The sequence below is a fragment of the Candoia aspera genome, chromosome 4 (assembly GCF_035149785.1).
Source record: "Candoia aspera isolate rCanAsp1 chromosome 4, rCanAsp1.hap2, whole genome shotgun sequence".
Classification (NCBI taxonomy): Eukaryota; Metazoa; Chordata; class Lepidosauria; order Squamata; family Boidae; genus Candoia; species Candoia aspera.
In genome coordinates, this window is record NC_086156.1 from 6,604,332 (window position 1) to 6,748,510 (window position 144,179).

General features: G+C 43.1%; 3 protein-coding genes across 10 annotated transcripts in view; 2 read left to right on the plus strand and 1 right to left on the minus strand.

Moving 5' to 3' along the window:
• Positions 1 to 3,340: 3,340 nt before the first annotated feature.
• XYLB (xylulokinase) lies at positions 3,341 to 106,946 on the minus strand. 7 transcript variants are annotated; one of them, XM_063303338.1, is made up of 19 exons: positions 106,840 to 106,945; positions 103,371 to 103,453; positions 101,075 to 101,144; positions 94,637 to 94,717; positions 93,695 to 93,781; positions 88,297 to 88,425; positions 84,635 to 84,700; positions 80,723 to 80,795; positions 64,294 to 64,412; positions 63,287 to 63,368; positions 62,572 to 62,612; positions 61,365 to 61,480; positions 59,356 to 59,471; positions 58,282 to 58,355; positions 57,731 to 57,827; positions 25,118 to 25,176; positions 22,331 to 22,418; positions 16,365 to 16,459; positions 3,341 to 3,552 (listed from the first exon to the last, which is right to left on the minus strand). In XM_063303338.1, the coding sequence occupies exons 1-19, from the start codon at positions 106,891 to 106,893 to the stop codon at positions 3,487 to 3,489; spliced, it is 1,596 nt and encodes a 531-aa protein (XP_063159408.1). In that variant the 5' UTR covers positions 106,894 to 106,945; the 3' UTR covers positions 3,341 to 3,486. The 7 variants fall into 7 exon arrangements, with proteins under 7 accessions (XP_063159408.1, XP_063159407.1, XP_063159412.1 ...); XM_063303337.1 differs by having other exon boundaries at positions 88,297 to 88,428; XM_063303339.1 differs by lacking the exon at positions 3,341 to 3,552 and adding an exon at positions 14,283 to 14,381 and having other exon boundaries at positions 88,297 to 88,428; positions 106,840 to 106,946.
• On the plus strand, positions 106,892 to 121,370 carry LOC134496140 (uncharacterized). The gene is made up of 3 exons (XM_063301896.1): positions 106,892 to 107,176; positions 111,692 to 111,869; positions 120,557 to 121,370. Exons 1-3 carry the CDS (start codon positions 106,892 to 106,894, stop codon positions 121,045 to 121,047), a joined length of 954 nt encoding a protein of 317 aa, XP_063157966.1. The 3' UTR covers positions 121,048 to 121,370.
• Positions 121,371 to 125,911: 4,541 nt separating this feature from the next.
• Positions 125,912 to 144,179, plus strand: part of NUB1 (negative regulator of ubiquitin like proteins 1) — a 22,224-nt gene continuing 3,956 nt past the window's right edge. Inside the window, exons 1-11 of one of the 2 annotated variants that reach the window (XM_063303344.1) lie at positions 125,912 to 126,048; positions 129,533 to 129,650; positions 129,738 to 129,905; positions 135,929 to 135,987; positions 136,963 to 137,033; positions 137,197 to 137,391; positions 140,579 to 140,667; positions 140,795 to 140,901; positions 141,639 to 141,825; positions 143,384 to 143,491; positions 143,717 to 143,869. In XM_063303344.1, coding sequence (XP_063159414.1) covers positions 129,534 to 129,650; positions 129,738 to 129,905; positions 135,929 to 135,987; positions 136,963 to 137,033; positions 137,197 to 137,391; positions 140,579 to 140,667; positions 140,795 to 140,901; positions 141,639 to 141,825; positions 143,384 to 143,491; positions 143,717 to 143,869 — 1,254 coding nt within the window. In that variant the 5' untranslated portion in view covers positions 125,912 to 126,048; position 129,533. Of the gene's footprint in view, positions 126,049 to 126,547; positions 126,566 to 129,532; positions 129,651 to 129,737; positions 129,906 to 135,928; positions 135,988 to 136,962; positions 137,034 to 137,196; positions 137,392 to 140,578; positions 140,668 to 140,794; positions 140,902 to 141,638; positions 141,826 to 143,383; positions 143,492 to 143,716; positions 143,870 to 144,179 lie in introns of those variants that run through there. The other variant, XM_063303345.1, reaches the window with a different exon arrangement.

The following is a 144,179-nucleotide window of genomic DNA, read 5'->3' on the forward strand; positions in this document are numbered from 1 at the left end:
AGCTCCAGCCAGACACCATCAGCTGGAGCCCAAAGAATGACCAATGGAATTTAAGTTGGTGCTTATTTCACATTGGCATGGTGAAGGTTCAGACAAACTGCAAGTCCTCATTTAAAACTGGGTCATGGAAAGGAATATATAGACAGGAAATCACATTGCTCTATAATGTAGTTTTAGTCCATTGCTGTAATTCCTGAAAGATCTGCTAAATTCCCAGCTGATCAGCGGTGGTGCACGTTCAATCCAAATTTCCACAAGCTGAACACATGTTCCTTTTCTCCTTCTGGAACTGTGCTTCTAAGAAAGGGGAGGGACATGTGTCTGAACCTCAAAGATCTTTATTTACAGAATTGGGATCAAATAAATTGTTCTCATAATAAGGTGAATACATTTCAGTAAGGCATTTGGCACAGCCCGGGTGAGCTTTTTTTACAGCTCAGCCTTGACCAGCACATCAAGATGATCAACATGATGGATTTTGAACTTATGGGGGGAAGAGAGAATAAACTGCAGGTCAGTACAAATTGTGACTTACCAAGCCAGACCTCAATCTACTTTGTTTTTGCCATCAAGGTATTTAAAAACAGATTACCAAGCCTCTAACAGACCACCAAACATGGTTTGTTTCTAAGCTTGGTGGATCATTCTGTTTTCTCAACCTAGTGATTCCTACTTGCCTTCAGACTTCAGCCCAAATTTGCTGACTAAGGATTTTTAAAGCTCCAACTCCTGAGCATCTGTGATGGTATGTGGGAAGAACCTTTAGAGACTGGGCCAAGACATGCTGCCCAAGGATTAGTCAGATAGGAGACAGCATAGCCCACAGCTGGATAGTGGGCAGAGCAAGAGGCTCAGAAGGGACCCTCCTTAGTTTCTTGGGCTGTAAAGGAGACGGCAGGAGAATTGTACTTTCAGACTTGCAAGACTGATGTCAGACTTACAAGGTTGACCAGACAGGAAACATGACCAGATGAGCTAATTCTACTTTACTGTAAATCGACATTACCAGAATGTTAACGAGCTGGCAAGTAGACCCACATGTGCTCCAGACAGCTGCTCCTTGCGAGGAGACTGCAGTACAGTGGTCTCCCACAGGTTTGAGCGCCAGGAGGTGAAGGGATCAGCCATCATGCTCACAACTACAGTGGAGCCTTTTAAAGAACACTGGGTTAGCTAACCTCACTTTCTAATAACTTTTGGAAATTGCCTATTTAACTATATTAAGGCTATTAGAGATCTTCGGAACGACAAGTTTGAAAAGCCACCTGTTGAGTTCATTCTTGAACAAAAGAAAAATTAACCATACATTTAAGGATTTAAAGAATTGGAAATAAATGGCAAAAAAGCTAAATAAGACTTTGATTCAAGGAAGTTATAAACAAGTTAAAGGTCCAGACAAATTTGGAATATTGAGACTTTTACTATATGATTTTGGAAATAATTATATAAAAGAAACAGCTTTTTGTGGGAATTGTTTTGTCTATTTTAAGTTGTAACAGAGATTGGAGACTTTATGATTTCAGATATTGGATATTAGAGGGGACTAAAGTCTCCAGGCAGAAAAGGAAAAGTGAAAAAAAGTGTAAACTTGCCTTTGTTTTTGGTTAGTACGGGGATTAACAAAATGACACAAAACGTTATAATATTGGAAATATTCCAGGAGATTTTCAAAAAAATGGGGCCAGAAATTAGTAGCTACAATGTCAGAAATGATGTCTGCTTCTATGGATCGACTATGTCCAAAAGGTGTTAATGAAGGAATGACAGATGTGAAACAAATTTTGCCTGGTGTAAAAATATTAGAACCAGAAATATTGGAAAATAAAAAAATGTGGATTCCAAGACAGAGAAGGCAGTTAAAGTGGAATTACAAATGACAAGCCAAGAGAATGACTTGGATAAGGACTTTCTACTGGATATTCAAAAGAACTTGGATAAAGTTTTGAAAATCAAAGTGGAAATACATATGATAAACCAAGAGAATTACCTGGATAATGACTTATTACTGGATTTACAAAATAGTTTTTTCTAAAGCCTCAAAGAAGCCTCTGGGATGGAAAAGGAAAAATTAAAGAGAGACCAAATCCTATGACAACATCTGAATGAATTAAAGATCAAGATTGTCAGAAGTAAAAGGAAGGAATATACAGTTGGCTTGTTTGAACATGGTTAAAATAAGACATGTTTCTATAAAGCTCTGGTAACCCTTTATGGACTTTTTGCTGACGCCAGGACTGAAAAGTTGATGATTTATGGATTTGCATATAGATGAGGAAGATATTTGAAGAAGAGATATTTGTTTGTAACCTTATAGGGGGTAAAGAGTTATTGTCAGTTTATACTTGTGGTGATGAAAATCAGAAGTTACTGCTTTATATGTTTCTTTTCTTTGTCTTATTTTCTTTTTTTCTTTTTCTTCCTTTGCACGTTTTACTCTTTTTATTCTATTTTTCTCTTTGAGTTTAGTTTGTTTTTATTACTGTAATCAAAATCTTCAATAAATATATATGTTAAAAAAAAACAAAGTATCTTTGAACCTGCTCATTTGTGCCTCGAGTGAGAATTCTGGGTTGATTTGTTTGATGATCCATTTGTTTATTGTCTTGGCTGTCCACAGTATTCTCAGGAGTCTTCTCCAACACCCAAGTTGGCCAAGAGGAGATCATCAAAAAATATCATGCAATCACTGCCCCACTCCAGAGCTGCTACAGCTCCAGAAGAAACAAAAATCCCTTCTTCTCCACTGAAAAAAAATAGAAATTAAAGATTGCTAAAGCTTTCCCTTTCCTGCCTGTTGGTATGGTAGGAAGTTATGTGAGCTACAGTGATTTGTACAAGCTGTGTTGGCACTATCACTCAGTAGGAATTTAAAGCATTGGAAAATATAACAGCAATAGAACAGTAAGTTTGCAGTAGATACTTTTCCTATACTTCTAACCATGGTTGCCTGTCCCTGGAGTGGGAGATAGAAAAACAGGGCAGACAGGCTCCAGAAATCCCACTTTAAAAGGCAGCAGGGATTGATTTGGCCTGCAGATTTACTATTTCAAGCAACTGCCTTGAAATGGAACCACTCAGTTCAGCCTGGGCGACAGAGAGAGGCAAAATATCCTCCTGTAGAACTTGCAAATTGAAAAAATGAAAAAGTAAGGAACAGCTTTGCTCTGGTTTCAAATCACCAAGCGCTGAACTTGAAAGAAGTCAACTCAGCTCTCAAAACCAGCAACCACCGTCTGATCAGCTAAGTCCAAAACTAATTTGAAACTGTTTAAAATCTTTGTCCGGAAGTACATCTAGAGCTACGCATGGATGTTGAAGGGCCATTCGTGGTAGTTCGTGATAAACAGAACAAGCACCGCATTTATTCCACAATTTCTATTTCAATTACAAATTAAGGAATGTTTCACACAGTTGTGGGTCCAGTTTCTTTCATTCTTCAGTATGCTTTTCATTTAAATCATTATTGGTAGATTCTCTTAGAAGATGCTATTTTGGCTTATTCAGCACTTTCTGCTCAAGCTCCATGTATCTTTTAAGCAAGGGTTGGTAGATCTAAAACAGAAAAGGAATGTTATGGGTTAACAAAGACCACTACTATTGTGTAGGATTTTATCCTCATAACCAAATACATTGCTCAGATACAAAAACCTAATATTACTTATATGAATAGGTGTTCTTTAAGCCTTCGACTAATCATATGGGCAATGGCAAATATTGTCAGCACAAAATGTTTGACAGCAAACTCTTCCAACTGGTGCCCTCCAGATCTTCTGATTAACAAGGCAGCTTAAGGACAAGGCCTGCATCCAGTCCCCAGAGACCCCCAAAGATTATCACCAAATTATCATTTTTAATGTGGAAGAAAATTCAAATGACATGATTGGTGGAATTAATTGATTTAATTTTAATTGAATATAACCATGAATCCAATCAAATATAGTTTTTGTCCTGATTCAGCAATCCTCTACTTTTTGGGGTGCCACCCCAGCAACTATGACACTCACGGACGATATGTACCCCTTGCTCTAGAATTCCTGTCTGCATGCTGGCTGGAACACAGCAGGACCTGTAATTCAGCAACATCTGAAGGTCACTAGGTTGGGAAGGACTATCAACAGAGCTGAAGTCTAGGCCAGTGTTTTCCAAATTTGGACACTTCCAGATATGTGATTTCAACTCTCAGAATTATCCTGCCAGCTGAGAATTCTAGCACTTGAAATCCTCACATCTGGAAGCTGCAACAGTTGAAAAGCTAGTCTAGGCAACATGAATTAGGGCACAAATGCCACTCTTATAGATTATTGCATGATCACTGTGGAATATTCCTCATTTGAAGAAGAGTTGCCTATAGAAGGAAGGGAAGAAAAGTCTTGAGATGATCACTTGAAATAGGCCAGTTACAAATAAGATATAGAAGACTATTGAGTTGGAACATCTGGAGAATTTCATCGGTGTCATCAGGCAAACAAAGACAGCTCTACACTTGCTTTTCCCAACCTAACCAGGAATCTGGGAATGGTACCCAACAGATATGGAGGATTCAACGTTGGGGAAGACTTTGTAAGGTGAAATGTTAACACTTCATAGATTTAGATGGACCGAGCCAGACTGAGACTCTATAAAGTTTTGAGATTAAGACCCCTTCAACGAGAGGCTATGGTTCTTGTGAAATGTCCTGTATCCACACAGCAGGGATTGTCCTAACAACTCATCCTTTCATGTGATAATGGGAAGAGTCCGAAGGAGAAACCACAGAGGACACAATGGCTGAGCACTTACTCCCAAAGACTGAGCTATTTGGTTGCTCTGCAGTAATTCTCCTAAATTTCACAGATGAAACTACTGGAAAAAAAAAGCATTTCACTTGTCAAACGTAAGAGCTAGTAAACATATCAATATAACGCAAAAAAGGCTTTCCAGGTACATAGAAGAGGGGGCGTGGTGGCTCAGTGGTTAAGACGCCAGGCTTGTCGACTGGAAGGTTGCAAGTTCGGCGGTTCAAGACCCGAGCGCTGTGTGACGGAGTGAGCTCCCGCCTCGCCCCAGCTCTTGCCAGCCTAGCAATTCGAAAGCATGCAAACGCGAGTAGATAAATAGGTTCCGCTTTGGCGGGAAGGCAACAGCGTTCCGTGACTGCAGAGGTGTCTTTGGACAGCTCTTCGGCCATGAAACGGAGATGAGCACCGCCCCCTAGTGTCAGACATGGCCAAACAGGAACCTTTACCTTTACCTTTAGGTACATAGATTGCCATATAGACTGACCTACTAACCTCTAATTTAACTAAACAAAAGGCTCAATTTTGGAAAATAGAGGAAAATACATTTTCCTACCATGTTGAGCAGAAGTGTAGCAGAAGGCCAGAAAAAAGGGAAGAGAAGAGAAGGGGAAGTATCAGCCCTACAAAGCAGTCACATGTGTGAGATGGGCAGCTATATAAATTTGACAAATAAATAAATAAGAAGACAGACCAGGCTAAGAAACCAATGCCACATATAGGTCAGGACTACTTTTCCTATTAACAGCTGTAGTAACAGAATCTTGCAAGTCTGAATGTGCTTCCCCCTCCCTCCCTTTATCTTTGTGTAAACTAGGGAGGGGTTTGTCTTAAGTGTTTTTTCAAGTTGCTTTCTTGGCCCAGGCTCAAGCCTCTCTTATCTGACCACTGCCTTGAAAGTGCTCTTCCTCCTGTCCTTCAAGGCCATTCCTTCTTCCCTCTACAGGAAGAGGTAGGGAAAGGGACAGGGGTTGGGGCAGGGGTAGGGAAGGAATAAAAATACAGAAAGGGATGGGGTGGGAGAATAAGAGGGAGTAGGGGTAGGGGCAGAGAAGGAGGAAAAGGAGAAGGAGGATAGGGGATAAGGGATAGGGGGAAAGGGGTGGGAAGGGGAAGGGGGATAAGGGATGGGGAGGGGAAGGGAAGGGAAGGAGGATAAGGGATAGGGGATAGGGGATAAGGGATGGGGAGAGGGGAAGGGGGATAGGGGATGGGGAAGGGGAAGGAGTAGAAGGGGGTAGGAGATAAGAGATGGTGTAGGGGAAGGGGAAGACGCAGGGGGATAGGGGATGGGGGAAGGGGAAGGAGGATAAGGGATAGGGGAGGGAGAGCAGAAGGGGAGGGGAAGGGGGATAGGGGATGGGAAGGAGGAGGAAGGGGGGACACAGACCTCAGTCTCCCCAGAAACCAGGAAAAGAAGACACCCCAGGAAATCCTGGCCTCCTTTGCACACAAGACATGACTGTCTCCACTTTGCATCATTACCCACTCTTTTCCTTGCACAGCTTCTCAACGTGGCTGTGACCCTCAATCACCAAAACTGTCCACCCCCAAAATAAAGAAAGGCACGAAAGGGGGAAGCCGACTCACGTAAAAATGAGACGGGGGGGGGGGGGCGGCAAGGCTCTAACCTCTCGCCCATCCTAACAAACCATCGCCTCCTCCCAGCCAAGCAGAACATCTTATTTTCCTTGAATATATAGGTTGCAACAAGCAAACTACCGAACAAGCACTTATGGCTACATTAGGAGCATCAATATGTCAGGCAAAAATAGCTCTTTTATTTACTGAAATATCTACAGTCAAGCCTCACTAATTCTCACTTTGATTATCTGCAGCCCTGATAAAGCGGGCTTGCTCTGTTCCAGCTGAGATTTAATAGAATGGCCTCCTGTACAGCTGAAAGCAAAAACGCTGCCAAAATTGCAAGCTGTGTTCCTTCCTCGCTGCAAATCTTATTAGTAGCATTATTGTTTCTACAACTAAAAAGGGAAAGAAAAGAACCCCTATTATGACACCTTTATATATGGGCCTACTTGGAGGCAGCAGCGTGATCCACTGAGGTTTAAATTAAAAGTGTCAGAGGAAACGAACAGCTACATTTAAGGCGACGGTCTTTTTGACTTTTATTGGACTTGACTGCTTAACTTGCTAATTTGCAAAATTCAAGCATCTGTTGCAATGGATCTCCCAGCCATTAGCATGAATAACTGATGTTCGGCTTTTGTTTCCAATCCATGCAAACGTGGAAAGAAAACCAAAGCTTTTCTTTGTGGCTGTTCGTCTTCGCTAAACAGTCACCTCTTCTGCTGTGCCAGAGTGTCCCAGGACAGGGTTCAAAAAAATCCCAATGGCACCGGCAACCACATGATCAAATCCCCACCCCTTTTTTAACATGCACTGACACAGATAAAAAAGGGGCAGGGCTTTGATCCCACAGCTGCCACCGCCATTTTGATGTTTTTGACCTCCTCGCCCGAGAAACCCCTGACTCTCTTTATTCCTGTAAATATGATGTAAAAAATAAACTTTGTAGCCCCAAAACTTTGATCCCTTAAAACAGGGCAAGCTGCTTGCTGGATTGATTTTTTTTTAAAATCATCAGGTTGCTCCTGTACAGAAAACCAAGACAAGATCGGACTGCCAGAGTGGAAATTTGGATGTTTTCAATTAACTGCTTATCAGTGAAATCTATGGAAAACTGTATCTGGGTGGAATAAGAACATTATTCTGCGCCAAGCATCTTCTGAGAAGGAGCATTCTGTTCTGCGTGTGAAAAGTTGGATTGTGAAGGTGTGGAATTACTGACTATTTCTATCATCCAGGGTTTTTTTTTCCCTAACCAATTTTTAGAGAATCTTTTAAAAGTAACCAGCTAAAGCCTTCAATTCTTATTGTCTGTAACTTTCTCTAACATATGTTTGGTACACACTGTTCCTTAATCTAAATACGCTCATGCTTGAACCCTCCCCAATATACCCTTTTTTCATGCAACACTTCCAAGTTTGTCTTTTTTCCCAAGCAATTTTTCCAAATTTGCATTTTTAGGCACGCAGCTCACCCCAACATTACATTTTTGTTCATATCTTTTTAGCAGAGAAATTTACCAAAACTGATGCGATTCCCTGAATTAATTGTCTGCGATGGTATGAAAGTTTCCGTCGTTTAGCAAATTATGCCAATTGCTTTCAGAGAAACTATGTGCAGTTGTTATGCTTATATACTTAAAGTAATTAAAATTAAGTAATTATGTTTACTTAAAAAAAAATCAGTTGACTCATCTTTCACTTTTCAATCAAGCCCCAACTTTTAAACTAAGTATTCTAATCAACGAATTAAACAATGAAGTTTAATTTCCCAGTTTCAAACAGTCCACTATCATCTTGAATACTACTACCATGACTCTAGAAGGGCTAATTTTTAATTTTTTTTAAAGAAATTAAAACACTTCTTTACTTCTTCAGGGCTGAAAACTATCAATGATTTTACTGGTCCAACATCTCAAATCTCCTTCCTGCAACTAAGAGAACTGATTATCTGAAAAGCCACCAAGGTCAATTAAAAAAAATTGTTATTAACCTTTGTTTTTTGTCCCTTATCGATCTGACTCTACCCTGGCTTATTCCGTCCACAGCTTATTTCAACCCAGACTGCAAGTTACCCACACATCCTGCCCATGACTGCAGAGCCCCCATCAACTGCCATCCTCACACACCCCAGTGGATTTTTAGAAATCAAAGTCCAGAAGGGTAATCATGCTACTTTACCACCACAAAAGCAACCATTTCTCTTCAAAAATGGGATCCACAAAAACTTCTCCCCCTCATAGATTCATTCCTGTTGAACATGCCCCACGATCCTTCCATGTTTTGGAAATCAAAAGTTGGTCATCCAAACACCTGCCCACAACAGAATAGCAGATTCTTTCACTTTTCTAGGAATGACAGACTTTGCTTGAGCCAGTATCTTTCAAAGGGATTTCAGGAGGATATAAGCTAAGATAGTGAAATGAGTTTATTTTTTGTAATCGATGTTCAAAGGATATAAAGAACGTTCAGTGATGCATTAAAATGATCCATAGGAATATTGTCTTGTTTCTGAAGCAGCAAAATACATCGTGTCACTAGGAAAGACAGTTTACACACATCTGTGGAATCTATCCATAGGTAGTTTTACTTGCTACTTGTGTCCAAATTACATTAGAGGTAAGTAATAGCTCCATTGTCAATAATTCCTCCTCCATTAGATTCCTCAAGTAAATTGTTACAGAACCTCAGGGCCTATGCTTACAGCCACCTCATAGCAACAGACTCACAACACAACAACCACACAAAACAATGCATGGGGCCTTGAAGGCCAGTAAAACAGATCAGAACCTAATTTCTTCAGTCCAGCAAGGCGTCCAGATGGAGCTCTTAATCTCCAATGAGAACCATTCATTATGGTTCTATCACAGAGCATCCAGACACAGGGTCATCCTTTAGCTATCATTTCATGCTTTATCTCCCTTTTGTATACAGGTAGTCCTTGTTTAGCACCTGCTTCATTTAGTGACTGTTTGCAGTTACAATGGTGATGAAAAAGGAAAAGAGTCCCCCTTTTAGGGGGAGATGGGCGGTGATAGGAATGTGAATAATAAATAAATAAATAAACTTTGGGACCAATCCTCACATTTATGACCTTCACAGGTCTGTAAAGCAAAGGAAAGCTGAAGTCAGATCATAAGCACAGTCACAGTTTCACTTAGCGACTGCTTCACTTAATGACCAAATTGCCAGTCCCAATTGTGGTCACTAAACAAGGACTACCTGCATTTTCTTCCTAATAGTGATAATCTATTTAGCCAGTAAGATCCAGAGTAGAAGTGCACTTCTCCAGAGGTGTGGAATTCTATAATATGGGATGGATATGGGACGGATATGGAACGGAAACAGCCTTGGTCACACTTATGGATGATCTCTGGCAGGAGCGGGATGGAGGTAGTGCATCCATCCTCACTCTTCTTGACCTCTCAGTGGCTTTCTTTACCATCAACCATGGTACCCTTTTGGGTTGGCTCAGGGAGTTGGGGGTGGGTGGAGTAGTCTTGTGCTGGTTCGCCTCCTTCCTCCAGGGCCGGTCCCAATCAGTGTTGATAGGAGGCGAGAGATCCAAGCCTCAGCCCCTTCTTTGTGGGGTGCTGCAGGGCTCGGGGCTCTCTCTGCTCCATTTCAACATCTACATGAAACCGCTGGGTGAGATCATCCGTCATCATGGGGTGAGGTATCACCAGTATGCTGATGATACCCAATTGTACATCTCCATCCTGGGTGAGGTAAGTGATGTGGTGACTGCCCTTTCTCAGTGCCTCGGGGCTGTAGGGGCCTGGATGGGGAACAACAGGCTTCAGCTGAACCCTGGTAAGACAGAGTGGCTGTGAGTTAATGGCTCTTCTGTGTCTGGGACTTTGTCATCTTTGGTTCTGGATGGGGTTGTACTGCCCCAGACAGACCCGGTGCATAATCTGGGGGTCCTCCTGGACTCACAGCTCCTGCTCGAAGTGCAGGTGGCAGCCGTGGCCAGGAAGGCCTTTGCGCAGCTTCATGTTGTGCACCAGTTACGCCCTTTCCTGGATCGGGAAGCCTTCAAATGGTCACTCGTGCCCTTGTTATCTCCCGTATTGACTATTGCAATGTGCTCTACGTGGGGCTACCCTTGAAGACTATCTGGAATCTACAGCTGGTCCAGAATGCAGCCACATGGGCTATCTTTGGTGCCCCTAGAAGGGCACACATAACACCTCTACTACGCAAGCTGCATTGGGTGCCAGTCTGCTTCCGGGTCCAATTCAAGGTGTTGGTTATTACCTTTAAAGCCCTACCTCGCATGGGGCCAGGCTACCTGAGGGACCACCTCATCCCCATTACATCCACCCATCCCACCCAATCATGCAGAGAGGGCATGCTACAGACCCCGTCTGCAAGAGAACTCCATCTGGGGGGGTCCAGGAGCCGGGCCTTCTCTGCAATAGCTCCCGCCCTCTGGAACACCTTACCCCCAGAGGTGAGGTTAGCCCCTTTGCTCCTGGCCTTCCGGAGGAATCTGAAGACCTGGCTCTGCGGCCTGGGGAGAATAGTCATGCCTGGGGATGGCTAGTGCCCTAAAGTGCTCGTCCCACGCAAAGACTGAATTAGATCATAGCCACCTGGACTTTATTTTTATCTATATTTATTAGTTATTTGGGATTGTATTTTATATAGTATATTTTTATATATTGCAATTGTATTATTTATCTACTGTTTTATTGATTATTTTGTTGTAAACCGCCCAGAGTCCCCCTGGTGGGAGGAGATGGGCGGTGACAAATTTGATAAATAAATAAATAAAATAATTGTGATTCTCTGACCTGGCAAGACACTTCCAAATATCACCTGTTTAGAAAAAGAAAAAGATCTACCGCTTCACCACTGCATGATGAACTTGTGAGAAAAAAAAAAGTCCAGACTTTCACTGGTCCCTTTAGAAGGGGGCTGGTAGCCCAACAGCCCAGGTCAAGACAGGCTGAGGAAGTTGTCCTTGACAAACAATGGGCCATTCTTTTTGAGAAACCACAGGAGGTGCCCTTAATCCACATTTTGCTTACCACAAAGACCAACCAGATGGAGAGATGCCGACACGCCCTCTCTAATTAATATTACCCCGCAACTGGTATTTGGAGACATGCAGCCCACCACAGAGCCACACCTTACATCATTGCAGAAAAGCAAAAATAGTTTTGCATTTGCTTTGCTCTGCAGAATGACATTTCATTCAGCAGTTAACCAAGATGTTCAGGTGGTCGATGAAGTACTGTAATGGTACTTCAGGCTTGCAAGATGGATGACAGCCTTGTGAGGTAGTCCAGACAAAAAGCACTGTCAGAAGTACTTCCTCTAACTTTATTGTAAGGTTACATTAACAGAATCTCACCAGTCTGAAAGCACATCTCTCCCTCCTCGCCTTTACAGTTCAAGAAACTAGGGAGGGTCCCTTCTGAGACATTTACCACACCCCCATTCCTTCTGCAGACTCAGCTGCCTCTTATCTGACAGTTGTCTGGTCTGTGGCTCTTCCTCCTGTCTCCCAAAGTCATTCCCACATACCATTACAAATACAAACACTGATGTAAGGATTTGGGGCCGGCACTCACAGCAGCCAATGACAGATTTCCCACACTGTGCTGTAACATAAACTACAGTGGTTGAGTTCATACATGCTAAGTCCAAACCACCACATTATGGCCTAATGCCATACGTGCCGTTATGTAGCTTAAAATTCAACATTCCAATACCTGAAGGGCTCTCCCAAGGAAGAGGGAGTCAAGTGATTGTCCATAGCACCTGAGGACAGGACTAGAACCTTCACACAGGGAGATCGAAACCTGAAATAAGGAGGAATTTCCCAACCATGAGGGCTATTAAGCAGTGGAAAAGCCTGCCTCTTTTAGTTATGAATGCTCCATCACTAAAGATTTCCAAGCAAAAGTATTGAGTGATATGAGGACTCCTGTCCTGGGTAGGGAGTTAGCCTAGAAGATCTCCCGTCCCATCCAGCTGTATGGTACTGTGAAAATACGGAAAAGAGTTCCATGCATAATGGATGCACCTACTCACTAGCTGAATCCTCTGATTGCCAAGGATGGGGAAGAAGAATGAATATATATGAATATTATACAATGAGAAGAGAGGGAGGGCAGGAAATTAAGCTTTAGCCCTACTCACATTTTGTGTCAACAAAGTTGGCACTCACACAGGAACAAATAGCACAAGTACTGTGCTTGTTAAAGTTGTTAGGCCATTTTGTAGGGCATGTGACTTGTGTGCGTGTATATGTGTGTGTATGTGCACCTTTTGGCTTAATTAACCAACAAGCCAAGCATCTCCGGTTTTAATAGATTGCTAAACTACTCCTGCATTTTAATGCTGCCATTATGGGCTCTTCCTGTCTGTTAGCACATACTTAGTGTTATAAAATCTCCCCAGTTATTTCAGTCATGCCTACTGCTCTGGATTAATCTTCCTTTTCTAAAAGAAATGTTTTCAAATCTTTCTTTCTTTCCTTCTTTCAATGGGGGTAGCGGGGGAGACAGGGAGGGAGAACCTCAACAGATTTACTGGAACAAAATGCAAAGAACTCAATGGGCTCAGCTGGCCATTCAAACCAAGCCTAGATGGATAATGAGCAAAAGTTAATTACCATTAGATGGCCTTTTTAACAGCCTATTCATTTGCTGCTGATGGGAAGAAAGATCAGCTGCTCCTGGCCAGCTCTCCCAAATCTACATCATCGTCATCATGATAAATGAGGGCCTTCACCAAGAATCCCAGCCACAAAGACAGGCACCTCCTTCTGCTTAGTTTGTAAAATTCTCCATGGCTCCCTTATTTTATATTGGTAATGGGAGAAGGCTCCTCAACCATGTTTCCCTTTCGTTTCCAGATGTTGCTCCTATTTTTGTGACCTGTGCTGGCTGAGACGAAGAGGGGCTTGAGTCCAGCAGAGGAAAGGCCACCATTTCCCACTCATCTTCTTAACAAGACAAAGATTGAAAGCCCTCTCTCATACACAGGCCTGTCTGCAACATCAGCTGGTGATGGGCACATGCAAATGAGTTGCAAGCTGGTAAGATCCACCTCCCAGATGCTAGGGAGACAGCACAAAAGAGACTTGAAGGAAAGGAACAAGGCCAGCAAGCATCCTGGAGGCTGCCCACTGCAATCTCACAATCAGGAGTTGCCCGTGTGTAGTTTCTGTTGTCAAATTGTTGGAGGAATGCAACCTGTTATCAGGCTTGTCCATTACCAAGAGAAGTGACAGGGGAAACTCCTGTCTCTTAGGAAGTTCTGTCTAGTCACTGCAGAATGAAAGCAGGAGAAAGTGATGTGAAAACTGAACACAGAGTTAACTTTTATACAGTATAGGATTCATTTGGATATACAGCAATTGCTGGAATACTTTCATCATAGATTCTTTCTTTCTTTCTTTCTTTCTTTCTTTCTTTCTTTCTTTCTTTCTTTCTTTCTTTCTTTCTTTCTTTCTTTCTTTCTTTCTTTCTTTCTTTCTTTCTTTCTTTCTTTCTTTCTTTCTTTCTTTCTTTCTTTCTTTCTTTCTTTCTTTCTTCAATAAAGACCCTTATCAGAAGTTCCTGGACCAATGAACACTTGTTTATGATTTCCAATCAAGCCTGCTGGGGATAAACTTGATATACTAGGAATGGAATATATCTAACAAATTGTATTACAGGAATGATTTGTTGGGATCAAGTAATTCACAAGTCTAAGAGAACATGCTCATTCAGGCTTGCAAGACTCTTGTGAGCCCTACAAGGTAGACCAGATTAAGAAACCAATGCCCTGTAGGTCAGGACTACTTTTATTGTAATAGCTGTAGTAACAGAATCTTGCAAGTCTGAATGTGCTTCCCCCTCCCTCCCTTTATCATTATGGGAATTAGGGAGGGGCTCGTCTGAAACATCTTCTCAAGTTACTTTCTTGGCCCGGACTCAAGCCCCTCTTATCTGACCATTGCCTTGGTAGGGGGTCTTCCTTCTGTCCTTCAAGGCCATTCACTCTGCAGTACATGGTATACCTAGGGAACACCTAATTTTTAGGTATGTGCAAAGTATTCTATTTCAGAGATGGAACATTTGGGGGAAATCCAGAACATACTATAAATTTTTATAGTAAACCACCATGAGACTCTGGTAATCAGTTATGTAAAAAGTCAAACAAGTAAATGTTCTTAGCAGCAGTTTTAAGTGGGTGTATCCATGACATCCCAGATATTCATGCTGGGCCTGTTTAAAACTGCTTACATTGCCTGCCACACTCCAAGTGGTCATTAGGGATGAGGCTGGCTAAGTGCCAAGATCCAGCTTTCATTCCAGGATCAATGGTCATCATGGTTTGACTTGAAAACTCCATAGTTCCTTATACCGTGCTGTGGTCTTGGTAGTGCAAGGACACCAGAAATCCTAACAGAGATCAACAGTGGCATCTGCACGGGGAGTGAGGGGTGTCAAAATCACCACCCAAGCCCCCACCCCTTTTGAGTGTGCACACTCACACCATGACACACCATTAACTGTCTTACCAATTTTGACCCCTCCACCTCCTATGGACATTGGTGAAGGTCACACATTGTCGAAATAACGTTTGCATAACTTGAATGCACCCAGAAATAACACTTTTCAATAAATTAATTCTACCTTTTCAAAAGGCAATCGCCAGATGCTGGGGAATCAACTATGGGGAGACAACAAGATATGCATATGTGTACATAAACACAACCAAGTATATTCTGCCTTATGAAGGTCATTTATATGAAAGTGTCTGTTTGCATTTCTTTTCCCAGTGAAAACACATATTTTGCATACCCTCAAAGCAAAGACAACACTTCACACAGTTATTTTACAGAGAAGACAGCACTTAACCTCTGGTCGACTTTGAGGTTTATAAAAAGAACCATCACTTAAATGAAAGCTGCTAAACTCAACAGAACAAGATCAGATAGACAAGGAGATGCAGCCTGTTAAAAACAGAACCAGACTGACTCATCAGCTTACAGACTTCCCTGGCAGTTTTCATATTAACGCCCCGGATTATTGGCGAAGTCCCTGGCTTTTGTCACTGTGGTGCTCATGAAGGAATCCATACTGTCAGCAGCCAAAACCATACAGATTCCTATCACAGACAAATTATAGAGGCTAGGGAGACACAGTATGGGGACATCAAAAGTTGTCTTCTCCACTAATGCAGTAAAACCAAGTTCAATCTCACACCATTAAGGTAAGTAAAGACACAGCATGGGAAGACAGGCATATAGGTCCACAAGGGTTGCCCAAGGTAGTTTGATATGTCCTCAAGAGCTCTGGAAGCCCTCAGAAGGTCATCAGAAGTTCATCTCTCAGACGTTCATCCAGATGCACACTGACAGACAAAAATGCCCATCTGCATTAATCTCCCCTTCAACTAAGCGGCCAGAGTTCAGTACTGGCTTTGAGTTCTACAGCATGTGCGCAAGACAAGTGACAAGCTTGGGTCAGTGCATTCAGAACACATCACAGAATGAGGCTCCATCCTGGGATTCATCAGGAGATACATTCTTGTGGAAAGAGTTGCTTAGATATATGGCTTCCTCAACGACTGCTCTAAAACACAGGTAGGCAGCCTGATGGCTTCCAGATGTTTTGAACATAGGCCTCACTCAACCTGTCCAGCAGCAAGGGATTGTGAGACCCGTAGCCCAAAACAACTGGAGGGGACCAGGTTGTCTGCCCCAGCCCTAAAGGCATATATTGTATGTGCGCACACGCATGCACACACCATACGTACACACCAACTTTGCATTTGTTCTTCCTTCTCCCTAGTTCCTTCTTCTCACGCAACCCTGATGTCCCATCCCAACCATTCCTCAAAAGAGGACTCGAAAGCTTCCACATTCATTACAGATTAGCAGCATGTCCTTCAGATTAAGTTCAATTCCCAAAGTAAAACCATCACAATCATTTGTGTTACCGTTCTAACTTTAAAGCAAATAGGACCAAGAGAAAAAGAAAGACCACCTCCTCACCTGAGCTGCGCCTGGTGCTGGAGTAGCTGCTAATCGGGGCCCTGGTGCTGATTTCACAACATCGGTCAAGGGCACGCTTGTCTCTGCCATAAGTCCTACCAAGAAGATCAATGAGGAGAAACAAGATGAGGGATGTGTCTGAACTCCTTGGCAGATGAATATGTTGCATTGATCTTCCTCAGGCGGGTCAGTCTTCAGAAGTGAAGGATAAAGAGTAAAGATTTTATTTTCCAATGCACAGATCTAGGCATGCGGGGTCCCAGAGATCACATTTGGGTCAATAATTCAATTTGTCCCATGGAGGGCAAAGCTGGCCACACAGTTGCAAGTTCAACAGTATCAGTGATCGCTGAAGAATGATGATAAGGCAGCAGAGAGATGAGAAACGATGAAGAAGGAATAAATTCAAGGTCCAAGCCAGATTTTCTTTTCTTTTTTTTTAAAAAGGGAAAACGTTAACTCAGCCTTATAAGTAAGGCCACAAATGTTATAGCTCCATGGTCTGATCCAGAGAGCCAGTTTGGTCTAGTGGTTAAGGTCCTAAGCTAGAAACCTGGAGTCTGTGAGTTCTAGTCCCACCTTAGGCATGAAAGCCGGCTGGGTGACCTGGGGCCAGTCCCTCTCTCTCAGCCCAAGAGCCAATCAGGCGTGGTATGAGAGTTCTAGTCCCGCCCTGGGCCTGAAAGCTGGCTGGGTGACCTTGGGCCAGTCCCTCTCTCTCAGCCCAAGAGCCAATCAGGTGGGGTAGGAGAGTTCTAGCCCCGCCCTAGGCATGAAAGCTGGTAGGTGACTTTGGGCCAGTCCCTCTCTCTCAGCCGAACTCACCTCACAGGGTTGTTGTTGTGGGGAAAATAGGAGGAGAAGGAGTATTAGGTATGTTTGCCACCTTGAGTTATTTATAAAAATAATAAAGGCGGGATAGAAAATAAATAAATAAATAAATTAGCCCTGTCAGTGCACCCACACACACACACACTCACACAAGAGAGAGTCCTGTGGTGCCTCCAAGTCTAACAGAACTACTGGGCAGAAGCTTTTGTGAACTGGAACATGCTGGGATAGTGGGCTTCTGTCCACCAAAGTCTACATGATAATAATTCAGGAGCCTTTTAGAATGCCACAAAACTGTCCTTGGGCACATACTTTTGCAAAGATACGTTAGTTTTATGTGATGTAAAGGAAAAGCAGGAATCTCCTCTGAAAGGTGACTTACTATTAGCAGCTACAACAGTCTCTTTTTATAAGCAAATGACCAGAACAATATTTATGCAGGAAGCATTCTCCAATAAAAAGTAGACAGAGAAGGCCCTATAATCTTTTTTTTAAAAAAGCACTGCCTTCTTCCCCATCACCACATAGCTATTGTTATCTCAGCCTTTCCCAACGTGGTCGCCTCATCCTTCTTCAATATGCTGCCCTTCAGGTGGGTGAAGACTAGAAATGATTGATTCTTGGAGTTACAAGACCAACACAAGCAGAGGATGCCATTTGGGGGGAAGAATGGTATTTTTCCCCAGTAAGGGGGCTTCCTCCCTGGCATTTCATAGATTACACGGTTAGTAAGCCACTGTAATGGTATGCGGGAATGACCTTGGGAGATGGGGTAAGAGATGCTGCCTAGGGAACGATAAGATAAGAGAGGGCAGAGCCCGCAGCTGCTTAAGGGACAGAGAAAGAAACTCAGAAAGAAATCTCTCTAACTTATCAGGCTGTAAAAGAGACGGTGGGAGATTTCGACTCTCATACTTGCAACATTCTGTTAATGCAGCCTTACAATCTTCAGCAAAGGATCGTTACCTTGTCGTGGTGCTGGAGCTTGAGCACCTCAGTGATGCCATGAGCTAAACCGTGAAGGGCCACCCAAGACGGGAAGGTCACGACAGAGAGGTCAGACTAAATGCGATCCCTGGGGAAGGTAATGGCAACCCACCCCAGTATTCTTGCCGTGAAAACTAAATGGATCAGTACAACCAGAGATATGTCGGTATACCATCGGAAGATGAGACCCCCAGGTCGGAAGATGGTCAAAATGCTACTGGGGAGGAACAGAGGATGAGTTCAACTAGCCCCAGACGTCATGACGCAGCTAGCTCAAAGCCGAAAGGACGGCTAGCGGCCGACGGTGCTGGTGGTGAATGGCGAATCCGATGTTCTAAGGATCAACACACCATTGGAACCTGCAATGTAAGATCTATGAGCCAGAGCAAATTGGATGTGGTTATTGGTGATTAAAGATAGACATTTTGGGCGTCAGTGAACTGAAATGGACTGGAATGGGCCACTTCACATCAAATGACCACCAGATCTACTACTGTGGACAAGAGGACCACAGAAGAAATGGAGTAGCCTTCATAATTAATAGTAAAGTGGCTAAAGCAGTGCTTGGATACAATCCAAATAACGATAGAATGATCTCAATTCAAATTCAGGGCAAGCCATCTAACATCACAGTGATCCAAATATACGTCCCAACCACAGATGCTGAAGAAGCCGAAGTAGAGCAGTTCTATGAGGACCTGCAGCACCTACTGGACAACACGCCTAAAAGAGATGTTATTTTCATCACAGGAGACTGGAATGCTAAGGTGGGCAGTCAAATGACACCTGGAATTACAGGTAAGCATGGCCTGGGAGAACAAAATGAAGCAGGACATAGGCTGATAGAATTTTGCCAAGACAACTCACTCTGCATAACAAACACTCTCTTCCAACAACCTAAGAGACGGCTTTATACATGGACTTCACCAGATGGACAACACCGAAATCAGATTGACTACATCCTTTGCCGCCAAAGGTGGCGGACATCTATACAGTCGGTAAAAACAAGACCTGGAGCTGACTGTAGTTCAGATCACAAACTTCTTCTTGCACAATTTAGGATCAGACTCAAAAGATTAGGGAAGACCCACAGATCAGCTAGATATGAGCTCACTAATATTCCTAAGGAATATGCAGTGGAGGTGAAGAATAGATTTAAGGGACTGGACTTAGTAGATAGGGTCCCGGAAGAACTATGGACAGAAGTCCGCAACATTGTTCAGGAGGCAGCAACAAAATACATCCCAAAGAAAGAGAAAACCAAGAAGGCAAAATGGCTGTCTGCTGAGACACTAGAAGTAGCCCAAGAAAGAAGGAAAGCAAAAGGCAACAGTGATAGGGGGAGATATGCCCAATTAAATGCAAAATTTCAGAGGTTAGCCAGAAGAGATAAGGAATTATTTTTAAACAAGCAATGCATGGAAGTGGAAGAAGACAATAGAATAGGAAGGACAAGAGACCTCTTCCAGAAAATTAGAAACATCGGAGGTAAATTCCAGGCAAAAATGGGTATGATCAAAAACAAAGATGGCAAGGACCTAACAGAAGAAGAAGAGATCAAGAAAAGGTGGCAAGAATATACAGAAGACCTATATAGGAAGGATAACAATATCGGGGATAGCTTTGACGGTGTGGTCAGGGAGCTAGAGTCAGACATCCTGAAGAGTGAGGTTGAATGGGCCTTAAGAAGCATTGCTAATAACAAGGCAGCAGGAGACGACGGCATCCCAGCTGAACTGTTCAAAATCTTGCAAGATGATGCTGTCAAGGTAATGCATGCTATATGCCAGCAAATTTGGAAAACACAAGAATGGCCATCAGACTGGAAAAAATCAGCTTATATCCCCATACCAAAAAAGGGAAACACGAAAGAATGTTCAAACTATCGAACAGTGGCACTCATTTCACATGCCAGTAAGGCAATGCTCAAGATCCTGCAAGGTAGGCTTCAGCAATTCATGGAGCGAGAATTGCCAGATGTACAAGCTGGGTTTAGAAAAGGCAGAGGAACTAGGGACCAAATGGCCAATATCCGCTGGATAATGGAAAAAGCCAGGGAGTTTCAGAAAAACATCTATTTCTGTTTTATTGACTATTCTAAAGCCTTTGACTGTGTGGACCAGAACAAATTGTGGCAAGTTCTTAGTGGTATGGGGATACCAAGTCATCTTGTATGCCTCCTGAAGAAGCTGTATAACGATCAAGTAGCAACAGTAAGAACAGACCACGGAACAACGGACTGGTTTAAGATTGGGAAAGGAGTACGGCAGGGCTGTATACTCTCACCCTACCTATTCAACTTGTACGCAGAACACATCATGCAACATGCTGGGCTTGAGGAAGCCAAGGCTGGAGTGAAAATCGCTGAAGGAAACATTAACAATCTCAGATATGCAGATGATACCACTTTGATGGCTGAAAGCAAAGAGGAACTGAGGAGCCTTATGATGAAGGTGAAAGAAGAAAGTGCAAAAGCTGGCTTGCAGCTAAACCTCAAAAAAACCGAGATGATGGCAACCAGCTTGATTGATAACTGGCAAATAGAGGGAGAAAATGTAGAAGCAGTGAAAGACTTTGTATTCCTAGGTGCAAAGATTACTGCAGATGCTGACTGCAGTCAGGAAATCAGAAGACGCGTAATCCTTGGGAGAAGAGCAATGACAAATCTCAATAAAATAGTTAAGAGCAGAGACATCACACTGACAACAAAGGCCCGCATAGTTAAAGCAATGGTGGTCCCCGTAGTAACATATGGCTGTGAGAGCTGGACCATAAGGAAGGCTGAGAGAAGGAAGATCGATGCTTTTGAACTGTGGTGTTGGAGGAAAATTCTGAGAGTGCCTTGGACTGCAGGAATATCAAACCAGTCCATCCTCCAGGAAATAAAGCCGGACTGCTCACTTGAGGGAACGGTATTAAAGGCAAAACTGAAATATTTTGGCCACATAATGAGAAGACAGGACACCCTGGAGAAGGTGCTGATGCTAGGGAGAGTGGAGGGCAAAAGGAAGAGGGGCCGACCAAGGGCAAGGTGGATGGATGTTATTCTAGAGGTGACGGACTCGTCCCTGGGGGAGCTGGGGGTGTTGACGACCGACAGGAAGCTCTGGCGTGGGCTGATCCATGAAGTCACGAAGAGTCGGAAGCGACTAAACGAATAAACAACAACAAGCCTTACAATGAAGTAGAATTAGCTCATCTGGTCGTGTTTCCTGTCTGGTCCACCTGGAAAGGCTGATATCAATCTTAGAAGTTTGAAAGTACAACTCTCCTGTCGTCTCTTTCACAGCCTGGTAAGTTAGGGAGGTTCGTTTCTGAGTTTCTTTCTCTGTTTATCTCCTCTTATCTTGCAATATGAACCATACCTCTAGGACTGAGATTTGCAAAAAGCTGGAATGTAGGCCTGGGGTGGCTATAGACCAAGGTTTGGGGCTAGTGGGGACAGGATGGCCCAATGAAAGAAAAAACGAAACAGTCCACTGAACTGCTCCCCTCCTCCCAAACCTCTCTTGCTGTTTTACTGAGTGATTTTTAAATCACCTTGCCTTGAGAAGAAGGGGAAAAGAAGAAAGAACAGCCATATAATGTCACACATTAAGGGAGGAGAGACCCAGGAATCACTGCTAGCCATGAAAGATCATGAGAAGATCCCAACCCAGAAATGAAAGCTCTTGAATGGAATATGTGATAGTTGGCCTCGATTATTCTGTTATTTTATTTGGGGGTGCTGATTATGGCTCTAGTTCTTTTGTTTTTATGCTTCTGACTAATGGTAAGCCACCCAGAGTTGCTTTTGTAAGTTGGGCTGATGGATCAATGAAATAAATAGCAGTCACTATTTGAATGAGATGGGAGGGGACTAACTTAGAAACATAAATAAATAAATAAGCAAGCAAGCAAGCAAACCGACAAATAAGTAAATAAATCCGGTGAAGATCAACCACTGGAGAAGAAGATGAAAGATGGTTGGGCCTGAAGACTCCTCAAGGATCAAATTTGATCAAGGTTAGGCATCCTAGTCCAAGAGAGCATCACGGGAAGCAGCAAGAGGGCAAATGTATGCTCGAGACCCATCTAAGGGGCAGCTACCATTAGTGTATTCTACTGGCTGGGTACCCAACACTTCAGGGGCCTTCTGGTTGACTTACCATGGATTGCCCGGTAAGCGGAACCTAAACAGGCTGAATTAGCAGTGTCAATAGTGTACACTGGAACACTGAACACATCAGACAGGACCTGAAAAGAAAAAGAAGATCTATGACAATTGGACTGGGAAACAAAGTCACTCAGCCATTTGCTTCCATTGCCAAGACAGACAGGCAAGATTTGCAGCCAGAGGAGACCTGATGCTAGGAATCACAACTGGGAAACTAGTTAAAAAGTAGTTTAAGGCACCTTTTTGAAGGAGATACGGCCCAACAGCAAAAAGTAACAGGTATCATGGGGTGTAATAGTTAAGCTATTGGACAAGGACACTGGAGGCCTAGGTTGAAATCCATCCTTAGCCATGGAAACTTATAGGCATAAAAGAACGTAGAGATAATCTTGATGAAAGAATGGATGAATCATTTTGGGAGAAAATATGACAACTCAGTCATGGGAAGGTGAAAAGCATGAGACAGAAACTCAAAATGACCCTTTCTTGTTTCTGTCTGGTATAAGACGAAGTAGAGAAAAACTCTGGCAGGCTTTCAAGATTCTGTTACTATACCCTACAACAATAAAGTAGCATTCCTCTAATCTTGCAGTCTCTATTTCCTGACTTGGCCTACCTCAAAAGGCCAACACCAGGGGACTTTGGGCCAGTTGCTCTCTCTCAGCCTACCTCAACGGTCATTGTGGTAGGGATAAAATGAAGGGAGACCTTCATTTAAGCCTCCCCGAGTTCCTGGAGAAAAAGTGGGATATAAATCTAATGCCTACATAGATTACAGATTGTCCTGAGGTTTTGTAAGTTCTGATTACATAAATCCAATTTTATGGAAAAGTGCACAAGGATGCACAATGCACAATCCAACATGAGCCAAAAAACAGCTTAAAACAAGAGCTCCTGAAATGGAATCTTTGAGCCACCCAGTCCTGTCTGTATTCTATTTTGCTGCTTGCAAATTAATTGGCAACTGAGTTGTTAATTAAAAGCCAGATCTAAGGAAAATTTGCACTTATTAAGCTGAGCAGCTGCTGGAGATCATACTAATCTTGTCAAAGATGTCTCATATTTTGGGAAGAACCCCAATGGCCAAGATCTGTGCTACTTTTCACATTAAGCCTTTGCATAAAAGAACATTTCCCTTCCAATTCTGGAATATGCAAATAATATCTGGACAAAGTATTTAATTAAACCTGGGAGTTTAGTTTTGAGAGATATTACCAGGACACAGGGCCAAGAAGGAAGGATCAAAAAGATACTAGACCACGGATGAATTTACACAGTGCTTTCCTCAACACTTCACTTACAAAAATCTTACTCACCTTTACAAATTCTTGAAAAAAAACCTACCTGTGTCCCCAAGAAGTACTGGACTTCAGATTTCTTAGTTCCACAGCAGCCCAGCCAAAGAGAAACTTAAGAGTAACTAGATACTTGCCTAAACACAGCCAGCAAAAAAGGAGGAGGCTGTAGGACTGGATATGGTTGTCTCAGTCTCACTTAAAATATGCATTGGAAAAAATGCAAGGATTTTTAAATACGTTAAAAAAAAAGTATTTGAGCAATTCCTGGAGCTTGGCATCTGCTAATTAAGCAGAGTTAATCTGGTTGCTGAGAGGCAGCTTGGCCTCAGTGTGGCCTCCTGAGTTCCTACTAAGAAGCTCTGCCTGTCAACCCTAAAAATGCACTTCTCAGAAATCTCAGAAACCACATCCCCAAAAGAACATTTCTGCATGCTCTATTAGCTATGCCAACTGCAGACAGAACATGCATACAAGAGGACCTTTATTTATTTATAATCCTGCAAACACAGCAGCTATTTTTTGTTAACATGGGTACAAAGAGGCTAATGCAACCTTAGAAAGTTGCAACAGGGTATAACTGTAATGCAGAACTGCAGTGACACCCAGACAATAGCAATAGGTACCAATAACATTGTGGCTTATTGACTGTTCCCAGCTGTTGACTTTGAAAGGCATCAGCTTTTGATTTGCCTTGTCTGGAAACCCAGAGATGTGAACTTCTGTGGTTTTCCGCTGCGGATTGACATGACCTCTTCTTCTTGGTGTCACATCACAGTCCAGGGATGTGTCAGCTAATGAGTTGAAGCCAAAAGGCATCTCTACCAATGGGGCGGAGCTGGATTCCATCAGCACTGAGAACAGGAAACAGTGGCTGAGAGAACGTTAAGGAAGGGTCCCTTTTTAACTATCCACTTTCAAGTTGTAAAAACAGTGCCAGGTCTATGTGCAGCAGACATACAGTCCTGGCTGGCTGAGGAATTCTGGGAGTTGAAGTCCACTCATCTTAAAGTTCCCACAGTTGAAAAACACCAGTCTTGAGAAAAAGTGAAGGAACTCTGAGGTGTTGCAAATAACGTATTATATTTGCACTCCCGTGGCTCCAAAATACGTTTCGGAGATCAAATGGCTGCACAACCACCTAGTCTCTAACATTTGCACATAACATGTACTCATACCGTTGTTTAAACAAGATCTACTGTATTTTGCCTGAAAGCTTTTATTGCAGTTCCTAGACCAGCTTGGGGCTTGCTCCAGAATGGTTCAGCAGCAATCAGGATTCTTACCATTTGTGTGGAAGGACATTCAAGACTTACCCTGCCCTGCTCACCTATACAGGTACATCTCCTACCTAAATTTCATTGCTGGCTAATTCCTCCTTAGCATCATGCCTGCTCAAGGTCTTGATTCCTGAACTGAGAGCTCACACCCTCGCTAAAATGGCATGTTTGATGCTGAGCTCAAATGGAAAAAGCCACACTTACTTGTAAGATTGCCTTATTATGGGATGCCCCGCCTGTAGCCAGGATTTTTGTGGTTGGCACTACAAACAAAGAAGAAATGAAATTAATGGGGGTACAACATGATCCAATCTGTATTATAGAAGATTATAAAGGGCTACCACTTCTAAATGCTAAAACTCATTATCAATGGTACTGAAAGCACCAAAAGCTGACACATCCATTAACTGGCTTACAGGGTTGAACATGGATATTGGCAGGTCAGGCAGTTTGATGAGAGGACTTCGTCCTTGTTCTGTATAAAACCAAAGGCAGAATTCTGGCTTGGCCCATCGTTTCCCCTGTGAAGCAGTGAAGTTAAGCATTTATAGCTTCATCACACCCACCATTTACAACAAAGGACTGTTTGGGTAGTGGGATGCCCTTTAGCATCTCTGTTGCCCAACACAAAGTGGCAATTCCAACTTCATCCTCCAGCCTGTAGCTGAGGAGGGGGCAGCTTGGATCTTTCAGGAAACTGCACTAGCTGTGTCTGCTAACATTCAATAAATTTGTACTGAAATTCCACTGGCACCGATGTACAATCCTCACCACCACCACCACCACCAGTTGAAGATAAAGGCTAGAACTCCATGCATGAATCCTTTCAGATGTGACACAAACATTCATCAAGGGCAGTGAGTAGAATTGTGGAACTATGATTAATTTTACCCTACTGTTTTTTTTTTCTTTTCTGCCTCACTAGGGGCTTCCGTTACACAAAAAAGAATCGAAAGGAAAGCTGTCAAGTCAGCAAAATTCCAGAAAATACAATGATCTCCAACATCCCTTGTAAATCAGACGTCAGTGAAGGCCTGGCAAATGCCAAGGCACCCTTCACTAACCAGGCGCTTTCACAGGCCATTTCAACAGCTCAGAATTCTCAGCCAACTTGTGCCAACTTGTGCCAACTTGTGCCAACTTGTCCAGCTGGCAGAGAATCCAGGGGTGATAGAGGTCCAGCATATTCGAGTTAGCAAAAGCTGTCCTAATCGGTATAGTATTGAAATGAGGTATAAATCCAAACCCTTAGAAAAGGGGGGGAAAATTGCAGTAGAAAGCCTGCCCTTCAGGGGTGCCACTTGACCAAGACTATATCAGAAGAAGGTCTGCTCTGAATTCCCTCCCCATGGAAGTCAAGGGAATGTGGACCAGAAGAAAGGTCTTCTTAGTGGAAGTTCCTACATTACAGAATAACTCTCCTGGAAAACGCATTCAGGCACGCCCTTAAATGATCTTGTTTCAACAGGTCTTTGGACTCCATAGTGATTATAGGAGATTTTCCACTTTTGTTTTGTTATTATTACTAGAACGGTGTTATTGATTGTCTGCCTTTTGATTGTTTTTAATTGTGAAATAATCAGTATTGGTTTGTTCATGGACAACACCCAGAGTCAGCCAGATTGGGGTGGCCTTTAAATGCTATTAGGAATGTGGGAATTGAAGCTCCACGCATCTGGAGGGCACCAGGTTGGAAAAAATGCTTTACATTATCCTAATTTAATAGAGGCGTTGTAATGGTACGTGGGAATGACCCTGGGTGACAGGAGGAAGAGCCGCAGACTAGGCAATAGTCAGATAAGAGGCAGCTGAGCCTGCAGAAGGAATGGGGCATGGCAAACGTCTCCGAAGGAACCCTCCCTAGTTTCTTGGACTGTAAAGGCGAGGGGGATGAGATATACTTTCAGACTTGCAAGATTCTGTTATTGTAACCTTACAATAAAGTTAGAGCTGGTACTTCTGGGTGTGCTTCTTGTCTGGACTACCTTGCAAGGCTGACATCCATAGCAGGACCAATTGCAGATGGCCTGCTTGAAGTTTCAAAACTAAGGGTGTCCGTAGGAGAGGATCAAAAATGTCAAAATGGTGATTCCGATCATGCAGTCAAGGTCCCCATTTTGCCTTTTTTTACACACATACACACACACACATGCCTTTGCTTTCGTTTGGTGCAGGCACTCCCAATGCAGTCAAAACCCGTGCTGAGAGTTTGAGTGTCATCCACCAATAAATTTAATCAGAACTTCCTTTTCGGGGGAAATTTCAGCGGTGCACAAATTGGGTTTAAAAAGCCATTAAGTTCCACATCAGTGTCAATAAATAACTCAACCACACAGCCAAGTTAATTCCTTGGAGAAAACAAGTTTCAATTCTACTTGTACACAGTGACAGAGGCTTGCCAATATTTGCAGAAGGGTGTCACAAAAGCCACCGGAAAACAACCTCTGAAACCACCATGCTCAGGAGACTAAACAAACTAAACAAACAAGGCACAAGGTAGCCACAACTGAAAGCCACCCTTTATGGTTTGGTCCCCCGACACATCTTTCTTCTTTTCTACAAGATCAACGCATGGCAGTCTGGGAAAAGAAGTGGGAAGTTGTGATGCAGAATGTAAAAGTTGTGCCTGGAGCAGCTCATCTCAATCAGACAGAGATTAGCAGGAAGATCAGTTCATTAGGAATCGCATTTATCTGGAATTTCCAGGAGAGCTCTAGGTAGTCCCCGTGCCTCAGAAGGCAGCATCTGGCCAAGAAACAGGAGCCAAAACAAAGGGGGGGTGGGGGGGGTAAAATATAGCAATTCAAGAACTCTATGCTTCAGCAAAAGCCCTCCAAGTCAGCAATATTTGGGAGAACTAAAGTCCAGGCAAAGCCATACAGGTAGTCCTCAACTTATGACCATTCATTTAGCAACCATTCGAAGTTACAATGGCACTGAAAAGAGTGACTTGTGATTGTTCGTTGCACTTATGACCACTGCAGCATCTCTACAGTCACATGGTCAAAATTCAGGCGCTTGGCAATCAGCAAGTGTGACAGTTACAGCATCCCGGGGTCATGTGATTGCCATTTGCGACCCTCCCAGCCGGCTTCCAACAAGCAAAATCAGTGGGGAACTGCATGATTCACTTAATGACCATGTGATGCTGCAACAGTTATAAATGCAAACTGGCTGCCCAACACCCAACTCATGATCACGTGACCGCAGGGATGCTGCAACAGTCTGAAGTGTAGGACCATCATAAGTTGTTTTTTTCAGCACCGCCATAAGTCTGAACCGTCACTAAACAAATGGTTGTTAAGTGAGGACTACCTGTAGATAAAAGAGGACTTTGGTCCTCCACTGAAACTGGGAGGTTCTGTGCCATCCCCAACCTCTTTCCTGATGTGTCAGATGATGGCGAGTCATTCTCGGAGTTAGTCCAACAATCCGGAAGGCACCTGGATAAGTGACCCTGCCCTAAAGCAGACAGCTGGGCCTGTGCAGTGAGCACTAGAATCTTCTCTTTTGCTTCTCCAGGAGATATTAAGCAAGGAACCATCACTCCCATGCAGCTTGCAAGCCATGATACTCATGCAATCTTCTGGAAACAGGCAGCCGAGTAAGTCAGAAGACTCTTTCTAAGAACGAACGCCCGTTTCCTTCATTGGCCTGGTTATGTAGATTGGGAGATGATGGATCCCTTAGCAGGCACCAGGTGGTACCCATCTATTCAACGGGTGGCTTCTCAGAATCAGATGCTGCTGTTGCCTAGCAACAAGAAGATACTTACCACTTGGAAATTTAGCTTATAGAATCCAACAGCCTGAAGGAAGAAACCCACCATCTAATTTAAGATTTATCATCTTAACTACGAGTAGGAAAGAAGCCATAATCCCAATTATTAACACGGCTTTCCCTACCTAGAACCCCTTTAAAGGTATGTACAACCACAACGCCCCCAGCCCAGCCATACTGGCACACTATGATAGGAATCGCAGTTGGACACATCTGGAGGACTCTGGGCTGAGGAAGGCTGGCTTTCACGTATTTTCAAAAAGCGACAGGACAAACAACACAACAGGCAGGAAAGCGTCACATGCGCCTGCTGAAACTGAAAGCTGAGCAGCAGGAGATGCGGAGGAAACAGGCCCAGGCCTCAATCATTCATACCATCGAGAAAGAACTACAAGGGCGGACTGGGAACTCTGCCACCGGACAACCTGCCTCTAGTTGTGCCTTCAGGGTGGGTTGGGACAATGACGTCCAAACGTTCTGGACAGCACGGACACCCTGGCTGAGAACTCTGGGAGTTAATACCTCAAAGCCTCTAGAGGGCACTAAGTAGTTCCCAACTGAAACCTTCCTCTGTCCTGAACACATGGGTTGCTCACTTTCCACAACATGAATGGCCCGTCATCAATCTCTATCAGTACAGGTAGTCCTCACTTAACAACCATTTGTTTAGTGATGGTTCAGACTTACGACAGTGTTTAAAAAAATGACTTACAACCAGACCTCACACTTATGATCGTTGCAGCGTCCCTGCGGTCACACGATCACAATTTGGGTGCTTGACGACAGGCTCGCATTTATGACCGTCGCAGCGTCACGTGGTCAAGTGATCACCATTTTCAACCTTCCCGGCCGGCTTCTGCCAAGCAAAATCAATGGAGAACCACATGATTCGCTTAACGACCACATGGATTGCTTGACGCCTGTGATTTGCTTAATGACCACCGCAAAAAAGGTTGTAGAATCGGGTTGGATTCGCTTAATGACCACTTCACTTAGCAACCGAAATTCTGGCCTCAATTATGGTAGTTAAGTGAGGACTACCTGTAGGCTCTTTTGCTTACAGTGAGTTGTGCTCCAGCACAACAACATGCTATCAGAGATGGCAGCTTTTGTATTGTGGCAGTCCTTTTGTAGAGAGTAAGGAAGATGACCTTGATGGAAATATGCAGGAACTATTACCTAAGCAAAAGGGGCTTAAACACTTTTTTTAAGCCGAGAACAAGAAGATAACATTTGGAAGCAGCTCAGGCAGATGAGGAGGTATAGCACAAGCAGACTTGCAAGATTCTGTTATTATAGCCAGTCTCAATAAAAGTAGTTTTAGCCTCCCTGTGGAATTGATTTCCTGGTCTGCCCTACCGAGTGGGCCTGACACATTTCTTTAGTCTTTTCAAGTATTACAGAGGAGGTAATCAACTTCCTGTACCACTTCTCTCTTCTTTTCTTTCTCCCAACCAAAGGGACAAAAATTATGTTAAAAAAAATCACAGTGGTTTAGAAGGGTCAGTGCAATCTTGAGCTCTTAGGCTCTTGTTCCCTTGTAGAATCTTCCACATAAACCTGACTGCAAATCGCTTTGCAAGGCACATCTCAGGACTTATGGGAGTCCTTATATACCTGAAAACAGTGGCATTTTAGACCAGTACACCCATTCCTGTATGGGTGAGGGACTTGCATAGCACTGAATAGTTCCAGAATTTAAGCGGCTGAGAGCTGGTGTGGTAGGTACTTCCACATGCCTGTTCCTATCTGTCATCCTACAGAGGAATATTTCATTAAAATGCAGTGTGGGGCAGTTCCAGTTTGCTTACTCTAACGACATGGGAAATTTCTGGATGGGGCAGCCACTTACTGCCAACATTCCTTGCAACATTTTTTTGGATCTGGGTGAAACTGATAAATGTTCTACCGATTTCCTTTCTAGCCCAAATTTATTCATTCATTCATTTGTTCATGCATTCATCCAATCATTCAGAAAATGTATATGGCTACCCATCATAAACAGGTAACTCTGAGTGGCTAACAACCAATACACAAGAGAAAAACAGCATGATAAAACCCCAACGAACAAAACAAAAAAATTCAATTGAAAAAGAATCGTAATATAAGAACCAAGCCACTGCATAATTAACTCACAACACAAGAATACACCCCTTGGGTTCCACTAACATCCCCATGTAATAGGAAGACCAGTCAACCTGTCTACTAGTCTTCTGTAAGACCAATATACCTACAGTATATCCAAAGATAGTCCAACTCACAGTAGGCTAGACAACAACCAGGAGCTTCACCCACACCCCTGTTCCATCCCACCAACATATCAGGAGGGTAATTTGTGGAGAAAGGCTTACCAGCCTTACAGAAGATGGGTTGACTGGTCTTCTCATCACATGGGCTTCCAGAAGACCAGTGAATTTGTGTTCAGAAATAGCCCAAGAGATAGGTTACTTGGGCAACTTGAAAGTTGGGTAAAGCCTCCATCCCAGGCCCACACTCACCTAAGCCTGTCCTTTAAGAAGGCTGGTGGTTGGTGATTTTTCCCATTCGAAGATGACAATGGGTGAAAGGGGACGCAAAACAAAGAAATCTTGCCACAGGTGGCAGACCAAGAGAGGGAGAAAGAAGGGAGGAACAGGTCTCATCTGTCCCCTCTCCTCTCTTGCCATAGGTAGCAGAAGGAGGGGAGAGAAAAGACAGACAATGGCTTTTTGGGGCCAGTTGCTGATCCCACAGATTGATCACTAGCACCAAAGGAGGCATTCCTCCTTTATTTAGTTACTTTATTCATTTATTCTGCTTCTTTGCAGAGGCAGAACAGAGATCGGAAATGCAGACAGTGCTACTTTAAACTGTCACAAGCTATTATACAGGATAATAACAGAAGAACTTTCAGAACAGACAGGCAATTTTTGAACAACATATTTGCAGGCCAGGGAAGCTGAAACTCAGCAGGCCTGTTTTGAGTAATATGAAGTAGAATTTTTGCAGGGCAGAAGAAAACTTGGAGGGGAGGGAAGAGAGGGAGAAGGAGAGATGCATAAGATGCCATCAATAAAATGGAAGGACCAGCAATATTAGCTTCTGAGGCACGGCTAGATCTAGAGAAAGAGCATTCTCTGTACTTCCAAATCCAAATAGTGAGTTTCCACAGAGGTTTCGAGAGAAATGCAAAGCTTTCAACAGCTGCCAAACCCTCAAAACAGTATTGCATTCTCTTTTTTCGACATGGGTTGCAAAAACAGAATATCCACAGGGACTCCACATCTGGCAAGCAATAAAAAAGAAGAAGAAAACGCTAATGGTCCTCTCTAAACCAGCCATTCTCCAACTGGGCCTTCCAGTTTCAATGCCCAGAATTTCTAGAAGGCTCAGAAGGCTGGGAGTTCTGCAGGGTTCCAGACTGGGTTCCAGACTGGGGAAGGTCAAAAGAATGCACCCTATGACAACCCTATTGTATTATGGATGGATCCTATGCATCTTTTGCATCCTATGATGCAAAAGTGAAAAAAAATGGTCTCTGGGTTTTACAGAAGGGATCTGTAAATGGGTGTGAGGGGAGGGAGATGATAACTCCAGATAATCGCAACTAGCCATAGTTCCCTTCCGCATGCCTGCTTCTTGCTAATAGACATGCAACCCTCATTCACCCTTGAAGGCGCTTTCCTTTGGCAGCTGTCAAACGTGCCATGAAAAGTGTGAATTGGCTCTGTATGGTACAGACTGCTCATATGCAAGTCTCTATTTTTAGACTCCTACGCATTATCAATATTCTCCATATTCCCAGAAATAGTATGAAATTTTGTCTCCTCCCCCCCAAAAAACCCCCCAACACATGCTCTCTCTTTCTTCTAGGTTAATACTTCCAGAGGCACAGAAGGTTTGGTAGGCCAAAAAGGTTAATTATACAATGAATAAAATAAAGTCCTCAAATAAATTGGACGTTTAATAGGTAATGGAGCAAAGGCTACCAAGGAGCCGAAGAAAAAATGAGCACGCAAAGACAGAGACTTAGGAGTTTTCTGCTGTGGGTTTAACCCACGTCATTGGGATAATTCTCACGGCAATGGGTTGGACAAGAGCGCAAAAGGGGGGTGGGGGGTTACGCCACCATAGATTAAAGCAGCCTTTATCAAACTTCTGACCCTGGAGGAACCCTTGAAATATTTTTCAGGCCTCAGGGAACCCCTGCACATTCAGGCTCAAATATAGGCCAGAAGTTAGAAAATTATTCTATTTGTTTCCCGAGTAGGCCTGTATAGATGCATTAACAGTGTTCTTAAACTAAAAATAAAGACTGAAACTTACCTCTTTAATGTGAAGTTGCCTGAATTAGAAGTAATTTTTTTAAAAAATTGTGATCTCCCAGGGAACCCCTAGTGACCTCTCGCAGAACCCAAGGGTGCCACAGAACCCTGGCTGAGAAACCCTGGATTAAAGCCTAGGCATCTTCCAAATGAAATGCAAAACCTGCTTGACTCAGCGAAGCCATTCTTTAGGGAGAAAAATGAAGAGCAATTCCTAATTAGCAATATCCAGGAAAATTCTTTGATTGGAAGAAATATTAGTCTGCCGCCCTTTCCCAACCTGTTTTTTTTTTTTTTTTTTGCAAATATGTCCAATGCCATTGCTGTGTTAAGGGGGAAGTCTAGGAGACCTCTAACCTCAGTCCAACTTGTGAATGGAAATTGAGCCAAGGTGGGTACACCAGCACGTTGGGAGAAGAAAAGGAAATGGGGACACGGTAAGCAAGTCTCACCAAGAATTCCTCGACCAGGATTAGAGCACCATCTGTAGAAAACGGACAGTGCAGTTTCCCCCAGATTTGGGAGTCAGAAACACACAACAACTGTAATGTCTGCCCATGTTACAAAGTTTAAGGAACACACTTCCTGGAAAGAAGAATGTACTGCCCAGAATCAGGAGAACAGGCACCATACAAATATTGCTAAATAAGGGAAGAATTTTGGGGGGAGGGATGAAAAATCTGGGCCCCATCTGCTTGTATAGTGTGGCTTTGCCCCCTTGGAATGATGCCCCCCAGTTAAATGCAGCCCTCAGCCACTAAAAGCTTGCCCAGTGCTGTTTGAGAAGACATCATATTTGAACATATTATCCAGATGGCTTGGGTTGTGCCACGTTGGACACAGGCTGGTTCTGCTCTGTGGTGTGGCTCCTACCGAGATCAGCCACGCACAGGAATTACGAGCATTAGGAATCTGATTCAGCGCTCAAAGATAGTATCATCATCTGTTTCTAACCCAAGGACAGTGGTTCGCCTTTCAGAAAATATCAGTGTTTGTTGCCTGGAGGCCTTGAATTATTCATCAAGCTCTGCCACTTTCTTGTCCAATTCACTTTGTCATTTCCCTCCAACTTATTCCCAGCAGCTCTGATGAAAATATAACACAATAACACCTGCTTACAAGAGGCATTCAATTTACTACATGCCCTGATTGAAAAGACATTTCCTCTGCTCCCAAGTTAAAATTAGATGCGCTTTTTTTAATGGAAGATTCATGTTTTGGGGGAGAGAACAGCAACATGATATGCAACGTGGCAAGACTTCTCCAGCAATCTTACCAAAAAAAACTTTTGTCCTCTTCTGTGGAGGGAAAAAAGAAAAAGAAACACGATACGACATTAGAGCAAAGTGTGAAATTCCACCCACACCCACAAATGGCAAGCTGACTGCTTTAAATTAAAGTTTCTGGAGAGTTGTGGGCAGATTGCTGTACACAGAGACTAGACTTTCCACTTCTCCTGTATCCAAACTTGGTCACTTGTTTTTCACTTCCCTTCCTTCAAGTAGAACTTTCTTTTCAACTAGCTGTTCTTGGCCTTTAGCTACACATCTGCATTTACGTAACCTTGGACAATTTGGTAGCAGCACCTAGTTGACCTTGTTGAAGAAGCTAACTGAATCTTCCCATCTGCAAGAGGTGGCAGCACTTAAATGACCTTGAAAAAGCAAACCAGGGTTGGATGTGCTTAGTCCTTAGGTGGGAAAGCACCAGGAAGTGCCAAGGCAACCAGCCAGACTGAGAACTTCCTGGAGGAACGCAAAGGCAAGCCTAGTCCGTATTATTGCATAAGTCAACTGCATGAAGGTGCCTATGTCGTCTCCAACGGTTGAGTTTGACTCAAAAGAGTTTTATTTTTTATATACACCAACAGGCTATATGCTACTGCACCAATGCTATAAAAACAATGACTTAACATTTTCTAAACGCTACTGAAAAGACGGAGGCTAGTGAAGTTATAGCCTGAGAGAGATGAGTGTAAAAAATAGGGTAGCAGAGAAACACTGAGATCATGCCAGCATTGGCTTGTAGGTCATTCCATGCAGCGGGGCCACTGCAGAAAAGGCCACCCCAAATCATCATGGTTAAGTAGCAATCTATCATTTGAAATTTCCTCAAACTTTGATTTGTCCCATGTGCTTGTTTTGTCCCAATCCAGACTAAGTTTCCCTGGTTGTGAGCCTGTCCAGACATTCTTAGCCCTGCAGAAAGTTATTTAAGCTTCCTTCCTGGCAGCTGATTAAAAGACCATGGAAACCAGTAGAGTGGTGCAGGGGAATATTGTTGCATTTTACTTCATTCCACCCTTCGCTTTCATTAAGTAAGTTTTGCAGGGCTCTTTTTGAAAGCACTAAAAAATTAGTAGGCTACACTGCAGTCAATGATACCAGTATATTCCACCTTCAATACTCCAGCAATGTGCAAGGCAATTCCAATGAGCATCTTGTTTGGGTGAAACAGAGATACGGGATATATGGTGATGCAAAAGCAGAGCCCTTAGACTTGGTTGAATTGGCTCTGACTTAGGGCACCTTCACACAGCCACAGCTTTTGACTCTCCTAAGCTCTGCAGCCACTTCACCCTGCTGATTAAGTAACTGCCTGCTACCTCTTGAAGATGGGGAGGAGAGAAAGGCCACCTGAGTGATCAATGGGCGAGCAGGCAGATGGATGTCCCCGCTAACCCCACTGTATCATGGGACCACAAGGGGACGGCCGTAATCCCAGATTAGTGCAGATTTCAGGGTGGGGAAGGAAGCTTAGTCCTCTGCTTCTTCAGGTTCAACCAGACCTCTAGAAACTCATGACACTACATAGAATGCCACCTACAAACCATGCATGGTGGTCAAGCAGATCTCTGTGAACCTCCCCTTAGGATGCCTGTCATGGGTGGGGGATTATCAAGCACCTGCCAAGCTACAATACCTCACCTTAAGCTTGGTGGGTTGTAGGCTATGCAAGCTCATTAGATTCCTAACCTGATGCCTTCTGGCTGTGGTGGAACTACAGGTCCCCAAAATCCCAGACAAGGTTCTTTTAGTTGTGCTGCCTAGGATTGCAGTTCAAAACAGTGTAAGACACCAAAGCCACAGTAAGCTACGCTCTCCATTCTTATAATACAAGTTCCTCCCTATCACAATCCCCTCTGAATCTTAGACAACTCAGCCAAGTTTGATTCACATCAAATATTTAGTCCTAGTTATTATTTTAAAAAAAACTACCTTCAGAGGAAACTAACCATTTCTTCTTCTGGCAACCCGTCAGTCACAGTAAATCTGCAAATAAACTGTCGGACTCAATTCCAATCACTGTAGGTAGTAAAACCGGAGCAGTGGATGTGAATTCTCCCCCACACCCAACACACTCCGGTCTTTTCACAGCCTTTATCCAGCTTCACTGTTTCCCAGCAAGTCTGACTGGATCTACTGTGTACAGAAATGAATGACATATTTGCTAATTGTCCCATTAAACTTTCCGCCTTTTGGAATAGCAAAGCAAAACAAAACAGAACAAAGCACATACCCACCAAATGACTTTTTCAAGGACAATGAGGCTTCTTTTGATTTTGTAAACAATTCTCCCAGCCAATGACTCTCTCTGTGTTCATTCAGAATGTTGTGAGATAGATAGATAGATAGATAGATAGATAGATAGATAGATAGATAGATAGATAGATATGAAAGAAAGAAAGAAAGAAAGAAAGAAAGAAAGAAAGAAAGAAAGAAAGAAAAAGAAAATTGCCTCCAATAATGGGGAAATGGAGCAGTTCTTTTTATTGTGACAAATGGAAAGTGGGAGAGAAGAAGGTATAAACAGTCAAAGAAAGAATGCTGACTTAACGCATTTTCACACCCAAATTAATTAGACCTTCTGAAAACTATTATGGAAAAAAAAATCAACACAGCTTCCTCCAGAATGGTGCCCTTCAGATGTGCTAAATACTTTATCCAGGGTAGCTGGTAATTCTGGGAGTTGCAGTCCAATACATCTGGAGGGCAGCTAGCTAAACAAATATTTTTAGTTTTTGCCATTTGCCATAGAACTTCAGTATTTATCCCCTCCTCTTATTATTTTGCAAGTGGAGACGTCAGCGAAGAAACTGGTGTTGAAGCTCTATTTTTTCCAAATAAATTAGTGTAGTTTGTGGACACAGCTGAGATCCCCAACTGCCTGGAGTCTGGGAGCGTATCTGGATTGAGAATGCCATGGATGATCTCGCAAAATGGCTGACACGGCGGGCATGGGCTGATAAAAAACATTGATTGTCAGAAAATGAAATCATTAAGCTAAAAGGGAGGCATTTCTTCCAACACCCTGAGATTAAGACAGAAGTCAGGCCTGAGAAAGAAAGCAAAATTCAGAGAATACAAGAATACATGATGAAGGAAAGAATCCGTGCTTCAAATTAAACTATTTTTTCCCCCTCAAACACAACAAAATTCCAATTTCACACAAGCAAATGAATGATGCTCAGAAACAGCAAGAAACACAGTTAACTTTTAAAGGGAAAGTGAAGCTGAATAAATATAAAATCAGGAGAGATGGGAGGACCGACGGACGCCAAGGAATGTGCTGGAGGGCGGAGTCATAAAATATTGCCCTGGTTTGAAGGAACTCAACTGCCCCATTCAAGGCTCAGGACTGGTCCAGCTGCCATCTTGCAGCCTAGCTCAGAGGAGTATTATGGGGATCAAATGGCTACTCTGAGCTTGACAGAAGAAGAATGCCATGCAGCCATTAAGAACAAAGAGAGACATATACAGAATACCACCCCTGGCAGAAACGTGACAAGATGAAAAGCGCCATAAGCCTACCAATACATGATCAGCTTTGAAAAGGAACCGTGGCAAGCACGTACTGTAAGTTGGAGCTGATAGGCTTCCAGCTTTATAAGCTTCTTATGTTCTTCAGTCCAGGTCTAGCAGTCTGCTCTTCTTACAAGCTCCCTTATTCCTGTTATAATGTCATTAAGCCTCTTAAGCTGATAGTTCCTCTTGATTCTGGCTGGTAGGTTTTTCTTCATTCAGCAGAGAAGTCTGCACCCCGGACACGTACAGGACATTTATATTTCAATCAGCAGGGAGCCGGGAGGTAGGAGGAAGCTTGGAATAAAATAATCAGGAAATCCGGTTTCTGCAAACTGAATATTCATTCCATGTATTAGCAATATTAGCAATAGTTCAAAGAATGGGATCGTTTTTCATCTGCAGCCACATGGGAGAAAAACAGGGAAGAGTATCTGCCCAGAAAACCCTCTAGGTAAGGAAGAGGTGCATACATAACTTTGTGGGGTCACAGGGGAAAAAAACACGCTTCTCCTGGGTAAGACCAAAGGAGCCTAGGGGTTACTTGTCCAGCTGCAGCGAAAGAACGGATGGTGTCTAATAAAAGCACACGCTTTCCCTGCAGGAGACTCTAGTTGCAACTCTTAAGCAAGATCTAATGATCTTGGGTGGCCAGTTTCTTTTGTGGGACACAAATGGAACTGCAGAAAAATCACAGGCCCACCCACTTTGCATTATAACCTTGCTTACTACAGCTCTAAAAGAACAATTAAGTGGGACTTCTGGACCCCAGAAGGGATGCCAGCATAAATATCACCCATGGGAACCACCCTAGCCATGTCTGTACCTGAGTCGGTGTTCTGGGCATCCTTCCTAATTGAAGAGACAAGTCCAGAACATGGACTCATAAAGCTGCAACAGATTGCCTCTTCTAAACAAAGGTCATTTCGATGTGTCTGTAGTAATGGGACCCTCCTGTCATCTTTTCTTCACTAACAGAAAAGATGAAGAAGAAGAGCAGGGGATTCTGCAGAGATGCACTGGAGACCCTCCTTGTGGGTGGACAATTTGGACCCACAAGAAGCTTTCCTTCATTTCTGTATTTCTTATAGAGCACTAGCAGTTTTTGGTGGCACACAAGTGCCCTTTCACACATGGCTTGGAAATTATTGCATTAAATCACAAAGGGGTGAGTAGTAACGCAATAAAATTTGCAAAAAGACACCAACTATCCAAAGCAGAGGGCAAAGAGTTCACAGATGCATTTGGCCGATGTTCTGATTCAGCCACTGCCACTCAGCTGCGAGGGGGGAGGGAGCCCCCCCCCAAAACATCAAATTCTTAAAACATCAGCATGGCATTTTTAGTTGCTCAAGGAAACAGAATTCTGCCAGTTCAAATCTTGCAACAATATTCACTGAGCCATCCATAATGCCGCCTTCCACAAATTCAGCATATGCTCAGCTTTTAAGCGCATAATTCAGTGCTTTCATGAACAAGGAACTTAATCCTGCCTTCTTTTTTAAAAATCAATGAATGCTGTCCCCTTGCAAGCAAGATGAAGGGCAGCCTCAGGAATTTACAACAAGCAGATCTGTGCATGTGAGAGTTCATACAATCAGGGTTTTGCAACTCAGTACCTGGTTTCATAATTTTTTTACATAGCCCCTCTCTGAATAGGGTTATGGAGATATTTCACATTGGTGCATAGGCATTTTTTGACATTTGGTTCCAAGTCTGCAGAAAAGGAACAAATGTTTTTATTCAGATTAAAACACACACACACACACACACAGAGGAAAGAAGCCAGAAAGCCCGTAAGTCATCTCACCATACCTTCAGGTTCACTGATGAGAATGATCTATAGAAATGATGAAAGAAACTCATGAAGCACATAAGAAAACAATTCCACATCAACCTTTGAAAATTAGTGTTGGTCAAGAGCATGGGTTAAGAACAACAGCCTCCAATAGTTCACATCTCACAGTAGCATAAGAAAAACCTTACTGGATAGACCAAGACCAATCTTAGGTCATCATTTGGTTTCTCATAGTAACTGGTATTTGGAGGATGACCCCAACCTGGAGGTAACACTAAGTCCCAAGACTGATGGATCTGTCCTCCAAGAATTTACCCAGTCCCTTGTTGAAATCCATCCAAGTTAGTGACCATCTCCATGTCTTGCAGTCACGAATTCCAGAATACTTTCCTTTTTGTCCATCCTACATTTCCTTCTAATCAGGTTAATTGGATGGCTTCTGGTCCTAGCACTTTGAAAGAGGGAGAGAAACTTCTCCCCTTCCATGCCATGCATAAATTTGTACACCTTGATCATGTCCCCGTTCGTGCCAAACACCTTAGCGTTTTGTTGTAGGAAAGGTGTTTAAGCCACCAGATCATTCTGGTTCCTCAATTCTAACTTTCTTCAGCCCTGTACACAGTACTCCAGACACAGATGTACTGTGGATTTGTATCAGGGTTTTACAGCGTTGGCAATGTTACTTTCAACCTTTCCCAGTGAACCACACATTCACTAGGCAAGCCACCCTGATATTGTACTTGATTCCTGGTGACTTCACGGACATCTTGGTATAGTATTCCTGATGACAGTATGGAAAGGGTTGCCAACCACCCTCTGGAATTTCTTGCCAGCTCCCATCCAAGTATTAACCAAGCCCAAACCTGTTTAGCTTCTGAGCCCAGACAAGGTTGCTCTGTTGAGACCTCATCAAGATAAGATACATCACGTACGCTAAACTCTTAGGAACAGTGTGATACGAAGAATAGAAACAACTATAAATCATCTTTCTCCAAATCCTTGCAATATGGTTCGGTGGGCCTATTGCTGTCTCTTAAGGAGAAGACGGGATTTGCAGCGCTTCCGGCAGATTTTTTCCCCCCTTAACTAAGAGATTATCACAATGCCAAAGTCACAGAACCCTTGGCATAATGCAATGTGGCATAAAGATGAAGGCATTCTTCATTTGTCAAAAATAATTAAACATGTCACCGACATTCTGCATAACTCAAGAGCCAGCTGAGAAAAGAGCAGTATGTCTTCAGCTCCGTTTGAGTGACAAGGTCAGCTCTGCCCCCTTTTTCCTCGGCTGCTTCTCCATCCCTGCGCCTGTTCATTATGCCATAAATTAATCTGTAAAAATTGGGACAGACTACGTAATATAATTAGCCCAGCCTGTTCAAACACGGCAAATTTACATGGGGTGGCAAATCAGGGGTGCTGAGTGATCTGTAGCCAACAAATGACAGAGAGGTTAATGCAGTGTTTCTCAACCTTGGCAAGTCTAAGATGTGTGGACTTCAACTCCCAGAATTCCCCAGCCAGCCAGAAATACTGAGTTAATGTGCAACCCATATCCCAAAAGGAAGCATATGGAGTCCCAAGACCTTCACATTCAGAGCAGGGAAGGGTCACCTTCAAGTTATTAATCCTTTTGAGACTGGACTCTGTTTAGTTCTGCTCTTGAGCCTCCCACCGCACCACATCATGAATACAACTGGGACTCCTGAAGATGCATCCTTATGCTTACCAACATGTGAAATCATTTGCCATCAAGTACGTCCCAAGATATTTCTGCACCTTCACTAAGAAGCCACAGAAACGCCCAGAGATTACCCAATACAAATTTTATTGGAAGCAAGTCATGCCACTAGATTTCCACCGAGCAGGTTTCTAACAATGTCTTGCAAAATCTGCCACCGAGATAATAATTCCAGAAAATGGAGGAATGCATGAAGAGCATATCTGTTTAGTCTTTGTTCATGTCCCTTTCACTTCTTCATATTAGTAAGTCCATCTTCTCTTCAAATATAGTGGTTAAGGTGTTCGATTTGGGCCAGTTACAATTTATCTAGAGGGTATTTTTTCAAGTGAGAACGATATTGAAAAACCTAGGATATGTACAGACTGTTAGGATCCATATGTTAAGAGTCCTGAAAGTTGGAATTAAGATGGTTCACAATGCAGACTCAGTAAATTCTTAAGCATCCTAGTTAAGTAAGACTGAGTGGTATACACAGGATTTTTTTTCAAGATGGTCTCAGTTCTGGGAATCCTCTCCACAGGGACAACCAACAGTAAGATCTAGATCTGACTCCTTTTTTCATATGTTCGGGTTACCTTCAAAGTATGAAAGTCTTCTAAATCCAAAATGCATTCTAACCTAAGTCCAAACTACCTCACTTTGTTTCCCAATTCTGGACATTTCCATTAAGCACACAAAGCCTATAATTAATCTACTTAGATGGGAGACACCATTTGTAAAGCACTATTATTATTTGGTGGCTTCCCAGAAATTAGTCCTGCCTCTAAAGAGGGGAAACTATGAGCAATGAAGCCATTTCTTAGCAAACCACTGAAGTTAGAAGTTGCTATTCTGAGGATCCATTAGGGAAAATTTTTCATTCAACCTTTGTGCCGTCTTCTAATTTAAAGAGAGTTGGTTAATAAATGCTGTTGATACGAAAAGCTCACAAGCATGAAGAACAGCTATGTTTTTCTCATCTTCCTACACCAAAGTAATAGACCTCTGCAAGCTTCATACAACTTTGACCACAGACTTCAACCAACTCCATAACCTCATTTTTGAAACATTTATCATCTAATATTGTCATTCTTACTATCTAATTCTCTAAACAAAGCCAAATCACCAAGCTGATCCATGGCTGTCCAACAGTATATCTATCATCCTTTCTCAAAATCAACATTCTGGGAACAAGCTGGACAGCTAGGAAGAATTTATTCATGCCCCAACCACAGTAATCCAGCTACTTTAGAAATCAGATACAGTTGGAAAGCAAGAAACCCATTGTCATTAATCATATTGATCCTTTAACTGTATTAACAAAATCTGCATGAATTAGATTTAAGCGCAAACAAAAAAAGCCAAGTCCCATGATGTTGCAGGCAAATTCTCACTTCTCCCTGATATAGAGATCTATAAAAGGTTATCCAATTATAAATGTGTTCGTCTTTTAAGGAGCCTCAAGACATTTTGTTGGTTTTGCTACAGAAGACTAATATGGGCACCTCCTGGAAACACTTCTAAATTTCTTCTTGTTATCAGCCACTATATTTATAGTAATTGTATTAAAAATTATTTCCATAAATTAGCTGGGGTAGCTAGCTAATTAACTGACTAAATACTGCACAATATAATGGAACAAAATGAAGATAATTGAACAATGGAAAAATGTCACAATATATCAGCCTATTCTCCCCTTTTCCCTTCTTATTCATACTCAAATCCATTTGTTCTAGGGGTTTAACCAGACACTCCCATTGTTCTCCCAGAATGTGGTACATGCATCTTTCCTTTCCTTCACGTGGATAGTTTTCCTTTCCCATTTTACATAAGATGGTTTTTTTAAATAGAATTTATTTTCAAAAATAAAGCTCTTTATAACTTGAATTTTCAATTGATTGCCATTTTTTTTAGCCTGACCACTAATTCAAACAAATGCAAAGACTTCCATTTCTCAAGAACTACCATTAACCATTCTTTTATTATCTCCTAACATACACCAATAAAAAAAACAAAGCTATATGCCCTTAATACTCAACCCCAAATAATTGATTGGTCAACCCAAACTCTCACTAGTTACATCCTGGATTTTCAGTATATTTTCCTGAATATTTTCCAAGTCAGAGAAGGGAAATAATTATAACTGTACTTAATCAACTGTCAGTACAGTCTGAATATATACAACCTAGTTTGTAATGTTCTTAACTTTGAGGGGACAAAGAAAACTATTTTGCATTCAAAAACTGAACACTAAAATACTGTCCCCTTAGCTAACTGAAAGTTCTAGGATCAAATCAGATTCTCCAAAGAATGTAGTTTGAAAAAAACTAAGGACATATTGTAGTTTAAAAGGAAGCTTACACTCTCTTCAATTCATTGAAATTCTGGGTGTTGTTAAATGTTTGGATACAGCGTTATTCAGTAATGATAGCAAGCAGTCCAGCGTTCCTTTACGCTGGCTTCCTAATACAGCAGGCTCACTTGGATCATTTGAATGACTTGGCCTTCTCGAAAGTATGGGTTTACAGATTTTCCAGTAGTCTTCTCATTTCTCATGGGTTTGATCTCTTAGCTATTTATCCAGCAACAGAAGAATGCAGTCTAGCATTGACCAAGTGACAGGGTGGAGGAAACCCTGTAAACCAGAAGAGATGCTATGTATAGTATCATATGAACAACACTGGGTATAAAAAGCCAGTCCTATCACTACTGTAGAACAGAACAATTCATCTCTATTCTTCCAGTCTATAATGAGCATCTAAACTCACTTCCTTCCTCAGGAGAAGTATGACACAACAAGGAAACAATCCTATTAAAAAAGGTTCTTCAGGTCTTCCAACAGAGCACCCATCGCCACTATAACTGAGTCCATCCACGTTGCTGTGTTCATTTTCTTCTTCCCTTTCCTTCTCCTTTTCCCAGGATTATAGACTTAAATCCATTCATTTCCCCCCACTGCATGGGTTTACCAGTAGACAGGGAAAGGAATAGGACTTTTGTACTTATCAACCCTCCCTCCTGATGAACAGAAACTCAACTTGTCAATTAAAGCAAAGATGTACAGTATCTCAGGGTACCTGGAAGCCCATTCCCTTGACTTATGATTCACTTAGACTGATTTGTATGTAAACTGTTTCTTTGAATATACACAGCATTTTCTGCTTAACTGTAATATTATAGGCAGGCTCAGGGCTGGTTAGTAATTGGATGTTAGACCTCCAGAAAGTCCCAGGGCTGCAGCCTACACTGGAAAACTGAAAAACATTTTAGAAGAAATCACCTCCCCACCACTGCTAAGAAAAATGCACAGATGCATTCATGATGCCACCAAGAGTCAAGTTCAACTCAAGGGAGATGTGAGCTTTTTAAAAGCCAGTTCATTCATTTGCCCCTTTTGGAGTTATTATTTGGTAACCTGACTTACAAATTCTTCCACCTTACCCTGAGTAGATTCGCTTATCACCACCACCACAATGGGTGCGCAGAATTCAGGTCTTGACTTAGCATGACCCACAATGGTGGCCAACTGTTATGGCTGGCCAATCATGGTACGAAGCTTGCTTATTTATTTATTTGATATTTCACATTTCTGTCACCGCCCATCTCCCCCAAAGGGGGACGCAAGCTTAACATCTTGTGCAATCCCAGGCAAGTACGGTTTGTTTAATGAGGGATGGTTAAACTAATCCCAGCTCACTGTGATGTCATGTAAACCCAGCCATGATGCCTGGTGATGGGGCTGTAATATTGCAGAACTCTGACTGCTTCAGCTTAGTGACATTTCTTATTGCTGTGATTTGGTATTCCCAAAAGTTTCAAGATTCCAGTATCCATAATCTAAGGAGAATTAAAACTGAGATAAAAACAAAAGGATTTCTATGGCCCTGGGACTAATTTCTCCCTGGGTATCACATTTAATGGGAGATATTGTGCTCGCTGACAAGTCAGGCACTTGTACCGCATTAAACAGATCAAATATAATTGGAATTTGTTCCGTACTGCTGCTCTACAGATTGTCAATAAAAACAATATCCACATTGCATTTCAGGTTCACTTCATTTGCATTCCCTAATTTAGAATTTAAGTAATTTAACAATAGTAACGATTTCATTCAAATTAAAGTCCAGGGCAAAATTAAAAACAATTTTAAAGTGGTGTTAGAAAACATTTCGTTAAGTACCTGCTACAGTAATACTCGCTTTCTTAATATCTCAGTCAATCTCCCCCTTCCTTTGCAACCAATACTAGGCTTCTCCTGTGCAGCCAAGCTTTAGACAAGCCTTGTTAGATTTATTGGCATTATTCCATGCAATTAATTAATATATATTAGAGCTCTGCAAGGAAAAAATGTGCAAAGATTGGCACCGAAATAAATGAGGCCATTTGGGGGGAAAAAAAATTCATTCCGCCAAGATAATTGCTCTCTCTTTTTTAAAAAAAAATTCAAATACTTTCTTGATGGGAGCCATCAAGGAATATTCTGCCAATTATCTCCATCGTTTCACTAAATGCTGGAGGCACCACACTTAGCCACAGGGCTCTTAGCTGCTACAAGGGAAAAGCTGTAAGGCTGGACATCCCACAGGAGCAGCCATAACAGCCTTCCCCAACCCCAGGTGCATCAGGACTACAAACCCCAGAATTCCCAGCCTGCATGGTCTTGATATTGTTGCTCAGTTCCTAGAAAGGGCAGCTGTGAGCCAACCAAAAACAAAGCCAGTGATGGTTTCTCAACGGTGCCTTTGTTCCTATACAAAGGGCTCCAGTATCTTTGCAATGGCTGGGTAGGAAAGTTCACTTTAGCTGCTACACCTTGCCATGATGGACAGAGACAACTGAAAAAAAAATGCATGTTTAGAATTAGGATGCTGTGCAATTCTTCTTTTATTTGAGCTGAAAGACCTACACCACTGAAGGAACTTTGGAAGGAAGCTCCACACAAGTATTGTTGGGCAAAAAGTTGACAGGGTATTCAGGGATGCCAATGCTCCCTTTTGAGCAGTGTTTTTCAAACTTGGCAACTTTAAGATGTATGTTCAACTCCCAGAATTCCTGCTGAATTCAGGCTGGCCAGGGAATTCTGGGAGTTGAAGTCCACACATCTTAAAATTGCCAAATTTGAAAAACACTGCTTTAGAGGATGTACAATTTACCTCAAGATTTGTTTCCTGCAGCTTCTCCAGCACCCTCTTCTTCTCCATCACTGTATGATTCCCACAAAACAGGGATCAGCCATTGATCAAGGGAACATGGGGTTGAGGACAGACTATTGTCTAGCATATTCCCCAATGGCAATTTTACTGCCCACCTTCCCAGAACAAGATAGCCACAGAAAGGACAGGATATTTCTTGTAACTTTTTAAGTTGCCTAGGTGGACAAAAAAATGTCACCATACAATCAAATTACGATAAGGATTGTTACCTTGTCGTGGTGCTGGAGCTTGAGCATCTCAGTGATGCCATCAGCTAAACCGTGAAGGGCCACCCAAGACGGGAAGGTCACGACAGAGAGGTCAGACTAAATACGATTCCTGGGGAAGGTAATGGCAACCCACCCCAGTATTCTTGCCGTGAAAACTAAATGGATCAGTACAACCAGAGATATGTCGCTATACCATCGGAAGATGAGACCCCCAGGTCGGAAGATGGTCAAAATGCTACTGGGGAGGAACAGAGGATGAGTTCAACTAGCCCCAGACGTGATGACACAGCTAGCTCAAAGCCGAAAGGACGGCTAACTGCCGATGGTGCTGGTGGTGAACGGCGAATCCAATGTTCTAAGGATCAACACACCATTGGAACCTGGAATGTAAGATCTACGAGCCAGGGCAAACTGGATGTGGTTACTGGGGAGATGTCAAGATTAAAGATAGACATTTTGGGTGTCAGTGAACTGAAATGGACTGGAATGGGCCACTTCACATCAAATGACCACCAGATCTACTACTGTGGACAAGAGGACCACAGAAGAAATGGAGTAGCCTTCATAATTAATAGTCAAGTGGCTAAAGCAGTGCTTGGATACAATCCAAAAAACAATAGAATGATCTCAATTCAAATTCAGGGCAAGCCATCTAACATCACAGTGATCCAAATATACGTCCCAACCACAGATGCTGAAGAAGCTGAAGTAGAGCAGTTCTATGAGGATCTGCAGCACCTACTGGACAACACGCCTAAAAGATGTTATTTTCATCACAGGAGACTGGAATGCTAGGTTGGGCAGTCAAATGACACCTGGAATTACAGGAAAGCATGGCCTGGGAGAACAAAATGAAGCAGGACATAAGCTGATAGAATTCTGCCAAGACAACTCACTCTGCATAACAAACACTCTCTTCCAACAACCTAAGAGAAGCCTTTATACATGGACTTCACCAGATGGACAACACCAAAATCAGATTGACTACATCCTTTGCAGCCAAAGGTGGCGGACATCTATACAGTCGGTAAAAACAAGGCCTGGAGCTGACTGTAGTTCAGATCACGAACTTCTTCTTGCACAATTTAGGATCAGACTCAAGAGATTAGGGAAGACCCACAGATCAGCTAGATATGAGCTCACTAATATTCCTAAGGAATATGCAGTGGAGGTGAAGAATAGATTTAAGGGACTAGACTTAGTAGATAGGGTCCCGGAAGAACTATGGACAGAAGTCCGCAACATTGTTCAGGAGGCAGCAACAAAATACATCCCAAAGAAAGAGAAAACCAAGAAGGCAAAATGGCTGTCTGCTGAGACACTAGAAGTAGCCCAAGAAAGAAGGAAAGCAAAAGGCAACAGTGATAGGGGGAGATATGCCCAATTAAATGCAAAATTCCAGAGGTTAGCCAGAAGAGATAAGGAATTATTCTTAAACAAGCAATGTGTGGAAGTGGAAGAAGACAATAGAATAGGAAGGACAAGAGACCTCTTCCAGAAAATTAGAAACATCGGAGGTAAATTCCAGGCAAAAATGGGTATGATCAAAAACAAAGATGGCAAGGACCTAAGAGAAGAAGAAGAGATCAAGAAAAGGTGGCAAGAATATACAGAAGACCTGTATAGGAAGGATAACAATATCGGGGATAGCTTTGACGGTGTGGTCAGTGAGCTAGAGCCAGACATCCTGAAGAGTGAGGTTGAATAGGCCTTAAGAAGCATTGCTAATTACAAGGCAGCAGGAGACGACGGCATCCCAGCTGAACTGTTCAAAATCTTGCAAGATGATGCTGTCAAGGTAATGCATGCTATATCCCAGCAAATTTGGAAAACACAAGAATGGCCATCAGACTGGAAAAAATCAACTTATATCCCCATACCAAAAAAGGGAAACACTAAAGAATGTTCAAACTATCGAACAGTGGCACTCATTTCACATGCCAGCAAGGTAATGCTCAAGATCCTGCAAGGTAGACTTCAGCAATTCATGGAGCGAGAATTGCCAGATGTACAAGCTGAGTTTAGAAAAGACAGAGGAACTAGGGACCAAATTGCCAATATCGTCTGGATAATGGAAAAAGCCATTCTTCGTGACTTCATCGACCAGCCCACGCCAGAGCTTCCTGTCGGTCATCAACACCCCCAGCTCCCCCAGGGACGAGTCCATCACCTCTAGAATATCATCCATCCACCTTGCCCTTGGTCGGCCCCTCTTCCTTTTGCCCTCCACTCTCCCTAGCATCAGCATCTTCTCCAGGGTGTCCTGTCTTCTCATTATGTGGCCAAAGTATTTCAGTTTTGCCTTTAATATCATTCCCTCAAGTGAGCAGTCTGGCTTTATTTCCTGGAGGATGGACTGGTTGGATCTTCTTGCAGTCCAAGGCACTCTCAGAATTTTCCTCCAACACCACAGTTCAAAAGCATTGATCTTCCTTCTCTCAGCCTTCCTTATGGTCCAGCTCTCGCAGCCATATGTTACTACGAGGAACACCATTGCTTTAACTATGCGGACCTTTGTTGTCAGTGTGATGTCTCTGCTCTTAACTATTTTATCGAGATTTGTCATTGCTCTTCTCCCAAGGATTACGCGTCTTCTGATTTCCTGACTGCAGTCAGCATCTGCAGTAATCTTCACACCTAGAAATACAAAGTCTTTCACTGCCTCTATGTTTTCTCCCTCTATTTGCCAGTTATCAATCAAGCTGGTTGCCATCATCTTGGTTTTTTTGAGGTTTAGCTGCAAGCCAGCTTTTGCACTTTCTTCTTTCACCTTCATCATAAGGCTCCTCAGTTCCTCTTCACTTTCAGCCATCAAAGTGGTATCATCTGCATATCTGAGATTGTTAATGTTTCTTCCAGCGATTTTAACTCCAGCCTTGGATTCCTCAAGCCCAGCTTGTCGCATGATGTGTTCTGCGTACAAGTTGAATAGGTAGGGTGAGAGTATACAGCCCTGCCGTACTCCTTTCCCAATCTTAAACCAGTCCGTTGTTCCATGGTCTGTTCTTACTGTTGCTACTTGGTCGTTATACAGATTCTTCAGGAGGCATACAAGATGGCTTGGTAACCCCATACCACTAAGAACTTGCCACAATTTGTTATGGTCCACACAGTCAAAGGCTTTAGAATAGTCAATATTTTCATGTGTTACCCAGGTCAAAATGGTATTGTAGTGTATACTTCTGAAAATCATCCTTCTGAATTTAGCGAAGTGGTCAGAAGGCTTGGGGGCTGCATGGTTCCCACTGTTTTGTTTTGTTTTGTTTTAGTATAAGCATCCTCTAGTTTAAAAGTTATGGAAAACGTTATTCTTTGCAGCAAATCCCTGAAATTAGGGCAACCATCTCTGGGCTGCAAAAATCTGGCTGGAAGCAAAGAGATACAGAAAACTCTAATTCTCTGCAGCTACTTAATGGCTGTCTGGATTTTTGCAGCCCTGGTGTGGTGGTCCTATAAATGCCTTTTTCAATCTTCTGTACATTCCCCTCTAACAACCAATTCCATCCTCAGATGTTGGAGTGAACTTTCTCCAGAACTCCACATTAACAGTAGCAGAAATAATCACACATTTAGTAACTGGCTTGATGGACTCCATCTGGAACACAAATGCTCAGAGCCCTTGATAAATTTAATGGAACTATTTAAATCTGAAGTACCCTTTTAATATAAAAAGATCACTCAAGCAGTTCCCGGCTTTCATTACAGGGTAATGAATACACAGAGCTAGAAACCAAGTTGAGCCTTAATATGAAAACGACCAAGTTTTTGCTCTGAGAGAAAGAGAAAGAAGCACAATAAATGCACATTTCTCTTGATACAGTTTTAGTTGTGGAGTCCTTGGTGCTCTCTGAACTTGGTGGTTTGCTTGCAGACGTTACATAGCCTGACTAGGCAACATCTTGGAGAGAACAACACCCCCACCGACACTGACAGGGCAAGCTACTGTATATAGACAGAGAGCAAACCCCACTCCCTTCTAGCACTGATGATGTTACCTAGTTGGGTAATGAAATGTCTGCAAGCAAACCACCAAGCTCAGAGAGCACCAGGGACTCCACAGGTCAACCCTGAGCTACAGATATTCCCTTCTATTGGTGCAGATTTGGTTCCCACTGTCACTCGGAGTTCGTGTTACAGAGCTGCAGCTGCTCATGTAAATCCAAACAGTTCCCATCTTTTAAATCAAGAGGAGGGAATGTATGAGCTACCCAGATGCTACTGAACTACAACTCCCAGGTTTGTTCACTGATCATGACAGCCAATATGGTGTAGTGGTTAGGACAGGGTCTCTCAACCTTGGCAACTTTAAGATGTGTGGACTTCAACTCCCAGAATTCCCCAGCCAGCGTGGCTGGCTAGGGAATTCTGGGAGTTGAAGTCCACACATCTTAAAGTTGCCAAGGTTGAGAAAGCCCAGGTTAGGGTGATGGACTAGGAGCAGAGAGAACCAGGTTCTAGTCCTCCTCAGCCACAGGAACTCACTGAGTGATTATGAATCAGTCCCTCCTTCTCAGCCCAAGAGACAGGGTACTCTAGTGGTGAACATGATGGATTAGGTCTGGGGAGATCCAGATTCTAGTCCTTCTTGAGCCAGGTGTGTGACTTTGGGCCAGTCCCTCCCTCTCAGTTCAACCTGCTTCACAGGATTGTTATGGGGGGGGGATAAACAGATAATAGATAATAAAAATACCAAATAATACTAGTAGGCAGAAATGTGAAGGACCATGTCCATATTTACACAGGGGAAGAATGTGAAGCTAGAAACTGCTTCAATTCCTAGCCAGCAGGGGCAACCATGAGCCATGCTGACTGGGGCATTATGAGAACAGAAGTCCAACACATTTGGAGCACCAGATTGGGAAAGGCTGTTGTATCCACCCCCTGCACCTTGAATAAATATATACAAGCCCTCCTGGCTCAAAGAAAACTTAGCATTTCAGTACATTTTGATTGTATTTCCTGGTTCTTCTGGAGAAATATCAAAAAGACTAGAAATGCAAACCACAGTATCTTGAATTTGCACCACCCACTTTCATTCTAATGTTGCCAAACCCAAGGGGGATGTTGGTCTTCTATAAGCAAATCTCAATTCATGGCAAGTTGAACCAAAGGCTTTACCAGCCAACCAACAGCTCAGCATCTCCAATTGTGATGCAAAAGTCGTGTGTGTGTTTCTCCTACCTGTAATTAAAATGGATAAGTAAATGGTACAGAGTGTTTCCTTGTGGGAAAGGGATTTGATTCGTACAAATAGGATCTACTTACAAGCTGACACATCACAATAAATCAGCCGTCAATAGTCTCTCTACAGGTTGCTTGTTAGGGGGCCAAGAAGATTGGACAGGCAGAAATGGGAAGGAAAGGTAACATTTGAATTAGTGACATTCTCAGCTAAAGACTGACAGACACATTCATCAGTTTATTTGTACCATGCATACACCCGGTAAAAATTGATTTCGCCTTGTCAAACTATCAAAATTTTGCAAAATTATTAGGAATCTGCCTTTAGAGCCCAGGCATGCTTTTGGAAATTCAATTTAATTGCTTCCTTCAAAATTCTTTGGGTGGTTTTCCACCTCAGCAGAGGAATGGTATTTAACTTTATCAAGACAGCTCATCGTCAACTTCTCTGATCAGAGAAAAGACAATTTCTACATTTATTGCTGGCTGGAAACCCCTGATGGACTTTTTGCGCAAAACAGAAAAAAATGAACTGATGATTTATGGTTTTGATGATCAGACAGGAGAGATTATAGAAAGAAGAGAGTCATGTTGTGAATATAGAGTAAGAGGTAAATTTATAATTGTACTTATTACTGCTGTAAAGAAGATTGGAAGCTATTTCTTTGTATCTTTTTTCTTTCTTTTCTATTTTTCTTTTACTTTTTTCCCTTCTTTGACTTTTAGCTTTCTCTTAGCTTTCTTTTCTTTTTCTTACTTTATATTACTTTATATTAGTTTTTAATCCTCCTTCTTAAAAACCTTTAATAAATATATACTGTATGTGTGTGGGTGTGCGTGTGTGTATGTATGTATATGTACATATACATATACATATACATATATGAGAAAGCCCATTGTCCAGGCCTTTTTGGACGAAGACAGATACTGGGATAAAGAGGCCCCTGGATCAGTGGGAAGGGTCAGACAAGTTTTAGCATTTGGTCCAGAAATATTGCAACACCAGTCCACTTGGAGAAGCAATGGAGAAAAAAATGTATCCCATCCCAAGTCTGTCATCCTCTATAGGTGTCATTGCACCAGCACCAAGCTGGGGGACGCTGCTAACTTTCTAGTAGCATCTTCCAAAAAAAAAAAATGCTCCAAGGATTTCCCACTATACAACCTGACCATCTTCTACTTCTGAACCGCTTGGGCAAAGTGTGTGAGATTCCAGTTAAATTAAGAGTTAGAAAAATAGCAAATCAGGCATATGGAAAGGGTCACTATGATATCATTGCCGTTGGGTTTTGCTTTAGCTGTGTGTTGGAAAATTCCTTGTCTGACCAGGTTGGTTGTGTTGCCGATTTTAAATGATCACACCGCTCAGGGTATCCCTCTTCCATCATCAAGACTCTATAGCAGTGTTTCTCAACCTTGGTAACTTTAAGAAGTGTGGACTTCAACTCCCAGTATTCTGGCTGGCTGGGGAATTCTGGGAGTTGAAGTCCACACTTCTTAAGATTGCCAAGGTTGAGAAACACTGCCCTATAGGACTATCCAAGGAGGGAGGGAGGGAAGTGAATAGTTTTAAAAGAAAAATAAACCCCCCAGATTGAATTCTTCATATGCAAAAAATGTCTCCTACTTAGAATCCATGTTCATTGCTCATTAGGGGCGCTAAACATGAATGAAACGACAATGGTTATGTCTTTAGGCTAGATTTCCTCCCACAGCCTTTTCCATGTTGCAGTAAACTTACAAAACCAGCAACGTGCAAAAATATGTTTAGCTTGAAGCAAAGGTGGGTAGGGCAAGACCTGGAAGATATCTAAAATCATGCATGGTATGAAAATATGGATACCAAGAAATTTTGCTCCCTTTTTCGCAACAGTAGAACTCAGAGTGATCCACTCAGGTTTACCTGCTTGAAGCTCGATGCAGGAAGATTCTAAAATAAGAAAAGATTTTCGTACCCGGTGCCTAGACCGTGTGTGAAACTGACTGCCATCAGGAGCAGTGCCTGCCACAAATCTTCATGGTTTTAGAAAAGGCCTGGAGAAGTCACCACCAATCAAGGTGACTCAGGGGAGTCCTTATCTTTCTTACCTCTGTAACTTCTTGCTCTCCAAATGTATTGGGCCAACTCCCAACAAAACCAGCGTGAATTCCAACCCACCTGGAAGGCACCAGGTTGAAGAAGTTTGGTTTAGGGAGACAGCTCAATCTCCATTAGCTTCTTAGCACACTTGGAAAGCAGCAATGAATTATAGCATTTCTGCCCCACCAGTGCCACTGATGGTACATAGGGACAGTTGTGCTACAAATGAAAATTCTCCTTCTGTCCAGAATGAAAGATTTCATAATCGTAATTCAAGGCTTTAGAGCAGGGTTTCTCAACCAGGGTTCCATGGCACCCTCGGGTTCTGCAAGAGGTCACTAGGGGTTCCCTGGGAGATCACGGTTTATTTAAAAAATGATTTCAAATTTGGGCAACTTCACATTAAAGAGGTAAGTTTCATTCTTTATTTTCAGTTTAAGAACACTGTTAGTGCATCTATACAGGCCTACCCAGGAAACGAATATAATAATTTTGTAACTTCTGGCCTATATTTGAGCCTGGATGTGCAGGGGTTCCCCAAGTCCTGAAAAGTATTTCAAGGGTTCCTCCAGGGTCAAAGAGTTGAGAAAGGCTGCCTTAGAGCCTTTGGTTAGGTACCTTTCAAACTTTTCACTACTTATATAGTTAGCAATGTATTGCGTTTGTAGCCAAATAATGCTGGTCCATAAGTCAAACACCTCCATTTGGAGATCTATCACTATCCCCCCACTATCACATTATGAAGTCATGAGGAATTTCACCTTTCCCACAGAGATATTATCAGCATATTTTCCCATCAGCATCCATCTGGATCTCTGGCACACAACTTGATGGTCCTGAAAAGCACATTTTACGTTTTTAAAGAAGAATAAAGTATCCAAGCTATAGGCCTTCTGATATCAACCTGAAAACACAAGGACAGTCTCTTCAAAGAGAGTGAGAGATGAACTGAGGAACGAAATTCTATTTTATAGATGAACCTTAATGACACCCTGCAGATCTCCACGTTTCTTCCATAGGGCAAGGAAGAGCAGAATAAATTATACAAAAAAGGCAGGCCTAGCACATCTGCATAATAAATTCATCACATTCCATATGCTCGTATGGTAGCTGTATGGTATTTTCTCAGCACTTGGCCTGGGTTACTTTGGTGAGGGATTTATTTTTAGCAACCCAACAATTTGATCCCTAAGAACTTTTGCAAAACTCTAGTGAGGCAGAAAAACAAAGCCTCCAGGCATTCTCACAGTAGATCCAATTAAATCATTGACTACAATTGCCAGAGACTCATTTTCAAAAGGGAGGGAGGCACCTTACCAAAAAAAAAAAAAAAAACCCACACACAGTAGATTTTGTGGGAAAAAATGGATGGGACAGGATCAAACTCAAATGAAATACATGTTTGTAAATCAGCTAGTAACAGAAAGAACTAGATATCAGTGATTTTAATTGCGCTCTCCCACATCACCCAGCCCCTTTATCTATTACCACAACTCTGCCCTTTAGATCAGTGTTTTTCAAACTTGGCAACTTTAAGATGTGTGGACTTCAACTCCCAGAATTCCCCAGCCAGCCATGCTGGCTGGGGAATTCTGGGAGTTGAAGTCCACACATCTTAAAGTTGCCAAGTTTGAAAAACACTACTTTAGACCGATGCTGAATAGGATGCAGGGCATCCCTGAAGAATTTTCTATGTCACCTTAGAATAATAGGAACACATTAATTGCCAGGAAAAAAAAGCTGTTAAGTTTTTACTCTGTAACTGGAAACCGGCTGTGAAATTCATCCAAACAATTAAACAACAGGAGAGATTAGATGACCAAATGAACATATAAAACAGAAATGAGATGGGATCTAATGCCCTCTCCTGGACAGAAACAACCCCCAAATATGAATTGATGACAAAAGGTGAGCGATATTAAGATTACTGTATATTCCCATAACAGTCTTCCGTAACATTTGGAATTTGTATAGCTAGATCTTATACCACACCCTGGGAGGAAAGCATTTAAATTGCCCTGAAATCTTCTCCATGGATATTGGACCAACTCTTTGCCTATTCCAAATCTTTCTTTCAGCAGCCAAATGCTTCTAAGGAATTAAGAAAAGAGCCATCCCCACTTACATATCTCAGGCATATCACACTGTAACGTATATTTCTTCAGAACCTGGCTGTTCTATTTAGCTAGGATGAGGACCACAGCCGCAACTAGGGTCTGTGTCACCCGGGGCAAACATGGATTCCGCACCCATTTTGGCGCCCCCCCAGCGCTCATTTTGGCACCCCCACCAGTGCGGCACCGGGGGCACATGCCCCGGTTGCCCCCCCTAGTTGTGGCCCGGATGAGGACTGGTCAAGAACAAACCTACCTCAAAACTCAGGTATATCTGGAAAATCATGGCATATTCAATTAGCTTGTTCCTACTTGTACTTTCTGATATTTTTACTCCCTCAGCTAAGGAGAAAGCTAAGATGAAGCTGAAAAGCGGCCGAGATAGCACGCGTGAACAGTTCAGATACCTCAAGGCCCAAGCCTTCAAGATGAAGTGAGTAGGTCTTAGCTTGAAGTGAAACCTACTTAGGGTTCAGCCTCAAGTGCAAACATCAGAAGCCAAAGAGATCAATCCCAACAACAGAAATGCTATTCCTCTATAAACTGTTAACAGGCCTGCTAAGAGCTCCCTGCGAAGTCGGGGGCTGTAAAACACATGGTCGTCAAAACACGCTTGCAGGAAGAACGTAAGCACTTCTAATAGCATGGGGTTATCCTCTCTTGAGTGGACCCACCAAGGACTTCCCATGGACATACCCGCCTGAAAAAAGGGGAGCAACATGCAGAGCCTAAATCCCATTAATCTCAAGTAGTCATATGGATGAGAAGAAGACTGAAGACAATTCTGAAGACAAGAAGATGAGGTCTCCTTGGTAGATTCACCAGACTCATCTTCCCTAGTGAACCAGCCCTTAATTTGGAGGTGTCCACAGAAGGGGGCTGTTAAACGAACACAATTGGGACCAGAACTTCCATTGCTAAGCGAGGCGATTGTTAAGTGAGTCACACCTGATTTTATGACCTTTTTGCCACGGTCATTAAGCGAATCATCATGACCGTTAAGTGAATCACATGGTTGTTAAGCGAATCCACTTCCTCTATTGACTCTGCTTGTCAGAATCCAGCTGGGAAGGTCGCAAATGACAATCATGCAACCATTGTAAATACATGCCAATTGCCAAGCACCTGAATTTCGATCATGTGACCACAGGGACACTGCAATGGTTGTAAGTGTGAGGACTGGCGATAAGTCACTTTTTTCAGTGCCGTCATAACTTCGAAAGGTCCCTAAACAAATGGTCTTAAGTTGAGGACTACCCATAATGCACTTTGCAGCTGTTTATCAATGCTACATTCAGCTCTAGATGTACAATTTAAACAACCTTATGTTTATTAACATTAACATTTTAGAAACAATAATTAATATTGATATAAATATTTTTTCCTTACCTTTAAAGGTTTAAGTTATCTAAATCATCATAGCATTAATAATCTCTAGCTAATACAGCATAAATGCCACTGTAATCAAATAATATAATGTATTCCTACAAAAGGAATGCAATAAAACCATATTAAAACAAAAAAACTGGGGAAGACATAATGACCCACTTCTCAAAGACAACATTTGCCACTTTAATCAAATAACCTGTTAGGCCTGGTGCAAACACACTCACAGATTTTATATCCCAGCTTCTCTGCGTGGATCCTTTTGGCCATGAACTGTCCTTCAATCAAGGCCCGTATTTCCACTTCCTTTGGGAACGATGGTGTCTGAAAAGAAATTAAACATACAAGCATCCAATGCAATCTGTTTGGGGCGGGCAGCTGGAGGCACCTATCATGGTGCCTTGGTAGATTTCTTGACAACTGGACAGTTTCAGTTTGCAAGTATTGTTCAGTCACACAGATGCAAACCTCCCAGAAGATCATGTCAACTCAAACACTGCCCATAACTCATGTGTTAATTTGTGAATTAATTGGGATATTCTGGGAGTTGAAATCTAAAACATCTTAAGGGCATCTCACAATGGAAAGCTGGTCCATCCATTCTGGAGCCCTCAAAAGAGTTCTAATCCTTTTACGACATTTTGGTTGGTATTAATAAAGGTACAGACTTGGACTGCATTTCAGGAAAGGCAAAATTAGCACCTGGCAATTTTACAAGCGTGCTTAAAATATAGGGAATCTAGAAGAACCCGTAAATGAACATATAAGGGGCTCTTACCTGGACATTGTGGGTGTTGAACCTGTGAATTCCCACAGCTTCTGGTGTAATTTCCATCACATCAAAATAGAAACCTAAATTAAATATTAGAAAACGTAAATCTCCATGCTTATGTTCAGTAAGAAGAATAAGTCTTCAAAGGATTACAAATCAAATAAATGCCAGCCTCACCCAAGATTTTTGCATCACAGTTTGCTGAACAAACTACAGGTAGTCCTCATTTAATGACCACAATTGGGACCTACAATTTGGTCGTTCAGCAAAGCAGTCACTAAGTGAAACCAGGACTGTGCTTATGAGCTTCCTTCAGCTTTCCTTTACTTTACAGACCTGCGAAGGTTGTCAACACAAGGATTGGTCACTAAGTAACTTTTTCATCACTGTCATAACTGCAAACAGTCACTAAACGAGGCAGTTGCTAAGTGAGGACTATCTGTATAGCATTCACATCTAATAGTAAGCCATCATGGGTGGGCTCATGCAGGGCCACAACCCGGGGCAAACATGGATTCCACGCCCATTTTGGCACCCCCCAGTGCTCATTTTGGCGCCCCTCCCAGCACGGCACCCGGGGCACATGCCCCACTTGCCCCCCACCACAGTTGCAGCCCTGGGCTCATGCATCAATGCTAAAGAAATGGTTTAGCTTTATTTATGGGCTCCAGGTCAGTTTGGGGATGAACATATAACGCCAAAGAATTACATGTCAGCGTCAAAGCTCTGCAGGGACTTTCTCGTCATCTGCAGGACCAATTTTGCAAAGGCGTGAGCTCTGAGTAAAGATTTCTCTTTCTTTCCTGCTGGCTGCACTTTCCTCGGTCTTCCCCAAACTGGGTGCCTTCCAGATTCCAATTCCCTGAATTCTCAGCAATAACAAGCTGGCTGGGGAATCTGGAGAATTAGAGTCTACAAATCTGGAAGATGTCCAGGATGGCTTAGCTGGTTCCAGCCAATACATCTGATGGGACTGGCAGAAGAGAAAGTACTGATTCTGCTCCAGTTGCTTCTTTCCTGGAATAAGCCCCACATAGCTGGAGGATGGGAAAAGAATCCAAAATCTTCCAAGATACCTACCCACGTTTCCATAATTTCCAGCAGCTGTTGACCCAAGAGCTTTGGAGAATTCTTCCCATGAACCCAAAGCAAGCTCATCTCGGACCTTCTCTCTCATCAAGGAACCGTTCTTGTAGCTAAAATAAATAATAATCCATGTATTATATGATTTCCCCAAGAGGTTCAGTCAGAATTCTGAAGCAACACTGGTGTATTATTGGACATTAGAAAACCAAAAGGTATCTGGAGGACTGCAATGTAGTAGATCTGAAGAAAAAGCCTGTTTGCCAAATATATATTTATATTAAAGTCCTCCTGATGCCTGACTTCACCATGATTTAACATAAGTGTACAGGTAGTCCTCGCTTAACAACCATTCATTTAGTGATGGTTCGGACTTACAACAGTCCTGAAAAAAACAACTGGTCCTCATACTTATGACCATCGCAGCGTCCCACAGTCACATGATCACAATTTGGGTGCTTGGCAACCAGTTCACATTTATGACCGTTGCAGCATCCCATGGTCACGTGATCACCGTTTTCGACCATCCCAGCCGGCTTCTGGCAAGCAAAATCATTGGGGAAATGCTTGATCTCTTTAACGACCACATGGCTCACTTAATGCCCACAGTGATTCACTTAATGTCCACCATGAAAAAGGTTGTAAAATCGGGTCAGATTTGCTTAATGACCACTTCACTTAGCAACTGAAATTTTGGTCCCAATTGTGGTCGTTAAGCGAGGACTCCTTGTATTAAAAATGAATGACTAGATCTAATGGGAACCTACTGCCACTGTATCTGTCTTCAGTTCCCATAATCCCCCAGGCAACGTGGCTGATGGGGAACTATGGGAGTTCAACATCTCTGCAATTGGGGAAGCTCTGATATAACCAAGTACTCTCCTCTGTGATACAATTTACTAAATCTCTGATGTAGGATTATTTTCACACAACCAGTTTTTGGCAAATTAAAAGGTTTAGGTCGCTTCCATTGCATCAGTGAACAATAGTAGTCAAGCTATCCAAACCCAGAAAAACTGGGATCAAACTTCTTCAATGAAAACGTATTTTACTAACGGTTACAGATTAAGCAAAAGATAATTAGTAAACAATCTGAATAAATTGATTATTTCCTGCAATTTCACCAGTGAAGTTATCAGGTTCTTCCCTGATACACAACTTAGGATGCAAAGGTCTGTAATAAGGGAATGATACACGCTATTATCTTCATAGAATAAATTACCTAAATTTATTTCCATCCCACTACAGGCCTTTCTCCACGTGGTTCCTTCTAGGCTGGGATGGCAGTACTCAACATTCTAGCCAACTTGACTGATCTACAAATTGCAATCCCCATAAATCTGGAGACCCCAACTTTAGACTTTAACAGCATGGTTTTGAGAACTGTCATCCCTCTTGGCAGAGTGTTGGAAAGCGTTTGGCCCGAGAGATCAGAAAAATCACACACCAGGCATTTCTATAAAAATAGATGTATTTACAGAAAGCACAAAAACATATTTACAGGCTTGTGCATTCACACATGCTCAGAGAGCACCAGGAAGAGAGGCTGTGCTGCAAGGAAAACAAAAGCGAAACTAAACAAGTAACAAGCGAGCTGCCCTCCCCCAGGCAATGCAGCTATTAACACCCAAACTGAGGACAATTAACTTTGACCTTTTCACCCTGCCGATAGTTAAGGAAGTACTCAATAACATTAATTTCTGTAGCAGAAAACAATATCCCAACAATCCCAACATGTCTTCAGAGCAACAGTGGAAATACAAAATCCATTCTGCAATAGCTTGTAGCAGCCGCCCCCCCACCTTTTCCCAGAATTGAGCAGCTGTCCTCCGTAGCAATCCAGGGAAAGCGGGGAGCTGTTTTCATGTGTTTCAGGCAGGGGATGCACAAGCATCTTGTGAGCTCTGAAGCATCTTTTGGAGATCAAATCCAAAGCACTGAAGAGCTAGAATAGATAACATAAATTCTGACTTTTCATGATATGTCATGTAGTAGAAGGGACATACCAAAGTAGGGCCATATATGCTTGTGAATCAACTGGATTGCAGAGAATGTGACCTTCCAAAGCAGGCTTTGGCTCTTTAATCCAGAGAAACAAGGTATCACTAGTGCCGAGGCTAATCTGGGGAAGAAAACAATCAAGGTATTAGCACAAAAGCATAAAAAGCAATACGGGAATTAAATCAACCCCATTTGTTTCCCCTGCTAATTATCTTTAAATTACACTTTACAGCAATTGGATTCTTGCGGGTATCGGCTTGGCTTGTCACCTTTGTATGAAATGTAGGGCAGAAAAGTCTAATGAAATCTAAGGATTTATTATGGTAAATTCATGGCTACCTAATCATCAATGAATACGGGCAACATCAGCTGGTGCCTTAAGCAGCACTCAGGTCACACATTGCCAGGCAAGCTTTCCCATCACCTATAGCAGGGTTTCTCAACCTAGACAACTTTAAGACGTGTGGACTTCAACTCCCAGAATTCAACAGCCAACCATGCTGGCTGGGGAATTCTGGGAGTTGAAGTCCACACATCTTAAAGTTGCCGAGGTTGAGAAACACTGACCTATAGGCTTCAGTCCAAGCCATATTTTTCTATGGCAGCTGTCTACACTCAAGACAAGGCAAACCAGACAGATTGATTGATGGGTTGATTATTTATTTATAAAATTTGTCACCGCCCATCTCCCCCCACCAGAGGGGTGTGCCTGAATCACCAAACTGGCCTGAAATACCCAGCAGCATTGGCTATGTTTACTGAGTGATGATGGGAGTGGAAGTCCTGGAACCTCAGCATTTCCAGCATCATTGGCCATGTTGACTGGGGGATGTTGAGAGTTGAAGTCCAAATTTCTGATAGGGCGTACGTGGGAGAAGGCTGAACGTGATATATTTGGGGAAATAAAACTAGCATCCTGTTTTCAGCAGAAATCAAATCCATTAGTGGACAGTCCAAGACGAAACAACGGCCACTTCTATGTTGTTTGAAACAGATCATGAAATTGGCATCCATGATCCATTAGTGACATCTTCTCTAGATGTCACTAATCACCCAGGGAAAGCCTTAGGAGCAGGTCTGCCTCGGTTCTACCAAAATCAATGGGATTGAATACATAACAGTGCTCTCTGAAGTCATGATGACATGGGTCTCAAGGATTCCTAATCAGATTGACAGTATGAATGTTAGTCAGTAAAGATGGTGACACCTAACTGCAATGTCTCCTTCTGCAAGTCTCATTCCGGCCAGAGACGCTGAAAATTCAAATAAAGAAGTCAGGTTAAAGTAAAGGCTATGCAATGTACACAAAGAAGAAATTACCTGCCCTGAATTCTCACTGACACCAGTGAGACTGCAAATACCAATCATCAACTGAGTTTCTAATGATTATAGTAGGACTTGAAATATCTTCTTTTCTTTGAATGGCTGCACTGCACTAGATCAGTGTTTCTCAACCTTGGCAACTTCAAGATGTGTCGACTTCAACTCCCAGAATTCCCCAGCCAGCATTGCTAGCTGGGGAATTCTGGGAGTTGAAGTCCCCACAGCTTTAAGTTGCTGAGGTTGAGAAACACTGCTTAGACCAAGAGCAGGCAGAGGGAGACACAGGACTAATCCTTAACTCTCTGTCTACTATCTACCACCCCCATGTGGCTGGGGAATTCATTGCTGGCTGGGGAATTCTGGGAGTTGAAGTCCACACTTCTTAAAGTTACCAACGTTGAGAAACGCTGCACTAGATTTAGAAAATACTAAGATTTCTCCAGGAAAAGTACGTTTCAACACATGGTTGAAGAAATGATTCCTAGAGAAAATGATTCCTAGAGAATAAGTATACAGACATTTCACTTGCCTTCACGAGATTAAATTGAACGAAAAAAAAGTTCCTTGCCCTGAAAGAGAGGCTCAGAATTTTAAACCTTCTTACCTGGATTGTCTCCAGTAAATGCAACTATTTTGCAGGCAGGATTAAATCCAAAGCGTTCAGTGTAATATGGTGAAATTAAACCCTAAAAGAATGAAATTTAACAGCTACTTTTAAAAACAAATGATAGGGCTATTTGGTTTCAGAACAGTGCGTTTTTAACGAGAAACCTAGGCTCGCCTCCAAAGAATGTTGGGACCTCACAGAGTCACAATTGCCCAAATCCCTTGGAAGAAAATCAAGATGACTACCAGGTTGAATTTGCAAGAGATTAAATATTAGTATCTATTTTTGCTTATTGCAGGGAACAAGGCAGTTTTTTTTAACCTGGTTTGCTTTTATAGCAAACTCAAAGCAACCGCTGCATCAAACAATCTTGGAAACTTCAATTTCCAAAATAATATTCAACCATCCTAACGTTGACCACAGAAGCTCTTTCATCTGGTCATTATAGAACAGCATTCTCATTAAGCAAAGGTGGATGGATGGATGGATGGATGGATGGATGGATGGATGGATGGACAAGATTCCTTGCAAAGTCGATCAACATTACAAATAAGAAATTGTTTAAAATGCCACTATTTCTCCTGAAGGTGCCTGTGAATCAGATGATTTTAAAAAGCCTGAACAAGCCAGGAGAAACGATACCATTTAAGCCAGTTTAAATCTATAGTGAGAGTCAGTTTGGTGCAGTGGCTAGACACCAGGAGACGGTGAGTTCTAGTGCTGCCTTAGGCACAAAGCCAGCTGGGTGACCTTGGGCCAGTCACTCCCTCTCAGCCCTAGGAAGGAGGCAATGGCAAACCATTTCTGAAAAACCTTGCCAAGAAAACTGCAGGGACGTGTCCAGGCAGTCACCAGGACTCAGCACTGACTCGAAGAAACAACAACAACAAATCTAGAGCACAGATGTTCCGATTGACAGTCCAAAGAAATGCAGGACATACAGATTTTAATTCTGATTTCTCCCACTGTTACACTCACCTTACCTGTTCCACAGTTACACATACCAGTATTTTGCTGGAGGGCACAGGTGGGCCCAGTTTTTTTTCTAACTGGGGTGCACAAGCATCAAGGCAGACTGCATTCCAAACTTTGTCCTGGATCTGCAATAAGTTCATGCCAGAACCTGCAGGAGGAAAAGAGAATTTTTTTCCGAGAGAGCCCCCCCAAAAAGTAGTCTAAAGATTGTATATATGCAGACAGGAATGAAAAGAGAGGATGAAAAGATGAAAACAATGGTATCCTAAAATCTAAATTCTATGCACCTACCATTACAGGTAGTCCTCGACTTACGACCATTCATTTAGCTACTGTTCAAAGTTATGACAGCGCTGAAAAAGTTATTTATGACCAGTCCTCACACCTACGTTCCCACAGTCACATGGTCAAAATTCGGGCACTTGGCAACCAGCATGTATTTACAATGGTTGCAGCATCCCGGGGTCATGTGATCAACATTTGCGATCTTCCCAGCCAGCTTCCAACAAGCAAAATCAGTGGGGAACTGTGTGATTCATTTAATGACCATGTGATTTGCTTAATTCTCATTAAATTAGGTGCGGTCATGTGATGCTTTGCTTAATGACCGCTCCATTTAACAATGAATTTTCCAGTCCCTATTGTGGTTGTAAGTCGAGGACTACCTGCACAAGACTGTTCCTCATTATCTGTTTACTACTATTATTGGTGAATCGTTTATTATTGTCAGACGCATCCTGGGCATATGAAGCTTGCAGAGTAAGACAGACCTGAGAACAGAAAACTTAATTATCAGGTAAACCAAACAAATACAAACAGGCTAACAATCCTTCCAAAAAAAGTATCTTGAGCCAGACAACTGTTATCAAAATCGGAGGAAACAACATGCTGTTTTTTCAAATGGGAACCTTAAATTGCCACTCAATGGCCAGACAAGGTAAGAGAAGTTACGGGTTTTTCTTATGTAGGTATTTCGAAGTAGGGACGCATCTACCAAGAAGGCCTTGCCTTGCAGAATACAGAGTTCACCAAGGGGAGTGAAAGATTGCAGAGCAAAGATTGGCCCTAGTGATCAAAGGAAATACAGCCTCATAGCTACATCCTGGGTAGACAAGGCTAGGGGCAATTCTACTCATCCACTGGATCAATGCTTATAGTTGAATCTTGTCTGTCTTCTTCCTTTACCTGAGGTCGCCCATTGAAACACCTGACAAAAAATCTTCCTGCCAACCAAGCAATTTTTTCTATTCCAGATTTGGGCTTTCTCTAGGTCTACTGTTAGTTTTGTGGTCCAAGCTCTGAAGGAGAGGAACTGGGGATTGAGGAAGGCTTAGGATGTAACTGGAGAAAACACTGAAAGGTATCCTTCTGACTAAATTTTAAGCCACCTTAGCTGTGCTAGAGTTTTTGTGACGTCCCGTAGCTTTGAATCAGAAGCAACCTCTCCAAGATCCTAGTCCGAAGAGGTCCCAAGAACCCATGCACACATGGACACAAATTTGAGAAGACATTTCCCAAGATCTCTCCGAAAGACAGAAGGACACCAATCATCTAAGCAGAATTACCAAAATCTCAGCAGTATGAGATAGAGCTTAGCTAAAGCTAAGTCCTCTGCAATCATAAGCCTTCCAGATTTGCGTAATTCCAGATTCCCCAATCAACAGTTACAGTCCCAGTGAATCTGAAGGGTTCTAGGTTGGGGAACACTGGACTAGATGATGGAACTTAGAAAAGGAAAGGCCACCAGCATCCTTGGAAGCTTCCTTTGTACAAGAGAGAAAAAAATCTTGTTTTTCTACTTTCTCTCCTGCCATCTCTCCCCTTTTTTTCTCTTTAAAACAGCGAAAGCCCAAGTATTTGTTCTCCCAGTCCCTTCTCGTTTTCTCCTCATTTCTCAGCTTCAAGCACGCTCTCTTCTTCCTTCATCTCACAGAGAGATGGGCAAATCTTCCCTGGTAGGCGTTGTTTTTTGCTCTGATGTCCAAAGAGCAGAAAGAAGAAAAGCTAATCCAACTGCAATTCCCAGGGGCTTATTTCTACCCACTCCCTGTTCTCCATCCCACTTGAACAGAGAAGCCTGAAATCTGCTCTTCTTCTGGGATCCTGCCAGTTCTCCAGTTACTGCAGAAGGAAGGAAACACTGAAGTGTACTGCCAACTGGCACGAGGCTGATCTGGTTCTCTTGCCACAGACCAGAAAGCAATTAGCAGGTGGGCAACTCGCCACGGGCACTTGCTCAGTCCAGTAATGAGGATTATGAACATTTTCCAGGCCAGGTGGGAGTTATTTTATAGACCCTATCTTCCCCTTTATGTGCAGGGTACTGCATTTCATCATTTAAATGACGCATCCCTAAAAATACATCCCCTAATAACTGGCTGAAATGCACCCAACACCGAATCAAGTTTTAAAACTTTCGTCGTCTGTGTGATGCAAAGGGCAACAGGAACTGAAGGAAAGGATGGAGGGATTCTGGACATATGGACGGAGTTCTTTGCAAGTAAGAATCTGCACTGAATGAACTTTACAGACAGAAGGACCAAAAATCAGCACTATTAATGACTGTAGGGTGATACCAAATGGTTAGAGGTACAGAAAGCAGAATGGAAGTGGGTACAAATCTAAGGAGAATGGATCCCTTATGTTTAACACAAGGCTCCCACCATGAAGATGACAAGCACGTAGGTTGGGGAGCCCTCATTCTCGTGACCACCATGCCCATCTTTCTACAGGGACAATAGCCAATAGACAAATAGCCTGGACTTAACTTTTCAAAAGAGGCCCAGAACAACAAGACATTACTATGTCACCTCCCTTTGCGCTAACCTGTGCAACTCTTCAAGTTTGATCTCCCAAAAAGGCTTCAGACAGTGCAGGAAAGAGAACACAGCACTTGCCTGCAACCGCTTGAAACAGCGTTTCTCAACCTCGGCAATTTTAAGATGTGTGGACTTCAATTCCCAGAATCCCACTGGCTGGGGAATGTTGGGAGTTGAAGTCCACAGATCTTAAAGTTGAGAAGCACTAGCTTAAAATAATGCTATTTTCCCAGAATTACACCACAACTATCTAGGGCAGCAGAAGGATTGCCCCCCCCCGCCCCCTGCCCCCCAAAGAGTAGGCTGATTTAAAGTGGAGCAGATGGGTACCATGTTCACACTCCTGTACACTCCAAAGCACTTTTTGGAAAACAAATCTGAAGCACTGAAAAAGCCTAATAACCAGCCAATGTCAATCATGCTGTTTTAGAAATGTGGACAGCATTTTCTGCTTAATATATGCTGTCTGGCAGGAAGAAAATACAAGGGATAACACAAGCCAAGAGATTAAATAGATGGCCAACTCTTTTTTTTTCCCTTTAAAAGCTGATAAGGCTCAGAAGTATTTTCCAAAATGAATACAATCTGGGAATATCTTGTACCTTCCTGTGAAATTATTTTATTCCCTAACTGTGATTGGGCTAGGTGTAAGGATTGCCTACCCTAATAGACTCAGACTCACAAGCAGGAACTTAATGATATCTGATTTATTAAAGAATAGTATGCAAATACAGAGAAAGCTGAGAATGAGCAAAAGCGCGCCAAATACAAACTAAAAACCCTCGGCTCAAACGTAATCCCTCCCCTCACCCTGCTGTTGCAAACTCCCCCCCCCCCCCGAGGTGCTGGTAACCATTTCTGCTGATGTCCTGGGAAAGGAACCTTGAACACATAAGATAACCCAAACACATTCCAATCCAGCTGCTAACATATAACAATCCCACGAGATGGAATCCTCCTCCCCTCCCAGACGAAACACGCATCAGCCAAATGACATGCGAAATGTTACGATGTACCGGCAACATTGGAACGGTGAACATGACATACCGCTCCCCCAAAAACACTAAGGAGCAGGTTTCAGAGGATAAGCTAGATGAAAGCATCTAACTAAAACAGGAGAGTGAACATCACGGGCAGACACCCACTCAGGGTGGGGAAAGTGTTTCCACCAAATGAGGTACTGCAGGGTGCCACGAAGTCGGCGAGAATCAAGGACCTCCTTCACCTCAAAATGTTGCTGTCCGTCAATCATGATCGGAGCAGGAGGTGGGGGTTGCGGATGCCAATGATCGGAGTGGTTGACAGGCTTGAGCAAACTGCAATGAAAAACAGGATGTAAACGTTTCAGATTGTGTGGCAAATCCAGTTTAAACGTGACCGGGTTCACAACTCCCACAATGGGAAAAGGACCAACAAACTTAGGAGCCAACTTCTTCGAGGGCTGAGGGGACTTAATGAACTTGGTGGAAAGGTAGACCTTATCACCAACTTTAAAAGCAGATTGAAGGGCTCATCGCTTATCAGCATGCAGTTTATAGGCAGATTGGGCATCAGCCAACGCCTGTTGAATCACTGGCCATGAATCTGCCAGTTGAGCAGCCCAATCAGAAGCAGAGCAGGGCTGCGCGGGGGGTTGAGGCAACTCAGGAATGGGAACAAAATCCCGTCCAAAAACAATATGGAAAGGGGTGTGCCCTGTGCTCTGATGGACGGCGTTGTTATAAGCCACCTCAGCAAAAGGTAGCAGATCAACCCAATTATCCTGCTGATAGTTGACAAATGCCCTCAAAAATTGTTCCAGGGTGGAATTAAGAACCTCCGTAGATCCGTCAGTCCCTGGATGCGACGCAGTGGACAACGCCTGCTTGGTGCCCACCAGCTTCAAAAATGCCTTCCAAAATTGGGAAGTGAACTGTGTCCCGCAGTCCGTGACCAAGCGGGAGGGGCTACCGTGAATCCAGTAGATGTGGATTAGAAAAAGGCGGGCCAATTGCTGAGCAGACGGAATAGAAGCACATGGAATGAAATGGGCTTGCTTGGAAAAGTAGTCCTTTACCACCCAAATCACAGTCTTTCTCTGACTAGGAGGCAAATCCACAATGAAGTCCATAGAAACCTCCTCCCAAGGACGGGAGGGGCTAGCCACTGGCTGCAGCAGCCCGTGCGGCTTACCCCCCTTCCGTTTTGACATGGCACAGACAGGACAAGAAGCAACATAACTTTTTACATCACGTCTCAATGTGGGCCACCAAAATTGGCGGCGTATCAGATGCAAGGTTTTGACAAACCCAAAATGACCAGCCACTTTATCATCATGAGACCTAATCAAAATTTCCCTTCACAAACTGTCAGGGACATAGAGGCGGTTTTGCTTCCAAGCGAAGCCTCTGTCAAATGTAACATTATTCGCTTGCAACCAAGTGTCAGATTTCAGCTCTAGCAGAAACTGTTGTTGCAATTGCGAGGGAATTGGCGTCCTTCCCCCAGCCGGTGAAACCGAAGCTGGGGGCAGCTGTGCACGAGTCTGACTGCATGTGACAGCTTGCAACCCCAATTGGGGTGCTGTCCACACTGTACCAACAATGTCAGGTGCCTGGACCGAATCCTGGGGCAGGTGGGAAAGCGCATCAGCCAGGAAGTTTTTCTTGCCCGGAATGAACTTTAACTTAAAGTCAAAGCGACTGAAAAATTGAGCACAGCGGATCTGCTTAGGACTGAGCTTACGGGGCGTGCTGAGCGCTTCCAAATTTTTATGGTCAGTCCAAACCTCAAAAGGACATTTAGCCCCCTCTAAAGAGGTGGCGCCATGCCTCCAAAGCTTCTTTCTCCCAAACATGCCACCGCCTTTCCGTCTCTGAAAATTTCCGGGACAGATACACACACGGCTTCAGGCGGTTGTCAGCATCCGCTTGCAGCAAGAGTGCTCCAATTGAGAAATTGGAAGCATCCACTTGAACCACAAAGGGTTTAGTGGGATCAGGGTGTTGAAGAATGGGTTCAGCAGTGAACAGGCTTTTGAGTTTGTCGAAAGCCAACTGGCAGTCAGGTGTCCAATTAAGCAATGCCCCCGGGTTCTTTACCTTGCGTGTGTCCCCCAACCCCTTCGTACGTAACAAGTCAGTGAGAGGCAATGCAATTTCGGCAAACCCCTGGATGAACTGGCGGTAATAGTTGGAAAACCCAAGAAAACTTTGGAGCTGCCTGCAGGTACGCGGGCGCTCCCACCCCAAAATAGCTTGAATCTTCGCAGGATCCATCTCAATGCCCTTGTCAGAGATCCTGTACCCCAGGTAGTCAAGCTGAGTCTGATGAAATTCACACTTAGAAAGCTTAGCATAGAGCTCAGCCTTTCTCAGTTTGCTAAGCACCTGTTTCACCAAGCGCTCATGTTCCTCTTCCGTTTCAGTATAAATCAAAACATCATCCAAATAGACCAGTACACCCTTGAACAAATGTTCACGTAACACTTCATTGATCAATTGTATGAACACCCCTGGTGCCCCCGCCAACCCAAAAGGCAAAACTTTATACTGAAAAGAACCCAGTGGACAATTGAAAGCAGTCTTCCATTCATCCCCCTCCCGTATGCAGATGCGGAAATAGGCTTCCCACAAATCCAGCTTAGAGAAGATTTTCCCCTTAGCCAGATGTGCTAACATGTCTTTTATTAACGGCAGAGGATATTCGTTTAATATCGAGACCGCATTTAATCCGCGGTAATCTGTACGAAGTCTCAATGTCCCAACCTTCTTCGCTCGAAACAAGACGAGGGCGCCTACTGGTGAATTTGCTGGTTCAATAAAACCCCTGGCCAAGTTTTTGTCCACAAACTCCCTCAATGCCGCCAGTTCCTTTTGAGTCATGGCATAAATTTTTGGTTTGGGCAGTTGAGCGTCGGGGACCAACTCTATCGCACAGTCAGTTTTTCGATGGGGTGGGAGTTGGTCCGCTTTCTCACCAAACACATCTGCAAAGCCTTGGTATTGCTCCGGCAAGCCCTCCAGTGGTGTGACAGCGAAATGCGGGGTTGCTGCCACCGCCCCCCCCCCCCACTGCAGCCTCCAGAGCATCGTCCTCCCCAGGGGCTTGATAGAAACCATCCCCAAAAGTCAAAGTCCTGTGTACCCAATTTATATAGGGGTTTTGTTGGACCAACCAAAGAATCCCCAGAATGACTAAGGGATGCCCCACAGGCACCACCACAAACGGCAGCCCCTCACAGTGGCTGCCCATTTGCAACGCCACCATGCCTGTGTAATGGGTGACCAGTTTCCCCCCCGCCATAGAACCATCCAGCTGGGTGAAAATCATGGGACGTTGCAGTGGAAAGCTGGGTAACTCCAAAGCAGCCACCACGTCAGGGTGCATCAAGCAATGCGAACACCCCGAATCGATCAATGCCCAAACTTCAACGGTTCTTGTGCGGGAGCCTAGCTTCACTTTCACGTTCAGTGTGGGATAGTTGGCACTCACCGAAACATGTTTGCGCCCATCCTCCACCACCTGCCCACAGGCGCTCCTTAGAGCAGGTGGCTGGCGTTTCCCGCCGGCTGGTGTAGATCGGGCTCCCCCTCACCCCCGAAGTAAGGAACCTCCTCCACTTCAGTTTCAGCCATGGCTGCCTTCATTTTCCTGGGTAGAGAGGGAGATTTCCCCGTCGGCTTCCCCAAACAATCATCAGTCTTGCCCTTCGGGCACGCCACCGCTCGGTGACCTTCCTTTCCACATCGGAGGCACTGCCCTTTCGCATAGCGGCGCTCCCTCTCCTCCTCCCAGGCATGTTGACCGGACTTTCCAGTAGGCGCAGCAGGGCGGGAACCCTTGCTGAGCCCAGAATATCTCATCACCTTCCTGTGAGCAAAGGTTTCATGGGCATGCTCAGCCTTCCCTGCCAACTGTATCCATTCATACAGGGTATCTGGGTCGTCCCTACCGAGCGACCACCTCAGGACCTCCGTGTTCAGACCGTCCTTAAAAAGTTCTATTAAGGTAGATTGGGACCAATCCTCAACCTTCCCAGCCAGAGCCTTAAATTCCAGAGCATAGTCTGCTACCGATCGTGGCCCCTGGCTAAGCTCCCTCAGCGCCCGTTTTGCCCTTTCTTTAGCTAACGGGTCTTCAAAGTGTAGCTTCAACGCCCACAGGAATTCTTCAAACTCCTCCAGCTCAGGGGCATCCGATTGACATAACTGCACGTACCAATCGGCAGCCCGCCCCTTGAGCTTAGTGGCAATGGCATTAATCTTGGCTCTTTCTGAATGAAAATATGGTTCCCATTCATCCATATAACTCCTTGCATTGGTAAGGAAGAACGATAGCTTAGTTGGATCTCCATCAAATTTAACTGTAAAGTCCTTAACCCCCACTCTGGGCAGTCCCTTCACCACAGCTGGGCAGTCAGACTTTCTTTTAGCTCCCAGGGATCTCCGCTCTCGAGGAGGGGACCTTGAAATTCTCACCCTCGGTGCCCTTGCCTCCTCTCTGCGCCGGGTCCTACTCCTTTCCTCCGAAGAAGGTGGGGGCAAAGAAGGAGACGAATGCCTATTACTAGACTCCTCTCTCCTCCTCTCCCGGGGACCCCAGTCCATTGACATTTTCTGAAACATAAATTCTAGTGACTCCAATTTGGCCTCCACCAGTCTTATATGGTCAGGGGTTTGGGAATCCTCCTTTTCCTCCTGCCTCACCATGGTTGGGGACATGGGGTATCACTGCTTCCAAGACGTTTTGGACGTCCCTGGTAGGGGTCCCTGTGTTTCATCCCAGGTGACCAGTTCGCCTGGCAACTCACCGGTCGGTTCAGGGGCTCTTTTACCTCCAACCTCCTCTTCTCCCAGGCTGGAGCTCGACACCTCCCGAATTTCTGAGAGCTCCCGAGTAGGGACCCTCTCTGATCTTATCACCGTGGAGTCGGGTTCCCCCTCGCTCGATTCCTCGCTTTCCGTGGTTTGGGGATTTGGTTTGCTCATCGCTAGCACTTCTCCCTCACAAAATAAATCTGGAAAGGGGCTAACGGAAAAATTTTTGAGATTCTCAGCTTTATGTAAGGATTGCCTACCCTAATAGACTCAGACTCACAAGCAGGAACGTAATGATATCTGACTTATTAAAGAATAGTGTGCAAATACAGAGAAAGCTGAGAATGAGCAAAAGCGCGCCAAATACAAACTAAAAACCCTCGGCTCAAACGTAATCCCTCCCCTCGCCCCGCCGTTGCAAACTCCCCCCCCCCCCAGGTGCTGGTAACCGTTTCTGCTGATGTCCTGGGAAAGGAACCTTGAACACACGAGATAACCCAAACACATTCCAATCCAGCTGCTAACACGTAACAATCCCACGAGATGGAATCCTCCTCCCCTCCCAGACGAAACACGCATCAGCCAAATGACATGCGAAACGTTACGATGTACCGGCAACATTGGAACGGTGAACGTGACACTAGGTGTGAGAGTAAAAAGAAAGAAGTGTCACGGCACATTAGAGACTAACCAATTTCATTTTGTTACCACATAGGTTTTTGTGGATTGTGTCCACTTCATCAGGCAGAAGGAAGGGAGGGAGGGAGGAGGAAGGATTGCTAGGGGACCTAGAAGTCTGAGAGAACTGCACAATGGTCTTCTTAAATAAACTGCAGGAATTCCTGCATTCCTTCAAACAGTTATAAGCCCATTATCATGTGAATTTTTCTCTCCTGAAAACTGAAGTTCAACAAAGAGCTGTTCTGGGAAGAGACAGAAAGGTGAAGGAAAGAAGAGAAGTCTTCCCACAAATCAAAAGCCTGCCTGCCTCCCTCCCTCTTTCTCTACATCTTCAAGAGCTGAGCCCAGGGATATAAAACACAGGCTAAAGATATTTTCAAGCCTGACCAAAGCTACATCTTCAAAACGCAGCAGTCCTAATGTGCTGGTTTTGTGCAGACTTAATAACACCTTACGCATGAAGTATGCATGAGTTAAGAGGTTGTTTTAGTCTATTACATCATTCCTCAGCGCCTAAAAGCAATGATAATGTGGTTTTCTGACGAACGGGGAAAGGAGGGGAGACAAATGAATGAATCCATTAGACGCTGACAGCATGGCTGTAGATTTCTTCTGTAGAAGCATGGGACAAATTAGGAAAGAGCTAATTAATTAAATGCACTTGATTTGCATGGAACAAAATTGATCATGTTTAATAAATTGAAACTTGTTTTACACATCGTTACACTCCAGCAAGCTACATGGCGGGGATTTTTTTCTTTAAATGAGTCTAATAGTTACTCTAAGATCTACTCCTGTTACCAGGGATAAGCCTCACTGAAATTGGTGGTACTTGCTTTCTAGTAGGTATGTAAAAGATGACACTGTTGGCAGTTTTAAATGATTATAGACCTATAATCTGGTAATCTGTAACAGGCAAGGGTGGGAGATATGTCATCCCTGGTTGGGGGGAGTGGGGGTCTTTCAGCCTCACAGCCATGCAATGGGGAAAGAAAAATATTGATCTGTCTTACAGGATTACATTAAGATTATTCAGAGGATTGACACAAAATGCAACTAATAATCATAACAATACCAACAACAGTTCTTGGTGCCATACCAAAAGATCTGGAAAAGCATTTAGACCCAAAAGGAATGGACAAAATCTCAACAATTACAAAACGTTGCGTACTTGGAACAGTGAGTATAATACAATATCTTTAATTATCGTAAACCCTGTGTGTAAATAACAATTTACTTGTTTTTATTCTTATTAGTGCACTTTTAGTGTGAGGTTCTTATTTTGAAGGGAGGGATTTATTAATTAGGAATAAAATCTCAATTCTGTGAAGACAGGGAACGAGCGACCCGGAACTTTGCTTGGTTAAAGTTGAATGGAAGTGTCCAAACAGTGCTAGAAAGAAGTGCCAAATGAGTTGGCATCTCGTGTTAAATCAGAAGAAAAAACAATACAGCACATCTGCAGCAAATCTACAGAAGCCAGAAATATTCTCATTCTTAAACAAAGCAAAAGGCAAGCAAAGTTTGACAGGAAGGAAATGAAATCCCAGGGCTAGAGCGATATGAAAGCAGTAACTTCCTACTGTGAGTGGAAGAATTACAAGGAAGGAGCAGTCATAATAAAACTAGACTACAACAAGCCAAGTAAGCAGTCTCATTAAAGCAGCTGCATCTTTCCCTGGGCTCATATGGTTGCCTTCTGCAGCTGCTGCACAGCCTTGGGAAAAGATGCATTTGGTTTAAGGTACTCTTGGCCAAAGTTACGTGTGCATCATCCAAGCACTCCTCAAATCACTTTTTGCCATTTGAATCTGGATTGCGCTACAGCCCTAAATCAGGAGGAGTGTCCTAACTACCAGGAAACACACTGAGACAATGAACTGGTCTCTAATATTTATTACTAGTACTTAACAAGAATCCTAACAAACTGAGGAAGCGTGGGAAAAACCCAGACATATAACCCCCAAGGGTTAAGGCAGTCCCGATCTGTGTCTCTTTGAATGGCTGAACAGTTCCTCAGTGCTACGCATGCGCTTGACAGTCTGGGTGGGAGCCCCCCGCTCGCCATCCTTACTCATGACAAGGAGTCTGGAAGCATAATTTACATAGCACCCGCCCTCTGGAACATCTTGCCCCCGGAGGTGAGATTAGCCCCATCACTCCTAGCCTTCCGGAGGAAGTTGAAGACCTGGCTCTGCCACCAGGCTTGGGGCAGGGAGGAAAATAGTCATACTTAGGACTGGCTAGTGCCTTGAAATGCCCCTCCTACGCAATGACTGAATGAGACCACAGCCATCTGGATTTTATTATATTTGGCAGCTCTGTGAAATTGTTTTATAGTGTGTTTTATATTGAAATGTTATTATATATTTATTGTTTATATTGTAAACTGCCCAGAGTCCCTCTGGTCGGAGGAGATGGGCGGTGACAAATTTGATAAATAAATAAATGAATAAATTTCCAGCTAATAAATGTTATTAAAAGGCATTTGGCCGCCCAGAAGTACAGAACAGTTGCCCCCACTTTGTTGTTGTTCAGTTGTTCATGTCCGACTCTTCATGACCCCATGGACCAGAGCACGCCAGGCCTTCCTGTCCTCCACTGTCTCCTGGAGTTTACTCAAATTCATGTTCTTTGCATTGGTGATGCTATCTAACCATCTCCTCCTCTGCTGTCCCCTTCTCCTTTTGCCTTCAGTCTTTCCCAGCATCAGGGTCTTTTCCAGTGAGTCCTTTCTTCACATTAGGTGGCCAAAGTATTTGAGCTTCAGCTTCAGTATCTGTCCTTCCAATGAACAATCAGGGTTGATTTACTGTAGGGTTGACTGATTTGACCTCCTTGCAGTCCAAGGGACTCTTAAGATTCTTCTCCAGCACCACAGTTCGAAAGCATCAATTCTTTGGCGCTCAGCCTTCCTTATGGTCCAACTCTCACAGCCATACATCACTACTGGGAAAACCATAGCTTTGATTATACGGACCTTTGTTGGCAAGGTGATGTCTCTGCTTTTTAATATGCTGTCTAGGTTTGCCATAGCTTTCCTCCCAAGGAGCAAGCGTCTTTTAATTTCATGGCTGCAATCACCATCTGCGGTGATCTTGGAGCCCAAGAAAATAAAATCGGTCACTGCTTCCATTTCTTCCCCTTCTATTTGCCAGGAAGTGATGGGACCAGATGCCATGATCTTGGTTTTTTTAATGTTGAATTTCAAGCCAGCTTTTGCACTCTCCTCTTTCACCCTCATCAAGAGACTCTTTAGTTCCTCTTCACTTTCTGCCATTAGGGTGGTATCGTCCACATATCTGAGGTTATTTCTCCCAGCAATCTTAATTCCGGCTTGTGATTCATCCAGCCCGGCATTTCTATGATGTACTCTGCATATAAGTTAAATAAGCAGGGTGACAATATACAGCCTTGTCATACTCCTTTCCCAATTTTGAACCAATCGGTTGTTCCATGTCCGGTTCTAACTGTTGCTTCCTGACTCACATAAAGGTTTCTCAGAAGACGGGTAAGGTGGTCTGGTACTCCCATCTCTTTAAGAATTTGCCACAGTTTGTTGTGATCCATAGTCAAAGGCTTTAGCGTAGTCAATGAAGCAGAAGTAGATGTTTTTCTGGAACTCTCTTGCTTTCTCCATGATCCAGCGAATGTTGGCAATTTGATCTCTAGTTCCTCTGCCTCTTCGAAACCCAGCTTGCCCCCACTTTATCTCCCATTAATTGGCCATATCATCATCTGACTTGATCTTCAAAACCTGTCAGGATGATTTGATACCAAATCTGGTTGGTTCATCTGATGAAATCTGTGAAGACGTACAACAAGCATCCATAATTTCTAGTCTAACCAAGCTTTTAGTCACCTTCAGATGACTTGCTGCTGAATCCTTGCATCAATATCCTCTTTGAAGTAACAGTTCTATCTCAAACGGTTTTGGTGGTCTAAGTACCGGAACTTTACAGTAGCTGCTGAAAAGATTCTTGATTGCAAGTCATGTTGGGCTTGCAAACAGAGTAATTAAATAAATACTAATGGCAACGGAAACAGAAAACCTTCTTAAGAATTTGTAAGTGTTGCAAATTATTATAATTAAATTATTTATTTAATTATTCCATCCTATACTGGGATCATCCCTTGCTTGATTTTCGTGACACATTGTTCAGCAGCTTAATCAGGCAGAAAGTATTTCCAGTGTACAGCATTTCATTCTAACCTTCTGTGAACTCTGCCCCTGTGTGAGTCTGCATGTGTGAGAGAGACAAGAACAAAAAAGGGGAAAAGATCCATTCTTCTCAGCCAAACATTAATTAACCAGCACTGCCCCGAAGTTTCACACTAGGGGTCATCAGTCACTTCAGTTCTTTGTAGCCACCCTGTGTAGCTACAGAAACCAGAAAGGCATGGTCTCCCAGCTCAGGGTTCAGCAACAACTACAAATCAGGGTCAATGTCTGGATGAAGAGTGGATTCAATAAGCAGATGAACAGAAAAACTCAATAAATAGATAGGATGGATACACTATCTCCCAGCAAGCACTATTGATTCATTGTTCAAGCAGCCCCAGAAATGTAGTTGCACTTTTACTAGCAACCGTACAGCTAGGATTACAGCCATATATGCTTAAGTAGATGCACTTAATACACCTAGCTAACCTTAGTTGATCTTCAGAAGATAATCAGGTTCAGAACTTGTTAATGCTTGAATGGCACATTACCATGAAACCCAAAAGCATACTAGTCTACAAGGTTGAAAAAAAAATCTAGGAAAGGCAGTCAGAAACCACTTCTGCATTGTTAGCAAGGAAGCCAGACAAATGTGTCTGGGTATTCACCAGGAATCAAGCCCAACTCAAGGGGAACTCTACCATTAATGGGCAAAGAGAGTTGAAGCTTGGCTTGGTTGGTTATTTGGGACGGGCTGGGTCACCACTGAAAGACTTTTCAACCATCATCAACCAGACCCCTTTCAATGTGTAAAAATGCAGTTACCAGATTCTCAGACAACTTGGAAGGCACCAGGTCTGGGAAGGCTTCTCTACCCTTTCCTTGTAGGCCTTTAAATGAAATGCTTCTTCTTCCAAAATTCAATCCCTTTTATTACTTCTGCACAACACCAGCTGGTGGATCAGAAAAGTAAGACTCTTTCAAACAACCTCACCACACACCAGTGTCTATTCTCCCAAAGTAAAGGACTACTTCCCTATTATTTTTTTTAAACTTTGCCAAAGAATAGAACAATAAAGAAATAATCAAAGCCAGAGGCAAATTGGGTCACCTTGAGGATTCATCAGAGAGTGTGGATTCATGAGTTGGAAATTAACACATCTCCAGCCAGAAGGATGTTGCTTGTGGTTGTTTCAGAAAGGACAATACATCAAATAACACATTTAAGTTGATTAGTTTCTCGCTTTGAAAAAAATCCACCCAGAATAAATGGAAATACGCCTAATGCTTTGGGGCACTTCTTTCCACAAAAATAAATAAAAATCAATCAAGAGAAATACAAAACATTCTATAGGAAGAGATTTGCATCTCTTGGAAATGGCTTAAACTTCATTCCAGATTTCTGGTTTCTGACACATGTTGCCTGGTGGAATTTACTGGATTTTTTTTTATAGCATTCTCTCCTATGAGAAATCCCCTCTTACATTTAATTATGGTTAAATGCTGCCTGGGTAGCCATATTACCTATGCAAATGCTATGCATGATTCCTTTTTGGTCAGGATTGGAAGCTAATTGGCAAAACTAGAGGAAGCTGGTTTGCATTAAATGTAAGCCAAATAATATTGGTGTCATTCTTGGCTTCAGAAGTCATTACCAAAGATTTGGTGATGGGCAGTACCTTGGACGGAGTCAAAAGAGGACTGGATGAATTCTTGCAGTGATTCAGCAAGGGCTATTAATCTCAATGTTACTTCTGGTTTGAAGGCAACCTGTCCCTAAATCAGTGTTTCTCAACCTTGGCAACTTTAAGTGTGTGAACTTCAACTTCCAGAATTCCCCAGCCAGCACTGAAAAGGTTGAGAAACACTGCTCTAAATACTAGTTGTAGAGAAAGAATAGCAAGAGAGGGGTTTGCTTCCATCTTCTGGTTGTGAGCAGAGACATCAGCTGGGTACTATGAAAAACAAGTGCTGGATTAGGACGGGCCCTGGGCTGATCTAGCAGGCCTCTTCTGATGTTCTTCTGATCTTACAGAGTAAAAAAGAATCTGAATCCAAAAAAGAATGGGGCACCATTTAGGGTTCCCCAGCTGTGTTGGGCACTTGCAACAAAACAGGGGAACAACACAAGAAGAATGAAAGGAACAAAAAAGGAAGAACACCACGAGCTATCTAAGAACTATGTTTTAAAGTGAAGCCCAATGCATTACAGATGATGTGAGTAAATCACGGAATGAGAAATGAAATGCAGTGAAATAGAAGAGGAGGTAAAAGTGATTATTACAAATATCAAATACCGATTTTAAAAAATTACATAACACAAGATAATTGTTTGGTGGGGCATGTTATAAGCCGCCCAGAGTCACTTGTTGAGATGGGCGGCTATAGAAATGAAATGAAATGGAATGAAATCAAACTAACAAATAAATACTAGCTGTTCTTGAAAGACCCAAAGTTGGGGGCAGCCAGTCCAGACAGCTTCAGAGAGAAGACGTTTGGCCAGAACTCTCCAGCCAACACATTTTGGATTGAGAGCCAGGGACTCAAACCAAAAAGAAGAAGGTGGGTCCAGTGCGAAAAAAATTGATGTGATCAACATGTATATTAATTAAAATTAAATGGAGCTCATCTTCAATCATCAGTTTAGTCATTTTTCCCTTATGTCACATTAAAAAAGTATAATCTGATAAACTTTGAAGCTTTCTGAAGACCACGCTCAAGACTTTGCGGGGCACGAAGGAGCCCTGAACTCTCCAATTTTGTACGTCTGAGCTAATCCCAAGTCAAGGTGGGACTTGAACCCAGGCTTCCAAACTCCACACGTCTAGTAAACTTGACCTACTTAAGTCCAGTGAATCTGAAGGTATTTACATTATTTTTCAAGTACCAACACCACTTTCAGCTCACCAAGAAGAGGACATCCTATTGTCTCCATTCTCTCCTACTAGTTGGTATCCTGTGGGGTGGGGGCATTACAAAGAGAATACAAGTCACTTACCATCACTATAATCTATGGGAGCATAACCACCCAGGAAAAGGGAGGCTGCAAAGCTGCTGACCAAGGAAATTCTCTGGAGGAAGAAAAGAAAAAAAGGAAATAAACAAGGAAATAAAGATACAACATTCATTTCTGTTTCATAGACAACTGAGAGCAGCCTCCTGATCAAAACGGAGTGTTTTGAAACTCCTACTGAGTTAAGCAAGTACTTAAAATGTTGTTTTCAGAAAGAGGATTTGAGAGTGCTTAACTGTTGCAAGATCTTGCTTTGATTTTTGTGAGAGTACAGGTAGTCCTCGACTTACAACCACAACTGGAACCGGAATTTCCAATGTAAATTGTTTTAGTCAAAAGTTGAGTCACCATGAGACCAGACCCAATTTTACAACCATTTTTATGGCGGTCGTTAAATGAATCGCTGCAGTCCTTAAGCAAATCATAGGCCATTAAGCAAATTCAGCTTCCCCAATGGGCATTTTTTGCCAGAAAACAGCAAAAAAGTTGCAAAACACAAACACACGACAGCAGGACACTGCAACCAGTCGTAAATGCGAGCTGATTGCCAAATGCTAGAAATGCGATCATGTGACCGCAGGGGGGGGGGCGGTGGTGCAAAGTTCTGCAATGCTCGGAAGTGCTTTACGGGCCGCAAGGCGCCCATTCCAAGGCCACTGTAACTTCAGACTGTCATTCAACAAATGATCGTAAGTTGAGGACTACCTGTAACAAAATTTGGCAAAGACTAAGCTACCAGAAATCTTTCTCTCTCTCTCCCTTACCCACACAAACCCATGGATTTCCAAAGAACCAAAAAGCAAAACTTTAAAAGAGGTAAGAATTAGTTCATCTTTTTTCTACCGTTGCATACTGAGAGGGAAGGGATAGGAATCCAGTTACACTCCTGGCATCTGTAATAAAAAGGATGGAGAAGCAAGAAGATGGGGAAATGGTTTTATTGTTGTAAGCCGCCCAGAGTCACTCGCTGAGATGGGCGGTTATAGAAATCAGATAGATAGATAGATAGATAGATAGATAGATAGATAGATAGATAAGATAGATAGATAGATAGATAGATAGATAGATAGATAGATAGATAGATAGATAGATAGATAGGGATGGATGGATGGATGGATGGATGGATGGATGGATGGATGGATAGATAGATAGATAGATAGATAGATAGATAGATAGATAGATAGATAATCTTCTGTTGGAGTAATCTAGGAACAGATGCAACTGAGTCTTAGGTTGCCATTTCCAAACTGTGCTAAGCCATAATATGGTTTGATTCAGGGCAAACTCAGCCACTGTGGTTTGCAAACCATGGTTTATGACTCACTGTACTGTGCAAGGCCAGCCACTGGTAGTTTATTCTGCAAAACGTGGTTAAACTGATGAGAAAGAGCAAGCCAACCACAGTACACAAACTCAGCCAATATGAGGCCAACTCCAATGTTTTCGGGTGTTTGGATATATGTACGAATGAATTAAAGAAAGAATGGATGGATATGCATAAGGTGTGTCTTTTTATGGTAGTGTATATATACACCCACACACAAGTGCTAAATATATGATCAAAATCAGCTGCCATAATAAGGAAGTTTACAAAATAAATTGGCCCTTCCCCCTTTTCCCTTGGAGGGTGGACTAAGCCGAAAAGGGATGAGAGCAGCTAAAACATAACAGTATTGATACATTATCAGGACTGAAAAGTGAAGGATAGCTTCCTGCCCCCAAGGAGATTACACTTAGTCCTCACTTAACAACCACAACTAGGACCAGAATTTCTGTTGCTAAGCGGTGGTCATTAAGTGAATCCGACCCAATTTTATGACCTTTTTTGTGGTGGTTGTTAAGCACATCACTGTGGGTGTTAAGTGAACCATATGGTAGGTAAGCAAATCACGCAGTTCCCCACTGATTTTGCTTGCCAGAAGCCAGCCAGGAAGGTCAAAAATGGCAATCATATGACCACGGGATTCTGCAAAGGTCATAAATGCAAACCAGTTGCCAAGCACCCAAATCGTGATTGTGTGACCTCAGGGATGCTGTGACTGTCGTAAGTGTGAGGACTGGTCATAAGTCAGTTTTTTCAGCATCGTCATAAGTCCAAACCATCGCTAAACAAATGGTTGTTAAGTGAGGACTACCTGTATAATTTTAAAATCCTTAAATTATTGTACAGATCTTGTAATTCGTAAAAAATATTGCAGATAAAGAGCAGTCAGATCAAAAGGAAGAAAACTGAGGAGATAAAGCATATTGAGTCCATTTAGTCATCATCAGTTTCTTGAAGAGGCTAGGGAATTTTGGGAGTTGAAGTCCACACTTCTTAAAGTTGCCAAGGTTGAGAAACACTGCTCTACATGTACAAGACTTTCAATCTCCATCATGCTCAGCTTTCACCTCTGCTGGCTTCAAATTGTGGGATGTGAAGTCCAGCCGTGTCCACAGGGGACTTAGAATGATGAAAACAGGATTGTGACACAAGCCCTGCCCCTTTGGTATGTACATTGTGATGTCACACAGGTATGCAAAAGGGGTGGAGCTGGTGACAATATGCCCCAACACAACCTTCGCCTGTCTAACAAAAGCTGCAGACTCCTGTAGACACTACGGGTAAAGTCCACCATATTCCAAGGACGGTCGATTGGTAAAGACTGTGCTGAAGAATGACATCCAGGCCAGAGTTCCTCAACCTTGGCCGCTGGCTGGCTGGGGAATTCTGGGAGTTGAAGTCCACACATCTTCAAGTGGCCAAGGTTGAGGAACTCTGGCCTAGGAGGTTGTACCAATGACTTCATGGGAAATGTGGAGGGGATTGAAGGAAGAAAAAAAAAAGAAACAACTTATTAAGCCCTGATTTATTCCCCTACTCATGCTCAGCAACCGCAGGATCCAGATATCTTGTTGAAATAAACCCCGTATCAACTCAGTCACTTGCTGAGATGAGGCAGCCATACAAATTGAATAAATTAAAAAATAAATAAATAAATAAAAATCACACAAGCTCTGCCTTTAGATACTACCCTGCAATATCACGACTCAAGTACAAAAGGGGTGGAATTTGGCTCATGAACCAAATTTTGTCATTTTCCCCTATCCCCCACCCTCCCTGGACACCCATGCACATACTGAAGCCTGATGCATTTTGAAAATCCCTCTAGAGCAGCCTTTCTCAACCTTTAACCCTGGAGGAACCCTTGAAATATTTTTCAGGTCTCAGGGAACCCCCGCACTTTCAGGCTCAAATAGAGGCCAGAAGTTACAAAATTATTATATTTGTTTCATGGGTAGGCCTGTCTATATGTGTACACGGTGTCCTTAAACTAAAATAAAGAATGAAAGCTATCTCTTTAATGTGAAGTTGCCCGAATTTGAAATAGCTTTTTAAATAAATCATGATCTCCCAGGGAACCTTTAGTGACCACCTGCACAACTGGAGGATGCCTCGGAACCCTGGTTGAGAAACCCGGCTTAGCTCAAAAGCTAGAGATGCCAACTTTCTCTCAAGTTTGCAGTACATTTCAGAACTGCACTGCAAGAGACAACTGGACTGGGGTTTTTTTAACCAAAAAAAAAGCAAAATAAATCATCTGGTAATAATCCCCATCTCTGGACTCAGACTGGGAAAAGGATTCATGTCTAGAATTGCATTTCTGGCATAAAAGCATGCCCACAGTTAACAGAATAGCGAACATCAAGGATGAGATTAACACGATGCAGAATCCGCAGCCACTTTTACTGAACTTTCTCCCATAGATCTCTTTTCTGTTTAATGAGGATTTTTTAACCGTTGCCATATTTATGAAAATGCCATTTGTACCAGTATTGAGATAAGTTTCCCTTCCAAACCATAATAAAACCTAAATTACTTATGATTCCCAATAAACGAGCAGAAGATTAGCAAACCTCAGTTTGTGAATAGACTTCAGGATTCTGGCTGTAAATCTTCGCTATCTGGTTTCCTGTAAAACGCTGAGAAAAAACAGGCTACCAGTACTTAGGAACACAAATTGTAAATGAAGTCAATAATAATTAACTCAACATAATGAGTTCAGGACACTGCACCCTGGATATTTAATTTATTAAATGCATAACAGCAGTTGCTACTCAGATGCAATAGGCATAAAAGACAGTAATGCATTGACGTGTGAATTTTTAACTCACCTGGAGTTAAAAAAGAAAAGAAAACTGGAAAATAGTTTTCCTCATAACAACATATATTTCAGAAACAATAGATCATAGGAATTGATATTTCTGGACATTTAGGCAAGATCTCAAAAACATGCAGGAATGACTCATGCGTACCAGAGGTGGAATGGTATAATACAAGGGCGTGCATACATGTGGAAATGACCTTGGGAGACAGGAGGAAGAGCCACAGCCTAGACAGTGGTCTGATAAACAAAATCTGAGTCTAAAGGGAGGGTGGGGATGAAGAAAGCATCTCAGAAGGGACCCTCTCTAGTTTTCGGAAGAGTAAAAGTAAGGGAGGGGAGTGGTACTTTCAGACTTGCAAGATTCTGTTACTGTAACCTTACAATAGAGGTAATGTTAGTACTCATGGTTGGTGCTTCTTGTCTGGACTACTCAAAGGGCTGACATCAAGTCCTGCAAGTCCCCTTCGGGATGCTTTCTACACCCCCACCCCTCCTTCGAACTCAGATTTCGTTTATCAGACTGCTGTTTAGGCTGCGGCTCTTCCTCCTGTCTCCCAAGGTCATTCCCACACACCATTACAAGACCTAGGCCTCACGCCACACAGCACCCTGAGACAGTTGAATTTCAGCAGGACATTTTGGAGGAGGCCTTGGGGGGAGTCTGTAAGAGGTGGAAGTGGTTTGTCTCCCAGATCCCTCCCACTCTCATTCCTACCCTAATCCTACCCTGAAAAACAAACTAACAAAAAAAAAGCTGAAGAACTCAATCCTGTCTCTTCTAGTTTCCTTATCATACCACCAGAGAGTTTCCTGTGACCTTCCAGAAGGTTTAGAGGCCAGGTTGCAGGTCCTGATCCCTCAAGAATCACCCCATCCCTACTGCAGTGGTTAGAGCAGTGTTTCTCAACCTTTTCAGTGCTGGCTGGGGAATTCTGGGAGTTGAAGTCCACTCATCTTAAAGTTGCCAAGGTTGAGAAACACTGGGTTACAGTATTGGATCAGAACTAGGTTCAAGTCTACCCTAACTGGGTGGTTTTAATCAGTTGGTATCTCTCAGCCTGAGCTAACTCATCACCTGAAGGATGAGGACAAAGCCAAACCAAACCACAATAACTATACAATCCAACAAGGAGATTGGTTACTTCCATAACTTGGTCTTTATTCTGGAATTTCTACTCTACTTCCTTCCTATGAAATCTCCAGCGATGTTGTTGTCTTTCAAGTTTCAATCCTAATTAGTGTGGAGTGGGAAGGTCCACTTAAAATCCAGCTGCAATGTTACTCAGATTTGGAAATAGTTCCTGAGGATTTTCAGGGCTACAGTCCCTCCAAACAAATTTTTTCCTACTCACTTCTGCCAGTATAATTGCTTTCTTAAAAATGCCCATACATTTTATTCCTCCTCTCACTTTCACTCCTCCATTAGTGAGAACATCAGCTACTATCTAAATTAAAATCTAAATCACAGAGAGCCAGTTTGGTCTAGTGGTTAAGGCAACGGGCTAGAAACCAGGAGACTGAGAGTTCTAGTCCCACCTTAGGCATGAAAGCCGGCTGGGTGACCTTGAGCCAGTCCCTCTCCCTCAGCCCAAGAGCCAATCAGGCGTGGTATGAGAGTTCTAGTCCCACCTTAGGCACGAAAGCCGGCTGGGTGACCTTGGGCCAGTCCCACTCTCTCAGCCCAAGAGCCAATCAGGCGTGGTATGAGAGTTCTAGTCCCACCTTAGGCACAAAAGCCGGCTGGGTGACCTTGGGCCAGTCCCTCTCCCTCAGCCCAAGAGCCAATCAGGCGTGGTATGAGAGTTCTAGTCCCACCTTAGGCACAAAAGCCGGCTGGGTGACCTTGGGCCAGTCCCTCTCCCTCAGCCCAAGAGCCAATCAGGCGTGGTATGAGAGTTCTAGTCCCACCTTAGGCACGAAAGCCGGCTGGGTGACCTTGAGCCAGTCCCTCTCCCTCAGCCCAAGAGCCAATCAGGCATGGTATGAGAGTTCTAGTCCCACCTTAGGCACAAAAGCCGGCTGGGTGACCTTGGGCCAGTCCCTCTCCCTCAGCCCAAGAGCCAATCAGGCGTGGTATGAGAGTTCTAGTCCCGCCTTTGGCATGAAAGCTGGCTGGGTGACCTTGGGCCAGTCCCTCTCTCAGCCCAACCCACCTCACAAGGTTGTTGTGGGGAAAATAGGAGGAGAAAGGAGTATTAGGTATGTTCCCCACCTTGAGTTATTCATAAAAGTAATAAAGGTGGGATAGAAAATTTTTTAAAAAATTATGTAACCTGAAGCTACAGGCCATCCATGCAAACCTCTAACAAATTTAAGCTTTTACTATAAGAGAAGGGGGGAATGATTAAATAGAATAGGAATGGTTGTATTTAAAAGATTTGTTTTTAAGTTTTAATTGCAGTTTAACGCAAATTAGGGCAAGTTTGGTTTTCAACCCGCCCCATCTAGTTTTTTTTAATAAGAATTTTATTAAGTTTAAAACAAAGATAAAAGCTACAAAAAAACAAAAAACGACAGAAAGAAAAAGAAACTAAAAAAGTGTGAAACACAAAGAAAAAGAATTTTAAAGGTTACACACGGTGACTTCCAACTTTCAACAGCAAGAATATACAGCAATTTCCATAGTTAAACTCTTAATCAAACCAAGATCACATTATTTCTATACATCCTTCCATTGACACATGCAAATCACTAATACAATTGCTCCTTCCCCTTATATATAAAAAAGAAAGTATATAACATCTATCTATCTATCTATCTATCTATCTATCTATCTATCTATCTATCTATCTATCTATCTATCTTAATCAACTCTCCTCCCCCTTAAAACAACATCCATTTAATTATTTCCTTCCTACCACTATTCTATATATTTCTGTCCACTATAATAAAAATCAAATTATAAAAATATATGTTATCTGCTTTTATAATTAATAATGCTACGTCTTAACCCTATTAAGTTTAAAAGCCAAAATAGAATGTTATTATATCTTATCAATACTTTTTAAATCATACAGATAAACAAATCCTGTAAATCTTAGTCCAAATCATTAAGAAAATGAAATCATAATATCCTCAGTATCAATCCAGTTACACATTCTTAATTTTTTGCCCGTCCTCGAAATACCCCAGGGCATTTCTGCCCCATCTAGTTTTGAGGGAGTACAACTCCATAGCCCAACAGTTTAGCCTGGATCTCGGCCTGAAAATATTTGTGTGACCTGATCTAGATTTTGATGCCTTCACAGAGCTCAAGGCAGAACCACTTCCCCCACCCCACTGAACCCCGTTTTGTCCTCCCCACAAGAAGAATGTACTTTGTGGGAGCAAGACTGGAAAAGAAGTCTTAAGCAATGTTCATGTTAGAACTTCTTGTTCATCTTCTCTACTTCCTTCTCCGACAGCTCTCACCTCATAAGCTCGGGAGCCGGTGATGTCAGCTAGTTTCTGAGCCCCTCCAACCTTTTTTTCCAGAGAAGTACACTGGGCCCTTGTGCTGGAATCCATCCAGATTGGACTGTTGCTGACAGAGAGGCAATTCTGCTGGACACCAGGGGAGGAAAGGATAGCAGATCAGCAATAAAGTCAAAGTGGCAAGCTGGTTTAGCACAAAGAACATCTTCTTCCATATAGGAAAGTGTGACTATGGTGCAGAGGAAATTATTTTAATGGGGCAAAACAGTCACCATTTTATTAAACTGGTTCGAAGCATTCAGGCCACAGCAAAACATTGCCAGAGGTTGCCTAAGATGAAGCAAGGTTGGGCTTCCAAAAGACAATCTCCAGTACAATCCTCTTTTCCAGCATCAGCAGAGGAAGGAAAGATGCTTAAGATCTAGTAACTAGCTTGGATTTGGGCTGTAAAAATCAGAAAACCCAAGTCCAAATGTCCTATTTAACCACAGCTTGCTGTTGTCAGGGATGGCCAAGCCTAGGACATCAAAACCATGGTTCTGCACAACCTAGGTGACCAACTGGTTACTTTACCCATCTCTTTTGGTGTTAAGATGTTATGGGATGTTATTAAGCTGTTGGTACCTAAGCTGTCTTCAGCAAAGGATCGTTACCTTGCCGTGGTGCTGGAGCTTGAGCACCTCAATGATGCCATGAGCTAAACCGTGAAGGGCCACCCAAGACGGGAAGGTCATGACAGAGAGGTCAGACTAAATGCGATCCCTGGGGAAGGTAATGGCAACCCACCCCAGTATTCTTGCCGTGAAAACTAAATGGATCAGTACAACCAGAGAGATGTCGGTATACCACTGGAAGATGAGACCCCCAGGTCGGAAGATGGTCAAAATGCTACTGGGGAGGAACAGAGGATGAGTTCAACTAGCCCCAGACGTGATGACACAGCTAGCTCAAAGCCGAAAGGACGGCTAGCGGCCGATGGTGCTGGTGGTGAATGGCGAATCCGATGTTCTAAGGATCAAGACGCCATTGGAACCTGGAACGTAAGATCTATGAGCCAGGGCAAACTGGATGTGGTTACTGGGGAGATGTCAAGATTAAAGATAGACATTTTGGGCGTCACTGAACTGAAATGGACTGGAATGGGCCACTTCACATCAAACGACCACCAGATCTACTACTGTGGACAAGAGGACCACAGAAGAAATGGAGTAGCCTTCATAATTAATAGTAAAGTGGCTAAAGCAGTGCTTGGATACAATCCAAAAAATGACAGAATGATCTCAATTCGAATTCAGGGCAAGCCATCTAACATCACAGTGATCCAAATATACACCCCAACCACAGATGCTGAAGAAGCTGAAGTAGAGCAGTTCTATGAGGATCTGCAGCACCTACTGGACAACACGCCTAAAAGAGATGTTCTTTTCATCACAGGAGACTGGAATGCTGAGGTGGGCAGTCAAATGACACCTGGAATTACAGGTAAGCATGGCCTGGGAGAACAAAATGAAGCAGGACATAGGCTGATAGAATTTTGCCAAGACAACTCACTCTGCATAACAAACACTCTCTTCCAACAACCTAAGAGAAGGCTTTATACATGGACTTCACCAGATGGACAACACCAAAATCAGATTGACTACATCCTTTGCAGCCAAAGGTGGCGGACATCTATACAGTCGGTAAAAACAAGACCTGGAGCTGACTGTAGTTCAGATCACAAACTTCTTCTTGAACAATTTAGGATCAGACTAAAGAGATTAGGGAAGACCCACAGATCAGCTAGATATGAGCTCACTAATATTCCTAAGGCATATGCAGTGGAGGTGAAGAATAGATTTAAGGGACTGGACTTAGTAGATAGGGTCCCGGAAGAACTATGGACAGAAGTCCGCAACTTGTTCAGGAGGCAGCAACAAAATACATCCCAAAGAAAGAGAAAACCAAGAAGGCAAAATGGCTGTCTGCCGAGACACTAGAAGTAGCCCAAGAAAGAAGGAAAGCAAAAGGCAACAGTGATAGGGGGAGATATGCCCAATTAAATGCAAAATTCCAGAGGTTAGCCAGAAGAGATAAGGAATTATTTTTAAACAAGCAATGTGCGGAAGTGGAAGAAGACAATAGAATAGGAAGGACAAGAGACCTCTTCCAGAAAATTAGAAACATTGGAGGTAAATTCCAGGCAAAAATGGGTATGATCAAAAACAAAGATGGCAAGGACCTAACAGAAGAAGAAGAGATCAAGAAAAGGTGGCAAGAATATACAGAAGACCTGTATAGGAAGGATAACAATATCGGGGATAGCTTTGACTGTGTGGTCAGTGAGCTAGAGCCAGACATCCTGAAGAGTGAGGTTGAATAGGCCTTAAGAAGCATTGCTAATTACAAGGCAGCAGGAGACAACAGCATCCCAGCTGAACTGTTCAAAATCTTGCAAGATGATGCTGTCAAGGTAATGCATGCTATATGCCAGCAAATTTGGAAAACACAAGAATGGCCATCAGACTGGAAAAAATCAACTTATATCCCCATACCAAAAAAGGGAAACACTAAAGAATGTTCAAGCTATCGACCAGTGGCACTCATTTCACATGCCAGCAAGGTAATGCTCAAGATCCTGCAAGGTAGACTTCAGCAATTCATGGAGCGAGAATTGCCAGATGTACAAGCTGGGTTTAGAAAAGGCAGAGGAACTAGGGACCAAATTGCCAATATCAGCTGGATAATGGAAAAAGCCACGGAGTTTCAGAAAAAATCTACTTCTGCTTTATTGACTATTCTAAAGCCTTTGACTGTGTGGACCATAACAAATTGTGGCAAGTTCTTAGTGGTATGGGGATACCAAGTCATCTTGTCTGCCTCCTGAAGAATCTGTATAACGACCAAGTAGCAACAGTAAGAACAGACCACGGAACAACGGACTGGTTTAAGATTGGGAAAGGAATACGGCAGGGCTGTATACTCTCACCCTACCTATTCAGCTTGTATGCAGAACACATCATGCGACATGCTGGGCTTGAGGAATCCAAGGCTGGAGTTAAAATCGCTGGAAGAAACATTAACAATCTCAGATATGCAGATGATACCACTTTGATGGCTGAAAGCAAAGAGGAACTAAGGAGCCTTATGATGAAGGTGAAAGAAGAAAGTGCAAAAGCTGGCTTGCAGCTAAACCTCAAAAAAACCAAGATGATGGCAACCAGCTTGATTGATCACTGGCAAATAGAGGGAGAAAACATAGAGGCAGTGAAAGACTTTGTATTTCTAGGTGCGAAGATTACTGCAGATGCTGACTGCAGTCAGGAAATCAGAAGACGCTTAATCCTTGGGAGAAGAGCAATGACCAATCTCGATAAAATAGTTAAGAGCAGAGACATCACACTGACAACAAAGGTCCGCATAGTTAAAGCAATGGTGTTCCCTGTAGTAACATATGGCTGCGAGAGCTGGACCATAAGGAAGGCTGAGAGAAGGAAGATCGATGCTTTTGAACTGTGGTGTTGGAGGAAAATTCTGAGAGTGCCTTGGACTGCAGGAAGATCCAACCAGTCCATCCTCCAGGAAGTAAAGCCAGACTCCTCACTGGAGGGAATGATATTAAAGGCAAAACTGAAATACTTTGGCCACATAATGAGAAGACAGGACACCCTGGAGAAGATGCTGATGCTAGGGAGAGTGGAGGGCAAAAGGAAGAGGGGCCGACCAAGGGCAAGGTGGATGGATGATATTCTAGAGGTGACGGACTCGTCCCTGGGGGAGCTGGGGGTGTTGACGACTGACAGAATGTTCTGGCGTGGGCTGTTCCATGAAGTCACAAAGAGTCGGAAGTGACTAAATGAATAAACAACAAACAACAACCTAAACTGTGTTAGGAAGCACTGTATAATTTGATGCTAAGGGGTGTTTTTAATTGTATTAAACAACCCAAGTAGGATACCTCTTCTATAATGCAAAAGCACATGGTGCCACTGCAACACAAGATGTGCCCATCTAGCATATGACTTGTGATGTCATAAACGCATAGGAAAGGGGCGGAGCCTGCATTGCAACAGTGCAACATTGTATTTGCCATTTTAATAAAAGCATCAGGTCCTGCAGTTGTGTCTCCTTGGAATCTTGGGACTGGGTGATAAAATTTGTTTGCTGTAAATAAAGATGTTAAAACTAGGAGACTTTAGAGCAGTGTTTCTCAACCTTATCAACTTTAAGATGTGTGGACTTCAACTCCCAGGATTTCCCAGCCAGTATGCTGGCTGGGAGATTCTGGGAGTTGAAGTCCACACAGCTTAAAGTTGCTGAAGTTGAGAAACACTGCTTTAGACTGAACCAATTTGGCTCTAGGTCAATTTCCTGCACATTCATTAAGAAATCCAAATGCACACAAGCTTTATACGTGTTGGGGCAGCTGGCCATTCTAATTGGATGAATTTTGTAGATAACTAGGGGATTCCTGCCATTCATTCCTAATCAACCATTTACTTGGTTAATAACCATTTATATTTTATTTATTACATTTTTTAATTCAACCAGTTACCAAAAATCTCTTGGTCATTTACAACAGAAACATAAAATTAAGTTAAAACCAAAAATATTATTTAAAAAAATCAAATCAACACCAGTTAAAAGCCTACTCCTGTAGGGGTGTTTTGAGGGCTTTTTTAAAAAGCCATCAAAGAAGTAAACTCAGCCAAAAGAGCATTTCAGAGAGGTGCAATGTCTACAGAAATGGTTTGACCCTGAGTCATTACTCGCAAAACCCACAGTAACTCTAGATGAAGTTCCTCAAATATTCTTTGGGAATATTCCGTATCCAAGAATCATTTCACTTCTATTATTCTGTGATTCTCTCATTTACTAAGTAAATTTGACTCGGTGTCTCTTAGCCCCAACATTACCTCATTTTTTTTCATGCATGTGTCTGTGTCTGAAATGCAAGCCTGCAAAACGTATTAATCACATTAAGAGGACAAGCTGGGTCAACTAATTAGGTCTACCATATTTGGGCTGCAAAAACCACTAGGCGAAAGCAAAAAAAAAAAAAAATTAGGGTTCATTTCTTCCCTGATCTCTGGAAGGCTGAATCTCTGGATTTTTGCAGATATGGCATCCTTAGGTCAATCCAGAGTTTGGTACAACCATGAAATCCGTATGTAACAACTTTATTTGTCTGTTTTATGGTGACAGGGACAAGAAACAGCCATTCCCCGTGCTCTTTTCTTTCTCAAGGACTAAGTAAATGTGAAAAGTATCACATTTCTGTATGCAAAGGAAAACGCAATCACCTTGTCATGTATTATCAGGTATATTTGTTCTTATTTTCTAAGATCAATCAGTATTAAGGTCAGTGAACAAGAACCAGTTCTAACTTCCTTAAAAAACCTCTGGAGAGGGTTACCTTCAGTGATTGATGTAAAGGAAGAGCAGGTGATAAATTCTGCAAAACAGAGCTCGCTCCTTCTTTCCAATAGACACTTCCATGTTGCTGTTAAGTTAGGAAAAATAGAGAGAAAAGGTCCACACTGTGAGTCCCATTAAATGTAAATAAATGGGCATACTACCAGCACTGAAGAATGAGGAGCAAAGATGAGATTAAAATGATTATTGCAGTTTGAAAACATGCAAATGTGAGTAGATTAATAGGTACCGCTTCAGCAGGCAGGTAACGGCGTTCCGTGTGGTCATGCCAGCCACATGACCACGGAAGTGTCTACGGACAAACGCCGGCTCTTTGGCTTTGAAACGGAGATGAGCACCGCCCCCTAGAGTTGGACCCGACTGGACTTAATGTCAAGGGAAACCTTTACCTTTACTTATCATAGTTATATACCAGGAGCAAATCTTGTAAAAAATTATACAACCATTCCATTAACTAGATACAGTAGATAGACAGACAGACAGACAGACTGTGGTTCACCTGAAACAGTTTATTTATGCATACACACACACACAAACACACTGAGAATCTCAGCTAAAACAAAAAATATCAAATTTTAAAATAAAAAAAAAACAAATCAACAAGTTTCCAGTACTTGGAAACTAGAAATGCTAATCAGAAACCCAAATTCCTAAATGTATTTTACTATTCAGAGGTGGAAATTAAATGAATTATAAATTAACTTTCCACATCAAAAGGAGACATGCAGCATATTTAAAAAGGCCAAAAACTATGCAAAGAAGTCGTACTCTACATAGTTCCAGAGTTTGATGACCTTTCCATCCATATATATACGTGTGTGTGTGTGTAAATCTATATAAATCTATCTAGTTTTAAACTGGAAACACATAGAGAGCAAAGCATTTGTTTTCTACCACCCCCACTGCCCTCCTTTTAACCAACCTGCCCAGCTCCAGACAAAGCTTTTACAGTGGAGAAATTAAAGCCTGCAGACTTCATCTTTTCCAAAATCAGATCCAGGGCCTAGAAAAAGAACAAAGTTGTTGTGACTGCAGTGTTCTTGGAAATTTGGAGATCTCACAAGTCTCAGAAATGAACAGAAAAGAGATGCCTGCAAGCCAGGGGCATTGGCAAGGAGGGGTTAAAAAAAATCAAAATGGTGGCCAAACCATGCAATTGAAGCCCTGCCCCCTTTCTATGTGCATGCCTTTTTTTTTTTAAAACCAGCACACACCCCCACACACACAAGACCCTGGATGGGGCACTGTAGTTCTGCAAACTCCTGGATCACACCTCTGCTCCGTGAGTTGCACAGATGGCCAGCTGGCTTCTGGGGAGGACTTCAAGGTCATCATCAATAAAGCCCTTCATGGCTCAGAAGCAGGTTACCTGTGAAACCGTGTCTCTCCTGTTTTGCCTCTTCATCCTATTAGATCTAGTAGCACAGGTATGCTCCAGGCCCCATCATTAAAGTTAAGGCATCTTCTGGGACCTTCCAATGGAGGTGACCACATCTTTGCTGGGAGATAGCATCTGCCCCAAAATACTAGACAGCCCCAACTTTATGGTCATGTAGGACAGCCTTAAAACACAGCAGTTCCAATAGGCCCAGGGCAGGGCACTTTGTACCCCACCCTGATATTGCAATTTTATTCTTAGTGTTGCTTTCCCTAATACAGCAACAGATCTTGGGGGGTTTCTTGGTCCCATCTGGCTACCTGCTTTATTGGTTCAAATGGTGCACAGTCCCTTGGACTATGGCAGTTTATAAACTGAACCAATAAACACTGAAATAAATCAGCCAGCACTGGGGATAGAGAGAAGTAGCTTTAGCCCAGTGTTTCTCAACCTTAGCAACTTTAAGATGTGTGGACTTCAACTCCCCAGAATTCCCCAGCCAGCACAGGGAATTCTGGGAGTTGAAGTCCACACATCTTAAAGTTGCTAAGGTTGAAAAACACTGCTTTAACCCCAGGACTGTTCTAGGTTAAGCTAATCTCCCCAGTCAGCCATATTGTGTCATCACAGAAGGATAAACAGCAGAGCTTTCCAACGTGACCCAAGTCCTTGGCTCTTCTCTTTCCTTTCATACTGTATTAGGACCGGCTCCAGTCCTCCCCAGTCTCCCCACCTAGTCTTTGCTCATCGGAAAGCAGAACAAGCTTTCTGGAAGTTTGGATTCGGCTGAACCAGAAGGATGCCAAGCGACAGCAGCAAGATGGCAAGACTATCGTGAAATGCCAAGGTAAAGACCATTCCCGCATCCACCCAACCTTTGAAAGCAAGCACTTGCAGGGGGAAAGTAACCATGCTAACATCTGTAGGGTTCAGCTGTGCAGATTTATAAAGGCTGGTGGCCAAAATTCAACCATCTGTCGGGCAACGCTGAGCACAGCCAACATCAAGTCAGCGAGATGGATTTGCACCAGTGGAGCAGTGGAGCCAAGGGGCGAAGATACATTTTTATTTATTTTGGAGGAAGGGTATGTTTCATCAGAGAATGTTCCTCAGCCGCCTGCTTTTTTTTGCCCTTGCATTGTACAAGTGCTTACAGCAGTTATGAGTTTTTTCAGTAAGTAATACATGGGGAGGGGGTCTACCTTTATTTCAAAGAAAGGGGATAGAGAGACATTTATAACTAGCTAGGAATGTAATCTCACATACAGGTGGTCCTCGTTTAATGACCACTCGTTCAGTGACCATTCCAACTTACCATAGCGCTGAATGAGTGAGACTTACCACTGGATCTTGTGTTTATGGCTATCCCAGCATCCCACAGTCACGTGATCACGATTTGCGACCTTCTCTGCCAGCTTCCCACAAGCAAAGTCAATGGGGAAGCTGGCAGGAAGTGACAAGTCACGGTCATATGAGGTCCTCATTTAACAACCTGCACGATCCTCATTTAACAATGGTAACTGGGACTGCTGGAACTGCTGTCGCTAAGCAGGGCGGTCATGTGACTTTTCAATGTACAACCGTGTCACTTAATGACGGAGTTTCCGGTCCCAATTAGTGTAGTTAAACATGGACTGCCTGTACTTGAAGTGATCCTTCCATGTTTTATGGACCAAAGTTATTCTTTCCCCAATGAATTTACTGGGCTTCAGCACTTCCTCCTATACTACCTCTAAAATTCGAGGGCAAACAATTTGTTTGCTTATTTATTTATGGCAGTCTTCCAACCTTGGCATTCCAGTTGTGGGCTTCAACTCCCAGAATTCTCATCAATGGCCATGTTGGCTGTGGAATTCTGGGATTTGAAGTTCACAGCCCTGGACATTGCCAAGGTTGGGAAACACTGATTTAAAAACTGCCCAACTCACAATCTATGATTCTGGTTGGCATACATCAACAAAATCAGTCAAAACAAAAAGTAATATAAAAGCAATATATAAGCACAATCACCTGCATAGCCACAGCTGGAAATTAACCAGTACAGGTAGTCCTCGCTTAGTGACTACTCATTCAAACTACTTGCTCGAAGCTGCAATGGCCCTGAACAAGTGGTACTTATGACCAGTCCTCGAAGTTCCAGCCGCTACAGCACTCCCGTGGTCACATGATCATGATCCGGGCACTTGGCAACCAGCTCGCACTTAAGACATTTGCAGCATCCTGCAGTCGCATGATCGCCATTCACGACCTTCCCTGCCGGCTTCCCACAAGCAAAGTCAATGGGGAAGCCGGCAGGAAAGGTCACAAGTTGCTCTGATAAGTCCCCCTTCCCTACCCAGCCTTCCCATGCACCGCACCGTGCTCTGCTTCCCTCGGCCTCCCTGCGCTTGTGCCACACCGCAGCACCCCCTCCCCGACTTGGCCTGGGCTGGGCCTCCCAGGGCCTCCCCCACCCCCAAGGCACCCCCACGCTCCTTACCTGGGACTCCCCCCCTTCCCTCCTAATGACCCGTGCATCTTGGGCCTACAACAGCAACCGGGACTACCTGGATTCCCGTCACTAAGCAATCCTGTGGTCAGTTACATGACCACATCGCTTAGTGATGGCAATCCCAGTCCCAATTGCTGCCGTAAGCCGAGGACTACCTGTGCTCCCTCTCCCAACATAATGGGCTGAATTATCACCCTGGCCCAATGTCCAGGAGAAAAACCGAGTCTTCCCAAGTAGGGTCAGGACCACCCACAATTTGGAAGGGAGTTTGTTCCAAAGGACAGGCACAACAGTCGAGAAGCCACGCCCCTTAGGCCCCATTAAGTGACACTGCTTCAAAGAAGAGACCTGGAGCATGCTCACTCTGTGCAACTTCACGGGACAGGAAGAAATAACCAGAGACAGGGGGTCCTGCCAATAACCCTGCCCTGTGCCACCTAAGGCTTTACAGGTGATAGCCAGCACCCAGAAGCCTACTGGGGGCCAGTGTATACAAATAAACATGTAATGCTTTAAGGTAATAATCACCACCTTAAAACTGCACCATTTTTGTCAGCCCCAAGATGTAGATTGGACCAAGAAATCGACTCCACATTAAGACTAAAGCTACTTTTCTTAAGACTGGCTACACTAACAGCATCTTGCGAGCCTGATTATGCTTTACTTCCTCCTTTTCTTATACTCATGTGAATTGGGGGGAGTCTCTGTGTGAGATGTTTACGCATACCTTCTTCATAATTTGGGCTTGAGCAATGTTTCCCTCCTTGTTGCTTTGGGAATGGATTCCCCGCTCTCCATCAAGGCCCTCCTCTTTACTCCCTATAATTTTATACAACTGGAAACATGGGGCGGGGGGGGGGGTGCGTGTGTTTGTTATGTAGTTAGTCATGCCCATTTTCCAGATGTACCCAGCTTCTGGGTATGGGACCCCTGGTGTACTACAGGAAAATTCAGCCTGGAAAAAGATATGCCCATCTCTGCCATTTGTACTTACTCCAGAATTAGGCCACATTTTGGGGCCAGGCACATCTTAAGTTTTGAGAACCTGGAGTTAGCTGTGACTATGCCATGTTCTCATGGCTGCCAGAGGGAGCATGGTGTAGTCATAAATCACCCCTGTACCAGAAGGAAAACTATCCTCCAAGAATGTTTCTCAACCAATCCAGAGAGACCTTCATGGGGCTTAAAGGCATTCCCATGAGCAGATATGAGCAAAAAGATTACTCCTTTGCTTTGCAGCATGCCAGACTGTTAGTTAATTCTTTTCAACTCAGATAATCTTGAGGGAGAAAATTAGGTGGGACAGAGAACTTGGAGAACACCAAGAGCTTTGGAGAGATGTTGGTGTTTACTGGCACCATATTGTCTCCACAGGACACTGATTGACAAAGAAGAATCTTGGGAGAAATCTCTGTCGCCTTCTCTCCAAAAAATGCCTCCAAGGGTTAAAGTATCAACTGAACAAGACCCAGGATCACATAAACAAGAAAAAAATGGAAGCCAAAGTGGTTTATCTTCCATTAAAAAAGAAAAAAGAAACAGTGTTTACGATTAAAAATCAAAAAAGACCAATGAAGCTTTGATAGAAACTAAATGGGGAGAGGATGTAATTATGCGAAAATTCCATTTCAGCCGAAGCAATGTTGACACCATTTTTGAATTATCACAACTGCTATGTTAAACAATAGTATAAAATGCATCTATTTAAAGAAATGGGGGAAAACTGCATCATCAGAGGAAATCTCAAGAACATTCAAACAGAGATAGTAAACAAGCAAATTATAGATTGTCTGGCAAACGTAATAGTGTCTTGTATAACCCAATTTTAATAATGCTGAACTAAGTAGCTGAATCATCTAATGACACAGACAGAGTCAAGCAGCCAATTATTGAAATCTATGGCAGCTCCTAATTAAGGAGAGGAGAAATGCCATTCCTCCAGATCTACCATCCACAGAAGAAAAGAAAAATTATTTCACAGGCTGCCTTCCCAACTGCTAAGAAAAAGAAGTTTACAAGGAAAGTTCCCAAAGCAAGCAGAGGCCATCCCTCCATCCAGGGGTGGGTGAACATCTTAATGCATTGGGGTTTCCTTCCATTGGCAACAATCTCCCATCCAGGCCTACCAAACTGTTCACCTACCAGGATAAACACAAATCCATGTGTCCATGTGGTCCAGATCTTCTGGTTTTCATAGCGTAGCCCCAAGAAGGCAGGAAAACCAGAAGCTTCAGCAAGATCCTAATGGGTGATGATCACTCATGCTTGCATAGATGCCTTACCATCTACAGTGCTTGGAAGAAAAATATTGTAGCATCCCAAACCCAGGAAATTTTATCCAAGCTTGGATGAAGCTATCAAAACAGTTGATCACGTGTTACTGCGCTGTCCGTTTTACAACAGCTGGTGCTCCAAGCTAATAACTCAGTTCCTTATTGAGTGTTTAGGTCAGCCTGAAGAGGTAGAACCTTTTCTATTAGAAAATTGGTCTGCTTACATCTCCATGAAAATAGCTGAATTCTGTTCTATCGATGAGTTATTAAACCACAGTAGTGTAAAGCGTACAATAGTGTGCAAAAATTTATTGCTTATAAGTTGGGCCAATTATAATGCTGGTTTAAAATGAAATATGCTATGCCCTAATTGAGCTCTAAGTGATATCTTGGAATATTCTTTGTTCAAGAGATACCATTGCCTGGTCTCCTCCCAGCTGCATCAGTGTCTCACTTGAGAACCCCAATTTACTGTATATAATTTGTCATTTATTTTGGGTTTCCAAGAGGAATTAATCTTTACCTGACAGGATAAGATGGACCACACCTTGAGGCTGAAAGTGGGCTTTTAGCCAATATATGAATATAGGTAGCCATGCCCTCATTTCTATTTTTACAAATCCTGCCTCCAAACATAAAGCAGCGCTGGACCCACATTTTGCTACTTGAAATAACTCTCTTAGGAAACCACTTTGAATTCTTTCTAATTTCTCATCTTGGCTTCAAAGTAGCTGGTACACATTGGGCTCCTTATTTATTTATTTCCCCCCCCCATTCAGTCATGTCCGATTCTCGGAGACTGCCTGGACAAGTCCCTGCAGTTTTCTTGGTAAGGTTTTTCAGGAGTGGTTTGCCATTGCCTGTTTCTTAGGGCTGAGAGAGAGTGACTGGCCCAGGGTCACCCAGCTGGCTTTGTGCCTAAGGGTGAGACTAGAACTCACGGTCTCCCGGTTTCTAGCCTGGTGCCTTAAACCACTACACCAAACTGGCTCTCTAGGCCTCCTTTAGAGAAAAAGAAAGAATCCAAGCAGAAAATCCACAGTATCACGTTTTTACCAAAGGTGAGGGACTCAGAAATAGAAATAGCTACATACCATAGTGGTCCTCTCTTCGCTGAAATCCACGTCCGATGGATTTCTATTGCATAAATCTAAGCAAATCTACAAAATGACATATTCAAAAAGGCACTGGCCATCAGAACAGAAGATCAGTTCTTACCTTGACCCACATTAACACGGGAGAAGAGACAGATAATCTGTCATCATGTACATAAACACCACCTTGAGTCCTGCAGGAAACAAGTATTAAAGCAAATGGCATTACAGTAATTTGTTTTTCTCCTCCAGGTCTCCCCAAACACAATTGTCTAATGATCAAACAACACAGACCTGTGCCTTCTTGTGCATAAGAGGGACAGCTAAGCTTACAATTTCCAGCTGCTGAAATAAAATACGTACATGCCCATCTATTAGAATGCTGCTACAGAGTGATACTTTTGGTAAGCAGCTTTGAGCCACTAAATAAAACCAAAAGGCCATTGTCATGGTTCCAATGTTCCCGAGACATCGCAACGAGTCCCCATGCCATGCTGGTGCTGACACGTGTTGTTGCACAGGAGGGGGCTGCTACTGTACACTTGTACCAGGCAGCAGGCTGGATGATGCAGGTACGAAGGAATGCATGTTTGGGCTATCTTGAGGTGGAGATGGGCGGTGAATAAATTTATTTATTTATTTATCAATCAATCAATCAATCTTGGCTGGTCAAGGACATTACCCAGAGACTGCCTGCAACCGTTGCAAACACCTGCATGGGAATGGAATTGTACTGACTTTAGGGGGAGGGGTTTGGGACTGCTTGGGGGTTAACTGGGAGAAATCCCGCGCTTTTGGTATTCTCAGCTTTGCCTGTGTTGCTGCACACTATTCATTATTAAATCAGATATCCATAGAATGTCTGTGTGAGCCTGATGATTATTTTGAATAGGCAGTCATTACAGCCATCTTTTTTTAAGCCACCACACAGTCTCACAGCACTGATTCTGATGCTTTGATATAGCAACGGTACACCTGCTTTAATCAAGTTAGTATTCTGCAATCCACACTTACAGTCTTCCCCAGCCAGATGGCTTCTGGAAGAGCTAGGACTGCAGTTCCCAGAATTCTTAGCAACAGCCCATGGAGGCTGAGAATCTTGGAAGCTGGCAGTTCTGATGTATCTGGAAGCATCAGGTTGAAAAGCTGAAATGAAGACAAGAGAGGCGGAGTCTGTTCAGCCAATAAATCCTCAATAGGATAAAAATGGTGCCATGTTGGAAGCATCTCAGACTGATTACGTGATATGCCACAGCAGCAAGTGCTAAAAAGACTACAATGGCAGCTATCCTCCATTCCAAACCAACTTGGGAAAACGTAGCACAGACATCTGCAAAGAACCACACATCTTCCAGCCTCCAGAACTTTCAAAGAGGAATGGCATTATTTTGATCCCTCTAAAAGAGGGATGAAAAACATGTTTTTTCACCTGCTCCTGGCATGGGAGGATGCGAGAACTGAGGTCTAAATGTTTTACTCAGATAGAGAAGAGGGCTTCTTCCCAAGCATTGTTTGTTGTTTCCAATGGGCAACAGAAAAGAGTTGTCGATGTTCTTCTCAGCATTTGTACCACTTGGATGCAAGGCCCACTTGTTTTGTGCTCACTTAGTTCTTACGGTGTAGCTGTCAATGAATGACATGATGAGGGGTTTTGTCTGGCTTGTCACAAAGTCTAACAAGAGTGACAAGAGGGAGTGACTGGCCCGAGGTCACCCAGTTGGCTTCTAGGCTTAAGGGAGGACTAGAACTTAGGTCTCCCTGTTCCTAGTCTAGCACCTTCCCCACTGGCTATCCTGGCCATTGGCTGAGAGGAAGTCGCTGGCCCAAGGTCACTCAGCTGGCTTCCATGATTAGGACAGGACTGGAACCTGGGTCTTCCTGCTTCTAATCCAGCATCTTCCCCACTAGACCACTTTTAGTGAAAGGAAGTGACTGGATCAAGGTCACCCAGCTGGCTTCCATGCCTAAAGAAGGACTAGAACCTGGGTCTCCCCACTCCTTGTCCAGCACCTTCATGACTACACCATGCAGTGAAGATTGGCAGCATAATAAAGTATTTAAATATGTTATTAAATACATGCTGGTTCTTGGGCAACAGACAACTGTAATTATGGGAAAGGATAGAGAGAATGGTGAGAAAGGAATCTGTGATCTGGAAGTATATTCCCTAAGTAAAGTAATCCTTCTCATTAAGAAGTAATAATATAAAATACAAATAAATATATTTTCAGTACATATTTATTGAGCCTTCAGGAATGGGAGATTGAGATTGGAATTCCCAGAATTCCAATCAGCTAGACTTTCTGACTGGGAATCCTGGGACTTGCAATTCCAACACATCTGGAAAATGCCTGGATAAAAAAAGACCAACCTAGCATACTGTATATCAGTTGTGTTAGACCAAGGAAAGAAAAACATACCCAAATTCCGAGAGATCTTTGTCAAAATTGATATTGTCCTCATGGATGACTCTCAACTGTTCATCTACCGCAATTACTTTCAGCTGGAGAAAGAACACGTTATTAATTCTAACTTCAGAAGAAGCCATCATTTCTACACGATCAGTCACTAGAAATTGCCATTTCATGTTGCCTTCTTCCCACGATCACAAAGCATGGATCGTTGATTAATGTCCTATTTTCCGGGTGCAAATTAGAACCTCACTAAAAAGAGATTGAAATCCCCATGATTAGTCTGGAGAAATATCTCACCATTTCTTATCGGTGTCCCCAGGCCTTATTTCTGCATGATCAAGCTCTTCTTTTACTATTGTTTTTCACAAAACCTAATTTTAAAAACATCAATTCTTGGTAGACAGCTGGCTATTCTTTTCTCCTGCTCGTTTCAAGAGAGGAATAGAAGACGGCAGCCTTAGATGCCGCTATGGTGGCAGGACTGTACAAAATAATGTGAAAATAATTCAATACTTTCTTTCACCTTTCCTTATCTTTGCATAGAACTCCAGCTTATGTTATTCTACCATTCTGAGCAATCACCCATATTGGCCAGACAGGAGGAGAAATCTGCTTGTTCCAGTCCCAAAACACTGTGGAAAGTCTGTCAAATAAATCCTACGTTTCTTAACACTAACAAACTCTGCCATGTTGGATACGCCCAATGCATCCTGCCCTGAAATGAGGTCAGAGACTTCATAGGTGAGCACATAAATTAAGTATAAGGCAAATATTGCCCCACAGTGAAGAGATCTCATTTCAGAGGTGGAACCTGCCCCATTACAGGAGCCAAGAGATTTGGATCATCTACAACCCTGAAATGGGGGGAGAAGAAGAGGTTGCTCTCAAACAGTTGCCCTTTCAGCAAATGGTGAGTCTGGTGGCCCCAAGAGAACATCAAGAAAGCCAACTTGGCTCTTTTTTCTTCTGAATATAGATCAGTGGTTCTCAACCTTGGCAACTTTAAGAGATGTGGACTTCAACTTCCAGAATTCCCCAGCCAGCATGGCTGACTGGGGAATTCTGGAAGTTGAAGTCCACCTCTCAAAGTTGCTGAGGTTAAGAAATACTGATATAGATAGTCAGGTGCTGATTTTAATGTGAAGGAGAAACTTAAAAATGGTGAGCAGCTGAAAGCTACTGAGATCAAAGCTACTGAGATCACCTCCTGTTTCTCAGGCTGAGGGGCCTCTGAGCTGCCATCAGAGACTGCTGAACACAGGGCAGGGCGTCCTGGGTGTGCATTTGGTGGCGTTTCCTACTCAACAGCAGCAACAATGAAGCGTCTCTTGGGGCCAGAGTATCTCCACAACGGATATACCTGGTTATCACTCCTCACAAACACTTGTCCTGGATGCCTGGAATTTGGAAATGGATCAAGGCAATTGCTGGAAGAAGTGGGTTGCTCAGTTTCAGTACAGTAGGCGATGCACTGCCATTGTGGGAGGCACAAAAATTGTTTCAGGAGCCAGCCAAAGGGATCTGCTGCAAAAACAGACGAGCCCTTAGAATTCCAGGCTCCAGAATGGACTAAAGGAACACTAATGAAATTGAAGCTATGGAGAAGGGAATATCAACCTTATGGACGGTCTTCCACAAGGTGATACTTCCCACTCACCCACCCAAAAAAAATGGGGACAAGGCCCAGAGCCCTCGGCTAGTAGGAAAGAGCAATCCTGCACTGAGCCAACTGGAGCCCCGAAGTCCCAGATCTAGCCTATTAGTCCTAGGGTCTCCAAGGGTCTCCCATCCAAATTCTAACCAGATCTGACCCTGCTTAGCTTTTTTCAAGATCAGCCCAAGGATTCCCTCCATTTACCATTAAAATTAAACTAGCTGCATGCAGTTAATATGATGATTCCCCAGACCTGGGTTTAATATTTTCCCCTATTGTAAATTACAATTTGGGAGGGCTCCTGAGGCTCACTTCATGGAGTGAACCTGAGTTGGCTGCTTTGCACAATTATTTTTAATTTTTGTGCCCTCTGCCATCTGGACATTCTCTTTCAATTACAAGATACACAGCTCTGAGAGACCGAGATTTAGATAACTTGCCCTTCAAACAAGATCCAAAATTTAAGTCCAAGAGGAAAATTTATCAGGTGATATGCACTTTCGCTATTTTAGTTTAGTTTGTTTTGGGCTAACGGATATTGAACTCTTAAGAAATCGGCACCCCGTGCGTGAACTCCATGGTTAACCTTTGCTTCCTCAGCAGAGTATGTTGCAACTCAGCAAGTCCAAATTGGGTTGAAGTTATAAAACTGCAACAAGTCTTAAAAGGGCTCATATCAACACTGCAGTGCTTGCCTTACCGGAGGATAAAAATTATTCTTAAAGCATGAAATTAGCGCCTTCTGAACCAACGGCGAATACTTTAAAATTCAGATGTCAAGGCAAACAGCTACATGCCCTAAGAAATGTTCCAAGCAGTGTTTAATAATGCTCCTGTGGAACTCTCATTTAACCCAGTGAGAAAAAAAAATCTCCAATTAATACAAGAAATATTCATTTGCAGATATAAATACAGTAGCAGGATTGGCTGCAACATCTGTTGAGATCCAGTGTCTGGTTGCAGCCTAAGGTGTGAAAAATAACAGTGCAATCCTCTAGATCAGTGTTATTCAAACTTGGCAACTTTAAGAGGTGTGGACTTCAACTTCCAGAATTCCCCAGCCAGCATGGCTGGCTGGGGAATTCTGGGAGTTGAAGTCCTCACCTCTTAAAGTTGCCAAGTTTGAATAATATTGCTATACATGGAAGCTGAGCAAAGGATTATACCGTAAATAGATTCTCATCTGAATCTCACCTCCTAATAAAAGTTGCAATCCTATGCACAGGCCTTATAGTTGTGCGGGTGAAACTAGAGCACAAATCTCAGCACAAACTTCTGCACCCTTCCTCCATTATACTTTGATCCTAAGCCACCTTGGTCAAGTACGTCCGAGGCTAACCATTCTGCTTCTGACTGAAGGACCTAGAGAAAAGGTAACATTCCCAGCGAAGCCTGTCCGAACATGTGCAGAGGGCGCTTGGGGAAGGAGAGAGGTCCAGTCCAAGGTCCCGGAGGATACCCGGTTGAGGAAGGGCGAGAATAAAGCGGAGGGAGAAAAGATCGTGCGCCTCGGCGGCGGAGCTTGGCAAAGGTACATTTTCTACCCAAAATAAAATGAGCTCCAGGTTTTTTCAGGCGCCTCCTTTCAACCAGCCACCCCCGAGCAACACCGCCTGGGGACGCTGGACTCCAACTCCCATCGCGTGTGCCGGGGATGATGGGAGATGGGCTCCGAGGGGCTGCACCGGCGCGCTCGATCCGCCTCCTTCCTCCGCGCGCGCCTAGCGCTACAGCCGGGAAGGCGGCAGCGCCCCGCGGCCCTTCTGCTGCCGGAGCAGCGTCCCTTTCCGGCCCGCCCAGCCGCCGCCGCCTGCTCGGTACCTGCTGGGTGCTGAAGTCCCACCCCAAGAAGCAGCGCCCGGGCGACGCGGCCATGGTGATTCCGCTCCTCCTCCGCGCGCGCGCCGGGGAGGTACCCCGGCGACGAGGAAGCGGCCCCCGCCTGCGCAGTGCCAAGCTCCGCACTCACCGCTGGCTGCGCTCTCCGGAGCAGGGCCGCCGGATCCACACTGCCCACCCCTCGGGCGGCCCGCCGGCCCCCTTCGGAGCTGGCCGGGCTTTCGGCGTTGACACCCCGCCTCTCCGAGGCCGGACGGGCTCCCGGCGCTGCCGCGCGCGTAAAAGGGGAACGGGTGCGCCCAGCCTCGTCTTCCGATCCGTTTGGAGCAATGCAAGAAGCAGGCGTTAAAAAAGTGAGCATAAAATCTATCGATCGATCGATCGATCAAATTTATATGGCCACCCATCTTACACCAAGTGACTCTGGGCAATAAAACCAACAATTAAAACGTTCTACAGAGACCACGTAAAACAAACATACATAAACACAAGATCGCGAGAGGGAATGCACCAGATTGTAGGCTCTAAAAAACGCTTGGCAGAAATGGGATTTTTTCTGAATCCATATCACTATATCGATACAGCATTTTTCAGATAGCATCTACTGCTGGCAACAAAGATTAAATTCCAATACAATAACTTTAAAAAAAATGTGTGTGTGTGTATGTACACACACACACATACACATACATACATACATACATACATATATATATATATATATATATATGAAAAATGCTGGACTGAGACAGCTAACAGAACAGAATAGAATTTTTGTTACAGTCACAGACCAGAGTTACAAATACAAGCATGTTAGGAAATAAAAATAAATAAAAACGAAACAATATAAAAATACATTACAGTGGGGGTGGGTTCATTGATGGGCAATCAAAGTCTGATTTTACAAGCAGGATAACAAAATTGAGCTACATTTAAGGAGACTGAATCTGTACTGATCTGATCACAACAATTTACATTAAAAATATCAGAATTTCCCAGATATTTTATCAGGTTATAAGGCAGGTGAGATTCCAAAATTGCAGCCACAGTCAAAAGAATTTTATGATTAGTTTTAATTTGAAAACAGAATGAGTTAACTAGCAGGATGGGGGGGGGTTAAATAAGTTGTTGACAAAGAAAGGACATAGAGCCAATGTTTTTTCTTTTTTAATCTCTCTTTGGCTGTTTTATTTATCAAAACACAGGTTCCCCAGCTTGCCAAGACTCTACCCCTAAGCTAGAAATCTGGAGGAGTTTAGTAGCCCCTTTTCAGGCACAAATTTTATCAAAAGGCTTAAGCCATGGGGAGATACAGCTTACTTCATCAGATGCATCCTATGATGCCTCTAAGCCATGTTTCTTAAACCAGATGTTGGCCACTCGAATCAAGGCCATGGACAGAAGCATTTAGCCCTTTTCTTATCACATGCAGTTAGTTCTCAGCACCACCTAGAACAGTGTTTTTCAACCTTGGCAACTTTAAGATGTGTGGACTCCCAGAATTCCCCAGCCAGCATGTTCACTAGGAAATTCTGGGAGTAGAAGTCCATACATCTTAAAGTTGCCAAGGTTGAGAAACACTGGTCTATAGCATTTCCTCCTTGAGTTTCCCCCAACGGTAGCCCATAGAAAAGTTTGGGCTGAGTCATAGTGACAGGCATTATTTCAGCCCTTTTAGGATATTTCCATACCAAAAATCCAATCTGGCTTTCTTTTGCAGTTTAATTTAGTTGGGAAAGGTTATTTTGCTGTTGCTTTGGTTGAAAACAGCTGGGAATAACCCCCCTGCACCCACTGTTTTTCATCCACCCAAGTTTCTGGCCTTTTTATGTTTGCCTGTGTAGTGTGTAGGCATTCAACAAATCTGGTGTTCCAGACACTAAAATCGGATGATAAGAGAAAAGGGTTGGTGTGCCCGCTGGATCAGAGTCATGTCATGGAAAGGCCCAATGGTGGTTGTGTGAGGCCATCTCATCAACCATTTGCAGGACAGCTTTTGCACTTTAAGAGCTATAAGGAAGGCAGAAATGCAACAGGCCATGTTCTTTCATCATAACACCTCCACCCTGTAGGCCCTGAGGTCTAACTTTGCCTGGAAGAAAACAGCTTGGCAACATCATGTATGTAATTTAGATATGGCTGCGAGAGCTGGACCACAAGGAAGGCTGAGAGAAGGAAGATCGATGCTTTGGGACTGTGGTGTTGGAGGAAAATTCTGAGAGTGCCTTGGACTGCAAGAAGATCAAACCAGTCCATCCTCCAGGAAGTAAAGCCAGACTGCTCACTTGAGGGAATGATACTAAAGGCCAAACTGAAATACTTTGGCCACATAATGAGAAGACAGGACACCCTGGAGAAGATGCTGATGCTAGGGAGAGTGGAAGGCAAAAGGAAGAGGAGCCGGCCAAGGGCAAGGGGGATGTATGATATTCTAGAGGTGACGGACTCGTCCCTGGGGGAGCTGGGGGTGCTGACGACCGACAGGAAGCTCTGGCGTGGGCTGGTCCATGAAGTCACGAAGAGTCGGAAGCGACTGGACGAATAAACAAAAAAAAGCATTAGTATAACAGCAGTCCAAAGGCGTCTTTTATTATGCAAATGAGCCTTATCAAACTCCTCTTGAACATCAACATTGACGCTGATTAGAGGCCATCCAATTTAGGCATTTTTGCTTTGCTCTTTGATGAAGCTGCTAAGCCAGCTGTTTCGTATAGCTTTGACTCAAGCATTTCAAGAGGCCTTATAGAAATGATCACTTTTGCCTCCCCAGCAGTATATTGTATAAGTTCCTTTTGTTTCCTTGGGAAGAGAAGAAATTACTGCTGGAGAGATGCATCATCCCTTTCTCACTAGCAGTGTGCAAAACGTTCCAAGGTTCAAGTGTTCCACCCTCTAAGTGTGACATGCTGACCTTGCAACTTTGCAGGGTTGAGATGAGACATTTCTGGATCGAAGCATTTTGGCCTTAAAACCTTTCACCACCTCTTTGTCTTTCTCAGCTATTCATAGCATGATGGGATGACCCCAAATTTAAGAAACATGCACTCCAAAGCTGGGTCTGGCTTAACAAAAGCATGTGTGAGCCCTTTTGTGGCAAAGGAGACCAAGAATATTTCAGAAGAAAACATTTTCATGAGAAATGGAAGAGCTACAACATTTTTTATAGGAGAGATAGAGGAATTTCAGCAGAAATCAGCACATTCAGATGCACTGACACCCAAATCAGCCAACCATATTTTAATCTAATGCGTTGTGTGAACCCAGCCCATGAGATTAGCATATAATTCAATGTCAGATGCAAACTCAGAAAATTGAATGCTTTAGGGCAGTCTTTTTCAAACTTGGTAACTTTAAGATGTGTGGACTTCAAGTCCCAGAATTCCCCAGTCAGCATGGCTGGCTGGGGAATTCTGGGAGTTGAAGTCTACACATCTTAAAGTTGCCAAGTTTGAAAAAGACTGTTTAGGGTTATCAGGTCTGGGGTGCCAAAATCCAGACAACCACTCAGTAGTAGCAGATTTAAACCCTTCCTCTTCTAGTGGTCTTCTGACATTTTGCAGCTGCGATCTGCTAGCCTAGAATAATTGGAATGGGCCATGGGTGCTAACCAATTCAGTATGTTTATTGTTTGGACCACTGGTCATAACAAATAAATTGAAGCCTACATAAACGTGGTGAAACTTTAATAAAACACATTTAAATGTGCAAAAATCAGAAAGAACATTAAAACATTATTATTATAGCAGATAAAACAATGGAGAAACATTAGCAACTTTTGATAAAATCATCTCTGATTAGCAGCAGTCCGCACCAAGCTCGCTAGCCAACGTAGTGGTGTCTCCTTGACTAAATGCATTAAATATTCCGTTTTATGTAAATCAGGCCAAAATGATTTTCCTGTTGGTTGCTAACCATAGGTAAATATGCCACACCAACACACTGAATAAAACAGTGCTGTTTAAAGCCATGCCTGTCTATGCGCCTCTCTGTTAATTTGCATAATATTGGAGAAAGGCAGAGGATTGCAAAAACAATCCTGAATTAAAACCACCCCCCATGCCAAATCGTTATCATAGCATGTCCTTGAAATAATAGGATATTGTAAAATAAACAATAAACCATCAATTGCCCAGGCCTGGCGTCCCGAGTGTGTGAAGGGCCCCGTTTCCTGGTTACGTTAACCAGGATTATAATTTTTCTCGGCCACTGTATATATTTAATTTTTTTTTTGTCTTGAAATTGCAATTTGGTTTGAATTGATTTTTTGATTGTTCACTGCCCAGAGTCGCTTGTTGGAGATGGGCGGCCATATAAATCGAATGAATAAAGAAATAGACAGACAGACAGATGATCGTAATAAATAAATAATAAAAATACATCCATCTATGTGGTCGCTAGGAGTCGAAAACGACCGGATGGCACATCATCGATGAATCAAAATAAACAGAAGAAAATGAAAGGTAATACAGCCAGAAAGAATCACTGTCGAGAGAGGAGAGAGCCTGTTTATAAACTGCAGGTGCAAAATCAACCAGCATCCCGGCTTTTTGCACACTTGGCTATGTTAGCTGAACTTCTGTGCCACGTGCAGGGTTTTGGCATGGCTTCCTAGACTTGGCCTTGAATCAACAACAGTTCCAGCCAAACAATTTTTGTCATCAAGGCTGCATTCAGAGGCTCAGGCAGGCTGCTTTATTTGAAGCAAAGCACATATTACTGCTGATTGAAATTAGCAGCCCGGCAGCCAGATCCGTGGGCCCAACTGTTTTCCAATGGTACCAGGATGAAGGAAGGACGTTGCTTCTGCCTGATTTTGTCTTTCTTATGGGAGCAGATGGTGAAGGCTTATAAATATATGAGCGGCATTTTCGTTGTGACTCATTCGTCGAAGCAGCAGGACACTGACTGTGCTAGGCAGCCAAACAAGATGGACATAAACCGGCTTCAGGAGCAGTATCACTGTTTCAAAGAGAAACAGAAGCTGCAGACGCATGTCATTGTGTTTAAAGCAGGTATGTTTTAGAGCAGTAGAAACTTTGACAATCAGGCATCCCTAAATTCCGTACTGTTCTCCGAGAGGAAGGAGTTTACACTGCAGAGTGGAAGGCAGAAGACAAGGTTTTGTTAGATTTCGTGGTAAAGTGTCTTGTCCGCCTTAAGAATTAACAGATGCAATGTGCCATATGTTGTGCATCTGTTACTCTTTAAGGGGCCACAAGACTCATAACAGTGCCTTTGATAACAGATGGGGAGTCCAATCCTATTTTGCTTCTTCCAAAGCAGGTCTTTCAGTGCTAAGTGGGACTTACTTCCTGGTGTGTGGTGAAGTTTAACATTCATATTCCTGAATGCAACAGTTGACAAGCATGCTTTTCCCACAATGGATGTCTTTTATGACCAATGGGTCCTCTTGCGTACTCGTTTAATCATTCTATGGGGTTTGTTTTAATTTATTTATTAGGAGAAAAAAGGGAGAGGTTTTGAACTCTCCCAAATTCAAGCAGGATGCTAAGGAAGTCAGCAAAAGGAAAGGAAAAACCCCTGGATTTGCAATTGGAAAGTGTGTTTAATTAAACTGAACTGTTCCTAGGAACAAAACTCATTTCATGTTGGAGAAAGGACAAAGGACAAACAGCTATGACTGTTCCTGTTAGGCTTTTAAAATATTAAGCCCACAGTAGTTATCAGAATATACAGCTTGATTCAACTGATAGATTAAATTAACTTTCTCTGGAGTCAGACATTTAGATATGGAGGTGAATTCTTTCCAGAAGTTGAGATACTTAACAAAAGTTAAGATCTTATGCTCAGTAAGTTTTGGGTCCTGGGTTGAGAATTTAAATTTATGGTAACTAAGGGTTGTTCTTTGAAAAACAGTCCCAGAAAACTTGAAAAGCAGGAACCTCAGCATATTTAGGATATTAAAGTTTCCTTTGACGTGATTTCGGTTTCTGGTGACTTCAGGAATGCAGCCGTGTGGTTTTCTGGGTGAAAGTACAGAAGTGGTTGGCTGGCCACTGCCTTCTTCTGAGATGTTTTTCAACTTACTTGTCTAGGCTACAGACTTGGAAGTTCTGGTGGTGTCCTATCTAAGAAGTAATAAAACCTGAACTTGGGAAAAAACTTGGACTTAGTAGGGCTTCTTCCAAGTAAAACAGGTTGCTCAGAAGTTGTGTTGCTTTAGTAACAACATTTGATCCTACTTTTGTGAAGTTGGGGGAATGAGGCCAGGGGGAAGAACTTGTCCATCATGGCCCCTGTGCTGTGGAATGCCCTGATATCAATGATTTCCAGAAGCAGATTCTGGAGAACTGTTTGGTTTAATTGGATTTCTATTATTATTATTAGATTCATACCCTGTCTCTATTTTATACAACTCAAGGCAGGGTATATAATGCTCCCACCTTCTATTTTCCCCACTGTGATGACTGCCCTACTCAGCTGACCATTAAATTCGATTCATACGTGGCTAAAGTAGAAATCTCTTTAATGGAGTGTAGTATGCAGGACAGTGAAAAAGTTGCGAATAAAGGTTCCCGCGCTTTCTCCAAATTAAGCAGTCCAATGAACTCAACCCCTTCCCCCTTCTTCGGTATGCCACCCCCCCTTCTTGTGCCAGTTCGTTCAGTCCTGTGCAGATGTCTCCAACAGCCCAGCAGCTTGGCCTTGGATGCCAGAGATAGCCCAAACAAGATGCTTTCACACTCCTGGCTCGTCCCCCTCCCACTTCTGCCGACTCACAAGTCTTGACACTGGTTGACTTCATTCATGCATGCGAGTCTGACCAGATGTTCTGGGAATGTTTGATCTGGGAGCATGACACCAACCACCACCACCTGTGAGCTGGATTGGGCTGAGAGAGAGTGACTGGGCCAAAGTCACCCAACCAGCTTTCATGCCTAAGGGAGGACTAGAACTCACAGTCTCCTGGGCTATAGTCCAGCACCTTCACCACTATGCCAAACTGGCTCTCAGGATCACCATTTCGAGATAATGCCATTGTATATATTTCTCCAATTGTTGATTAAATCTCTGATTGCTTTAATTTTGAATTGTTTGTTCCATGGACGTTTTCATGGTTGTGCCATGGTTGCTTAATGTTCTTTTTTGTATCCTGCCAAGGGTCTTGTCCCTGCAGTGGTAGGGACACCTAATTTAATAAAGACATTAAATTAATTTGTTTACATACAATTCTTATAGAAGAACTGGTTTTTTTAGCACAGCCTCCCTGCCTAGTGCTCTTCACCTGCCTTAGACTTCTTTATGGCCTGTGGGCGATGGAGTTGAACATTTGTGGACACCAAGTGACTAAAAGATCGGTAGACAGTCTGTGGAGATCAGCATAGGTTCCTTATTCCTTGCTAATGACAATAATAATGAAAACTGCCCAGGCTCTTAAATTAGAATCTGTGAGGAAAGCTATCGCAGTACAAACTACATATACAGGCAGTCCTCGCTTAACGACCACAATTGGGACCAGAATTTAGGTTGCTAAGCAAAGCAGACATTAAGCGAATCTGACCCGGTTTTACAACTTTTGTGGTGGTCGTTAAGTGAATCACTGCAGGCGTTAAGCCAATCATGTGGTCATTAAGCAAATCATGCAGTTCCCCACTGATTTTGCTTGCCAGAAGCTGGCCGGGAAGGTTGAAAATGGCAATCACATGACCACGGGATGCTATGATGGTCATAAATGTGAACCAGTTGCCAAGTGCCCAAATTGTGATCACATGACTGTGGGGATGCTGCAACAGTTGTAAGTGTGAGTATGTTGTAAGTCAGTTTTTCCAGCACAGTTGTAAGTCCGAACCATCACTAAATGAATGGTTGTTAAGCAAGGACTATCTGTAAATGTTTTCAAAGGGTACCAATGATAAGAGGGAATTGCCTTAATACAGGCTCCCCAAACCTAACACCCTCTAGATGTGCCAGGACTCCAATTCCCACAACTCCTTGCCAGCATTATGGGAGATGGACTCCCAAGACATCTAGAGGACACCAAGTTAGGTTGTTGTAATAACTCTGCTTCAGGCTGAAGTTCACCTTGAAGTATTTCTAAACATTACAGTGAAAATCAGCCAAGTGAAAACTGAACAAATAACTGCAGATCCTGGATTTTAATATGTAACTAGGAGAGAACTGTGTTGTTTCTGGATTACTACTTATCAAGTTATGTCATTGTGAGCTTTCTTAATAACTTGCTTGCTTAGGCTCCCTTGTACCAATGGTCAGCTCCTATGCAAAAGGAAGAACTGACCAAAGAAAAAGGAGAATTATCCCTGCCAGTTAAAGTCATCAAAGGAAACCAGCCTTAACTCTGGTTCCTCCCCTTCAGCCTGACTCAGCATCCAGCTTGCCTTCTGGGGATCTGTCGAGTGCCAAGGGGCATCTTCCGCCGTGTTCCCTGTTGCTGGTGTTCTGTCCTTCTGTCCATGTGTGGATCAGTGGAAACAGCTTCTGTTTCTGTCCCAGCACTGATATGCTTACAAGAGCAGGCTTGTTCCAATTTGGCGCCCTTCTGAAATGCTGGGGTTGCAACTTTTGGACTTGTGGCACATCTGGAGAATGCCAAGTGGGCTCACGTCTGATGCTTTGTGCCAAGGCTACAGTAACGGAGGTCTATTTTTCCTCCTGTGACTTTGGCCCGGTTCACATGGGTAAGAGCTGATGGTGAGGGTGAGGGTGAGGGTTAAGGCCCTTTCACACTCAAGAACTGCCCTTGTGTCTCTCCATGATGGAGGGGAGCTTCCAGCAGGCTTGGTGGGAGGAGTTAATTAAAACCCAACCTCAGCCTTCTCAAAGGTGCCATGATGCCTTGCTGCTTTGCCACATTGCTTTTGGGGGGCGCTCTAAGGAACCCTGCACCCCACACAGTGGCTCATGGGGATATTTTTTCCCCTTTTTCTTCGTTTATACTAGAGTTCCCCAAAGTGGTCAGTATTGACCGCCAAGGGTTGATGGGACTATCCAAAGGTTGATAAATGGCTGGGGGTCAAAAGGGGATCAGTAAATATCTGAGAGTCAATAGGTGGTCAGTAAATGCTGGAAGGTTGATTGGGGTCAATTCATCTTTCGGGGTCTCTATAAAGCTCCATGCCAGTCCTTAGTCCTGAAGGTGAGGGGCATGCAGCCGGACAATGAGACCCACGGTTGGATGGTCAGCCTCCGTCAACAGCAGCTTTGAGTTGTCTCTGTTGTTGTTGTTATTGTTATCCATAGCATTATTAGTTAAAGGAGTATTTATTAAATTATTTTCATATAATAAACGTTTGGGGGGGTTGATGAACAATCTGAAACTTCATGAAGGGGTCGATGAGCTGAAGACTTTGGAGACCCCTGGTTTATACCTTCCCTCGCTTCAAAAACCAGTGAAGGAAGAAGGCAGAATGCCAGCGAAGTTGCTCTTTAGCACATGGGGGAGAACTGGCCAGGTCAAAGAAGGGAAGATCCCTGCTCAGTCCTTCTCAGTGGCATGAAAGTGCTTCTTCTGTTTGGGGAAAGAAGCCAGCAGCTATGTAGCAGGGAGCCGAGCTTAGGTTTGAACACCTGTGCGCAACATGCACATTCAGTAAGCCCACAGCGCAGACTTGATGCAAACCATTCTCTTTCCTTGAACCCTAAAAGGCAGTATAAGCTCAATGCAGACTTAACTATACCGTGCCAGCTTCTGAGAATTACTTCAAGGCGACATACATGGTAAACACCTGTATAAATGCTCAGGGTTAAAAGGTCTTCAAAATATCAGTAACGTGGGAAATTGCAGATGTGAGTTTTCCATGATGCAGAACCAGCTCTTCCTAACAACTCCCAGGATTCCACAGCTAGAATGCCCCGGAGTAGAAAGAGTTGTGATCTCAACACATCTAAGGGGTTCTAGATTGGGGAAGATTCATGTGTTACATCCAGAGGTTAAAAATGTAGCGCAGGAGTCGTTCATGGAGAAATCGTTCTGGGACAGTAGCCAGTTGTCACAATAGCATAATAATTGGCCTCTAATTACCTAATTAATCTATGGTTGAAACAGTTCTTTCCACCCATTCATTCCAGCAAGGTTTTGGATTGTCGTACCCGGAGTATGTCACGCTTCTTTCATGCTAGATCATCGCAGGGCTGCTGCAGGACTGAGAAGAAATCTTTGTGATCCACCTTGCAGTAAATCTACTATTACCATTGTTAAATGTTTACAGATGTTTGTACCTTGCCTTCTAGGTAAGCCACTGCGAGGCCGATTGCAAACAAAAGACAGAGTATAAACAAAAATAAGGAGTATAAAGTTTACTCAGACAAGAAGTAAAACACTAAAATCCTGATCTTGCAGATGTCAGTTTAAAAAAAAAAGGTGGAAAGCTGTTAAACTCTGCTTAAAATGTGTCTATATGCTACGGTGACCATATGTCCTTTATTATAAAGGACAGTCCTTTATTTCAGAAAGCTGTCCTTTAGATTTATTTATTTTTCAAAAACTCACTTTTTGCCCTTTATTTTGGTCATTTAAACTTTCACCAAACAAAATAGTACCATTTAATGCAGTCTTTCACATTCGTGTGAAAATTATGGAAACTGAATTGTCTTTTTAAAATAAATTTACACAGTTTGATTTTAGAGATTTTTATCGGAATATGCGTTTTCGTAAAGTTTTTCTTGGTTTTGCTCTTGAATTTTCCTTTGTTCAGCAGAGTTATAAACATAAATAATTTTTTTTTTAATCCTTACGAACTTCTTTCAGACTTGCCCCTTTTTCAGGTTTGTCTTTTATTTTTTTCCAAGAAAATATGATCACCGTCCTATACTGTATGCGTATAATGGGAGATCCACAGATGTGGGATTGCTACTGAAATGGACATCTGCAGGGTTCAAAAACATCAAGATGGCAGCCCTGACATTTTCACTTGCTAAAAGGGGTGGAGCTTTGACCACACAGTTGCAGCCACCAGGTTGACTTTTTTGACATCTGCCCCCACCCTGCCCACGGACACCCTCACTCCTGGAGTCATCAGATCGGCAACTCCAGATCTCCGGCTAATCCATTTGGTACAAGCACGTCCTTCAAATGAACTGCAGCCAAACTCTCACAGCCTGTAAATGTCAAAACTAGTATTGTTAATTGGCCTGTTAAGTGCAGGTCTTGCAAATCAAACAGAAGACCATGTATTGCTTTTAGCAGCAGTAACAGCCATATCAAACAAGTGTTTTTATCGTTCCTTCTCCTGGCAAAGGCCTGTTGTTTAAAATCAACACAGGAAAGGACTAGCTCGCCAAATCTGTAATGGAAGGTTAAAATCACTTTCTTGGGAAAAGGAGACTGAAGGGAAAAAAATGAACTATGGAACCGTAACTTCTTTGGAAAGCAAAAAATTGTAATAGTGGCAGGTCAAGAGGGAAGGCGGTGTGTTTACCAAGCATGACACCACATGCCTGACAGATGACATGTTTGCAGTAACACTGGATGGATTTTCCCGAAGATCTGGGTGAATAAGTTTCAGAGACATTTGCTGCTGGTGTTTCTGTCTGGCAAAACTTAGGAAAATCTGCTTTCGTTCATGGCAAAAAAATAGTAACCTCAAAGCCCAAAGGGATTAAATTGGTAGTTCCCCTCCATCTTGCGTCGTGGTGGGGGAGCAAATGTTCGTATGACCAAAGCAGAAAATACTCGTAGGAAGGGAGGCTTCCAAGGGAGCGGGTCTCACAAAATCATCTGTCTGCAGCAGCTTTCATTCCACGTGTCGTTAATTAGTGGCTTATGTTTTATTGGCTTGTGTTGCACTGGAGCTAAAGATTGCATTTTGTTCTAAAAGAGCCATCAAGGGAAGGAGACTTACAGATTACCAGGAACTACTGAGGCATGGAGAGAAGCAGGAAACTATTACCAAACTGTCTATGGGTGTTGTCTTATTTAACTAAAATGTGGTGCTTCCACGGAACTCCAGATGCAACACAGGAAATGGCTAAAAGATTCTCAGCGAGGCAACAGATTAGGGTACCTCACCCAGAAGCTTAACAGAAAACCCAAATGTTTCTACCCCAAGATACCACAGTAACCAGGTGATGTGGAGGGGCATCATTCCTGATGCCTTTTCTCTGCACATACCACCTTACAGGGCAGGCAGAGAGACTGGCCTAGTCGAAAAGCAGCAGCAACTATACAATGTTGTCATGCAGAAGCAGACAGGAATAAAAGAAATGAGGAAGTGTGTGCAAGGGGGAGAACAGGGCCAGTTCAAGGAATTTGGATGCTTAAAGTAGGAAGGCATTCCTCTTCTAACAATTAAAGGGTTAATTATTGGGCTGTCCATCTTAGCAAATCAAACAGGGACAACTAAGAGACAGCCAGGAAACAGGTCTCCTGTAATAGAATGCCAGCATCTTTTAACAGGGTGATTGAACAAACATGACTTCAAGGTGAACAGGATTATGAAAAGGATGTATGAACTAAATCTGATTTATTGGTTTGGGTCAATAAGCTATTTCTGGGTTTTTGTTTTTTTCATTCAGACGTATAATAGCAGCTACAGGTAGTCCGCACTTAGCAACTGCCTTGTTTAGTGACCGTTCACAGTTACGACAGTGATGAAAAAGTTACTTTGCAACCAAACCTTACATTTACAACCTTTGCAGGTCTGTAAAGCAAAGAGAAGCTGAAGTAAGAGCATAAGCACAGTTGAGGTTTCACTTAGCAACCACTTCACCTAATGACCAAGTTGCCAGTCCCAATTGTGGTCACTTAACAAGGACTACCTGTATTTGGGTACAAGATTCATCCTATGGCAGATCCCCACTTGCCAATGAGATGTTTGTTCTCCTGAGGCGATCCCAAAGCATAACGTTTACCAAAAAGATGAAATAAATGTGAAGAAATGTGTACTATCCATGGTTAAGTCTCTAAGAAAGATGTGTGCCCAAAACAGAGTAACTGTTTTGAAGTACTCTGAACCATAACCGTTCTTCTGCTTAGAATCCAAGGATGATGAAGTATTTCAAGCTAATTTGATTCTCTTTTTATTCCTTTTAATCCCCAAATATTCAAAGATGGGTAAAATCAGTCGCATCTCTTCCCTCTGGTTACAGGTAGTTGCAAATGTTCTGGTTGCAAAATGTTTTTCAAAAACCACCAGCTGACGGTCGTTAACACTTAAAACAGCGGTTTTATGTCCCATCTTTGCCTCTATACAGCTCTATACAATCATGGTCACAAAAGATAGATAGTGGACCTTTCAATTTTTAAATTTCTCTTCTAAATGGAGCATGGGGGATGTTTCAGTGGTTCCAAACCAAATGGTGGTAGCTCAGGATGCAGGACACTGATTGTACAATGATCTTTGCATCCTCCTGCTGGTCAGCTGGAGGGTGAGAAGAACAGCAACTGATTCATTGTATTCTCTGCATTTGAGTTTGGTAGAATCAAAGGTGATTAAGAGTCAGTTTCCAATTGGGTTGTAAGGAGGTAAAGGTGGAAGTGCCCATAAATATGTCTCTTGGCCTAGTCAGCAAACATTACAAGCCCGTATCCGGCATACTCCGTCCTAAGCTTCTTTTCTAAATGTGGCATCATTTGTGGTATGCAGACGCTGAACTGCTTAACTCTGGAGATGTGAAACTTGTTTCCTTGTGTTCAAGAACTGGTCGCATCAGATTTAGGGCTATAATGGATTATCAGAAAAGTAAGGTTCTCATTCCTTTCCAACGTTTTAAATTTGAATTTTCTTCACAGGTGGGAATGAGGCCGTTCCCACGGAATCCATGGTCAGTACTGTTTTAATCAATAAGGGCATGAGAAGAGCACTGAAAGAGAGAGAGATCAAACTGGATTTGCCCTGCAGTGGAAATGCACAAGTAAGTTCACCATGGAGGATGCACCTTGGTGTCCACCGTCTGGCACATCACCAGAAACGGCCTTGTGACATCGTCCCAAACCAGAATGAACATAGCATGTTGTCTTGCCAAGCGTTGTTAGAAAGCACTGAACAGGCCCTTGCATCATCCAGCAAAGAGGAAAATTTGCACCCCACTGAAGAGACGGTCCATTCCAACTCACCTCGGACATCAGTTACCTCCATTTGGACTTACTCTAGCCTCAACACTTCAGCTTCAAAACCAGCACCTAGTAAGCTACCTTATTACCCTTTCCCTCAGAAAAAAAATCCCAAGATTTCTGAAGCTGCAAGAAAACTTGGGCTGTATGTTTCCCAGTGAGAATTCCACCAAGGAAGAGGGAGATCCGTCTATCCACACAGCTAGTTTTTCCACAGAAGTTGCAAGAAGCTCCTCCTTACCACACGCACTTGTATAATTGCCTGAAATACAGAAGTAGCATTTCTGTTCCCACGAACATGAGATGCTCTATCCACATATAACCAACTTGGGTCAATGTTTCTCTAAGGGTATGCATGCTAGTCTAAGGAAGGGTCATGTGGAATGGAAGGGCTTCAGCTACTTCCAAGCTTCTGTGTCTCACATGCCACGTGTGGTGGGAGAGCAATGATGAAATTACGTTTGCTTCGCAGGGGATTTTTTTAGCTCAGCCAGCCCAATATCGTTCATCTGAAGAAAAGGGAGTTTTCTCCCCTCAATTCCATAGAGTGAAAATGGAAGGAAAATGCAGTAAGGAAAATAACTAGTCATGTTGCGGCAGATGGGTGGAGGTATCTAGAATTTCCCTCTAGATCCGTGTTTCTCAACCGTAGAAACTTTAAGATGGGTGGCCTTCAACTCCCAGAAGTCCACAGCCAGCAGGCTGGCTGGGGCCTTCTGGGAGTTGAAGGCCACCCACCTTAAAGTTGCTACAGTTGAGAAACACTGATCTAGACTGGAGCTGGTGGAACTCCATTGCTCCAGCCTGAAACCAGAAGCCTGTTAGACCTTGAATAGGGAAACTTTATCTGTGTGCATTTTAGTGTCGATCTACTTGCTATAATTTCTTAAAATGTATTTTCAATGAATAAGTCTCTGGACTGCCATAAACATGTGTTTTGAAGATCCACTGTGAAGGAAAAAATAGCCCCATGGAAGTTTATTTTCATTCTATCCTATCAATGGCTGTTGATTAACTGTACCTTATATTCAATTCAGTTTGGTAAGTTCATTTCCTCATTTCAGAAGAGTGTTCCAGAGGGTAAACCCCAAATAATCCCTCAACACCCCTTTATTCCTTTCAAGAATAGATGAAATACATTTTTTAAAAAAATTAAGTGACATGACAGTGAGCCTCCCTTTCAAAGGATTATCTTTAGGAAGCAGGGATTCTGTTCCCATTGTGCTGCATAGCAACAGAAGCATCTATCACAAATATCAGCCTTTCCAAAATTATTAATGTAGCTCAACTGAGCTAAATATAGACTTTCATGCAGGCAACACAATCACATATACTCCTAGCTGAAAATGAGCCCAATTAACTTTAGTAGATCTTATTTCTGAATAGACACAAAAAGAAGAGGAATTTTAAATAGCTGTCTGAATGGGCAATATGTGATGCCGCCTCTAGAATCTTAACAAAGACAATACTTTTGTTGAACTCAATATATCTTTTCCAGAATACACTCCAAAATCAGCTCATAAACCTTGAAATGATCTTCCTGCTATCATTAAACACATCCAATATTTTATGTTCCAGATTTATTTTTTCCACATTACTTTCTCATTTGCAAGTCAGAAAAGAGTATCTTTTTGGCTCACTGAACAAGGCTAACAACTATGTAATGCATTTTTTTTTGTCCATGTATTATGCATTCTTTCATTCATAGACATATTAATTTTGCAAATAAGATAAATTAGGAATAAAATTTTATGTTGTATCCAGATCCTTTGTTGGGTTTCTTTGAGTGCATGATCTACAAAAAAACCCCATTTAATTTACCGTGATAGTATCTAATGTACAAATGCATGTTGCAGAGCATGCCAGCATCCAGCTGACTGGCTGATCTGAAAAAAAAAAAGAAAAAAGCAAAGCAGCAGGGTTGGATCTGTTTAATTTAGATGGGAGACCACAAGGAAATCTTCAACTTGTAGGTTACACTGGGAAACTGAAAAAAAAAGTCCCAGAAGTAGTCAATGGTAAACCACTTCTGTATTGTTGCTAAGAAAGCTCCATGGATGCATTTGTTATGGGACACTGCATTGTTTTAGATTCAACTGGGATTTTCAACGCAGTTGCACAGTCCTAGAAACAGATGTGGCTTTAAGTCACAGCCAGGTGCTGCATACATGCCCTAGAGCAGTGTTTCTCAACATTGGCAACTTGAAGATGTGTGGACCAACTCCCAGAATTCCCCATAATCAACTCCAAATTGTACTAGGTGATCTTTCCTTTTCTGCATTATTTTGTATATAAAAGCAGCGGTTCTTCTAAAGGCCAACAAGCTGGTTCCCTGAAGTAAGTGGGACAATTTAACCTCAGTCTCCCAAAAGTTTTTAAATTTTATGTAGGATTCTAATTCATCAGCCCTTTTCATAGCATACAATTGACATTCAAGTAAGTTATGAGCAATGTCTCATTTGCACTACATACGTACAATCTTTCCTAATAAGGAAGCTTTTGAATTTTAGGGACACTTATTCTGCCCTCAGTCATAATCCATGATTTACAGTTACAAGGATGCACACAGGCAAGACTTCCCTGCATTACAATTCACAAATGGAAATTTCAGATGCTCATTCAACCATGATCTATTGTTATATCTGGATGTGATTATAAGCAATCACAATGGCTACTTCTAGTACTAAACCACAATGTTGAACAAATCAGATTTGGCTGTGATTACCCAAAACTAAGCTTTGCGTGCTTGGCTCAAGATTGCTGCGCAGGAATTTGGATTGTTTTTTCCTATTAAGACTGCTTCCTTTTCTAGTAATGTATGTTGTGATAAAACTTTTTTAAGAGTGAGATTCACTCTTGCCAAATTTATGAAGTAGTTGCATATACAAAAGTAAGGGGATGCTGAATTAGCTTTTCAAAGAGATGCCAGTTGGGGTCAAAGCTGGAAATCAAAACACCAGCCATTTTAAATATACAGAGAAAACCACTTCGTTAGTTGAAAGAAGGCATAGGAGGGTAAAAATAAGCATGAAAAGTGAAAAGAACACAGGTTAAATATTAAGACAAAAGGAAGGTCAATCTGCAGGCTTAGTTGTTATATGCTGGATGAGAAAACCAGGAGGCGTCTGGCAGCACCTGTTCCCACTTACAAATTTTACAAGCTTTGCTACTACAAATTAACATAGCTCACTTCTAAGATAAGAAATAGAGATGGTAAAAGCTTTAGTTTTCTGGGGCTGAGGAATGGATAAAGATGGATGGTACGCAGAAGAAGCCAGTAACAGACAATATCATTAAAGGGCCTTTCTTCTTATTATTTTGCAATTCTTAATATATTATATTGTTTCAATACAATATACAATATTAATTATGTATTAATACTATACAATATTAATTGAAGATTATTAACACTACAGTATTTAGAAAACTCAGACTATTGAGGAGAAAGAAAAGAGAAAGAAGTATTATATCAATATTAATTATAATTTAGGATATCAGTGTTACTGAGCATAAGATTATTTGGCTTTTTCATCTGGAACTGAATGTAATATTAGGAAAAAAACTGCTGCAGATTCCATCAAAATATTTGTTGTACGATAAGGGTTTTAATCTTGAGCTGTTACAAGAAGTCCTCATTTAGTGACCACAAGTGGGACTGGCAACTTTGCTAAGCAAAACACCACATGACCACAACAGACTAATGACATCGCTTTCCATTTGGTCATTAAGCAAATCACCCACAGTCTTTAAGCGAGATATCACATGACCGCAACTTGGGATTTTACTGCCAGCTTCTCCATTGACTCTGCTTGTGGGAAGCTGGTTGTAAAGTGTGCAAATGGAGATCACATGCCTGCAGTACATCACAACAAGCCTAAACACCTGCCAGTTGCCAAACACCCGAATGTCAATCACATGCCTGCAGGGATGCTGCGACAGTCACAAATGCGAGGACTGGTCATAAAGTTACTTTTTCAGCATCTTCATCATAACTCTGAACAGTCGCTAAACAGGGCAATCCTTAAGCAAGGCCTACCTCTACTGTTTAGGTCTCCATTATATTGTGAGTGTTTTTATATGTTAATAAAGAACTAAATACACAAAGCAAATTTAACAATACCAAAACATAACGATGAAAAGGCCTTTCAATGAGCACAAAGAAACGGTTTTCATAACGATGAGAAGGCCTTTCAAGGGTCCTTTCCCATGGCAAGGGACTGCTGCAAATGCTGGGCACCAAGAAACAACCAAGAAAGATTTCTGCCTTCAAAATACAAATGTGGAGATAGTTACTAAGACAGAGATGGTTATTGCAAGACCCAGTCCATTCTGGCGGACTGAAGGCTCTCTTGAGGTGAAGATTAGCAAGCAGAGACTGATTTTAGGCTCGCAATGAGAGGATGGACCTAACAAAAAACTGGCTAGTCTAGCAAGGTTGGGGGAAGGATTAAGAGAAGACAAGAGGACGCAGCAGGAGGCCCCAAGAGATTTCAACCCTGTCCCTGGAAGGGCTGCAAGTTCTTGCCAGGATCAGGTTGCAAGGCGGAGCACCCCATCTAATCCCCAGGAACCAAGCAAGACTCCAGGATAGCTTTTCCAATTTGGTTTGGGGTCTTCTTTCCCCACACCGCCTTTTCCACTTGCTTTCGAGGAAGCCATCACATCGCTTCTCACAGGCGGCGCCGCCCGGGCCACATCCCAAGATCGGGGACCGCACTACCCGGGAGGGCCACTAGGGGGCCACAGAGCACCGCCTTTGCCGCCCTCTAGCGGTCGTCGGGAGATCGGCAGCGCGGTTCCAGAGAAGGGCGGGACCTCGGCACCCTCAGCAAGGGGCTGAGGGCGGGGTTCGTGCTAGAAGCGCCTCCTACCCGAGCAGTCCGGGGAAGCCGCTGCCGCCGCCGCCGCCGCCGCCCGGAAAGCAAGCCTGCCCCCCCCACGCCCGCGCGCGCGCGAGGGGCGCCAAAATGGCCGCGGGAGGTCGCCAGGCCGACGGTCACGTGCCCGCCGCTCGCCCCGCCCCCTCGGCCGGGCGGAGTCCCGCGTCGGCGCAGCAGCGTTCTCTCGCTTTCGTTTCTGACGTCCCGCGCTGCAGCCCGACGGCCCCCGGCAGCCCCGCCTCCAGGGTCGCGCGCGCCGGCGACGGGGAGGAGCGCGCGCAGGTGAGTGGGGGGCGCCCTCGGGCTGCGGGCCGGGGGGGGGGCGGGGCGCCTCCCCCCCGGGGACGGGGGAGCCGCGGCTGAGGGGGAGCGCCCAGGGCCGGCCGGGGCCTCTCCTTCTGGCGACGGGAGAGAGGGAGCGCGGGGGGCTGGCAAGGGGCTGGAGATCCTGGGGGGTGTAGTCCCTGCCCGGCTTCCTGGTCCGCCCTCTTCGTCTAACCCCGAGCCCTCCGAATGGGCTGGACGTCTAGGCCTGTCATGCTGGCCAGGGGCTGGGAGTTGGGGCCTTGGGAATACAGGCGTATCTTCCCGCTCCCCAAGATAGCAAAACAAGGGAATGTGTGTTGTGCTGTCACAATGCGAGCGCCGTTCCTTTGTGCTGTGGCGTCACAATGCAAGCACCATCCTTACGCCGTGATGTCATGATGCAAGCTCCTCCCCTCTGTACCTGCAATGACGTGACACAAAACTCCGCCCTTTAGGACTTTCAGGGCAACCTCCCCACATAGGTGTGTGAATGGTGGGTGTGTTGTGATGTCACAGTACATTTTTTTGTGGCTTGTCCCCCGTCCATACAGTTGTGCACAACGTTGTATATCCCCAACCTGCATAGTAAACCGTACTATGTAATTTACTGTTTTTGTCCTGCTACAACCACATTGCATTGCATCCCCGAGGCACACAAACCAACAAGAGTCCTCCAAAACATCTTAAGCAAAGCAAAGCAAACAATGTAACTTAGCTTGTTTTTTTTCCCCTAATATCCCCATTGAAAGGGGGTTGAGGACAAAATTAAGTGTTAGTAAATAGAGTAAAACAGTGAAAAATAAGATCCCCAGCATAACATTTAATAAGTTGGATAAAACAGCTAGGAAATTACGTTGCAGTGTCTTGCAAGCAAAATGGTTAAAAACTCTGTTCACCTGTTAACCTGTTAATGATTAAGAAGATGCCAAAATGATAGTAAAAGACATAAGGAAAAAAGGGCCAGGAAGAACATAGATGTGGGAAAGAAAAAATTATGTATTATCACCTGAGCCCCAATATTCTACCAACAGTTTTAAATAGTTGGCAAATGACAGGCAGTGCTTGGACAAATAAAGATAATTTGCTTTGTTTCTGACAGATTCCTTTTAACAATCAAAAATCAAAGGGGAATGCCTATTTCATAAGGTCTCCTAGCAAATCTTTGAATATAAGATTTGGTGCATCTCCCTCACTTTCCTTTTTATGAAGGCATTTGTAAATAAAGGGACTTTTTATGGGAAAATAAAGTTTCCAGGAATAGAATCTAGATAGGGATATTTTCTTCTGTTTCCATTTTCCACTGCAGTGTCTATAAAACGTATGCAAAATGTCAATGAATCAAGTGTCATGAAAGCAAAATTAATGAATCGGTTTTACTGTTTCATCTGTACTTGAAGATGGCAGTCCTTTAAGCAACCATAATAGAATCTCCTGATTCTTTAAGAGACTGTGCATATAGTTGTCTTTCACGCAATGATCTTAATTTACGCTTTTTATTCTTTCCCACCCTGTCCTGGTTACTGCAGAGGGGGAAAAAAAAACTCCCTGTGCATCCCAGTGGAAGAATCATCTAATCATCTGGGCAACAACTCAGAAAAATGATGATGATGATGATGATGATTGTTCTGTTTTAAGCCTCCCCCCTCCCCTTCTAGTCATATGGTCCAGAATGGAGCTGCTATTAAGGGCTGGAAAGAATTCCAGAAACCAGGCTTCGTACCCTTTCCTTGTTCTCCTTCCATTTATTTTGCCCTTTAAGATTTCCTCTTCTCCTCAGCCAGCTGCTTGGGAGACCCGCCTGGCTCTGGGGATGCTTTCCCATTTCCTGATCTGGCTGAAAGAGAAATGGCAAAGCTGGGCACAAGGACCACAGAATTGGTGGAATGGGTAAAACGGAGGGAAGCTAAGCTGCTGACCTCCTGCTTTTCCATATGGTGATTGGAACAGTTTCTGCGGAGGAGACCAGGCAGTGCTTTTGTCTGGCTTCCTTCTTGCGTCCCAACTCCAAAAGAACAGAAATGTTGGCCAGCTTTATTGGCTACATCTGTAAAGCCTGGCATCTGCTTGGATTGCACTGGGATCATTGGAAGAGAGTAAAACGTAAAAGACCCAGAGATGGCAGAGTCATAGTGACAGCTGCAGTCCTCAAACTGCAAGAGTCTTTTTCATGAGGACTGGATTTTTCTGGAAAAAGTGGCTCAAAGAGTTTGCCTTTGAAACTTCTGTTTTGTCGTCGTTCATACGAACTTTTCAGCTGGCTTTTAACTGTTTCTTGATCTCCAGGCGTTTGCAGGTTGCCTTGACAGACTTTTGCGTTGCAAAGTGTCACCTGTTGATCCTGCAAATCAAAGTGCAGTAAAACACAAAAGCAGATTTGGGGTGCCTTTGTTAGCTGTTGATAAACTTAGCACTATTCCAGTATTCCATTCTAGAGACCCAGTTTGGTGTAGTGGTTAAGGAATCAAGCTAAAAACCAGGAGACTGTGAGTTCTAGTCCCACCTTAGGCATGAAAGCCAGCTGGGTGACCTTGGGCCAGTCACACACACTCAGCCCTAGGAAGCAGGCAATGGCAAACCACTTCTGAAAAACCTTGCCAGGAAAACTGCAGGGACTTGTCCAGGCAGTCGCCAGGAGTCAAAAACTGACTTGAAGGCACCAAAAATAAATAAAATTCCTGTTGAGCTACAACCTTTCGCTTTACAAATCTGAGCGAGCTTTGTAAAATCTTGCTGGGATTTTAGTTTGATTTGATTTATGAAATAAAAGCACACACATTAGCTTCCTTCAGTGGATGACGCTTTGGATTGTAGCCTGCCAGTGGCTGCTTAGAAGAACCACTTTGCCAAACAGGAACAGCTCCATGAGGAAATAAAAAACATTTATGATAGATTATTCACCAACCTATTTCAACGTGACTGAGTGCTTCTTATTCAGCTTCCTGCATTTTATCTGCTGAGCAGAAAGTCCATATTCTGCGTAGGTCAGGGTTCTGCAGCTTGAAAAAGAAGTCACAAGATAGTGGCTTTGAATTTCTGAGATACCCCCAAGAAGTTTGTTTGTTTGTTTGTTTTACATACGTAAAAACTAATAAATGTAGTGGGATGAATGTTCCTTTAGTGGAAGTGCCATATATGAACTGGGCTCACACCGGGACGAAACGTGGATCAAATTGTCCAAAGCCAGTTTTTCCAGGCAGGACTAGAAGTCACAGTCTCCTGATTTCTAGCTTTCTCAGTCGTATTGGGAGATTCGGCGGATTGGACGTGCAAGCCATGTGTTCTTCCACGTAGCTTCTTCTCCTGTTTGTTTAGTTTGTTTAAGTACAAAAAGGAGCCAGATTTACAGGTACATTCCTCTTGAGATGTAAAAGGAGACATGTTTTAACCGAATCAGAAGCACAGTTGCGAGATAAGTTGCCTACCCAGGTGTCAGTGTTTTCCTTTTGTTTTTTTATGCCAGGATGGCACAGAACAAATACCTTGCAGCGAAGCTGAAAAACTATTTGCGTGAAGACAAAATTCAGCTATGGAAGCCTCCGTATACCAACAGCAACAAGGAAGCTGGGGAGGAGCTGAAGGTATGCTGGCTGCCGTATTGTCGCTGCTTTATTTCATGCATTTTTATTGCTTTTGTATTCTTAACAGATTCATTTTTATTGTCCTAGGATCTCACCCGGCAATATTCAGCCAGGCTAAATTATAATGACAATGAAATAGAGGCTCTTCTGGAAGAAATACGTTGCAAAGCAGTCGAGCGGGGAATGGGAAATGAAGCTTATAAGGCGACCGGCGTGGCTACACTTGAAGTAGCCCTGCCTTCAAGGATGGGTAAAGTAAGCAGCTGTTTCATGTTACCTGAAGAAGCATGTGTAAAATGTGCACTAGGAGCCACTTTAGCCAAACATTGAACTATCGTATTTCCTTTGTCCACAGGAGGCAAATAAATGAGACGATTGATTGATTGATTACATGCCATTAGGTCGTTGTCGACTCTTAGCGGCCACATTTTTTCCATGATCTGTCCCCAGCCTGGTCCTTCAGGTCTTCCAATGGTGTCCCAATCATCACTGTAACTAAGTCTATCCATCTTCTGCTGGTCGTCCTCTTCTCTTTCCTTCTACCTTTCCCAGCATCAGAGCCTTCTCCAGAAAAAATGAGACTATGCTATGTCTTTATTTTGTTTATGTAAAAGAGAAGTGGGTTAGGAATCCACTTCCTTTCTTAAATCCAGAAGAGGCAAGCTCTCAGGACAAAACACTAGTACTGTTTGCATTACACACTGAACCAGAAGCTGGCTGTCTACATATAAGCCTAATATGTGTTGATGCAAACCCAACTGATGTGGTTGTGTTTATTGTTAAACTTAGTCAACTGAGTCAGCGGTGATTAAGGTAATAATAGATAAGCATATTGTGAAAACACTAGAAACCTCCTAGGACTGTAAAAGGCAACTTTTTCAGGGAAAATAGCCCCAGATGAAATTATTGAATAAAGGCAATGAAATGTATTTGGCAACAACTTCTGGCTAAGGCTGAAATCTTATTCAGCCCTTACATTAAAAAGAATGTTCATTTAGTGGGAATAAAGCACGCTGCTATGTTCACTATGGCAGGGACGCGGTGGCGCTGCGGGTTAAACTGCTGAGCTGCCGATTGGAAGGTTGGCGGTTCGAAACCGCGCGGCGGGGTGAGCTCCCGTTGCTAATCCCAGCTCCTGCTCACCTAGCAGTTCGAAAACATGCAAATGTGAGTAGATCGATAGGTACCGCTTCGGCGGGAAGGTAACAGCGTTCCGTGTCGTCATGCTGGCCACATGACCACGGACGGGTCCTTACGGACAACACCGGCTCCAAGGCTGTGAAACGGAGATGAGCACCGCCCCCTAGAGTCGGACACGACTGGACTTTACGTCAAGGGAAACTTTTATGTTCACTATTCCCTTGTGGCCATATATTTGTTTCAATGCTTTCATTAAAAAGTCTATCCATAAAAAGGTGCCTGTGCTTAAGGTGGCAGGAAAACAGTCCAACTGCTATTTTAGTTACAGTAACATGGTGGCATGCGTAGCAGTAATTAAAGTGCTGTACTTTGCTGCTGCTGTTACTGCTGGAAAACTAGAGCTGATGTCCTAACAGTCAGGAACCACGCTGAGACAAGGAATAGGTCTCTAGTGTTTTATTACTGCTACATTAGACAGGAAATCCTAACAAACTGAAGAAGCGTGGGAAAAACCCAGACAGATAAACCCCAAAAGTCAAGGCGGGTCTGATCTGTGTCTCTTTGAATGGCTGCTTAATTCCTCAGTACTACGCATGTGTTTTCCCCCCTGGATAGGGGCCCCCTCCTGCTCACCATCAGTACTCATGACATCTGTCTAATAGCTCTTGGATGGAAAAATGGTACAGGTAGTCCTCACTTAACAACCATTCATTTAGTGATGGTTTGGACTTAAAACAATGTTGAAAAAAGTAACTTATGACTGGTTCTCACACTTATGCCTGTCGTAGCATCCCTGTGGTCACCTGATCACAATTTGGGCGATTGGCAACCAGTTCACATTTATGATCGTTGCGGCATCCCATGGTCACATGATCACCATTTTTGACCTTTCAGTCCGGCTTCTGGCAAGGGAAATCAATGGGGAACCACGTGGCTCACTTAATGACCACATTGTTCACTTAACTACTGCTGCAAAAAAGGTTGTAAAATTGGGTCAGATTCATTTAATGACCGCTTCACTTAGCAACCAAAATGCTATCCTCAAATTTCTTTATCACATGTCTTGATCGATTGATTCTTCACCTCTTCCATTTGATCCTAATACCATTTGATTCCAGTGTTCATTGGACTATTGAATTCTTAGAGACAAGGGACCTATACAGTAGATTGTCAGTTAACCAGCACCCATGGGGATTGGTAGATGCTGGATAAACGTAGTTGCTGGTTGCTTGAGAGTTACTATTAAACCCTAATACCCACTAGATGGCAGCAGAGAGATACAGATTTTTTTGCCAGTTGCTTGAGAGTGCCTCCTTTTTTTTTTTCCTGGTTGCTTGAGAGTGCCAATTTTTTTCCCAGTTTGATTTTCTGCCGGTTGCTTGAGTTCCAGTTAATTGAGAGTCTGCTGTATTTACTTGAAATTGACTCTTCTTGCACTTTAGTAGACCCAATATCAGGCACAATCTGTCAGTAAAAAGATTTTCCCAGAATTTCTGTTGTATAGATTTGTTTTGCCCAGTTATTTTTTCCCACATTTATTTCAGAGTTAATATGGATAATTTATTAATTCCAGAACTGATGTTTGTACAGTTCACTGCAGTTTTTTTTCTTTCTCTTCCCATTTTTTTTAAACTCCTGTGCCTTATGCAGGACTAGATTGAATGTTAAGATTCCCTTTTGCTCTGTGTTTATCAAGGCATGTGGATTGGAAAGACAAAAAATGAAAAAAAGTGAGGAAGAATTAGAATGAAATCAAAGCTGTGTTAAAGAATACTGCTGTGGTGGTCAGAACAAAATCCAGAAACCCAAAAGGAAAATGTTGAATTTTTAATGCATCAGTGCTGCTCTCTAAACAAGACCAGCATGTTTGAAGACCCCAAATCTATTTTGTTGTTTATTCGTTTAGTCGCTTCCGACTCTTCGTGACTTCATGGACCAGCCCACGCCAGAGCTTCCTGTCGGTCGTCAACACCCCCAGCTCCCCCAGGGACGAGTCCGTCACCTCTAGAATATCATCCATCCATCTTGCCCTTGGTCGGCCCCTCTTCCTTTTGCCTTCCACTCTCCCTAGCATCAGCATCTTCTCCAGGGTGTCCTGTCTTCTCATTATGTGGCCAAAGTATTTCAGTTTTGCCTTTAATATCGTTCCCTCAAGTGAGCAGTCTGGCTTTATTTCCTGGAGGATGGACTGGTTGGATCTTCTTGCAGTCCAAGGCACTCTCAGAATTTTCCTCCAACACCACAGTTCAAAAGCATCGATCTTCCTTCGCTCAGCCTTCCTTATGGTCCAGCTCTCGCAGCCATATGTTACTACAGGGAACACCATTGCTTTAACTATGCGGACCTTTGTTGTCAGTGTGATGTCTCTGCTCTTAACTATTTTATCGAGATTTGTCATTGCTCTTCTCCCAAGGATTAAGCGTCTTCTGATTTCCTGACTGCAGTCAGCATCTGCACCTTTGCACCTAGGAATACAAAGTCTTTCACTGCTTCTACATTTTCTCCCTCTATTTGCCAGTTATCAATCAAGCTGGTTGCCATAATCTTGGTTTTTTTGAGGTTTAGCTGCAAACCAGCTTTTGCACTTTCTTCTTTCACCTTCATCATAAGGCTCCTCAGTTCCTCTTCACTTTCAGCCATCAAAGTGGTATCATCTGCATATCTGAGATCGTTAATATTTCTTCCAGCGATTTTAACTCCAGCCTTGGATTCCTCAAGCCCAGCTTGTCGCATGATGTGTTCTGCATACAAGTTGAATAGGTAGGGTGAGAGTATACAGCCCTGCCGTACTCCTTTCCCAATCTTAAACCAGTCTGTTGTTCCGTGGTCTGTTCTTACTGTTGCTACTTGGTCGTTATACAGATTCTTCAGGAGGCATACAAGATGACTTGGTATCCCCATACCACTAAGAACTTGCCACAATTTGTTATGGTCCACACAGTCAAAGGCTTTAGAATAGTCAATAAAACAGAAATAGATGTTTTTCTGAAACTCCCTGGCTTTTTCCATTATCCAGCGGATATTGGCAATTTGGTCCCTAGTTCCTCTGCCTTTTCTAAACCCAGCTTGTACATCTGGCAATTCTCGCTCCATGAACTGCTGAAGTCTACCTTGCAGGATCTTGAGCATTACCTTACTGGCATGTGAAATGAGTGCCACTGTTCGATAGTTTGAACATTCTTTAGTGTTTCCCTTTTTTGGTATGGGGATATAAGTTGATTTTTTCCAGTCTGATGGCCATTCTTGTGTTTTCCAAATTTGCTGGCATATAGCATGCATTACCTTGACAGCATCATCTTGCAAGATTTGGAACAGTTCAGCTGGGATGCCGTCGTCTCCTGTTGCCTTGTTATTAGCAATGCTTCTTAAGGCCCACTCAACCTCACTCTTCAGGATGTCTGGCTCTAGCTCCCTGACCACACCGTCAAAGCTATCCCTGATATTGTTATCCTTCCTATACAGGTCTTCTGTATATTCTTGCCACCTTTTCTTGATCTCTTCTTCTTCTGTTAGGTCCTTGCCATCTTTGTTTTTGATCATACCCATTTTGGCCTGGAATTTACCTCCAATGTTTCTAATTTTCTGGAAGAGGTCTCTTGTCCTTCCTATTCTATTGTCTTCTTCCACTTCCGCGCATTGCTTGTTTAAAAATAATTCCTTATCTCTGGAATTTTGCATTTAATTGGGCATATCTCCCCCTATCACTGTTGCCTTTTGCTTTCCTTCTTTCTTGGGCTACTTCTAGTGTCTCAGCAGACAGCCATTTTGCCTTCTTGGTTTTGTCTTTCTTTCGGATGTATTTTGTTGCCGCCTCCTGAACAATGCTGCCAACTTCTGTCCAGAGTTCTTCCGGGACCCTATCTACTAAGTCCAGTCCCTTAAATCTATTCTTCACCTCCACTGCATATGCCTTAGGAATATTAGTGAGCTCATATCTAGCTGATCTGTGGGTCTTCCCTAATCTCTTTAGTCTGATCCTAAATTGTGCAAGAAGAAGTTCGTGATCTGAACTACAGTCAGCTCCAGGCCTTGTTTTTACCGACTGTACAGATGTCCGCCACCTTTGGCTGCAAAGGATGTAATCAATCTGATTTCGGTGTTGTCCATCTGGTGAAGTCCATGTATAAAGCCGTCTCTTAGGTTGTTGGAAGAGAGTGTTTGTTATGCAGAGTGAATTGTCTTGGCAAAATTCTATCAGCCTGTGTCCTGCTTCGTTTTGTTCTCCCAGGCCATGCTTACCTGTAATTCCAGGTGTCATTTGACTGCCCACCTTAGCATTCCAGTCTCCTGTGATGAAAATAACATCTCTTTTAGGCGTGTTGTCCAGTAGGTGCTGCAGATCCTCATAGAACTGCTCTACTTCAGCTTCTTCAGCATTTGTGGTTGGGGCGTATATTTGGATCACTGTGATGTTAGATGGCTTGCCCTGAATTCGAATTGAGATCATTCTGTCGTTTTTTGGGTTGTATCCAAGCACTGCTTTAGCCACTTGACTATTAATTATGAAGGCTACTCCATTTCTTCTGTGGTCCTCTTGTCCGCAGTAGTAGATCTGGTGGTCATTTGATGTGAAGTGGCCCATTCCAGTCCATTTCAGTTCACTGACGCCCAGAATGTCTATCTTTAATCTTGACATCTCACCAATAACCACATCCAATTTGCCCTGGCTCATAGATCTTACATTCCAGGTTCCGATGGTGTGTTGATCCTTAGAACATCGGATTCGCCGTTCACCACCAGCACCGTCGGCTGCTAGCCGTCCTTTCGGCTTTGAGCTAGCTGCGTCATCACGTCTGGGGCTAGTTGAGCTCATCCTCTGTTCCTCCCCAGTAGCATTTTGACCATCTTCCGACCTGGGGGTCTCATCTTCCGATGGTATACCGACATATCTCTGGTTGTACTGATCCATTTAGTTTTCACGGCAAGAATACTGAGGTGGGTTGCCATTACCTTCCCCAGGGATCGCATTTAGTCTGACCTCTCTGTCATGACCTTCCCGTCTTGGGTGGCCCTTCACGGTTTAGCTCATGGCATCACTGAGGTGCTCAAGCTCCAGCACCACGACAAGGTAACGATCCTTTGCTGAAGCCCCAAATCTATATCATCTTTAAAAAAATAATATTTTATGTATTTCATAGATACAAAAAAATGTACTGGAGACCAAACTGGTCATCACAGGCAAAGAGCTGCGATCCCAGTAAGTATCTACCATTTACTTAAAATAAAAGTGCTTTGCTCAAAAGTTCCTGTAATTTGTTTTATGTAACTGCATGCTATAATTATATAAGATCCAGAATACGTATCATAGAAAGCATTGCTGTGTACTCATTCTGGAAGAGGTATAAACATAGAAGAAATTCATTTTACCAATTGCTCAGTCTGAACACAGAAGTGGGTTTTCTGAGTAGATACACAGGTAGTCCTTGACTTAAGAGCATTCGTTTAGCGATCGTTCGAAGTTATGACAGCATTGAAAAAAATGAGTTGTGACCAGTCCTCACACTTACAACCATCATGGCACCCCATGGTCACACGATCAAAATTTGGGTACTTGGCAGCCAGCATGTATTTACGGCAGTTGCAGCGTCCCAGGGTCACGTGATCACCATTTGCGACCTTCCCAGATGGCTTCCAACAAGCAAAATCAGTGGGGGATGCTGGATTTGCTTAACAACCAAGTGATTCATTTAAGAACCATGGCAAAAAGGTCATAAAATCAGGCAGAGTCACATGATGGCTCACTTAACGACCACATCACTTAGTGACTAAAGTTCCAGTCCCGATTGTGGTCATAAGTTGAAGACTACCTGTAGTATTATGAAAAGGTGTATCTGGGTATCTACTATATATTTAAAAAGATGTTTATCGCAAAGCACATCTCAGCGAATTCCGTGGTGCGAGTAAGTGTGTATGGGGTTGCAACCTTGGTGTTATTAGCAGGAGGGTTCTGGCTGACCAGCTGCTCTGCACCGTCCTTCACCTTGGCATTTTATGTTCTGAGAAATAGAAAGGATTTTTACTTGTCCTTAACTTGCCCAGATTGTAAAATGGCACTTCTTGATCACTATCATGATGTATAAAAATAATTCTGAAAAGTTAGTTCTCCCAAAAAGTAACAGCAGTATAATTGTAAAGCTGAATTGTTTTTACTAGCTACTGTTTTTCTTCCCAGGATAGCACAGACGTACGGATTTGAAGAAAATTGCATTAAAGTGATTATAAATAAGAAGCAACTGGAATTGGGTATGTATCTTGCGCTTAAATGCATTTGTGGAACAATTGTTTATTCATATTCTGAATAAGACTGCTCCTTTTTTTATTTTCAAACATCTGTATACTGAAGCTTCTATTTCAGAAGTCCTCCTGCTGATTTTGGCTGGCTCGTTAATCAGCTTCTGCTTTGCAGGAAAGACGTTAGAGGAACAAGGGGTAACCCACAACGTCAAAGTCATGGTGCTTGAGCTGAAACTGAGTGAAGAAGAGACCAGACGGAAAATCCGTGAAGAAGAGATACAGCATGAAGAAGAGGCCTTGAAGAAGAAAGAAATAAGTAAAAGGATGCAGAGGACGAAAAGGGGATTGGAAATACTTGCTGAAAGAGGTAAAGGGACTCTTTGTTTAAATCCCACACTCTTACTACAAACACACACACACACACACACACAGGTTTTCTGAGTGGATATACAGGTAGTCCGTGACTTGTGACCGGTCCTCGCACTTACGACCATAGCAGCATCCCCTATGGTCACATGATCAAAATTTGGGTGCTTGGCAGCTGACATGTGTTTATGGCAGCTATCCCTAACCTTAAGCTATTACCATATCATGATAAGCCACATTATGCAAAGTGCAAAAAGAGAGAAAGAAATAATAAGCCAAGGAAATTAAAGACCTGAGATCAGAAGAGGAACTAGAGTGATACCTAATTTATACCAACATCGTTCTTTGCGTCTGTCTGAATGCTTGGAAAGCATTATGGCTTCCATCACATTCATATTTTTCTGTTCTTGCAAACCATCCTTGTTTCCTTCACATCTATCCACACTTTGTATGCCACCTTTTGTTCCCTAAATTTCTCCCTGTTCTCTTGTAAGGATCTTGTCAACTCCATCCAACCATGATTTTCTTGGTCTTTCCCTTGACTTGTACGCTCTTCCTTCATATATTTGTTTTGCAATTTAGTAGTAATTACATTAACAGTGGTATTAAAGGCAAAACTGAAATACTCTGGCCACATAATGAGAAGTCAGGACACCCTGGAGAAGATGCTGATGCTGGGGAGAGTGGAGGGCAAAAGGAAGAGGGGCCGACCAAGGGCAAGGTGGGTGGATGATATTCTAGAGGTGACGGACCCGTCCCTGGGGGAGCTGGGGGTGTTGACGACCGACAGGAAGCTGGTCCATGAAGTCACGAAGAGTCGGAAGCGACTGGACGAATAAACAACAACAAAAAGATATTTGGTGTGCACTACTGTCCAAGTTCAGTACCAGACCTATTTTTCACCTGCAACAACAATCCAGGCAGGTAGATTGGGCTGAGAGAGAGTGACTGGCCCAGAGTCACCCTGCAAACTTCTGTGGCTGAGGGTGGACTTGACCCCTGGTCTCCACCTGCTTAACCACTGCACCACACTGACTCTTAGGCTGATCTTCACTTGATCCTCATTCATTCTTTCCATGCGATCAAACAACCTCAGCATGCTTCTTTCATACAGGCCATTCGTTTTTGTACTTAATCCATCTTCATTCAGCACCTGCTCATTCTTGACACTATCTCTACTGCCTTCAGCTTACTTTTATGTTTCTTCTGACATCTCTCAGTTGTCACACTATTTCCACAATAGTGTGGAAAAACCCATTTTTGGACACAACCTTTTTCTCTCTCTCGACGGGCATTTGCTCCTCGCAACAGCCCATATCTTACTCATTACCTTTCTACCAGCAGTTGCAGATCTTGAGATTTCTCCCTCCGTGTCCTCATCTTTAGTTCTTCTACTTTGTTGTTTATTCGTTTAGTCGCTTCCGACTCTTCTACTGAGAAACACAAATTCATTGACATGTTCTAGGTTTTTTTTTGCCATTGATGTTTAACTTGTCTTCATTCCATTTTCCTTACCAAAGACAACTGTCTTGGTCCTTGATGTGGTAATTTGCTGCTCCATTCTCTTCATCCCATCAAATAGTCTAACGTTAGTTGCAAGTCATGCTGGTTCTTCAGCAGTATAGCGTCATCTACATACAAAAGAACATGTATATTCATGTCCTCAACTAACAGATCTCTGACATCACCAGAAGAGTTCCTTATGCTTTTATTCATAAATACATTCAGTGTCCAAAAGGACATCTTACATCCTTGCTTTACTCTTTTTTTGTGTTAAACCATCCACTAAGCATTCAGTGTATTCTCACTCATGCTTTACTTTCACAATATATCACTCTTTAGCAAATTTGGGAACCAAATTTCAACTCTATATTCATGAAAACCTTTCTCTAATTCAAGCCTATTTTCACTTTTCATGTTTTCCCTAAACCCATAAACATAAATTTTACCACGTTTATACATTATTAGTATGGATGCACACTTCAGGCAAAGAAAGAAACCACGAGGTAGAAAGGGTTAGTGTTTTCTTATTTTGTGTTGTGACAAAAGATCAAGATAGATGTATTGAAACAACCATCAGAGTTAATATTTTAGCTGTGAGATTCACTGAAAGGCACAGCCAGAATCTGATACGAAGCATAGAACAGAAGAGTTTTGATGATCATTAAGTTGTTCATTATTTAGGAAGAACTACAGGTAGTCCTCTACTTACAACCACAATAGGGACCAGAAAATGTGTCACTAAGCGAAACAGTTGTTAAACAAGGCATCATGTGACTGCACCCAATTTCACAACATTTTTGTGGCAGTTGTTAAGCGAATCATGCGGTTCCCCATTAATTTTGCTTGTCAGAAGCTGGCTGGGAAGGTTGCAAATGGTGATCACATGACCCCAGGATGCTGCAAGCATCATAAATACATCTGGTTGCCAAGCACCCAAATTTAGATCATGTGACCGTGCGGATGCTGCAGTGGTCATAAGGGCAAAGACTGGTCGTAAATAACTTTTTTCAGCCCCATTGTAACTTCAAATGGTCACTAAACAAATGGGCATAAGTCAAGGACTACCTGTATCACCCCATACTTTGTAAAACAAGCAACACATCCTTCAGATCTATGGAGGGGCTTGAATTGGGGAAGATAGAATTGATTAGTATAAAGGCTTAAGTGAGGAATCCAAAAAATCAGCTTTTTTGGATGCAACATGATCCTAATTATATCTTGTGGTTTATTCTGCAGAAAACTCCTATGAAAATTCTTACCTGGGAATAGAGAATGAGGGAATTAAATTGGCCATTGTGGTCCTAGTTTTACAGGCTTGCCAAGGAACTGTTAGTCCATAGTTTATTTCAGGGATGCCCACCTTTTAAAAAGCCGATGGCCACTCTAACCCTTTGAGTAGTTTGCTGGTGCAACCCTCCAAGATAGAAGTCAAATAAAAAGAGATTTTGTTTCATTTCCGTTAAAACTGATGGCTCTACAGCACGTACAGTACTTAATAATTGTCTTTTCTATCCCACTGAAAATTGGAGCTTGGTGGTAATGTTGGGGGTCTCCAGCACCCCCATTTGAGCCTTTTGTGGGGCTGTGCAGCCCTCAAAATTTAGGTTGTGCCCCTTTGTTTTCACTGAACATAAATCAAGTTTATGGAGATGTGTTGCTTTTTTAATACGCACGCTCTGTTGCAGAGGATTATTTCGACCCAGACACCACACCATACCTTGACATAGCAAACCAGACTGGGAGAACAATCCAGATTCCTTCGCAAGCCAAAAAAGTAAGTGTCCCCCGCCCATCCACCTCTCCCGCCCCCTGGGACAGCCAAGGATGTTTTGTTTGAAATGCAATTGCCTTGTTCAGGTTTCATGTGAGCAAAATGTTTCTCCTCCTCCTTGTCTTTGCAGGCTCTTTTAATAGCTATGGGGTACCATGAAAAGGGCAGAGCTTTGTTGAAGAAAAAAGAATATGCTGTGGCATTGCCGTACCTGTTGGATGCAGATAAGCACTTCTGGTAAAAATCCCAGTCCCCTTTTGCATAACTTCTTTCCTAATTATAGTGCTTCACCCAACAATTTTATACAGCTGTGAAAATGAGCCAAAAACATGTTGCTTCTGTTCTAATCATTTCCAGATGTGCTCATCCCACAGCAGTAGGAAGAACCATGGCAGAAAAAAGGGGGAAGCTCTAAACACCAGCCTTTAGTTAAAAATAAAACTCAGCCTTATTGGCAACATGGTCACTGCCCAACAGTCCCAGAGCGCGGCATCCCATTACTCAGAAAGGGAAGGAGCCCTCGTGGGCCACCTGGTCTGAAGGCATGGCCACAACAGGGTTGCGTATCAGAGGATGAGTTCTGCCCACCTTTCAACAGCTCTGCAACGCCTGTGCCAATTTTTTAAAAAATTTTTATCCCGCCTTTATTATTATTACAAATAACTCAAGGCAGGGAACATCCCTAATACTCCTTCCTCCTCCTGTTTTCCCCACAACAACCCTGTGAGGTGGGTTGGGCTGAGAGACCGTGACGCCCAAGGTCACCCAGCCGGCTTTCGTGCCTGAGGCGGGACTAGAACTCTCCTACCACGCCTGATTGGCTCTTGGGCTGAGAGAGAGGGACTGGCCCAAGGTCACCCAGCCGGCTTTCAGGCCTCAGGCAGGACTAGAACTCACCGTCTCCTGGTTTCTAGCCCAGCACCTTAACCACTAGATCAAACATGCCAAACAGACAAATATGTTCTGCTTTTCAGTGAATGTGGTTCAGACCTCCTCACCACTGTTGATAATTATGCAGTGCTGCAGCTGGACATCGTCTGGTGCTACTTCCACCTGGGACAACTGGAGTGCCTCGACGATGCCGAGAAAAAGCTTTTGGCAGCCCACAACTGCTTCAGAAGGTGTTATGGAGAGCACCATGAAAGACTGGTCACCATAAAAGTAGGCTGGTTATGTGTATTTAGTGAACCTGTCCTCGTTTACCTTGAACTCATCCTCATTTACTTTTTAGGAACATCCTCATTTACATCCTCATTTCTTTCTTTTGGCCATTTCAACATCAGAGGGTAGCTGGTTGTTGTTGGTACTCGGGCCTTTTCCTAAGGAGGTTGCGTGCTCTTGGAAATTAAATATGGGAGTGGGTAACTTCAGAAGGAGAGCCAGTTTGGTGTCGTGGTTAAGGCACCAGGCTAGAAACTGAGAGATTGTGAGTTCCTGTCCCACCTTAGGCACAAAGCCAGCTGGGTGACCTTGGCTGGCGGGGGAATTCTGGGAGTTGAAGTCCAAACATCTTGCCAAGGTTGAGAAACACTGCCTTAACCACTGGACCATTTGGTTTCTGGGGTGGAGTCTGGCCAAGAGTTAGCCAGGAGTTCAGCTTAGAGATGGCCTCCCTTCCAGCCTCTTCTCCAGTGTAACAGGCACAAAAAAGGCTGCTGGTTAGAGAGACTGGCTAGACGTTCAGATGTATGTTAAGAAAAGGAACAGCCCTCCACTCCAGCACTGACATTTAGTTGTGCTATTGTAATTAGCTCTCACAAAGTAGAGAGATATAATCCCAAGCAGCCTGCTAGACAGATGCTTCTAAATACTGGGCTGAGCATTTAGCATTTAACAACTAGAAATCAGTGGTCAATCCAGCTCAGTGCAGTAAAGCAGGGTTTCCCAGCCTTGCCAACCTCCATTTGTATAGACTTCAAATCCCAGAATTCTCATCCGTGGGCCAGGCTGGCTGTGGAATTCTGGGATTTGACATCCATACACTTGGAAATTGTCATGGTTGGGGAAAAAAACACCTGCATTAAAGTAAAATGGAACTCCATACAAACAATGATGGTCTGTCCCAGCTGTCAAAGCAGCAGCTTTTTCAAGGGCAGGACCTGCTGTGCTGTGTCCTTGAAGGGAGCCCAAGAGATGGGAATGTAAGAAAAAAAAGCACAAGACTTGCTTTTTGTAGAGTTGATTCACACACAATGTTAAATCACCTTAATCATGTGGGTTTTGGCTTGGGGTTGTGTGCTAACCCACCCATTGTGGCTTAGCAACATGTGCAGACCAGCCCATGATCAGGATTTCAAAAAAAGCCTGGGCTTAGATTTATACATAAATACCGCTTATAGACTGTTGAATATTGTTATACATTTTATGTAAGATATGCTGGAAAAAGTTTTTTTACTCTAAAGCTAGTATTTTGAGGATTTAAATAATCCCTAAACCCAACATATTAGAAGCAATTGTTGGGGCAATTCATTTCTAAGAGTGCCACCTGCTAAGACCATTTGCTTTAGTTTTGCAGAGTTTCACGAGATCAGAACCAAATTTGTTGGTAGATGGATCCTCATATAAGCCTTATTATTTAGGGCTCGGAGCATCTACTTCTTTCTCTCACCCCACCGAAATACTCCAGTGACTTTCAGTATTTGAACTCGGTCTAACATGCTGTGATTTGTGAAGCCTTCCTTGCATGTTGACCCATTTGTAAATACTTCCTTCTCTTTAGGGAAGTTCTGGGAGAGAGAAGGCTTTATTTCTGAGGCTCTACTTGCTTGAAGGAATCAGCCATTATCACAATGGCAGAGAAAGAGAAGCTGCTGAATGTCTTCAGAGAGTAAGTTTTTCTGTTTACGTCAAGGTTTAAAATCCTTCCCTAAGGTTGTAAATCTGCGTGGGTATCTCCCTGAGATTAAGCCTGCCTGAATACAGTGGCATATATAGTAGGTTAGCCTGCATGATGTTTTTTCCCACAGAGCCTCCAAGCATCAAACCAGTTTGTTCTGTATTTCACTCTTTTTAATAGAAACTTACTTGTTTCTCTTCTGTTTTTTCTTTGCAGGCACATAGCTTATTTCAAGAGCTGCGCATAGATCCAGAAAAGATCAATAGCTTGTTAGTCCTGGGCTTCTCTGCACAAGAGGCTCGCCTTGGTCTCCGAGCTTGTGATGGCAATTTGGAACATGCTGCCAATCACATTTCCAACAGGAGAGAGGTTAGCATGCCAAAGTAGTATTTTTGGCAGAAAAGTTCCATACAATCGCATGGCGGGGTGGGTTGGGGTGGGGGAATGTTTTGCATTGTGCAGAAGCCTCCCATTTCAAGCATCTAGAGCAGGGTTCCTCAACCAGGGTCCCGTGGCACCCTCGGGTTCTGCGAGAGGTCACTGGGGGTTCCCTGGGAGATCACGATTTACTTAAAAAATTATTTCAGATTCGGGCAACTTCACTTAAAGCGACAAGTTTCATTCTTTATTTTCAGTTTAACAACACCGTTAGTGCATCTATACAGGCCTACCCATGAAA

Bases quoted from the DNA above. Each gene is read 5' to 3' on its own strand.
- XYLB (XM_063303337.1), bottom strand. From the start codon at position 106,893: ATGGCCGCGTCGCCCGGGCGCTGCTTCTTGGGGTGGGACTTCAGCACC. The intron at 88,429-93,694 runs GTAACCCTCTCC...CCTGGTGTCCAG, and splicing joins CTTTACATCAATCACTGAAG to CAGAATTGCCTCTCTGTCAG. The intron at 58,356-59,355 runs GTAGGTATCTTG...TATTTAATTTAG, and splicing joins TGGAAATTATGGAAACGTGG to GTTTCTATTTTGATGTGATG.
- LOC134496140 (XM_063301896.1), top strand. From the start codon at position 106,892: ATGGTGATTCCGCTCCTCCTCCGCGCGCGCGCCGGGGAGGTACCCCGG. The intron at 107,177-111,691 runs GTTTGGAGCAAT...TTATGGGAGCAG, and splicing joins CCAGCCTCGTCTTCCGATCC to ATGGTGAAGGCTTATAAATA. The intron at 111,870-120,556 runs GTATGTTTTAGA...AAATTTGAATTT, and splicing joins TGTCATTGTGTTTAAAGCAG to TCTTCACAGGTGGGAATGAG.